Source organism: Phacochoerus africanus, chromosome 9 (genome assembly GCF_016906955.1).
Source record: "Phacochoerus africanus isolate WHEZ1 chromosome 9, ROS_Pafr_v1, whole genome shotgun sequence".
Lineage (NCBI taxonomy): Eukaryota > Metazoa > Chordata > Mammalia > Artiodactyla > Suidae > Phacochoerus > Phacochoerus africanus.
Window position 1 is genome coordinate 124,833,957 of NC_062552.1, and position 127,131 is coordinate 124,961,087.

General features: G+C 53.2%; 1 long non-coding RNA gene across 2 annotated transcripts; it reads right to left on the bottom strand.

Moving 5' to 3' along the window:
- Nucleotides 1-44,833: 44,833 nt before the first annotated feature.
- Nucleotides 44,834-100,093, bottom strand: LOC125136040 (uncharacterized). Of its 2 annotated transcripts, XR_007137097.1 has the most exons (4): nt 99,856-100,093; nt 92,169-92,354; nt 50,782-50,867; nt 44,834-46,938 (listed from the first exon to the last, which is right to left on the bottom strand). It is a non-coding gene; the product is annotated as an uncharacterized LOC125136040 (long non-coding RNA). The 2 variants fall into 2 exon arrangements; XR_007137098.1 differs by lacking the exons at nt 92,169-92,354; nt 99,856-100,093 and adding an exon at nt 60,259-60,332.
- Between the last annotated feature and the right edge of the window lie 27,038 nt (nt 100,094-127,131).

The window sequence follows — 127,131 nt, forward strand, 5'->3', positions numbered from 1 at the left end:
CCCCTGAAACGGGAAAGAACTTTCTAGAAGGATGTCGATAGCCAAAGACCTTGGCCCAGGGAGGACATGTTCTAAGTGGAAAGAAGAGCTCCTGTCTGCTTTTTCAGCTCTCATGTGGTTTCAGGAGACATTCTGTATTGTTTTAACATGTTTTTTGAATGTGTGTAAGAGAGAAAACTTGCATAACCCTTTGGACTGGTTCCCTAAGGAAAGAAGAAACCTGCAATGTCAACTTGCAGCTAATAAAGAGCAGACACATCGTTAGGAAGAGGCTGCCCTTCACGGCCGGATGTGGAGGGTGACGGCCAAGCAGCAGACTGGCTGTTTGCTCTAGGAGCGAGGCGCTGGTCTCCCCAGTAAACCATGGGAACTTTTTGAGAACCAGCTTCAACTGTTTTGACTTTAAGAGCATCCACGGACTACCAGGAAGAGTTATGCCTCAGGTGAGCCAAACCAGGATTTTCCACAAAATATGTTTAATGCTCTTCACTGAAGTCTCAGCCTACACTGTGCTATTTTTGCAACTTCTTGTGAGTCTTAAACTTCAGCAAATTTTTGAAATTGTATACAAGAAGACTGGTTATGTTATTCCTATCTTTCAACTATGGACTTCAAGTACCACGGGAGGTAATGGGCTTGCCCAGAGTCCACTGCCCCTGGGTAGCAGTCAGGATAATCTTGCTCAAGCTGCAGAAAAACAATCCCCGATCTCAGGGACTTTTTTTCTTTTTTTTCTTTTTACAGCTGCACCCTCGGCATATGGAAGTTCCCAACCCAGGGGTCGAATTGGAGCTGCAGCTGCTGGCCTACGCCACAGCCATGGCAACACTGGATCCAAGCCATATCTGCAACCCACGCCGCAGCTTGTAGCAACACTGGATCCTTAATTCACGGAGCAAGGCCAGGGGTGGATCTGCGTCCTCACAGACACAATGTTGGATCCTTAACCCACCGAGCCACAGCGGGAACTCCCCCCATCTCAGTGACTTGTGACACCACCTATTCATTTTCCCTCATCCTACGTGGCCACCACTGGTGGGCTGGGCACTCTGTGCTGAGTCAGTGTCATCAGGGATGACCCTCGACTGAGAGGGCAGTCCCCCAGGGGAGCACTGCGGGGCTTCACGACAGAGAGGGGCGTGGTCTGCGGCGCCCCGGCTCTTTGTGCCGCCACCTGGAAACGATGGATGTCTGCCGGACTCACAGTCCGTTTGGCACAGCCGCACAGCCGCCTAAGGGACAGTGGGCAGAGAAAGCCCAGCCTACACGTGCTGAGAGAGGGAGAGAGCAGAACCTCACAAGAGACGCGGGTGTCTTTGAGCCGAAATGGGACCCACGTCTGCTTTATCACACCACCTGTGTCCTTTCCTCCAGACAATGCACACCCTGTTTTTATTTAAAGATTTAAATATGATGCACTTCAGCCTCTCTCTTTTTTTCTTCCTTTGTCTTTTTTTCTTTTTCTTTTTTTTTTTTTTTTTATTTGCAGCCACTTTGGAGCAGCAGCTGTCAGCCTACGCCACAGCCACAGATCTGAGCAGCATCTGCAGCCTACGCTGCTTGTGGTAATACTGAATCCTTAACCCACCGAGTGAGGCCAGGGATCGAACCCACATCTTCGCGAACCCTATGTTGGGTTTTTAACCCACTAAACCACAGCAGGAACTTCCAGTCTCTCTTTTAAAAGTTAAAAGGTGGAGGCATAAAACCTAAGCATCTCTTAAACTACACCTGACTTCATAGCACAACTACTCAGAGACGAGATGGCACATCACATACCGTGTATTCAGTTAGATTTGAATATCGGCTAAACAATGAAAAAATTTCAGCATGAGTATGTCCCAAATATTGCATGGGGCCTACTTATACTAAAAAATTATTATTGCTGGAGTTCCCATAGTGCCTCAGTGGAAACAAATCTGACTAGTATCCATGAGGACGCAGGTTCGATCCCTGGCCTCACTCAGTGGGTTAAGGATCCCGGTGTCACCGTGAGCTGTGGTGCAGGCCAAAGATGCGATTCAAGTCCCGCATTGCTGTAGCTGTCGCTGTGGTGCAGGTGTAGCTCCGATTCAACCCCTAGCCTGGGAACCTCCCTATGCCGCAGGTGCAGCCCTAAAAAGATTAAAAAAAAAAAATTATTATTGCTTACCTGAAATTCAAATTTAACTCAGGCATTCTCCTGGGGGGGGGGGTATTATTTTTATTTTGTTTGTTTTGCTTTTTTGCTAAATCTGTCAACTCTGCCTCCAAAGGTGGAGCCATCATCCCATCAAACAATGCCTAAAAGGTGAGTATTGAAAAATTAAAGTAATGGAAAAATATATAAGGTCAAGGGAGCACTAATACCTGAAAGGGTGCCAGAAATTGTTCCCCAGATGGCACTGCAAACTCGGAAGACCTGTGGGGATGATGTGTGTGCCTGCAACAATTTTCTCACCACAAACCCCCGAGCCCGCCTCCCCATACAGTGCGGCTTCCATGGATCCCCCTTCTGCATCACGTGGCCTTTCAGAACCAGAGTTGGGCCCAGCTTTATTTGACTCTCATTCCCAACAACCAGCACATCACCTGGTACTGTTACCGAACCAAAGTTGGGTCCTCTCACCCCCCTTGCACTAGAGCCAACCTACTGGCATGTGGTTGCGGTGAGGGAAAGGGCACCATTTACTGCCGACACCAAGCAAGGAGTCCGGGCAGCAAGTGCTCCTAAAACGCCAACTCCCTGCCGGCTTTCACGCCTGGGGTGGGGGGCGGTGCTGCGTGGGTGGTCAGCCCGGGGACATTCTTCTGATGGGTTGGTAGTAAGGTCATGGGGGGGCCGACCTTCTGGTTCCAGCGGGTCCGGAGGGCAGCGTACAGTTAACTTCCCCCACCTGGTGGGGGTTTCAGCCTCTGCAAAACAGCTCAAGGAAATGGCTCAGAATATTATCTACAGCCCCCGAGGAGGAACGCAAGGCCCTGGAGTTTGTTGAATGGCTTTTGTCTGGCTTGACTATTGTCCTTTCTTTCTGTATTTCTCACTTGTCCGATTAAATGCATTCTTTGGAAGGAGGTGAGGGCCCAGGAGGCTAAAGTTTTTCTACAGACACGAGGCAGGTGGAGGACATGGGCGGGGAGGGGCCTGTCCCAGGAAGGACCCCTAAGGACCTGCTCGGTTGCAGCACAGTGGACACAGTGGAACTGGAGGGGAGGGGAGAGGAGGGGAGGGAGGCACCCCACACACTGAGCTTGCTGGGGGTGAACCCGCACGTGAGACAGCAATGCCGCCACAGTGGTGTTGGCGTGGAGCGAATCCAATTAAACATTTTCCAGACGGGCCCGATGGAGTATATACATTCTTCTCACTTATTTTCACTTTCTTACCACCTTCCTGGTGTTTTTTGGTGCTGCTTAAAATTGATTTAGCGAAACCAAAAAAACAAAAAAACAGACATTACAGGGCTGAGTATAATGAAACGAGGAGGATTGCAACTGAGGCTGACACTTACTCTGGAGTTAATTCTGTTGTGCCTAATTATCTTGCTGCTGCGCCATCCAGCCTTCCCCCGACCAGCACCAGCCTCGGGAGGGAACACGTTTTCTAATTGCAGAGCAGCGCAAGGCGGCATCTTAAAGATATGATGAGTAATCCTTTGCACCCTAATTTCTCTGCCATGTCCCCGAATGCCTCTAAGCACGTAGAAGAAAAACTTCAGAGCCCAGCTTTGGCTCCGAGATTTGGGAGAAATCGGTGACTCTGCCTCCCATTGGGCATCGCCATAAATACCAGTCAACACGCTTTGTCCACTGGGAAAGGATGGCCCGTCTCAGAGGAATTGCTGAAAACTGGGCTGAGATGAGATGAACCGTCTCAGGATGAATTAACTCCAAAATTCCCACCGAAGCTAAAACGCGCCCGGATCTGAAGCAGCCTTGAGCGACTCGCAGCTTCGGGCTGCGCTTGGATGGCCCGATGCCTCGAGCCAGTTAGTTCAGGTTTTTACAAATTTTCCTCTGTGCCTATGCTGTTTTCTGTAATTAGAAGAAAATTTTTTTCAAACACTCCAAAACTCCTCTAAACTTCAAAATTATACCCTGCAGTCAAGTTTGCAACAAAAGTGGGACTTCTCTGGTTTACCTTCATCGTAATTGGGTTTGGGAAAATGTGGTTTGCAGCCACAGCAAAGAAAAATTGCCTTCAGCGCTCAAGCTGTCTTTGGTGAAATGTTATTTTTCACCGAATACGTGTTTCCACGAAATGTTCTCAGCTGGGAGAGTCGGCCAGCTGAGATCCGCGTTTAAACACACGCAGGCCGAGAGTGAATTCTTAGGCCCCTCCACTCTGGGTCCTGAGAACGATCTGGTCCTTCTGTTACAAAGGACCAGCAGGCATGGCCCGAAGAGCAAATAAAGGAAAGAGTGAGGTCTTTTTTTCCCAAGAGAGTAGAAGCCAAGCAGAGGATTTAAGGGCGAAAGATGAGAACTCTGTGCTACGGGCACATGTGGGCACCAAGGAAAGAGACGAGGAATTGAATCCGAGACGAAAACCAGACTGGGTAAGAGCAAAAACAGAGGCGAGATATTCAGAAGAAGGACCGATACGTTCGTTCCCCCCCTCTTCCTCCAACATCAGTAAATCCAGAATTTCCTATCCCTGGATTGAAAAGTGGTTCAAAATGGAGAGGAGTTATGGAAAGATGAAGAGACCAGCTTTTTGCAATCCTGACGTAAATCTCGGTGCTGCAAACCCACTGTGGCTGCTGCGCTGGGATAAACGGGGCAGCTCCCAAGCCAGACGGCCTGCATCTGGCTTCCGCCTCTGCCCTTTAAAAGCTGTGTGACATGGAACAGCTACTTAACCTCTCTGTGCCTCCATCTCCTCATCTGCAACGTGGAGCTGATGATGGCATCCTACGCCCTCTTTGTTTTGAGAACCCAACCAGTTCATACGTGTCAAGTGCTGGGAACGAGGGGCGGAAGAGACTCATTTACGTGCGCAACGGCGCACGACTTCGGGATCCAGACGATCCCGGTGGAAGTCACTCTCTGGGAGGGTCTCAGTTCTTCTGTGGACCTCAAGTCAGGCAGTGACCCGAGACGGGGGTTCTCTCAGCCGGGCATAAGCGGCCCCCAGGCAGCTCCCACCCGCGAGCGTTTCCGGAGCGCTTTCGCCCCACCACACTCCCAGGAAGCAGGCTTATGGTTCCCATGTCACAGAAAAAGGCCAACAGACGCACGTTCGTTTGCCAACAGCCGGAGAGCAACGGCGCCGAGACGCCAGTGCCCGCCCTCCAGCACCCGGCCCCCACGGCAGGGACATGTCCCTCCGGGTGGGTACCAAGCACCCGCGATGGGGGCGCACAGCAGAGAAGAGGGATCTGCAGGGCTTTTGAGCCAAGGGAGGCGCCTGGACCCGAGCGGTGATCTGCACAAATAATCTAGTCACGTGCATCCGGACGTGCCTCCCGCAGCAGCCCCAGCGGGGGAAACCGAGCAGCCAGACGGCCTCTGCCCCACGGGAGGGGGCTCAGACCCTGCGGGTCCACGGGACACCTGTCGCCGCCGGACGACGGCCTCGCAGACCCCCGGGACTCGGGGCCGACCTTCCCGTTCTGCGGATGACGGACTGGGCCCGAAGAGGACCAGAGAAACATGTGCCAGGCTCCCTCCCAGGCCACGCAGGCCTCCTGGCAGGAGGGAAGAAAGGCCGGGAGAGTGGAGAGGCGCGTGCCAGGGAGGAGGGCCGCCGCGGGAGTGGGAAAGATGGAGCCTGGGAGGTTCTTGCGATGGGTCCATCCAGGCACCCGAGAGGGGACATTCCAGGCTGTCCCACATCACAAGGAAAGGGGAGGAGAACAGGGAACGCACTCTCCGCTCTGCTCTCCTACCAACACATTGTATTTAAACCATCAAAGGTTTTAGCCAATCTGCAGAAAATAAATTCTTCTCACAGGGGTGGAAGCTGGCTCCCTCTCCTAGCAGAAGGCCCATGGCTCCCACAGAAAACGTAGGCTAGCTTTCTGCAGCTTCCCTGCCCTTCACCCCATATCTGGAATTTACATAATCACTGGCAAATAAAATGATAAAAGCATCCTCTTTCATAATGGGCATATCGTTACTATTATTATTCTTAAGGCAAATTATCTTCTGATTATAGAGATTAGTCAAAACCACGATTCTGTTGATTATGAGGCGGGAACTGATTTTTTTCTTTTTAAGCCAGGAGAAGAGCTGTTGTTTCCATGTTAGAAAATTACATAAAATGCACTTGGGAAATAAAGTTTCTGAGAGTCATTTAATTATCAGTTCTCTTGGAAGAATTCCAGCTTTTCACTTGCCTGTCTAGTCAGATATTGCACTTGATAAACTTTTTTTTTTTTTTTTTTTTGTAAACTGCAGATCCACCTCTTCCTTGGCAAAGTACCTTCAAGAGTTCCCGTCATGGCTCAGTGGTTAACGAACCCAACTAGGATCCATGAGGACGTGGGCTCGCTCCCTGGCCTTGCTCAGTGGGTTAAGGATCCAGCGCTGCCATGACGTGTGGTGTAGGTCACAGACAAGCCTCAGATCCTGCACTGCTGTGACTGTGGTGTAGGCAGGCAGCTGTAGCTCCGATTGAACCCCTCACCTGGGAACTTTCATATGCCGCAGTCTCGGCCCTGAAAAGACAAAAAACAAAAAAAACGAAGAAAAGTATCTCCAATTTTTCAAAAATCTTACAACAGAATGCCGGCAACATTTCCTGCCAAGGGTCTATGCGTGTTTATTGGGGGGGTTTCTCCACCATGTGAGAACCACATGCCTGGAAAGGAACGATACTTGAGCACAATGGCTTTGTCTTTTTTCTCTTGCTTGCTTTCTTTCCTTTTTTTTTTTTTTTGTCTTTTTAGGGCCCCATCTACAGCACATGGTCAAATTGGAGCTGCAGCCACCACAGCCACGGCAATGCTGGATCTGAGCTCCATCTGCGACCTGCGCCACAGCTCATGGCAACGCCAGATCCTTAACCCACTGAGCAAAGCCAGGGATCAAACCTGCATCCTCATGGAAACTCGTCAGATTCCTAACCTGCTGAGCCACAACAGGAACTCCGACACATACACTTTTAAGGAGGCAGATAAAACTGCCAAAGGTCTGTCAATAGTTCACATGCTGGTCTATCGTCTAGCTGTTGGGTCAGGAGAAAAGTGATGGAATATTTCACTACCTTCTTTTTAGCTCCTCTCTTAGGTTCGCTAATGTGCTGATGGGTGCTCATTAAAATACTAGTAATTGGAGTTCCCGCCGTGGCGCAGTGGTTAACGAATCCGACTAGGAACCATGAGGTGGCGGGTTTGGTCCCTGCCCTTGCTCAGTGGGTTAACGATCCGGCGTTGCCGTGAGCTGTGGTGTAGGCTGCAGACGCGGCTCGGATCCCGCGTTGCTGTGGCTCTGGCATAGGCCGGTGGCTACAGCTCCGATTCAACCCCTAGCCTGGGAACCTCCATATGCCGCGGGAGCGGCCCAAGAAATAGCAACAACAACAACAACAACAACAACAACAAAAAAAAAAAGACAAAAAAAACCTAGTAATTATGAGACAATATTTCATGATTACTACAGAGCATGTTATAGTAAATAAGTTTTCCTTCTAGTTTTAGCATGGTGGAACTAAAAAACATTAATTATGTGCCCCAGTCCTCAAAGAATTAAACATTTCAGCATCTCTTACAACAGAATGCTGGCAACGTTTCCTGCCAAGGGTCAGATAGTAAATATTTTTGGCTTTGCGGGTCACATGGTCTCTGTGGCAAGGACCTGACTCCGCCTCCGAGCTTGGGGCAGCCATCGGCGGAGATATGGAAAACAACGGGTGCCAATAAAACTTTGCGTACAAGAACAGTCTGGGCGGGGGGGGGGGGGACTTGGCCCCAGAGCTGTAATTGCGGAGTCCTGTCTTACAACAGCGATTTCCTGAAAGTAAGGATTTTAGGCAAAAAAGAGTAGGGAAAAGTTCAGACTAAGCCACTGTAAAATACCAGCAACCGTTCCTACCGTCGTATCAGAAGCAGCCTGTGTACAACTTACGGCCACTCCGAGGGGACCAGGAGGCAGGCTGGAACGGGACAGAAAGCGTCTACGGAATCGGCAGGAAAGGGGGCATTGCAACCACACCGGTCAATAACCCAGTGGGACTTTGATCTCTCCACTTAGTTTCTCTTTCAGCTTATGGACTTGCTTTGAATTCAGACACTGCCCTTCCCGCCTCACGGGCCCCGAGCACAAGGAGGAGGTGCCCTGGGGTGGAGGCCGAGGGGCCGGGGTGACGGCGGTCTTGGGACGGGAGAGCATCACTATCGCTGCTGGGGTCAGACTCGCTCTCCCCAAAAGCCAGTCGGTGCCGCTCACGAGACCGGCGGCCCCACAGCACCAGGCACGTCTCCCTGGACCGCAGCTCCACGACGGCGGGACCGTTGCGCACGGGTGAGAACACGGAGGCCCTGGGAGGCAGAGCGGTTTGCCAGGGACCAGAAAGCTGGGACTTGGCCTCAGGCCGTGGGCTCCGGGCCGGGCTCCCAGCTTCCTCCCTCTGCCTCATCCCCACGCCCGGTCATTCAGTCTTTTTAATGATGGTGACACACAAAACACGGAGTTGACCGTCTTAATGATTTTCCAGAACGATCCAATCAACTCCCAGCCTTTGGGGATCAAGGGTCTCTCCTGGAGTAACCTCTGGGGCTGGAAAATGTTCTGGGGCCAGGAGACTGTCCCTATGCTGAGCAGGCGACGGCGAGGGGGGACAGAGGGATATGGCAAGGTGCCGGCAGCAGCTGCTGTGACTGTAAAGCCACCAGCCACGCGGCAGAGTTGGGGGGGTGGCTCAGCCCCCTCGGGGTCTGCTTCTCCTATGGACTCTGCGCTCCTGCAGCACCAATTCATCTCCATACCCCCAGCCCCTGGCGGGCTGGAGGTGTCCAGAAAATGAAGCAAATGAGCACGAGGGGTCTCGGTGGCCATGAGACACAGGCCAGGTCTTTGGGGGAGGGGAGGCCAGAGGGGACACTGCAAAGCAGGAGCAGACGGTGGCAGGGACAGGGGGCAGAGGGCAGCCAAGGTCCTGCCTCCTGCCTCCTGCCTCCTGCCCTTCACCGTGGCCCTGCCTGTTCCCCTGCATGGCCGCCGGGCCCTCTGCCAGCCAACGTCCCCATCCTCGCCCGCACTGGTCTCTGCGGGAAATCACGCCTTACCTAGCAACAGCTGCTACGGAGGGCTGACTCCTGACAGCCCAACAATAAAGCACCGGGCCGACTACAACTCCCGGAGAGGCACGAAAGGAAAGGCAGGCTGATGTCAAGGGCGGGCCCAGAGAGGATCTGGGTTTTCGAAGCCGGAGCGGTGGCGCCCTCGATGGCCCCAGCCCCCCAAGGCGCCGAGCGGCTCCTCTGAGGACGCCGTCAAGAAAGGCAGCGAAGGCATCCTTTCTGGTCTGTGATGGTCCTTGTTCACCAGATTCCTGCTGCTCCCTGTTCCCACTCAGCTGGGTCAACATGTGCCTGTAAATTCCTCCCAAAAGGGAGATCATAACAGCATCGGCAGCCCCAGAAATGACAAACAACTCGAGTATGGAAAGGCAGCTGCCAAGTATTCAACAGGACTCATATTGCACCAGAAAAAAAAAAAAAAATCAGATAAGAAAAATAAACTGAGTTGTGTGCATATTTCCCTAAATATGTATCCCATTCTGTGGTTCCTTCCAGCCTTTGGTGTAATGACTATGTCCACTTGTCAGAGGCCGGGGGCAGCGGCCCACAAAGCGGTCTTGCGCCCAGGAGCCCGGCCGGCCGGTCCGCTCCCTTGTCCAGGGCAGAGCTTGGTGCAAAAGGTTCAGAACAAAGAGCCACTGACATTCATTTTCCTACAGGCCTACTCGCTCGATGGCTCTCCAACTGGCCAGCCCACATGCCTGGGTCTCTGTCTCTCTAGCATTTATTCGAGTTGGCAACATGTGTTTGCAAAATGCTTCGTCATCCTCCGGTGGAAGGTCCCTGGGTAAGTCTGGCACAGCAGAGGGGCCGGGAGGCGGGGGGCTGTCTCGGTCTCCCATCCCCCTGCCCCTGCTGACACGGCTCGACGCCAGGACCAAACAGCAGAGCCGTCAGCAGGTGGGCTGGGCCGGGAAGCCGTGAGCCAAGATCCAGGGAACGGCTGCGGCGTGGACGACGCATGTGAGGCCGAGGAGGCCACACGCTGCCCAACAACCCAGAGCCGGCCAGGACACAGGGCGTCAGCCAGCCCCCAGAGGCCACTCTTGGCACGGCCATAAAAGCCACAGCCACAAACACTCGGGCAAGAAGAGAAGACAGTGAGAAACCAGCTCGCCTCTGCTCCTCAGACTCCTTGAAAGATTCTGAAAGGGCATTTTCTTAGCCCTTGGAGTGAGAGCCCAGATTCCTCTGTCGTTCCATCGGGAACCATGACTGAGCATCTGCTCAGGGCCGGGGCTCGTGCCTGACACCTGGCGCCTGTCCCCGGGCGCTCACCCTGGGGTGACTTAACACCACCCTCTGCATCGTCACGGGCAACTGATGCAGAGGACAGGGGCCGAGCCCAACCGAGAACAAATGCCAAGGACAGCAGGGCCTCACCAGAGAGAAAGCCATGTGCCATCAGCCATGCCGTCCCTTTTTCCTACCAGGCGTGCTCCCAGGAGAAAAGCCCCACGGTGCCTACGTGCTGATCAGCTACCGCAGGTATTTCTTTTTCATTCGTTTTTGGCTGCCCCGAGGCATATGGAGTCTCCAGGCCAGGGATCAGATCCAAACCTAAGCTGTGACCTACGCTGCAGATGCAGCAATGCTGGATGCTTAGCCCACTGAGTGAGGCCAGGGATCAAACCCCTGAGCCGCAACAGGAACTCCTACAACCCGGATCCTTTAACCCACTGTCCTGGGACGGGATGGAGCCTTCATCCTGGCGCTTTAGAGACATGGCCAATCCTGTTGCATCACAGTGGGAACTCCTATACCCAAGTTTTAACGTGCCCTAGACCTTTAAGAGGCAAAAAGGATACCCCTGCTCCTGCGGACAGCATCACACACCCTTTCTGCTTAAACAGGAACAAACCAGAGTTCCTGTCATGGCTCAACAGGTTATGAATCCAACTAGTTTCCATGAGGATGTGGGTTCAAATTCCTGGCCTTGTTCAGTGGGTTAACGATCCAGTGATGCCATGAGCTGTGGTGTAGGTCGCAGAGGTGGCCCAGATCCCATGTTGCTGTGGCTCTGGCGTAGGCCGGCAGCTGCAGCTCTGACTCAACCCCTAGCCTGGGAACTTCCATATGCTGCAGGTTTGGCCCTAAAAAAAAGAGGTGGGGGGGGAGAAACAACCTCCCGTGGAGGAATCCTGCTCATGAAACATGAGAAGAGCCTCCCCTGGCTGGCACCTCCTCAGAACCGCAGAGACAGGGCCTGGGCCTGGCCCCCTCGGGCCACCAGAGGCAGTGTCTTCTGCTCAGTGGCAGAGCAAACATTTCCGTGGGGCGGCGACCTGAAGTTCTCCAGGAGGATGTGAGCTGTGAGAAGCCAGTGAGTCAATGTCAAGGTCAGAATGACGCTGGGCGGGTCCCTGGGTCTCGCCCTGGCCAAAGCGTTCATGAAGTGGGTGAATTTCTCCACGGCCTCTGCTTCTCAGACGCTCGATCATCAACTGTGCTTTCTGGCCTCGTTGATTTCTGATTGTTTTCCTAAGCCTCTAAGAGGAAACTCTGTTTTCCTTTTGGACCTGCTTACGTTTAAATCCGCTTAACTTTCTGTCTACTGCCTGCCTCTTCCCCCAAAGGGTCCCGTGCTCCCTGTGGAGCAAGCAGGCTGGTTAGAAAGTCCGAGGGGATCCGGCAAACTCCGAAGGCCACCGCTCCGTCGTTTGGGCGGGTGGTTTGTGGAGATTTATTTTTGTGGGTCTGTTTCTTCTTTGTTCGGCTGGATGCATTCTTATCCAATCGGGTGAGTATACGAGAGACCGTTTTGAGAATCTGTGCAGAATATTTTGTACTCAGGACACACCTTCAAGTGGCCGCTATTTTGCAAGTCACCACAGTGATAAAGACACCGTGCAGGAAGCACGTGTCAGCGCACTTCACTAACCCTCAAAGACACTGCCAGGCGGGCACTGTCGGCCCACTTTAGAGATTAGAAAACCAAGGCACGGAGGTGTACAGAAACTTGCCCAAGGCACTGGCTGTGACAGACTAGGGCCAAACCTCAGGTCCAAGCCCCTGCTGGTCCCATGTTTTTGAGCTGGCCCCAGTGACAGCATCATGCAATAAATGTGCCTCTCGGGTCCCCTTACCACCCCCCATAACCATCCCAACACCCTTTGTTCGATCTCAGGACATGTGTCCTTCTTCAAAAATGCAAATAGTTCACAAATAAAATGAATCTGATTCGACTGAGGATACCCCAAGATGTTACCAAAACCAAAGGAAGTCAGCGAGGCCAGTTCTAGCCAAGTGATGGAGTCTCCTCTTGGGACTGCCTTACTGGGAAAAGCAGCTGCTACCCACTGCTGCCAGTCCAATACCTTGGGCAGGGCCCAGAGGGAGGGTCTGGGACTCACAAGGAGCCCTTGAGCTTCCTGACAAGGGTGCCACAGGACATGTGACACACCAGCGCCAGTGCCAGCCACACCCTGTCCCTCTGTGCGTTGCAGAGAAAAGAAGTTAAAGTGGTTCTTAGGAGTTCCCTGGAGCCACAGTGGGTTAAGGGTGTTGTCACAGCAGCAGCTCGGGTCGCTGCTGCAGCATGGGTTCGATCCCTGGCCCAGGAACTTCCGCGTGCCATGGGTGTGGCCAAAAAAGAAGTGTTTCTAGAAACTCCCACTGAGGAAGGGCACAAAGGAAGCCAGCCAGCTGGCATGACCGTGAATGCCCTCTGGCCACTGCTCTCCACTTGGACTCAACAAGCTGGCCCCCCATTTTACTGCACATCGCCTTGAAAGGTAAAAAACTGGAAAGCCGTCCCCGGGCTTATTTGCCACAGTTTCTCCATGTGGCACTCCACCCGCACCGGATGCCACTGTCCATGGTCAGGGAGGGGGAGCCCGGCTCTCACAAAGACTGGCATCTTCAGGGAGCCAGACTCCACGCTCTCCACGCAGGCGCCGTCCAGAGTCTGCCAGGGTCGGACCCGGGAGGGCCAGCTGCTCCAGCTGCTCCCCAGCATCACCGGCCTGCTTGCTCTACAGGCGACTCATTTGGAAGAGAAAAGATTTTCACTGGAGCCCGACGGCGGCTCGGCTTTGAGAGGGTCCTCAGAGAAGGGAGACGGTTGTCTGAGCGCCTCACGGGGAACTGAAGAGCTGCTTCGAGAAGCCTGGCTTTCAGCACAGTGCTATTCTTGTTGGCACAAAGCACATCCAACAGGTCACGGATACGTCCCTTCAAGCTTTGGGGAAAAAGACAGAGAAACAGACCTGCACGTACGCAGCGAGTCGGCTTGGCCTTGGCCCCTGGGCAGAGTCTCCCTGAAGAGGCACCAGCACTGGCGTGTTTATTTTTCACATGGACTTTCTTTAGTTCTGGCCAATGCATCCTTTTCTTCAATGATTAAAGCAGATGGACAACAAATGTCTGAGGGGCCACGAGCAGCTGGGTTAGCTGGCGTAAAATGCAAATTAACTCACGTATGAGGCAGAACGGCGTCCCCACACCTCAGCGTGAGAAAGCTGCTTCCCTCAACTTGGAGCTGGTTGCAATCAGCCAAATTCAATGAACTCAACACGCTTTTGACACCCCCAAAGATTCGAGGAGTCATATATACATATTTTTTAATGGCTGCGCCCGTGGCATATGGAAGTTCCCGGGCCAGGGACTGAATCAGAGCCACAGCTGTGACCTGGGCCATTGCAGCAACTCCAGATCCTTTAACCCACTGAGCTGAGCCAGGGATGGAACCCATACTGCTGCAGGAGGATTTTTTTTTTTTGTCTTTTTTAGGGGCTGTATCCACATCATATGGATGTTCCCAGGCTAGGGGTTGAATGGAGCTGTAGCTGCTGGCCTCCACCACAGCCACAGCAACAGCAGCTCCAAGCCACATCCACGATCTACACCACAGCTCACAGCAACACCAGATCCCCAACACACAGGGCGAGGCCAGGGATCGAACCTGCGTCCTCATGGACACTAGTCAGATCCGTTTTCCGCTGGGCCACGACAGGAGCTCCTGCAGTGGGATGCTTAACTCGCTGCACCACAGCAGGAACGCCAGAGAAGTCATATTTCAGACACACAAAGCTAGTTCCTTTCTCCAGTCCACTACCGTACGTCTCTGATGAGCTCACTAAATAAAAAACGACACAGATACCTTTTCTGCATTTTTAAAATTACGTCTTACATGGGCTAATTATTCCTCTAAGGAGGGAACCAGTGATTGATCCATAGCTTTTGGGGGCACAGAAAGAGAACTCTTTAAAACTATGGCATGCTGTCACTCTCAGATGGTCAAGCAACCTGGAACTCCACAGTAAGTGGTGGCAGATAAGGTGTTACGGCCACGCTTAAAAACGCACAGAGAGCCGGCCAGTGGCACCAAGAGGCCCGTGGTCCATGGCAACAGCAGCTCCATCCTCTGAGTGCAAATACCCATCAAATTCCTCGCCGGGTACCACAACACACAAAGCAATCCTCGCCTTTTCAAGGTGTCACCCAGCTAGCAGACGACTCAATAACATCGTCCGATGACTCTTTGAGGACTGTGATTCTGTGGCACTTACTCAAGAATCAATTGCTGATTTTCCTCACATTTTTGCCTGAGGACTCGGCCGAATACAAGTTAGATCCAACTGTAACCTCTTTAAGAAGGGCTAAATTGAGACAGCAAGGCCAGGATTTTTCTCCAAGTGGAAACAGAGATTTATTATTTACAAAATTGTCTACATGTTGCTAGTGAGGTCTTATAAAGACTCAAAGGGTTTTTTTAAAAAAAAAAAAAAGCTAGCCCACTAATCGGATTCTGTACCAATTATTATGTCAATCCTGGGTAAATTACCCATCTCTGAGTCACATCTGTCTATACCACCCAGCCCAGGGTTAAGAGAAGCATCTCAAATAAAGCGGGGTCTGGAAAGAGCTTTTGACGGTGTTTAAGACGAGGAGGGGGTTTCAGTGACAACCTCAGAGGGAAATTCACCATTTCTTACAACCCAATACTTTCTGTCATTCCTAAAATGAAATTTCAGATTCTTTCCACATGTTACACAGCCTGACCAGCAAGATCAGCTGATGATGGAAAGACAGTTGCCTCTCAGTATCCAGAAGTGGGTGAGCAGGGGTGGTTTCAGGAGGCCCCGTGTCCTAAAGTCCACGGGGGCTCGAGGTCCTCTGATAAAATGGCCGAGGACACACGGCCTCCGGAGCCACAGGTTCCATGGATTCAATCAAGCATGGAGAGAAAATCAGCCCTGCAGTTGGCTGAATCCACAGAAGCAGAAACCCGGGAATACAGGGGACCAACCGTATGTACTGAAGCGCATCTGCATGTAGGTTTAAACCCATGCTCTTCAAGACATCTATAATTGGCAGCTGGTCTTCTCGACAGAAAGATGAGCATAAGGCAACAATGGTGCTACTGCTAATAGGTATTTATTTCCAAGCTGGAGGGGTGGGTAATAGACACTTTTGACCTATAAAGTTTCTTTAAGGAATCAGATGGTTGGATTTTCAATGGCTATACTTTCAAACGGCCATGTTTTCAAAACAGAAAAAGGGAAGGAAATGTCCAAATAAAAGAAGGATCTCAAAGCAAAACTCCAAATGTGGGTGGCTTCCATGCACGTCTTCTGACAAACCCTATCTCGAGAGAAGGCAAGGAGCCCTTTGGTGCCTATAAAGCTGCTGTAAATTCCTTTTTCTCAGTTTCCATAGAAAGCAGATCAGAACTAGTTTTTCTTCAACAATTCCCCACTGGGAACGGCCTACCTTTGCCACAGATTTCAGGGCACACACATCTCAAACCAACACGCTCAGCCTGGCCTGCGTGTTTTCCTGAACGTGCCAAAGGCACCTGGACACAAAGGGGGGACAGCACACACGGAGCTCCTCTGTTTAGTGATACACCGTCTAGGACTGGATGCTTTTTTTTTTTTGGATGGGAGAGGGTGTATGAAAGAAATGTTAAAATATCTTTTCAAACAAGCAGATCCAAAAACCACAGAATTCCATGTTTGCCATTCCTAGCAACACAGGCATTCTTAAGAATACGATGCTACTTCATTTTCTGCTCGCACTGGGTTTAACAGCGTCCTCCCCCCTCCCCACCCCCCAGTCCATGTCTCTCCGCAGCCTCAGAACGAGCCTGTATCTGGAAGCAGGGGCTTTGCACATATGATTAATGAGGATGAGGTCATATGCAGCTGGACCAGGTTCTTAGAAACAGAGGGGAGGCGTTCCCGCTGCGGCTCAGCGGCTTAAAAACCCCATGTCGTCTCTGTGAGGATGTGGGTTCCACCCCTGGCCTTGCTCAGTGGGTTTTGGATCAGGTGTTGCGTGGCTGTGGCGTAGGCCTGCAGCTGCAGCTCCGATTCGACCCCTAGCCCGGGAACCCCCATATGCTGTAAAAACGAGAGGAAGGAAGGAAGGAAGCCGTGAGTAGGAAAATCTCACTTCTCCCCATGCTGCTCCCTCCTTCTCACCCCAGGAGCCCCCTTACACTCCTGACACTAGGGGTTTTTTTTGTCCACACCAGGCAATTCTGAGACACCAGCTGGGTGTCCTACATAATTCAATTCTATTCAATTCTGAACTAACCAGAGATAGCGTGGACCCCACGCGTCAAGGGCTCCATCGGAGAGCCTCCCCCACGTCAGATGCCAGTGACAAGCAGTGGGTCACCAGGTGACTCACAGCTTCTCTGCAACGTGGCCCCACATCAGAGGGTCCCGTGCCCCTCCCCCCAGATTCAAGTATTTGCTAGAACAGCTCACGGAGCTCGGAAAACACCTGTTTACATTGAGCAGTTGATTATGAACTAAAGGCCACGACAGAGGATGCAGACGAACGGCCCGATGAAGGGACCCGAGGGCCAGGTCCGGGAGGGCCCTGAGTCCGGGAGCTTCTGTTCCCATGGAGCTGGGGTGCGGCGCCTTCCCTGTGGGTGGCTGTGCCCACGCCTACGTGAGGAGGCCCCACAAAACCCCAGCTAAGCAGGAACCAGCCTCCACCCAGGAGCCCACACAGGGCCGCCTCGTTCCAACAAAAGAGCCCCGTCACTCAGGAAATGCCAAGGGTTTTAGGGGCAGGAACGGGTCAAAGACCAACTATCTAAACAAAAGATGCTCCGGGTGCTTTTTATGACCTAGGAAGTTCCACGGGCGCAGGAGCTCTGTGCTGGGAACCAGGGGCAGCGACGGGAATGCCTACCTTCTCCTCTTTCACAAGGACACAGACCCAGAAACACAAGAAGCCCAGACACACAGGGCGAAGGAGGCCGTGGGACGACGGCGGCAGAGACGGGAGCGAGGCAACCACAAGCCACGGAGCCCCGAGGACTGATGCGCCGCCAGAAGCCAGGAGGAGGGAGGCAGGGGAGGGTTCTTCCCCAGGGCTTCCAGGGGCAGCGAGGCCCTGCTGACACTTGAACTTCAGAGTTCTGGCCCCAGAACCAAGAGAGAGCACATTCCTGTTGTTTTAAGCCACCCAGTTGGTGGTGATTTGTCACGGCAGCCCCGGAAAACCGATACTGTTGAAACATGCCTTCGTGATGTGATTGATCCGTGTTCCCATATTTGGACAAAGAAATGAAATCCTACGGTGTGACGAAAACCATCTGAACCTCTGGCAGTGGGTGGCATGCTTGCTTACATATTAGAACCTCCTGGGAGCTTTTGAAAAAAATCCCACTGCCCAAGCTGCTCCCCAGCCCAATTAACTCAGAGACCCCAGGGGCGGGACGGACACACCCGTGTTTGGTGACACCCCCTGGGGAGTCCCCACGTGCAGCCAAGGTCGCCAGAACCACTGACCCAGGAGGTGCCACAGCTGCGTGGTTTTCTAACCACGGGCTTCTGCTTTCGTCAGGTCTTGGTTGGATTTCTGGCTTTGCTACCCACTGGCGGTGGCCTCGGGCAAGTCGTTTAATTTACCTGATATTTACTCTTTCAAGCTGAAAATGGGATTGTGAAGATTCATCGTTTGAAGTATGGAAACCATCTAAGCACGCCAGGCCTGGAGCAGACACGGAACAAAGGCGGCTTGCCTTTCAGCTTCACAACATACAGGGAGGCCAGTTAGCAGGAAGCGAGGCATCCAGGCTGTGGGCATCCCCAATTCTGCTTTCCCCGCTTACTGGCTACAAACCCTCAGGCACTTCACACTCGGTTTCCTTATCTAGAAAACACCGGCCTCCGAGAGTCATTGTGAAGTTTACGTGGGAGAGATAATAAGATAATTTGATCCAGCTCAAGCACTTAAAACAGTATCTGGCACATTTCAGCACTCAATGAACATTAGCTCAGAGTGATACGGTCCCCACACCCCGCCCCCCCTTGAGAATACGGAACTCCACGGGATAAATCCCAGCATCATTTCCCTTTCTGATCAGAAGCACGGTGACGGAGGATTAAACCAGGAGCTCAGCGGATATACACGAAGCTGCAGGACCCAGGACAAGTCACTTTTCTCTGTTCCCCGTTCTGGACTCAATTTGTAAAAAAAGGGCTTCATAAGCTGACCCCTCTGGTTCCTTCCAGCATTAAAAAAAAAAAAGGTGATTATTTGAATATTATAAAACAACAGATGAAATTCTGAGTGAATCTGGCAAACAGTCCTAAGGCTTTTATGGCATTTAAGGTTAGGAGTCACAGAAATCTGGCATAATAGAAAAAGAATCAAATGCCATGCTTTTGCAGCAAAAAGGATGGTTTTCAAGATGTTTTGGGCCACAGGTGCTCAAGTCCACCGTAGGACTGCTGCCTGGAGCGGGAGGGAGGGCATCCGCATCACGGCGGTAATTTAAACCTCAGAGACAGTCCTGCGTGGGAACATACAAGGACACAACCTCTCTGAGAGACATCTAGGTAAAACGCACCAAGAGCCTAAGAGATACACCGCAATTACAGTTCTAGGAACCTGTCCCGAGGAAACACCACTGAGGTCTGCTTTTCTCACGCTTTGGGGGGCCAGCAGTTGGACCCCCCGAAAAGTCAGTGAACGAGGGAAATCATAAACAATGGCGAACATGCGCTACGATTTCACTATCATGTACAACGTGGGTTCATTCATCAAGCCTATGAGGAAGGACGAAGGCCTTGCTCAGAGCTGTGATCGCTGATGCGAGTTCTGTGGCATCTTGCACAAACCACGTCTATGTGACTCATGTCCTTATTTTTGACATGGACCCAAACGTCGAGATCCTGGGGTAGCCACACGCAGGGAGGTTCCTTCTTCAGCTTACAATTCTTTTTTTTTTTTTTTTGTCTTTTTGTTGTTGTTGCTATTTCTTGGGCCGCTCCCGCGGCACATGGAGGTTCCCTGGCTAGGGGTCCAATCGGAGCTGTAGCCACCGGCCTACGCCAGAGCCACAGCAATGCGGGATCCGAGCCGCGTCTGCAACCTACACCACAGTTCACGGCAACGCCGGATCGTTAACCCACTGAGCAGGGGCAGGGACCGAACCCGCAACCTCATGGTTCCTAGTCGGATTCGTTAACCACTGCGCCACGACAGGAACTCCCAGCTTCCAATTCTTTTTCTCCAACTGTTTCCAGCCGCCTTGCCCATCAGCTTATTTCACGGCAGTCGCATTCCTACTTCATTCTACCGAGTCCTCCCCAAAGCATTCGATCGGTGTTTACAGAAAAAACGACCCCCTTCTTTCGCTCCTATTTCATAGGTGAGTGTTCCACTTCACGAAATCACAGTCACGACCGGCATAAACAGGCTTGGGAACAAACGCAACTAGCGCTCGTTAGGTGCACATCCCAAACAGTGGGAGTGGAGGAAAAGTGAAAGTTCTCCGCAGAGTCAGCAGGGCAGAGGCGTGGAACACAGCAGTGGAATCCAGTCAATTGAATGGAGGCGCACGGAAGAGATTGCTTCTATAGTCACACGTGTCATCAAAGCTCTGTGTACAAATGGGAGTTCCCGTCGTGGCGCAGTGGTTAACGAATCTGACTAGGAACCATGAGGTTGTGGGTTCGATCCCTGGCCTTGCTCAGTGGGTTAAGGATCCGGCGTTGCCGTGAGCTGTGGTGTAGGTTGCAGACGCGGCTCTGGTTTAGGCCGGTGGCTACAGCTCCCATTCAACCCCTAGCCTGGGAACCTCCATATGCTTCGGGAGCAGCCCCAGAAAAGGCAAAAAGACAAAAAAAAAAGAAAAAGAAAAAGAAAAGCTCTATGAACAAAGATAGTTAGAATAATAACTAAGAGAGGCAAAAAACATGGAAACAGGAGACACAATCCACCTGCTAATAACGAGCATCGATTCTGGCGTTCCCATTGTGGCACAGCAGAAATGCACCTGACTAGTATCCATGAGGATACAGGGATCCATGAGGCCAGGGATCCTGGCCTCACTCAGTGGCTTGGGGATCCAGTGCTGCTGTGAGCTGTGGTGTAGGTAGAGGATATAGGGATCCATGAGGCCAGGGATCCTGGCCTCACTCAGTGGCTTGGGGATCCAGTGCTGCTGTGAGCTGTGGTGTAGGTTGCAGACATGGCTCAGATCTCTCATCGTTGTGGCTGTGGTGGAGGCCAGCCACTGTAGCTCTGATTCAACCCCTAGCCTGGAACCTTCCGTATGCCGCGGGTGCAGCCCTAAAAAGCAAACAAACAAAAAAACAACTATCAACTCTGAATAAAAATATAAAACAAGACTTTGTTCACTGGAGGATGAAGAATAGGCAGACAGACACTAAAGGAAGTTGACATTTGGGGAAAAAAAATAGCATGAGATGAAATTCCCATTTTTACAGCTTTTAGCCTTAGGGCAATTCAAAATTGTCATTGCAGAGGCGACTAAATCTTTAGAGGAAAAGTCACTATTTTTCTGGCCTGAAGAGCAAAAGGACAGAGTTCAGGGCAACCAGGCTCACTGGAAAGTGGGGGGGGGGGCAATTTGAGAAAGACAGAATCAGACAGGAGGCACCCCAAACTCTCGAGGCAGCACCTGAACCATGTATGTGAGACGTGGGTTCAAAGCAGCTATGTAAAGGACAAAGACTAAGCTAAGATTTGAGCTGTTCCAACAGAAAGAGTTCACAGTTTGAATCCAATCAAGTTTATCATCTTCTTTAAGAGAAGAGAAAAAGTCAATATCCTTCAGAGAAATACAACAGAACCCAGATGGCATTCACAATGTCCAGCATATAATCCAAAATTACACAACACAGAAGGAACAAGAAAATGCGACCTATCATTAAGAGAAAAATATAATACATGGAGACCAATTCCAAAATGACCTAAATGTTGACATTATAAGCTAAGGACAGAAATGAAAATATACCCTCCTTGCATGTAAAGAGAGGAAATGTCAGCAGATAAACAGAAACTATAAAAAAAGAATTACATGGAAATTCTAGACCATGAACATACAATATGAAATTAAATGTATGAAATTTAAAATTCCTTGCATATGCTTAACAGCATAGTGGATGTGATAGAGAAATGAGTCAGTAAACCTGAAGATGGGCCAACAGAAACTATCCAATCTGAGAAATATAAAGAAAAAATATTAGGAAAAATTAATAGCCTCAGGAACCTGAGATACAGTATCTACTGTAAGTGTAATTGGTAGAGAAAGAAGGAAAGAGAGAACAGGATAGAAGACATTTGAAAAGATAATGGCAAAAAATTTCCCAAATTTGATGAAAGACTTCAATTTTCCAGCAAGAAAATCAGAAAACCTCAAGAAGAAAAACTACAAAGAAAACCACACCCAGGCACCCACGGTCAAAAAGTTCCACATAAGAGATAAAGGGAAAAATCTTCCAATCAGCCAGAGAAAAAGGAAGACTTGCATGCAGAAGAATAATTCAAATGACCTCCAGTTTATTAGGACAAAAGGCCAAAGTACACTAAAACAACATCTTTAAAGTTCTTTAAGAAGAAAACTGAAAGCTGTTAACTCAGAATTCCATATCCAGTGAAGGCATCGTTTTAGAATTAGGACAAAACTAAAAACTCTTTCAGATAAAAGATAACTGAGAAGTCAACGACAGCAGGTCAGTACTAGGACATATAGTAACTGTACCATAAAGGGAAGGGAGAGGGAAATAAATTGGTGCCACTGCGGAATTTCTACCTTTCATATGGTGAGCTGCCATAGAAACACTAAAGAGACTGCGATAAGTTAAGGACGTATTTTGCAATGTTTAGAGAAAAATTCAAAGACAAACAAAAATATATGACCAATAGAAAATCAATCATAAAATGGTAGCCCTATAGCCAATTACATTTTTAAAATACATTAAATATTGATTGACTAAATACACTGGCTGAAAGGCAGGGAACATAAGAATGAATTAAAAATCAATTAAGCGAGACCTAACTACATGCTGTCTACTAAAGAGGCGCATTTTAAATACAAAGATGCAAACGGGTTGAAAGTGAGTGTGTGCTTGCGTATCATGGAAACAGTAAGCATAAGAAGGTTAGCGTCAATATATTAATATCAGCTAAAATAAACCTCGAGAGCAGAGCACTGACAGATAAGGAGGAATATTTCATAATGATGTGAGCATAAATCATTATAACATCATAACATTCCATAAATGTATATTCATCTAACAGCAGATCTGCAAGTATGTGAGGCAAATACTGACAGAATTAAACAGAGAAATAGACAATCCCACAATCACAGTCGGGGATTTTCACATCCCCTCACTCAGCTATTAATTGAACAACTCAATTTAAAAAATCAGTAAATATCCAAATGATTTGAACAATACCGTCCAACAACTTGACCTGATATTTCTAGAACAGTACCCTCAAACCCTGGAGAATATTCTTTCTATCCAAACACACCTTATACATTCATCAAAAGATAAAACAGGAGTTCCCGTCGTGGCGCAGTGGTTAACGAATCCAACGAGGAACCATGAGGTGGCGGGTTCGATCCCTGCCCTTGCTCAGTGGGCTAAGGATCTGGTGTTGCCTTGAGCTGTGGTGTAGGTTGCAGATGTGGCTCAGATCCTGTGTTGCTGTGGCTCTGGTGTAGGCCGGTGGCTACAGTTCCGATTAGACCCCTAGCCGGGGAACCTCCATATGCCACAGGAGCAGCTCAAGAAAAAGGCAAAAAGACAAAAAAAAGTAAAAAGTAGAAAGTAAAACAGTCTCCCTTTGTATGATTTCTGACCACAAAAAAAAACTAGAAGTCAATAACAATAAAAAAAACTAGACGTCAGTAACAATAAAAAAACTAGACGTCAGTAACAACAAAATATTTAGAAAATCCCAAATATTTGAAAATTAGACAACACAATTCTTTAAAAAAATGGGTTAAGGAATAAGTCACAAGAGAAATAAAAAAATATTTGAACTGAATGATACCAAAAATACATATCAAAATTTGTGGAACTGACATAGAATCTTTACATGTTTATATGTGGGAAGAAGAGAGAGCTGAAATCAGTGACCCAAAGTTCCACCTTAAGACACTAGGAAAAGAGAAGCAAAGGAGACCCAAAGTAAGCAGACAGAAGGAAACAGTAACCAGAAGAGCAGAAATCAGTGGAATATAAAACAAAAAAGTACAGATCAATCAAGATAGCCAAAAGCTTATTTTCTAACACCTAAATATGACTGATATACCATTAGCTAGTCTGATCAAGAAAATAAAAAAGGTATAAATTAACAATATCAAGAACAAGACATGGGATATCACTACAGATTCTATAAATATTAAAGAGATAATGCCAACTTTTAACAAATTTGACAACTGAGGTGCAATGGATCAATTCTTTAGAACAAAATACCTCAACTGTCATATATCCATAAAGGAAATGACTTTTTTTAATCAAGCACTTGCCGATGCTCGCTGGCGGTCTAGTGGTTAGGATCTGGCGCCTCTCAAGCAAACGCCCACAAAGAAAACTGCGGACTCAGATATCTCCACTAGTTAATTATGTCAACATTCACCAACCACATAGAAGCTCTTTCTAAAAACAGAGGAGGAAACATCTAGCTTGTTGTATGAGGCCAATGAAACTCTGAAATCAATGCCTGACAAAGACAGTACAAAATGTAATTCTGGATCAATATCACTCATGAACAGAGACACTAAAATTCTTAACAAAATGTTCGTTAATAGAATACAGAAAAATATAAAACAGGATCGTATATCATGACCAAGTAGGGAACACCCTGGTTTTAAGCTTGAATTAACATTCAAAAAAAAAAAAAAAAAAAAAAAAGGAAGTTCCCACTGTGGCTCAACAGGTTAAGAACCCAAGAAAGTGTCCATGAAGATGCGGGTTCAATCCCTGGCCTCACTCCGTGGGTTAAGGATCCGGCATTGCCTCAAGCTGCAGTGAAGGTGGCAGATGTAGCTTGGATCTGACGTTGCTGTGGCTGTGGCCTAGGCCAGCAGTTGCAGCTCCAATTCGACCCCCGGTGCAAGAACTTCTATATGCTGCAGGTTTGGCCTTATTCTCAGTATTAACAGACTAAAGGAGATTAAACCAGGAGTTCCCGATGTGACACAGCAGAATCGGTAGCATCCTGGGAGTGCTGGGACACAGCATGGCACAGTGGGTTAAGGATCCAGCACTGTCACACCTGCAGCTTAGGTCACGACTGCAACTGGGATCTGATCCCTGGCCTGGGGATTCTATATACCATGGGGCGGGCAAAAATAAAAGAAAAAAAAAAGAGAGAGAGAGAGAGATAAACCGTATGATCATTTTAACAAATGCATAAAAGGTATTTAATAAAACTCATAATTCATTTGTAATAAAAAACTAGAAATAATGTCACATAGAGCTAATACCATATTTACTGATGAAAGACTGAAATGTCCTCACTGAGGTTGGACAAGGTGAGAATACACAGTCATATTCAACTCTGCACGGGAGGTTCCAGCCAGTACAATAAGCCAATGGAAATAAAGAAACAATTTAAAGAAACAAATACGTGTCATCCAGGTCGGAAAAATGGAGACGTTAAATTGCCTCTGTTTTCAGACGACATGGCTGTTTACATATAAAATCCGAAGAAACCAACAAAATAACTCTCGGAACTAATCAGTGAATTTAGCAAGGTCCAGGAATAGAAGGTAAACTCACCAAAGCTGACTGCAGCAAACAAGTGAAAGAAATTCTTAAGTAATTTCACTTATAAACATGAAATGCTTAAGGATAATTTTAACAAAATATGCAAGACCAGTACACAGAAATCCACAAATTGAAGATGGCATACATAAAGAGAGAGACATAACAGGATAATGGATCAAAAGGCTAACCATTGTTAAGACGACAGTTCTGGCCCAAATGACTGCAAATGATAACACCACTACTGCCTTTTTTTGTAGAAATTAATAAGCCTATTCTAAAATGTATGTGGAACTGCAGAGTTGTCGTGGCTCAGCGGTAACAAACCTGACCAGTATCCATGAGGATGCGGGTTTGATCCCTGGCCTTGCTCAGTGGGTTAAGGATCCGGTGCTGCTGTCAGCCGCAGTGCAGGTGGCAGACAAGGCTCAGATCCCACGTTGCTGTGGCTGTGGTGTAGGCCAGCAGCTATAGCTCCGATTCAGCCCCTAGTCTGGGAACCTCCAAATGCCTCAACTGTGGCCCAGAAAAGCAAAAAAAAAGAAAAAGAGAAGAAAAGAAACCCTACTGCTTGACAAGTATTATAAGAGCACAAACAACCCCTCTGTATATATATGTGTGTGTATATCTGAATACAAATATATATATATATATATATGAATGACTGGGTCACTATGCTGTACAGCAGACACAGGCACAAGACTGTAAATCAGCTATACTCTAAATAAGTAAATAAATAAGAGTGAAAACACCAAGCTGATGAAGATGCAAGGCTGCTGGAACCCTCCTACACTGTTGGTGAGACAGGGTAACGAGACAGCCACTTTGGAAAAATATCTGGAAGTTTCCTATGAAAGGAATCATATGCCCATCTTATGACTCGGCAATTCTACAGCTAGGTATTTACCTAAGGGAAAGAAAAACTTTCATTCATTCACTAAAAGGCTTACTCAAAAAATGTAAGTTTTGCTCCTAATAGCCTAGAACTAGCAAGTGTCCCTGGGTTCATCAAGAGAAAAATGGTAAACAAATTGCGAGGTCTTCACAAAACAGAGGAACATACAACAACAAGTAAGACCAACTACTGACATACTCAATAACATGGGATGAACTGCAAAAATACTACACGGAGTGAGAAACGCCCAACAAAAAAAGAGGGCGCACACAGAATGATGCTGTGTACGTGTAATTTGCAGGGCAGGCAAAATTAATCACTGTGTAAAAGGCATCGGAAGAGTTTTTGCCTCTGAGGGGTGAGGGTGGGAAGTGACTAGGAAGTGGCACGAGGGAACACTCTAGGGGGGCAGTAACGTTCTCTGGGTAGAAGTTTGGATCACCACGTACAGATCTGCCCAGACGCAGCGTGTCTATCTTCCACTGTGGCACAACAAATAACCATAAACTGGAGGATTAAAACCACGTGTGTTAGCGTCCCCACTGGGGCACAATGGGATCAGTGCCATCGCTGAAGCACCAGGATGCAGGTTCAATCCCCAGCCCAGCCCAGTGGGCTAAAGGTGTTGCCATAGCTGCAGCGTAGGTTGCAAGTGCAGCTTCAATCTGATCCCCGGCCCACATGCCATGGGGTGGCCAAAAACATAAAGAAAAAAAAAAACCCACCACACAGGTATTATCTCAGCGTTTCTGTCAGTAGAAGTCCACACGAGACTTAACTTGGTCCTCTTCTCAGGATCTCACGAGGCTGTAGTCAACGTGATGGGCTGGCTGTGTTCTCATTCGAAGGTCTGACTGGGAACCAACTTCCAAACTCATCAGGGCTGTTGTCACAACTCATTTCCTTGCAGCTATTAGACCAAGAGCCCTAGCTTTGGCTGGCTGTCATCTGGAGACTACCCCCAGGTCCTGGACCCCCTCCCCAGTCCCAAGGGTGCCCTGAGCTCCCTGTCACGTCGGCTTCTCCAACACAGCCGCTTGTATCATCACGCTCTCCAGAAGAGTCCCTGGTCCTGTCTGCCAGCAAGACGCAGGTGCTGACGGCCGATGGCTGACACCTTCCAGAGGTCTGGTTTGATGGAGGGACTGTGAGGAAGACCCTTTCCAAAAACCCCTTTGTTTGAAGACTTTTGGATTTTTCAGGTTTTAGCAAAAGGTTACACCTTCAGGTTTTTCTCTAGCCCACACTGTCTTCATTTGAGCACCTGCTGCCATCTGGAGAGGCAGAGAATTTCCAAAGATCACTCAGCCCTACTTCCTTTCGGTTTAACAGTTCTTCCACCAATTACTCTCTCCTCTCACATTTTTTTTTTTTTTTGTCTTTTTGCTATTTCTTGGGCCGCTCCCGCGGCACATGGAGGTTCCCAGGTTAGGGGTCGAATCGGAGCTGTAGCCACCGGCCTACGCCAGAGCCACAGCAACGCGGGATCCGAGCCGCGTCTGCAACCTACACCACAGCTCACGGCAATGCCGGATCGTTAACCCATTGAGCAAGGGCAGGGACCGAACCCGCAACTTCATGGTTCCTCGTCGGATTCGTTAACCACTGCGCCACGACGGGAACTCCTCCTCTCACATTTTACTACAAGCAGCCAGAACAGAGCAGGTAGGACCTTTGGTACTTGGCATGGAAACTTCCTTAGCTCTAGAGCCAAGTTCCTCACTGACAAGCCCTACTTCCCACATCGCCATGGGCAACAAGCTCACTGACCTTCCGGCCACCCCATGCCAGGAGCTTTCCCTTCCTCCACTTCCCAAATACGCACTCCTCCCTTCCTCCCGAGCCCTGGCCGGCGGCGTCCTCTAAAGCTCAGATTTCTATGATTCACGGGCTTTTCAGGGAGGCTCGGGCTTTCTCCGCCATGCTTCTCTGCCCATTGGTGAGTTCCAAAACCACCACACATTTTTAGGTATTCGCTACAACAGCAGCCCACTTCCAGGGACGTGTGTTTGTTTTTCATTGCTGCATAACGAGCTCCCACACACTTAGCAACTTCAACCGCACACATGCGTCGTCTCACCGTTTCTGCAGGTCAGGAGTCTGGGTACGACTGACCGAGTCGGTCATCTGTGCAGGGTCGAATAAGACCGCTGTTCTCATCTGGAGGCTCACCTGGAGAAGAACCTGCCTCTAAGCTCACTCTCAGGGCTGGCTGGCTTGAGCATTATTTCTCAATTCTCTGCTGCATGGCTGAGGGCCCAAGCTTTGGGCTGGCTCTTGGCTCAGATTCTCAATGCCACCCAGAGTTCTTGGTCACATAAGCATGTCCAGTAGGGTCACTTACTTCATCAAGCCCACAGGAAGTTTCGAGGTCCAGTCTCCTAGGAATCTGGAGTCTTATTATAACATCATCACAGAAGCGACCTCCTGGCATCTTTGTCACTTCCCATCGGTTACGGGCAAGTTACAGGGGATTTTGGAGGGTGTGAATACCAGGCGAGTTTCCTGGCAGGCACCTTGGAGTATGTCCACCACGCTCAGGGACGAAAACTTAAGATTTGGGCATTTGACGTCAAAAGGAAAAACAGGCTGAACACTAGATATGCACGCTACATTGCTGAAATACATCCATAAAATAAGATGGATTGATGGGCTAGAGGAATAGATGGATAAATTATGATAAAGCAATACAGGAACATGTTTACAGGAAAATGTTAACAGCAAAATATAGATGCAGGTTTATGAGTATTCACTGAAAAAATCTGTTATATACTGGAAATTTTCATGATAAGGTATCAGAAAAATAAATGCATACTGGTGATCACTGAGGAACGAGAGAGACTATTATCTATTTCTTTACACTTTCAGCATTTTTTTCACTTTACTGCAATAAGCATGAATTTTGTGCATAATCGGGACTTGGGAAAATGTGTTTAATTTGCAAGTCGCTGAAGTATCAAGCCAAAGCGCTCTCCAGCCCAGCACTGGGTCTCAGTGCCTTCCTGGGCATCCGTCTCCATGAGGTTGGGATGTGACCCCCACACAACCTTGAACTTCCCTATGCCGGCTCCGGGTTAATCATTCACGACCTCATCTAAACCTTCCGAAATCTCACACTCTCAGGGTGCATCACCAGTGCATAAGAGCACCGCAAGTTAGGGACCACTGTTTTGCTTTTTATTAAAGTACAGTTGATTTGTGATGTTGTGCCAATTTCTACTGCGCAGCCAAGTGACCCAGTCATACATGCGCATACTTTTCATTTCTTATTTGATCTTCCATCAAGGTCTATCCCAAGGGACTGGGTATCATTCCCTGTGTTGTACGTTCTTCTTTTTCTATGTCCTAAAACGGTCTTCGTTCTCTCTGGTTCTAGTATTTCTGAATTTGGTAAACAAATCGCAGTCCATCTAATCTCAGTGATTCAGATTCTGCCACAAAAACAAATACTCTGTAAAAGTGGAGTGCTTGGGGCTAAATAAACAATATCCCCAGTAGTGCCTATTAGGGTCAGGCTTTTGTAGGTAAATTAATTAGTCGGGAGTATTTAAACCATGTCATACCACAGCCAAAAACAACAACAGATGTTTGAGGAATGAAATAACTGGTGTCTACAGGCCTAGACATCACCTTTTTCATTTTCTTTTTTACAAGAGGAAATGCTTCTGTCCAGCCAAGCACATTATTAAGGCATTCATATTTATTTAATAAGTGGGTCTTGACTAATGGAAGAAAGTTGCAAGGCAACTTGTTGGCTATTAACGGAGTCTCTATGCTCCCTCCAAAATCATTTGATCTCTAAGAATTAGTCACGTCCCCGGTGTTAAGTCTGGGCCATAGGCAGGAATACCGAAGGGGAGAGAGAGAATGAATACACGAACTCATTAACAAATAATACGATACAGCACACAACATGCTGCAAATAACTTACAGTCATAATTCTGCATCTGTCAAGCTACACCCTGAAGCGCAAACTAGGGTATTACTCCCGCCTTAAAGCTCTTGAGGTGCTAAAGCGGAAGGCAAAGCAGAGTTCCCACTGTGTGCAGCAGGTTAAGAACCCGACTGCAGCAGCCCTGGTTGGTGTGGAAGCTCAGGTTCAATCTGCAGCCTGGCGCAATGGGTTAAAGGATCCAGCATTGCCCCAGCTGCAGCATAGGTTGTAGCTGAAGCTTGGATTCAATCCCTGGCCCAAGAACCTCCATATGCCATGAGTGTGGCCATAAAATTAAATTAAAAACAAAAAAGAACGCAGCAGAGGAGCAGGCCCTCAGTAACTGTTTGCTAAACTGAATCAGACGTAGAAAAGTCAGTAAGTTTATGGAGATGGTAAAAATTAGTGGGCAAGAAAGCTAAGATCCTTAAATGATGGGTTGGGTTTGGATTGGCATAAATAAAACAAAAGAATAGCCTTAAATATCTTCTTTAATTTAGGAGTAAAACAAGAACAACAACAGTGACATTGTTTGAGATTTTAACAATAATCTGGCTGCCCCGGGATGGAGAAAAAACTCACATGATGGGGGGATAACGGCTCCCAGGATATGGCAAATACGATGAGTTTAAAGAATAAACCAGAGTTCCCATCATGCCTCAGCAGTAATGAACCCGACTAGCATCCATGAGGACGCAGGTTCAATCTCTGGCCCCGTTCAGTGAGTTGAGGATCCGGCATTGCCATGAGCTGAGGTGTAGGTCAAAGATGTGGCTCAGATCCTGTGTTGCTGTGGCTGTGGTGTAGGCTGGCAGCTGCAGCTCTCCAATTTGACCCCTGGCCTGGGAACTTCCACATGCCATGGGTGCAGCCCTAAAAAAAAAAAAAAAGAAGAAGAAGAAGAAGAAGAAAAATAAAGAAGAATAAGGAATAAGTAAACCACCCACAATGACGTCTACACTCTCAACCAGCGTTCCTGGAGAAAGTTTTGCGGGCACTGCAGAAAACTGGGCGAACAACTTTCAAACAATGTTCTTGGGAGATGCTGTGTGAATTTTTAACAACCCTACTGATATAAAATGAACACACATGAACTACACAATGTGAGGTACACACACACACACACACACACACAGAGATGCCTGTGAAACCATCACCACAATCAAAATAATAAAAATATTCATCACCCCCCGACAAAAGTCTCCTCATGTCCCTTTGTGATGCCTCCGTGCCACCCCTTTCTCCCGCTGTCCTGAGGCAACCACTAAGCTGCTTTCTGCCACTGTGGAGTCCTTTGTATTTTCTAGACGTTCATGTAAATGAACTCATACTATATGTACTCTGCTTGGCTTTTTTCACTCGGTGTAATAAATCTGAAATTCACCCATGCTGTGGCAGGGGTTTGTGGTCCATTTCTGTTCACTGATGAGTAGCATTCCATTGTATGGATATACCACAGTTCATTCATTCACCCATGAAGAGACACGTGGGGTGTTTCTACATAGGGGCAACTACAAACAAAGCTGCAGTAAACTTCTGTGTACAAATCTTTGTAAGGACATATGTCCGCATCTACATTATTTCTCTTGGGTGGAGCGGAAGGGCTATCAAATTGTTCTCTTTCCAAAGTGGCTTCCTCATTTTACAATCCCACTTGCAGTGTACGAGAGCTCCAGATGCTCCACAGCCTTGCCAACACTGGCTGTGGTCAAGCATTTATTTATATATTTTAGGGCTGCATCCACCACATATGGAAGCTTCTAGGCTAGGGGTGGAACCAGAGCTGTAGCTGCCAGCCTATGCCACAGCCACGGCAATACCAGATCCAAGCTGTGTCTGCAACCTACACCACAGCTCAGGGCCACGCTAGAGCCTTAACCCACTGAGTGGGGCCAGGGATCAAACCCACAACCTTGTGGATACTAGTTGGGTTCCTTATCACTGAGCCACAAAGGGAGCTCCTCAATCTTTTAAATTTAGCCATCTTCACAGATATGTAGTGGTAGCTCACTATGCTTTTGATCTACAGTTCCCTAATGACTCATGATGCCGATTATCTTTTCATGTCCTTATTTGCCACCCATATATCTTCTCTGGTGAAGTATCTGTTCCAAATGTTTGCCTAATTTTTAATTAGACTCTGCTTTCTTATCACTGAGTTTTAAAAGTTCTTCATATATTATGGGTACATCTTTTGTCAGGTGCCTGACTTCTAAGCATTTTCTCCAACCTTCTCATTCTCCTAAAAATGTCTTTGAAGGAGAAGGAGGTTTTAATTTTGATGAAATCCAGTTTATCATTCTGTTCTTTTATGGATCATGCTATATCTAAGAAATCTTTGGCTAACACAAGGTCACAAGAGTTTTCTCCTACTTTTTGTCTACAAAGTCTACAGCTCTAATTTTACGATTTAGGACTAGAGTCCATCTTGAGTTAACTTTTTGCATATGCTTATATCAAAGTCCTAGCACCAGTTATTGAAAAGATTATCCTTTCTCTACTGATAAACCTTTGAACCCCTGTGGAGTTGTCCCTTTGTGTGGGGGTTTATTTCTAAACGTTCTTCTTTTCCACTGATGTATTTGCACTGCCTCGATTGCTGTCATCTTATTATGTCTTGAAATCAAATAAGGTTAATCTTCATTTTCAAGGTCACTGCGACTGTTCTAGGTCCTTTCCATTCCGTAGACTCTGAGAGTCAGTATGTCAAGAGCTACAAAGGAACTTGCTGAGATTTTTCACTGGGACTGCGTTAAATCCATATGGTGATTTGGGGAGAATTCACAGGTGAACAACCATGACTCTTCTGACCCATGGACCGTGACTCCATCCCTTTAAGCTTTCCTGATGTCTCTCAGCAATGCTACAGTTTTCAGTGTGCAGAACCTGCACATCTTTTGTCAAACCTACCCTTGACATATTTCACATTCCTGATGCTATTATTAAAATATTCTAAATTTTGACTTCTATGTTTTCATTGTTAGTCTATATTAGTAAAATTACCATGTGTTTATTTTGTAGCCTTACCACCTTGGTAAACTGTGTCAGTTCTAGGAGTTTTTCGTAAAGCCCATCAGTTTTTTTAACAACAATCACAACATTTGTCAATTAAGATCAGTTTTACATCTTCTTTTCCAAACGAGTTGCTTTTTATTTATTACTTATTTTTCTTCCCTGGCTGCCCTGGCTAGGACCCCAGAACAAGAATGACTAGAAGCGGTGAAGAGAACACATCCTTGTCTTGTCCCTGACCTTGGAGAAAAAGCATTCAGTCTTCGTCATTAGCTGAAGGTCTTTTAAAAATGCCCAATATTAACAGTGAGGAAATCCCTTCAATTCCTAGATTTCTGAGAATTTTTATTAGGAGTGGATACTGGACTTGGTTAAATACTTTTGAAAAGGGAGGAAGAGGGCCTCTCTCTATTGCAATGACCATGCATTTTTTTCTCTCTCTCCGTTTGTTATAGTGTATTGCATTGATCGATTTCTAACGTTAAATCAAACAACGAATTCCTAGGATAAGCCATACCTGGTCATAATGTTATCCTTTTCACACAGTATTTGAACAATTTGCTAAAAACTTGTTTAGAATTTTTGCACCTATGTCTATGAAGGGTCTATAAGTCCCTTTTTTGTATTGCCTTTGCCTCGTGTTGGTATCAGGGTAGAACGGGCGATAGAAAATTCTATGGAAAGTAGCCCGTCCTCTTCAATTTTCAAAAAATGTTTGTGTAAGACTGGTACGATTTCTTCTTTAAACGTTCAGTAGAAGTTAGAGTAGAGCCATTTCGCCTTGACATTTTCTTCGTGGGGAGGTATTTAGCTACAAATTCAATTTCTGTAATAGATATAGGGTTATTTTAATTAGTGTGCATTGATAACTGGTATCTTTTAGAGGAGGTGTTTACTTCATCAAGTTGCAAATTTACAGGCATAAAGTTTTTCATATCATCCCCTTATTAAACTTTAAACGACTCTAAAATCTATGGTGATGTCACCTCGCTTATCTCTAATACTGGTTATTTGTTTCTTCTCTCTTTTTTGCCACATCGGTCTGTGTGGGTTTAGCAGTTTTACTGTGCTATTCAAAGAATTATTGATTTTTCTCTAGTGTCTTTTGGGGTTCTTCTGTTTCGCTGATTTCCATCCCATTCTTTTTTAGCTCCTTCTTTCTCCTTAATTTCACCCTTCTTTTTCATGTTTCTTACGGCAGAAACTGAGGCCGTTGGTTTGAGACCTTCCTTCTCCTCTAACACAGGCGTCTCACACAACACTTCCCCTTTGCGACTTGATTAGTGGCATCCCCACAAATTCCGATAATGGAGTATTTTAATTTTCCTTCAGCTGAAAATATCTTGAGGTCCACTTTGATTTCTTCTTTGACCCATGGGTTATTTACAAGTGTATTATTTAGTTTCCAAATATTTATAGGTTATCTGGGTATCTTTCTGCTACTGATTTCTAATACGCTTGGTGTAACTTGAAACTTCTTTAATTTATTGAGACTTGTTTATGGTCCAGAATATGACCTACCTTGGTAAATACGTCCAATTCAAAGAATGTGTTCTTGTATTGTTGGGTAGAATGTTCTATAAATGTCAGTGAGGTCAAGCCGTCCAAGTTTTACCAATTACTGAGAGGGGGCTCTTGGAATCACTGACTCTACTTGTGGGGTTTTCTATTTCTCCTTGTGGGTTTATCACATTTTGCTTCATTTGTTTTGGAGTTCTGTTATTAGGTGCATAAATTGCCAAGATGTCCTCTTGCTGAACTGACTCCAATATCACTGTGACGTGACCTTCTTTATCCCTAGTAATGTTCTTTCCTCTGAAATCAACTGTGTCTTGATATTAATGTAGCCACTCTGACTTTGTTATTATTATCATGGTAAATCTTTCTCCATCTCTTCATGTCTTCGTGTTTGAGGTGCATTTTGTTCTACTGTTTTTGTCAGCAGCACAGAGCATTGCTTTTTTATCCGGGGTAACAATCTCTGCCTTTTAATTGGGGTGTTTTCACTATTTACACTTAATGTGATTGTCGGTGTGGCTACGTTCAAATCTATAAAGACATCCGTGTTCTACTCATTTCACTTGTTCTTTGTTCTTCGTTTTTCCTCTCGTTTTGAATTAACTGTATTTTATAGCTCTACGTTATCTCTTTCGTTAGTTTAGGTCTTTGCTATTTCAGCAGTGGCTTTGCTATGTACAGTGCACATTTTTACCTTGTCACTGTCTCCCTTCAACAGATATTATATCCCATTGCATATAGAATATGAACCTTGAAATAGTTAATTCCATGTTTCACTTCCTCATGTTTATGCTATTGTTGTTGTCACGTGTTTTACATATGTTATAAAGCTCACACACTACATTACTATTTTTTAAAATAGTCAACTATCTTTCAAAGATATCTACATAATAAGGAAACTATCTTAAATATTTGCCCACGTAGTTAGCATTTCCAGTGCTATTCATCCCCGTACGTAATCCATATTTCTATAGAATATCAATATCCTTCTGCCTGAAGGATTTCCTGTAACCTTTCTTACGATGCAGATATACTAGTGATGAATTCCTTCAGGTTTTGAATGGCTTTATATTCATCCGGCTTTAGAATGTAACTAGAATTAAAAGTATACTTTCGGGACTAAACACCAAGAGCTTTCATATAAAATTCATGCTCTAAGAATCTGACTGCTATGTTCTCAGAGGTAAAATATTATTTTTTTTGTTTGTTTCTCTGAACCCGACCAAGAATTGATCACCATTTCAGAAAACTGCACCCTGGACAGCAACATCCGGCTCCCCACCCACGCGGCGGTCTGCACCCAGTCGGTCACGGTCATTCTGGGCACATTCTACTGCTTCGTTATAACTTCAGGAGTAATTGTGCTCGAGCTTTGTGCATCATTTATTATAAACTGCTTTCCGATTTTTCCTTTTGTCTTACAATTAAGGTATTATGTTCTTCTTAATGTTATGGTAGTAGTTCATATAATCGATGACTTTCAAACCAAATAAAAACTGTCATTTTTCTATGGGTGCCTAAAAAAACTACCCCAAACGTAGTGGCTTCAAACAATAATCATATTTTGCTCGCAATTCTGTGGGTTGGCAATTCAGGCAGGGCCCAGATGGGAGGGCTCCCCTTTGCTCCACAACACGCTGGCAGAGAACACTTTGCCTTGGGGATTAGTTGGCAGATCGGCCCGAGGCTGGCTGGTCCTAGATGGCCATGTGTCTAGAAGTTGGCTACTGCCAGCTCTGGCACCCAACTCTCCTTCATGTGGCCTCTCCAGGTGGTCAGCTCTGGCTTCTTCAAATGGTGACTTGGTTCCAAGAGGGAGAAGGTACAAGTTGCAAAGCCCTTTGATGCCTTGGCTCCGAAGCCACCCAGCATCATTTCCACTGAATTCTACACATCACAGGTAATCACACAAGACTAGCCTGGATGCAAGAAAGTGGAGGAATGGAAACCACTTCTTGATGAAAGGAGCGGCAACACCAGATTGCAAAAGGCATGTGTACATAGATTGGGGGGGGGGGATCTGTTGGCTGCATTTTGTAATTTATCACAAAGTACGACCAAATATGGGGTATAAAAGGGACTTCGGGTCTGTTATGACTGAGAACCATCACCGGAAATAATATTTTCTCCATCTCACCTCTCACCTGTCCCAAGGGACACACCCCCTCTCTCCACTCCTCGTGCAAACAAATAAAAGTCTTCTATGCCGTCAAAGGAGCGTCACCTCCGCAGACAGCAGCAATGGTCTCCGACGGAACAGGGCACCATCTGTCTGCAACAGTTAGCGTTCTGTACTGAGTGATTTTTTTTCTTTTTAGGGCCGCACCTGCAGCATATGGAAGTTCCTGGGCTAGGCGTCGAACTGGAGCTGCGGCTGCCAGCCTATGCCACAGCCACAGCAATGCAGGGTCCGAGCTGCATCTGCGACCTACACTTGCATCGAGACACCTCCAGACTCCCAACCCACTGAGTGAGGCCAGGGATCGAACCTGCATCCTCAGAGAGACAACGTCGGGTTCTTAACCCGCTAAGCCACAACGGGAACTCTGGGCACTTCTTAAACCTTAAAAAAAAGACACAGTTAGACTGAGATTTGGTCATTAGCGCTTCCTTGGGGCTTTGTTTTGTTTTTCTAGAAAACAATGAACCAGGACACTGATATAGCCTATAGCACATTTTCAAGTAAAGGGTCTTTATCATCAGATAGAAAACTAATTAGTTAAGTGACAAATTAATTAGACAAGTGACACCATTCTGTGGCAGGGGGCCACACAGACCAACCCGCTTGGCGTGGGGGAAGTTCTGGACACCGTGTGCCGTGCCATGAACAGCTGGAGAACTCTGAGCTCCTCCAAAGGGCGAACGGTCTGATCTCAGAACGTCCTAGCCCGGCCTTGCTTTTCCTGACACACTTTCCTCACACCGTGGGCGAAGTACACACAGCCAGCGTGGGTACCCATCACAGGGCAAACGAGCAGCCATCACGTCAGCGGGCACAGAGTCTCAGCACCGGGAGCGGAGGGCTGGGCACGCCGATGGTCAGGGTGCTCTCCTTCCCTTTGGGAAGGGTCCCCTCCAGCTACTCTAATGCCCTCAGTCATGTCTGTTCACGTTCACCTTTAGGAAACCTCTCCTCGAATGCCGCGGCCTCCCACCAGGTCCCAGGGAGGCAAAATAACTTCAAACACATGGAGCCTGCCACATACGTAACAAAGGCAGGTTCATGATCCCCGGTAACCTTGGTGTCCCTGACCACACCTGTTGGCCTAGCAAGCGTGCCAACCAACCGGAGCCCCGGGGACAGGGTCCCTCGACACCCTGGGGATGCACCGAGAGACAGCCATCCCCTTTGGCTGAACCAGGGCACAACCTATTCCAAGAAACAAGTCTGAAATCTCATCAGGCCATAGATGGCAAATATGACTTTCTTGCCAGATTCCACATAAAAGGTGACATCTGTGTGGCGTCCAGGGCCTATAAAAAGCTGAAATAGGGCTAAGAATATAAGAATATAAAAAGAAGTAGGGACCCCCCCTCCCCATTTAACATACTCCAAATCCTTGGATCTTCCGTTGGAATGAACATCCTCCATGAGCAAGGGTTTTTTTTATGAAATCTGAGCTCCGTGCAGTGCACTTTGCTGGTGACCCAACCAGCAGCCTTCACCAGGCCCACGGGCCCGTCCGCCAGCTCTGTGAGCGCTGGGTGCTCCTAGCTGTCTCCTTCAGAGGGTCCTCCCGGCCCCCTTGTAAGAGGCACACTCCCCTCAGAAGGGATGCCCCCAGCCCAGGGAGCCCCAAGCAGGTGGCAGAGGATGCGAGAGCCCTCAAGATAGGATGCACTCTAAGGGGCTCCATGGTCACCCAGGGAGGTGGCCCAGGTGTTACCCTGCAGCTGCTCTCATGCAGTGAGTGTTCCTGTGTCACAGCTATGGTCTGCTAGTGCACGCGACCACGGCTTTAAGGAAAGGGACGCCCTAGCGTTTAATGTTTACTGAATATTCCCTGCAGCAGGAACTTTCCAGTTTTTTGACAATGACCCAAAATAGATAAGCATACTGGCATCATCCAGAACATGCACGCATGTGAGTGTGAGTGTGGGTGTACACAACTGAACGTAAGTGCGTGTGAAACATTCATGATACCGTATTTTCCTTTGCTTCTGATGTTTTCTATTTCATTTTTGAAGTGTGGGTCACACCTCCCTAAATTAGTTTTACCAACTTTAACATGTGCGACACACAGTTTGAGAAACACTGCCCTGCCACTCTTAGCAAAGCACCTCATAGATCAGAGGCACTCAATAAATATTTGATGAATGACTGAGCGATTGGCTGGTTATGAGAAGGGCCAAGAAACACTCTGGAAGGCCCTTGAGCTTTTGGCTCTGGGCCTCTAGATCTTTTTAATTTGTTAGACCCAATGGCGAATTATATGATTTACCTCCCTCAAAGGGACACAGGGAGGAGGAGGACTCGATCCAAAGGAACCCCTGTGGGTGTGTTTCGCCAAGTCCTTGGGCTCCTAAACGAACCCCGTAATTTTAGAAATATTTAAATGACTGACAGTTTTAGGAGGTCCAGCAATGACCAGAGACTAGCTCAAAGGGTTACCTCCAGAGAACAACTGCCAAGAAAGGCTTAAAAGGAGTAAACTGGGGACCATGAATGAAAGCAGAAAAATAAAAAAATAATAAAACTCGGAAACAGCAAGGTACTTTCTGAAAGCATTTGCTATCACTGTCCTCTGGGATTTGGGACCGCCTCAGGCTGCAGAGCACCCTGCCCTCCGCGGGCTCCCACAGCAGGTACACGTGTAGGAGAACCCGGGGGAAGTGAGCACCCCGGGACTGGCTGGCCTCAGCCCGACGCCTTCCAAACGCCCCAGAAGCAGGAGACTCGGGCTCCGACCAAACGGAAAGGAATAAGGTGCTGTTCTTTTTTTTCAACTACGTGGCTGGTTTTTCAAAGATTTTAAAGAAAAGGAGTTCCCACTGTGGCACAGTGCGTTAAGAATCCAACTGCAGGGGCCTGGATCACTGTGAAGGCACAGGTTCGCTCCCAGCCTGGTGCAGGGGCTTAAAGGATCTGGTGTAGGTCACACTGTGGCTCAGATTCAGTCCCTTGCCTGGGAACATCTATATGCCACGGGAGCAGCCATTAAAAAAAAATTAATATTTTAAAGAAGAAAAAAAACAGCAGAGGGAGCTCCCATCGTGGCTCCGTGGTTAACAAATCGGACTAGGAACCATGAGGTTGCCGGTTCAACCCCTGGCCTTGCTCAGTGGGTTAAGGATGTGGTGTTGCCATGAGCTGTGGTGTAGGTCACAGATGTGGCTCGGATCTGGCGTTGCTGTGGCTGTGATTTGGGCCGGAGGCTGCAGCTCCGATTTGACCCCTAGCCTGGGAACCTCCATATGCTGCAGATGCAGCCCTAAAAAGACAAAAACAAAAACAAAAACAAAAACACCATCAGAGAAGAAGAGCAAGGAGAACTCTGCGTTCTCCAGGCAGAAGGGCCTGGGCGGCATGGGGTGCATGGCAACCACTGCCTTGGGTCCTCCTCAGCCTGGCTGACCACCCCTGGCATCCAAACTGAGTCTAGCATCCAACCCGTAGACGCACCTAACCCTGAGCCTCTCTGTCCCTGCCCTTCCTTCATCCCACGCCCTGCAGGGACTTGGTTTCACATCTCATCAACTAAAATTCCCCAAATGAAGCAGCCTGGACTTGGACTTCCTTGTAGCGGCCACTGACTGCAAAAGGTCAGTAAACACAACAGGGGTGGGGGGAAGAGCATAGCTCGGCGTTCCCCAGTGGCCTAGTGGTTAAAGTTCCAGCGTGGTCACTGCTGTGATGCAGGTTCGACACCTGGCCCAGGAACCTCTGCATGCTGCAGGCACGGCCAAAAAGAATAGTCTCTCTTGGTGTTCCCGTCATGGCTCAGCGGAAACGAATCTGACTAGCATCCGTAAGGATGCAGGTTCGATCCCTGGCCTCGCTCAGTGGGTTAAGGATCCGGCATTGCCGTGAGCTGTGGTGTAGGTCGAAGATGCAGCTCGGATCCAGCATCGCTGTGGCTGCAGGGTAGTCCGGCAGCTACAGCTCCCATTCGACCCCTAGCCTGGGAACCTCCACATGTGGCCCTAAAAGGACCAAAACAAACAAACAAAAAAAAAGAATAGCCTTATCTTTATCGTCACCACTCTCTCACAGACGTTTATAACACTCCGTTCAGTCATGAACTTAGGCAGCAAAGCTCAGGGCAGCACATCAGCGGTTCCTGTGACGTCACCCCCAGCAGACATCAGAGATGTTTTTCTCATGGCACTCAAGTTGCAGCTATATCGCCAAACATCACCTACACTCATTTCTTCTGGGAAATTATGACCGGCGTTCAATTTGCCACCGGATCCCACTGATCTGGCTTTTACTCAGTATAACTTTATTTCACTGACACAGGTTTCCTTTGGATGCCCCCCCCCAAAAAAAAATTTTTTTTGATTCATTAAAAAAGCCTTAGTCCAAGGAAGGATCCAGAGGCTTCCACCAGACTCCCAAACTAACCTATGGCACAGAAAAGAAACCTTTCATGAATATGCCTCTGTCTGCCAGGAAGTTTGCAATACTTATTCCTTCTCATTTTCAACCACTTTTATTTTTTTAATTTTAAAAAATATTCACTTACCTGTAGTCCCAAATTACAACACTAATTTAAGCTTGTGCTAACGAGGGACACAGTGCAAGGAAAGAGCACAATCACCTGCCGAAGAAATCCACCACCCCTGCCTCTCGCTTCCGTGAGCACACGAGAGGGCTGACGTACGGCGCGCTTCCACCAAAAGAGATGCATTCTACACGCACTATTCGGTAATTTACATTTGCCACTTGGCAATTGACACATAACATAGATACTCCTACAAGTCCAGGACTGTATATTTTTCTGGTTTCTTTGTGCACACTTATATAAAATTAATGTGAATGAAACCGTATCAGACACGCCATGGTTTTTGGTGCAGCTTCCTCCTCTGTCTTCTACCTCCCTAACCTATATGAACTACCCACCACCATGGAGCCAAGCAACCCAGAACTGAGCAGCTTAAAACAATCATCAACATTTATTATCTTAGAGACTCAGTTGATGGGAGTCAGCTGGGAGCACTCAGCTGGGTGGTTCTGGGCAGAGGGTCTCTGAAACGATGGCCGAAGAGGTTGTGCAGGGCTGCTGTCATCTGAGGGCTTGACCGGGGCCGGAAGCTCCGGTTCCAAGATGGCGCCTCACATGGCTGGTGGGCTGGTGAGGGGGCTGCTGTGAGGGGGGTGCTGCTGGCAGGGGGCCTGTGTTCCTGCCACATGGACCTCTCAACTCTGGGCTTCTTGAGTGTCCGCATGGCATATGGCAGCTCTTCATTTTGGTATATCCCACTGGTTATGCAGGTCAGCCCTCTTCACTCGGGGTAGGGCCTACACAAGGGCATGAACGGTGGGAAGCAAGGCTCCCTGGAGGCCTTCCTGGATGTTGGCTGCCATCCCACAAGGGCCACCTCTCCCAGATAAGCCAAGCTGGTGCCTTCCAGGCTTTGCAGACAGGAACAAGCAGATCTATCCAAGAACCCACACAGACGACAAGTGCACGCTGAGGGACGCATTACTGAAATGAACACTGCAAAGACTTTTAAATAATTAACAAAAATCTCTAATTTATCAAAATCGGATACGTTTCAAAAGAAATATTTTTTACCAGTTACAAATAAAGAAACTGAAACTCTAGTCCAAGAGTGTGTGACCAAAACGCGGAGCTACTGGCATCCAGAGCCAAGACCACCAGACTCCAAAGCCCACACTCTTCCCACGACGCTAAGCAACAGACATCACACCGTCTCGCCAGCCTCGCTCTGGGTGACAGCCCTGAGTCTCCTTATAGAGGATGGTCACTCTTGCTGATTCCTCATGAAAGCGAAAACTCAAGCCTTCTCATCCCAGCCCTGTGCTCTCTGTTCAAAGCCCCAGGCGAACACCGGATGCTGCCCACGCAGCCTCGCCGGGTCACTGAATCTCTGCCTGCTCTGAGCCTCCCTCGGTCCACCTGCTGGTTTCTTTCCCTCCTTTCACAATGAGATGTTTTCCTTCTGCCCTCATCCCTGTAAGTGCAGAGCGAGGCCAAGAGCCCGACGAAGGGACGGTTGTTCCACCAAGGAAATGGAAGGCAGGGAGAGGAAGCAGCTGAACTGGACTAGCTCTGCTAATCTTTCTTCCCATCGTCTCCCCGCCTCTAACCCTCGTCAGTGTTGGCAGGTCCCCGGTGTGCCCGAGTCCAACCGTGAGCCCCCATGAGGTAGTTTCAACAAGCAGGAATCAATCGCTCCCCCCCACCCCGCCCTTGCCGCAGGCACTTGGGATTCAGAGATGAGACAGGAAGAGTGTCCGTCCTCCAGGAGCACACCGTCTGTCCTAAAAGCCCAGATACACACATCACAACAGCCTGTACAACCCCATCGAGGTGAATAAAGCCCCACAGAGCAGGCACAGATGAGGCCAGACAAGGCAGATCGATTGCTAGTGTTTCCACTGTGGGTGGAGTAAGCAGACCTTCCCCCAGGATGCCAGCAGGTGCCCGGTGAAAAAGGAGTCTGTGCTCATGCCCCATGAGCGTGCTGGCAGACGCATCCTCTTCACGGCCTGTTCAGAGCATCGTGGGTCTCCAGAGGAGGGGAAATTAAATGCAAGCTTTCTGAACCCGAGTTGGCCATGAAATCTTTTTCCCCTCCTCCCCAGGAAATATCTTATATTCCCTGGAACATGGTTTGGGAGTTGCTGAAACAGGGTAATCTATGCTTTGTCCTGACCTCAGCAATGTAAAACACGCAACCAACAATGGCTGTGTCTTTCCTTTCCTGCTCCTTAGGTCCGTAATGAGATCTGAGGGCTTGGGGGCTTGCCAGAAATCTTTATTTATTTACATTAAAAAAGAAAAAAAAATATATATATAACCATCCACAAAAGTTTCACTCTTCTTTGTGCTAACAGACCTCAGACTCAGCTTTTACCTTGCTGGAGGGAGAATTTAATTACTTACAGGTTTTTCTAGAAGCGTCCTCAGTTCAACCCTGCCACAGTTTATACTGCAGCCCACATTACAGAATTCCACTGGCATTTGGCTCCTCAGTGTCCTTCTTTAGAGTGGTGGTGCTGTGCTTCCAACGATATACACAGAAGAGTTTGGGAAATACCAGCCGCTTGAGACTGCGCGGATCGAATGATCGGCCCCGCTACCCAGAAATTTACACAAAGCACTTCGCCGGCTCCGCAGCCGCCAACGACGGCGGGGGCCGGGGGGGGCGGGGGGGGAACGGACAAGCTTTCCCCTTGGCCACGGACACGAACTCTGGGGCTGCCCGCTCAGGTATCGGTGGCCCAAAGCTTGACCCCCTCAGTGAATTCCTTTGGGAGATGGTGGCCTCCGGCAGGGACCCCGGGATGGGGAGAAACTGGAAAAGACGACAGAGTCTCCCTCCCAAGAGGAAGCGTCAGGAAACAACATTTCTTTCCAAAATTGCTTTTACACCGTTAGCCAACAAATGCCGGTTTGCTCCTGGTCTATAAACGAGCTCGCCAAGCCCAGAAAGACAGACTCCTCCCGGGAAATCACAGGTACCTGAAGCCCGCCGCCCACTCGAGAGGCCGGCTCCGCAGCGCGCATGCGCATTCGAAAGGGCAAGCGTTCCAAGGGTGATGCTCTCGATGGAGATGCTCGGAGGCGAGGACACCCGGCTCTCCCTCCCCCTGTTCCCGTCCTCCCTGCGGAGAGGCTCTCCACTCGGAACCAGAGCCCCGTCAAGGCCAGACGGTGGCCTCGGAATGGCTGATTGTCCTTCCCTTGGCTGGAGGGGCCTCCAAATGCGCGCTTCTAAAGAATACAAGAAATGGCGGCACCTCCCCCGCAGCAAAAACACTTTTATGGATGACTAATCAGCAATAATGCTGCAAATGACCCGTCTGCAAAACCTTCAGTGCCTGGAGATCTAAATGACTCTAATCCTTCTCCCCCCCAAAACTAGGTATAACATAATTTCAAGTAATGCAAGAGCAATTTCTCCCTTCATTGGATACCAAGCTCAAGATGTTACAGGAAAAAGAAATAGCTTTTACCGCTGATATGAGAAATTTAAAAGAGAGACAAGTGTGAGCAAACAAAAGCTGTCACATCAAATACTGTGGGGGAAAAAAAAAATCTAGAAAAAATGCCAGAAATGCTCAAGTCTAAATAAAGTCATTTATTTGTTATTTTAACCCCTTCACTGTCGGAGTTACTGGCAGTGGCTAGTTAATTTTCCGCAGGTGGGAGTGCCGAGGCTGGTCCCCTGTGCTTAGAATAACTGTTGCATTGTGGCCTGTTCCCTTAGTTCTCTGGTCTCTTAAAAAATTTCCAAACACAAACAGGATGGTACGGACATTCCTTGTCTGTGAGTATCATTTCTTCAGAACTCCAATCTTGTCCAGTTTCCGCCACACTGAGCAAACAATCTAGACCATGAGCTCCCTAAGGGCTGCAGCCACACACTGTGGGCTTCTGGTGGACGGTAGGTATTCGGTGGAGTGTGGTGGGAACTGTTGCTTGAATTTTGTGTCCTAGGCAGTTAACATGCAACGCAAAGCTAAGACGCTTTCGGGGACAGGGGCAGTGGCGGGGGACGACGCTATGAAGCCCCTTCCCCTATAGAAGGAGAAGCGAAGAAAATACAGGTTGGATAGATCTGGGGTTCGTCCCTTGCTCCTTTTTGGTCGAGTTCATAAGCCTACTTCCCAAGTTAAGATTATGTGCCACTAAAACTGAGTTAAGATAAGGTTGGTTTTCAGAGCACTGCTCATGAAAGTCTATGGACATAGAAGAAGGTACTTCCAATTCGCTGGGGACTCACTTTGGGCACTACGGGTGACTCCAGGAGGCAGAAGTCACAGCCACCATCCTCAAAAATCTACCCCTCACTCCTCTGCCCAACACAGTAAGGCTTCTGTCACCCATACATTGCTTTGGCAATGGTCACCAGGACCCCCTGGGCAGTCCCAACCCCTCAAGACAGCACACGAAGCCCCCCAAAGTCACCAGGTCCCCCCACCTCTGCAGCCCTGCACCCTCCGTGCCTTTTACCAAACAGGAAGTTCTCCCAGGTCCTCTAGCCTCGGCTCACACGCACTGCACACTGCAGGGCTCAAACCCCTGGTGCTTCCGGCCCCTGCCCTCCCTGCACGTTCTTTCCTGACCACCGGGCACTGTACCAGCCCAGCTCCTGGTGGTTCATGCATCTGACCGCCCAGCTAGTGAGATAAGCCCCTTGCAGGCAAGAACCCAGCTGCTTGGCCTTGGAACCCTGGGGTTCCCCGTCCTGGATAGATGCAAGGCAGATCCTTAAAATGAGACTGAGTGACACGGTATCCACCAAAGGCAACAATCAGCTTGCAGAATGAATCTGGTTAAATGAGGTGCTGGGATTTTTAAAGTTATGCTGGGGCCTATGCGATGGTTCCTCCAGCGCCCCTCCACCCCACCCATCGCCCTGCGCCCTGGTGTTAGGACTTTCTCGGTGGTTCCTCACCTCGTGCACCCTGGCCATGAGTGGAAGAGAGTGCGTCTGTGGTCCCAGGTGCCTTGTGGTGACCTCCCGCCTCTCAAGCATTTGGCATCTTCGGTCCCTTGGCATCGCCAAGGGAGGCCGTGGGCAAGAGCCCTCCTGTGTGCGGAGGAACACGAGGGAAGCCAGGTCAGCGTGGCCACGTGCTCTCGGTGGGGCCACGTGCTCTCAGCGCAGACGGTCGGCTGTGGGTTTGTGTGTGGGAGCACAAGCGAGGCACACGCCCTCCGAGAGTCTAGGACTTGTGGTTTGTGTTATCTCGCGACTTCATATTTGGAAGAGGTATTTTAATTTCTTATGAGCTGTGAATAATTATGTAATTCTGCCACCTTCTTAAAAAGAAGACGTTTCAAACTGACTCCCGTAGTCCCGGGCAGACAGCTTTCAGGGGACTTGGCTGTTTGCCCTTGGGTTTTGAACAAGTGGGTACCAAACAAATTCTTGAGGGCCGCGAGAAAACCGTTCGCGACACAGAGCCATCCGATCCAAAAGCGTAAAGGAAAACCCCTCTTCCTTCTCCAAGTGAATCCTTAAAAATTACTTCTGAAAAACAAATTCTGCTCGCACTCAAGTGGGAGAACTCACGTTCTGATTTGTTTTCAACCCACTGCAGTCTTCAGTGTCCCTGAGTTTTTCCCACACTCCCTTTCGCTCTTGTTTGTACATTAGTCATGCCATTCTTCGAAATCCGTCTGAGTCCTCCTCATTCCTCCTCGGTTGCCGAAGAACCTGGGGGAAGGTTCGAGAAGATTGCATCATCAAGTGCTGCCATGACTTCTCAGTGGTCTACCCCTGTACTTTAAATCATTGCCTAAAAAGCACTTCTTAGGAATGCCTCCCCTTCTAGATTTATCCCTGTCAACCCTTAAGTCACTTGGTCATCAGTATCTCTGGGCATCTGCACGATCCCAGATGCTGTTCCAAGCACTGGGAACGGAAAGCGTGCAGGCAGACAAAGTCACACACCCCGAGGGACCAGGACTGGGCGACGCTTAGACGCCGTGATCACCCACAGCTGACTTCATGACAGGCACACCCGAAGGTGATCCTTTCATTAACCACGGACAAGGGATTGTGAGCAGCTAGGATGTGCTTATCTTTTTTTTTCCCCTGGGGCCTAAGTTTTTTTTTTTTTTTCTCATATGTATTTCATATTCCTAGCTGGAGGAATATCAAAAGAATCTGAATATCACCATCTGGAAGTTATGCCATGGACTCCAGTGGGCAGGATTAGAGCTGAGTTTCTCTTCTTCCTCTAAAACTGTGTTTCTTCTGCTTCCAAATGAGCACAAACATGTCTGATTCCCTAATGAGGCCAACCCAGAGCCTAAAAGTGCCTTATGCACCCACTGGCCCAGGTTTAGGGGATTCGCCAGTGTAGCAGAACTGTTGACTGGGAGGTTTGGGGAAGGGGGGGGGTTCCTTTAAGGATATTTGATCATCAGTGACTTCACTTAGGCATTAAATCAAACGTGCTGACATACACGAATGTCAGAAATGTAGTACCCGGCTCCTTCCCAAACATCTGTTGGTGTACCTGGGTCTGGATTTTATCAGGAAGCCCCAGAAAGCCAATCCAGTCTCAATACCATGCCGTCACCAATCAATGGTTCTCAATACCATGCCATCACCGATCAATAGTTCATTAGTTCTAATGGACTATCTTTTACTAGTATTCCCCAGATGGGTGTTTAGCTTGTTACTTTTGAAACTACTAGTAGTCTTCAGACACGGAGGATTGTTTTTTGAAAACGTTCACTTTTTATACCTGTACTACATCGCCGGCATTCGACGAGGCTCTTCCTGCTCACCCAGAAATGTTTATCATCCTGGGCCTTTCTCTCTCCTGCCAGGCCAGCCAGTGAGCTCCCGAACGAAGACCCTCCCAGCACCTGGCAGGTGAGAGAGCTGATAAACACAGAAGGATTTTTTAGCTCCAACTGTATTTTTAACTCTCCCCTATTCAGCATCAGCTAACGGGTCTCGAGGCTGTGGCGTCCGCTTTGATAGTACAATCCTAGTTCTCCTGACACTTGCACGGGGCAGATTCAGTTTGGAAACATCCTCTGATGATCGTGCACTGACTCTGTCCACACTGGGTGAACATTTCTCAATGCCACGGCCCGAGCAGGCTGCCTGCCAAGAGAAATGGATTTCAAGCAGAAGTTCAAAACACTTGCCATTGTGAAATCTGCCCAGGAGTCCTAATTTACACCCATTCGTGGTTATTATGATAGAGTTGGTAATGTAAGAAGCTGCCACGAAAACAAAGAATCCCCAGGTTCCTAATCTTTAACACGGCGACGCACGCAGGCTCTCAATGTCTGGCGTCTGGTGCGGGTCCTCGCTCGACCGTGGAGCTGCAGTGCCTTGGCCGTAAGACGGAGAGAGTAAGACCCCCCCCTCGCGCCAGATGGACCCCGGAAATGGATGCGTCCATCCACACAGGCAAAGCCCTCGGAGCAGTACCAGGCAAAGCCATTAAAGCCGGCTCTTATGAAATCCCCTTAGCCTCCAGACAAGGTAACTGAAGACAAGTATAGAGTTTAACATGAGCTTCCCTTTGGGGTGGGGGGGGAGAACTATCTTTATACATCTTATAAAAGTATTGCATCATCCTTCTTCAGAGCTTCCATCAAAAGTGGAGTCTTTTCACCACGATGGATGAGAAGAGAAGAACCAGAATGTGTCTCCATACATGACTGGGTCGCTGTCCTGTACAGCAGAAATTGGCACAACCCTGGGAATCACCTTTTTACTCGGAAAAATAAAGAATCCTTTTTTAAAATGTGGGTTTTTCCTACACGAGACGCGCGTTGAGACTCTGTCTGCACACACAAGCTGCATGAACTATTACCCGGGTAAAATCAAACAACGGAATATTAGCAAAGTTTTCCACAAATTGGTTTACATTTATGGACCCAATCTTCAATGGCTTTTTTTTTTTTTTTTTGGTCATAGGTACGTTATCCCAAATATGTCATCAGAAAGGTTTTTAGTGGGCAGACTTGAAGCTACGTTTATAGAGCAAATTAGTGGTACGTTGTGTGCATTTGCTAAAGTATTAGGTATGTAAGACATTGTAATATTGGGGCTATTCTGCTGCCCATAGACAGTGTCTGTCCACAGCTATGATGTTATCCAGCCCCATTATCCACAATGAACTGCGTAGGAAAGCATGTGGACTTTTTAATTCTTCCGGCCCTTACAATGAGAAGTTGGAAGGGCTTTTTGCAGGGAAGCGATCCATGGGGTAAGTTGGCTTTCTCTTCCAACGCAAAGATAACTGCAAGGTAGAAACTGCTCGCTGTGAAAAATAGCACACTCAGCAGAAGAGATCTCTAGAAGGCAGGGCTGAACAAAAGATGTTACCACTCATGTCAGCCATCCAATTGTTTTCTCCGCCTCCAGCACTTATAAAAGTAAACTATTTCAGAAAGCAATTGCCTCTTTTTCAGCTAGGATGTGCTGTTATTACACCAAGCGGCATCTATCATCTGCTCTGCTTCTCAAGGGGGATGGAGGTTACCGCAACTAAGCCGGGTGACGCTAGCTCGTCTCTACACAACAGAAGGAATGTGAGGCTCTGGAAGTTTCCAAGGCTGCCCAGGCCCCGGCAGAGCCAGACCCGTCCAAGGCCCGTGTTCCTACCTGTTACCGACGCAGCCTCCCTCCGCCAAGGACGAGCAGGCCCCAGATCCAGTTGCCAGGGGCACCTGGGGACCTGGCTCCGGGGCCCTGGCTGCCCCTTTCCACCAGGAGGAAAAGGAAGGAAGCCCTCCTCCCACCTCCCCGGGGGCACCAGAAGGGGGCCGCCTCTGAGCTGCCCGTCCCCCCAGCCCGTCCTCCACAGCAGCCCGCCCTTCGGTAGCTGCCAGAGGGGCACAGACGCACACACTAGGGCTCCGGCTCTCAGAGGTGGTGTCTATACCATCATTTCCCGGCTGCCCCTGGTCGTGTCCAAGCAGATATGCAGCTGATTACCAGCCCTGCTGTTCCTATGTGACAGCCGACAAAATGCATCAAGTGGCAGGACATGTTTCATGTGTACACAAGCGCGCACGCACACACACACACACAACCGAATGGCTCCCATGGGCAACCAATGTTTGAATCTCTTGAGGGCTCAGATATGGAGACTGTGCATAATCGCGGTAACGGGCGGCAGGCCGACACTCGTAGATGCGCCGCTCTTCAAGGAAAGTCCGTATCACTCAGAAGACAAACATTCAGCCACCTTCATCCTTCTAGTTGTGCCTTTGCAAAACCCTGTTTTCTCCTTAACCATCGATGACACAATTCCACGCTTTACAGCATCTGGCAGGGCGCCGAGTCTGTCATCTCATGGGCTGATCCTCGCACCAGCTCCCTGATGAAGCCACTGACCCCACATCTGCAGAGGAGCAAACCGCAGGGTAGAGTAACCAGGCAACCCGCACAACACGGCTCCGAGGGGGGGCCGGGGCCAGGCCGGGCGCCGTGGGCTTCGGGCTCGCAGCTCCTGCGGGACAGACACCTGGACATCCGCCTCCTGGAACGTTCCAGCAGCTCCGCGTCTGCGATTTAACTCACCTTCTCCCAGTGCTGACGCATAGAAACGAGCTGATGCTTTCACCTAAGAAGGGCGCTTTTCCCCATCCGTCCTGATCTTTAGGGAACTACATAAAAGACAAATATACAGTAAGCGTTAGCAATCGACAGATTATAATACAGTTAAGTTCAAAATGACTTCAGACAAAAGAGGAACGGCTTTCCACCCCTGGTGGAGCTGGGCATGGTTTGGTTGTATTTTGCCATTGGTGGACACAAGCACTGGACTCTGGGATGAAAAAAAAAAATTCAGGGTCCCCTCCTGTCCCCAAAAATCCAAGTTGGGTCCTACAGATACGCTGCATATTCTAGAAAGTTCTGCTTTTCAGGAAGCTACATCGATTCCGCCCTGGAAGTTCCCTTATCAAAAATGGAGGAAGGAAAGATGACAATGTTTCTTAGGGGGTTAAAAAAAAAAAATACTTGAGCTCCTCATACCCTAAGGGTGGATCCTTTTCTCAGAGCCAAAGAAAAGCCTAGAGCTACTCAGGCCACCCAGCAGTCCCGTTTACTCCCGGGAATGAGCAGGGACTTGCCTGAGCCAAAGAGCAGGTGCAACTTCGCAGGAAGCTCGTCATCTCGCTTATGCTTTACTTTTTTTTTAATGTGCTGTAAAACAGCTTTCTCTTTTCAAAAACTTTTTACAGATTAAATTGCACTGCTTTAACTGAAAACCGTTGGGATAGACATTCCTCCTTTTCTTTAGGTGGGCAGAATTTGGAATCATTTTCAAATCAATGTCTGATTTCTCCAACATCGCGCTGCCCTGCGTGTCTGTCTTTCAGCATGATGAGCCCTGTGCTGAATACTGATTTGAAGTGTGGTTCACCGTGAAGACTTAAATTGTCCTTCCCACAACTTTATCTGAGATGCCTGACAATGGTGACAATCACAGGACTAGTTTTATTGGGTAAAACTATTCTATCTGCAATTTGCTCTGACAGGCTCCGCGATTTTTAAGTGCAATTAAATCCTGAGAATTTGCCCAGAAAAAAATAAAAATTCTACCACATTTTGAAAAATTTTTTTTAAGAGACGGCAAAAAAAAAAAAAAAAACAGTTGAATTGAACAACTAATCACTAACTGGTTGCTCTTTAAAGAAAAAAAAAAGAAAGAGAGAAAGAAAAGAAAACGTATCCAGCTGGGCCCAGAAAGCAGTGTATAGACAGGCAGCTTTCTCAGCCTGGGAAACAGAGGCCTGGAGTCACAGCAGCCCAACCAGGGCTTCCAGCGCTGCTGGCATCCACAGCTTCAGAGCTGAAGGTTCTGCCACATTCTGGGGGAAAAACAGGAAACCTGCAGAAAGCAACCCTCAGCAATTGCTGTCACCTGAGTCCCCTCAGCCGAAGCAGAGCAGCTGGCTCCAAACAGGGGTAGCTCGCGTCCCTCTGCCCTTCCCCCGCCCCCGCTTCTGAACCCCCAAAACGGAGCCCAAAGATACAGCACGAACCCGCCAGACTGAGTTACCCAGCCAGCCAGAACCAGGGCCGGCAGGTGCAGTCTTCCTGGGTGACGGCCTGGGGAGAGCAGCCATCCACGGGACTGGTCCCCTGTCGGCCTCTGGCGAAATGCAGTTCGCCCTTCTAGTCCATAGCGAGGGTTCCTGCTGCCCCTGTAAAGGACCCTGTCCCTGTCACCTCTTGGTCTCCCATGCTGGAAGTCCTGATTCAGCAGGAAGCGAATCTGACATTGAAAGGACAATCCAGGTGACCTCTGGGAAATCAGACTTTTCTCTAGGAGGTGTCAGTTGTACCTAACGCGGAAGGCTGTGCACAAAATGTGAACTTCACGCAGAAACAGAACATCCTTGATGGGGCACCTTCATCCTTGGTAAGTCTCATCACTGGGGGCCACGTAGCTCAGGACTACAGACAAGCCCCGGAGAAGCCGGCCCCCCGCTGCCTGGCTCCGGCCCCTCCCCACTGCCATCCCACCCTGTCCCCCAGCCCCCAAGGGAGCACTGGGTCTCGGAGACGCCTGCTGGGCGGTCCTCCCTCCTCCTGGAACCCCACGCACGGCGTCGAACTCTCCCTGCGTGTGTTCCCACGACCTCTACTGCTGGCAACACCCAAAGGACCTGTCTTTCCCGAGCCAGCCCTGGGCTCCTTGAGAGCTGGGACCACCTCGCATCGTCACAGGGCGCCTGGCACACAGCCGGGCTCCTGCAGGTATTTGCAGAAGGGTCTTCTCCTTTCAAGCCACCAAAACAGCAGCGTGCGAAGGCCACCCTGGGCCCCCGATGTGGCTGCGGTTGCCCTGCAGGGTCTCCCTCTGCAGACAGGACGCCCACAAGGGCAGAAACCACCAGCATCCAGCACATTCCACCCCGTGCCTGGGCCAGTGCCCTGGGCCCGTTAGAAGCTCAACGAAGGTCCACGGAACACGTGAGTTGAAGGCAATATTGACACAGAAATGCTGCGTGTAAGCCAGACAGGCCCAGGAAACAGAATGTTCTAACGTCCCCAGTGTTGGAAAACGGCCCGTCAGTGTTTCTGTACCTATTAAAGTCCGCAGAACTTGAACTGCAACCCAGGACAGACGCGGGCAGATCAAGGGGAGGCATCACCCCATCGACCTATGGCTAAGGGAAGAGGCTGGAAACGGAGAGGCACCCCAGAGCCCCCACCTGCCCTTCTTGGGCTGCTTGGCACCTCTTCCTGGACAAGCCTCTCCCATGAGACACCCCAGACCAGCCCCTGGCTTGATGGATGCCAATGCGTGCCGCAGGACTCCGCCCAGCACCGCCCCTGCAAGGATGGGTCACTGGACCCTCCATCCCAGCCTGGTGAGGGGTCCCCATACCTGCCCCAGGTGGCGCATCTGACTCAGCGCCTCTCCCTTGTAACCAGCACTCTGTGGCTCCCACGGGTCTTGGGTCAGGAAGGGGCAGAGACTGCTGCTTCTTTATCTTCAGAACAGTGACTTAACAACCCTGCCTCAGGCAGCGTCTGGATCTGCTGTCCCTCTGACCTTCCGTTTAGCCCTGGCCCTCTAGTCTCCTGCCTTCTCTCATTGTAATCATGCAAAATTAAGCAGACACTTCATCCATAAAGAGCTCCGTGCCACACTCTGAGCTCTGCAGGTGAAAAGGTGCAAATGTGAGAGACATAAATAAAAAAGAGGGAGTTTCCCCTGTAGCTCCGCAGGTTACCAACCTGGCTAGTCTCCACGAGGATGTGGGTTCGATCCCTGGCCTCTGTCAGTAGATTAAGGACCTGGCGTTGCTATGGCTGTGGTGATTTGACTCCTAGCCCGGGAACTTCCATGTGCCGCAGGTGGGGCCCTAAAAAAAAAAAAAAAAAAATAGATCTTTAGATGAGAACATTGCCAGGAGGCAGGCATGGCCTCTGGCCATTCAGGGCTGAAGTTCCCCCTGCCAGCAGTTTTCCTCCTTTTTGGAGACTGGGCCCCTCCCATGGGTGTGCCCTTAGGGACGGGTGTCAGGGCACAAGTGTCGGGCCCAGGGGTGAGCAGAGAAGGGCAGTTTGCCACCCCTTCAACCAGCTTCGTAAGGCCCCTCCTGCCCCTCTGGGCCGCTCCCAAATATGCACCAGCAGAGGTCCTCTCAGAGTTATCTCCGGAGAGCCACTCTCCACCGGCTCCCAAGCCTTTCAAACACAGGGCACGCTGGCCTCCAAAGCCTCTTCGTCTTTTGAGCATGTAAGCTGCCACCCCCATGGAGCCAGGACCTCAGGAATGCACACTTACAAGGCCCCAAGCTCCCTCAAAAGTTGCACAGCTAAGGACATATTGCTTCAAGCATTGGGTGGGTTCCCAAAGAGTCGTGTGCAAAACTGAACACTGGGGAAACCCGCTGGTGGCCCCGGGGGTTGGGGATGGGACTTGGTCACTGCTGTGGCTCAGGTCCTGTGACAAAGGTTCCACCCCTGGCCAGGGGTGCTTCGGCATGCCCAAAACAAAACACAACAACAACAGCAACAACCACCCACTTTCCTCAAAACTGAACTCTGGCACCGTGGGTCAGCGGCTCCAGGGCCTTCACCTGACCGTCACCTGCGCATTCGTGCAGGTTGAACACTTACTTGCACGGCGTGAAATCGAATGAGGGCTTCTGACGTCTCTGAGACAGCGGCATGCAGCCCATGTGCACGAAATTGCCTCTATGGGCCTAGAACAACTCCATCAAAGGCCATAAACTACGCGTAACTTTTCTCATAAGATAAAAAGGTCCCAATCAAAAAAATACACGTTCCATCCCCACTGCAGTCGGGATGCCCGCCCTTTCTGTGTGTTTAAAATGTGCACGGTCTCCTAAAACAGCGGACGCCTGCTAGACCTTCACCGAGGTCGCCGGGACTCCTTGCGTCCAGACTGGAAGGAACGTGGGGGCGGGGGGACCGAGGCTCCGCCCCCTTTTGGAGCCCCGCCCACATGCCGGTGGCTGACGTCCATCGTTTTAAGGCTCTCTCAGTACCTTAGTCCTGTGAGTCATGTACGGTTTATTTTCATTCAAAAGGTCAGAGGCAAATGAAGTCACTTGCCGCTTTTTTCAGCGTGGGAGACTTTCCTGGCAGGGGAGGAGTGAGACGTGGCCATCAGAGGTCATCTGCTGTCCTTGGCGCCGGGTCCGGCCGGCAGGAGGCCTCCCGCAGTCCCTTCTGTTACCTACAGGAGGACGCACGCAAGCGAGCCTCCGGAACGGAGCGATGGGCGCTTCGGAGGCACCAAGCATGGTCTCTGGTCCGTAACTGTCGGGGAACCACCCGAAAATGCTTCCTTAAGCAAATGACCTGAAGCGCCAATGCGCCCACTAAAACGGACCCGTGGGAAAGGCCCTGGAAGGACCCTGGAACGGGTGCCTTTCTTTTTTTAAGGCCAAGAGGAGGGGTTCTGTAAGCCCGGGCTTACACGCAAGCCCCTAACTCCAAAAAACCCTGAAAACCAAGCGCTCTTTCCTAAATCCAGCGCACTCCGGGACATGAGCCCGCCTACCGTCTCCATCTGATGCCTCCGAGAATGAAGAGTCATACGTTTACTGTGAAAACGCCCATGTCTTTGATAAGAGGATGCTCCCGGGCTATAGGATGCTGTAAATGGCAGTCTCTCCACTGTATTCCCCTTGCAAAATCTGGGGCAGGGGCCGGGGGTGGGGGTGGGGGGGAAATCTAAGTTCTGAAAAACATCCTCAAAGTCTGATGCAAGAAGGAGCCTGGCATATAATTAGGATGAAGAAGCACCTAATTTACTGTGAATAAGAAGGGTGATGCTTAGGATTAAAACTGATGACCTGGCCTTGACCCAAAGCTGCCCTTAACAAACACCCAAACACACAGCGCCCGTTCAGCAAGTGTTGGCCCAAACCCCAAGATTAATTCTGTGTTGAACCCTAAGTCTAAAGGAGGTATTTTTGCTTTGTTTTGTTTCTCTCTTTTTTTCTCCCCAGAAGGACACTGAGTGAACCCATTTAAAATGAACCTGAACCGACGTATTTTCTTAAGCGATTGAATTGGAACAAAATCAGAACATGAAACTCTTCTCCCAAAATAATATGAACAGAATCAACATCTCATCCGGTCTTAGTCCCTGCTTGAAGAAACACGGGAAAAGAAGGTCAGTGATTTCACAGATGGGAAAGGCTTCAACCGCCCAGCCATTGGTTACAACTTTTCCTCGGGGAGAGAGGAAGGTTTTCAGAGTTTTTAAAACGGCTGGAAAAACAGTGCCACGTGTACGCTTTGACCTGGCAGTCCTCCAACTCCAGCTCCGTGTTTTATATACCTGCTTTTTCTCTTGACGCTCTTACTGGGTCTTGCAAACATGAGCTGAGAATCTGATACCCCAGGAGGAAGTTCAGGGTCTGGGCTCAAGAAGGAGGCCCCCTTCAGACCTCGAAAGCCTAACACTCCCGATTTGGTTAATTTGATTAAGTGCTGAGAAATGATACCTCGCTCACAGATGGATTATTAACACGCTTGCACTGCATTCTAAATGTTAAATGTTCCTCCTTCAACCTCCTGAGTTATTTTCATCATCTTCATTTCTTCCTGTACCACCGCAATTGCTACTCTCTTTGTTCCCTGAAGAGTTTTGAAGGTGCTTTTGTTCGCGTCATTTTTATCTTGTTACTGTAATCACGGGCTATTGACCAGAGTGGAATTCAGAATTCTCATCCTCTGCAAAGCCAGCCCTGTCGCCAGGTCTTTAGCAGGATGCTTGAAAAAGATGCCTGTCTTCAGTCCCTCCGGGCACACCAGAATGACCCTAGGCGACATTTTTTTTTTTTTTTCTCCTTCCAAAAGAGCCAGGACCTGGGCGGGTGTTGGGCCACCTCCTAGAAGATGCCCAGACAGCCTTGTGTGCAGGAAACCTGCCAGAGGCACCTCTTTCACAAGATGAGACACGACAGCACTTTTAGAACCTTCTGCTTGTTTCTCAGGAATCTGCTCCTTTTCTTGGGCAAATCAAGACCATCCAAAGCAGACTGATCTGTTTGGATTTCTGGATTTGCTTTTGTTTGTTTTTCCTCCACTTTCGCTTGCAGTCCAACTGAGTCATATTCACTTTTTAAACAATGTAAGATTCCGTTCAATTTAAAGAGTTTTATGTTGTTTGAAAAAGCCCAGTGACAGGTCCTGTGAGTTCAGCCGAGAAGCATGTGGACTTCGCAGGCACCTCTGGGGAACGGGTGAGCTGGTAACGGCCCCCTCCCCGCCGCATGCTTCCAGCGGGATTCTGATCTCCGTGTCACCAGGCCCTGGACGGCTGGATGGCCTACTTTGGGGGTGCTGGTGCGAACAGAGCCCCAGGATGTGTGTAAGATGATCCCTGTTCCGCTGATTCCTCCTCAACCAGAAACATCCCCAAAGTCAGGCTCCAGGATGAGAAGGAAACACAGGGCAATGAAACACAGATGGGAGCCCCTGGTCGCCCACGACGACAGCCCCCCAGGAGTCTTAAGTGGGCCAGGTGGATGGGGGTCCGAGCCGGGTCTGCGAGGTGCAGTCTGGACAGGTGGCGAGGAGGGGGGAAGGTGTTTCAGGTAAGGAGAGGGTGGGAGGGAAGTCTAGAGGCAGGCAGAAGAAACGCTGGTTAAGGAAGCAGTGAGGAAACTCGTATAGCTGGGGCGGAGGATGCTGAAGGCCCCCCAAGAAAGTGCCTGAGGTGGACCGGGGGGCTTGACACCTGCTGTTCCTTCCCACCCAGGCTGGGAGCATCCAGACCTCTCCAAGCAGAGGAACACCTTGGGCTGGCCAAGGGTGCACTGTGCACGGAGAGGTCGGAGGCCAGGGAGCTGACCCAGGCGGCAGCCGGGCCAGGAGCCAAGTGAACCAAGAGAAGAGGGGCCAATGCTGACAAAGAGCTGAACAGAGTTGATGAGGATACAAACTGCTCGAAAATGCATGCTCATTTTAAGGAGTTCCCTGGTGCCTCAGGGGGGGTAAGACTCCAGCATCCTCACTGCTGTGGCCCAGCTCACTGCTGTGGCGCGGGTTTGATCCCTGGCCCGGGAACTTCCGCCGAGCCTCAGGCGCAGCAGCCAAAAAAAAAAAAAAAAAAAGTAGAAAATAAATGATCCCCTTATAGATTTAGCAGACAACACATTTCCCTTCAACTGATGTTCATGTCATTGCCACCTAAATTCTAATTCCTTAACTATGATCCTATCGCCTATTCGCCCTGCCTAAAATTCATCCAGACACTGCCAGATACGATCTTCTGTTTTGCAGAGTGAACGTCTGGGATGACACACCAGGGAGCAAAATCTGAATTCTTGCAAACCCGGCGCTCTGCTGTGACAACCCCGGACCTGTTTTATTTTTTAAATACCTTTCCCCTTTAAAACACCTGCTTTCTCTCCATCCTGACGCCCAAAGGAAAAGCTTCCTTTGGACTGGCAAGAGCAGAAGTGACCCTCCACCGCAACAAAGGAAACGCTCGGCTCTCTACAAGAGTCACCCGCTACATGAAATAATACACGAGACCATCAACCAAAACCCACACATCAAACCAGGGCCCATCCTGTTTTCCCACACGAAAGCCACCGTGGGATAACCTCACCCCTTTGGAATTAGGCTGCCGGTTCTTTTTACACCAGTGTGGCCGCCCCACCCCGGTTGGGGATGGCTGGATTTCCATTAGAATCGCCTGTCCTTCACCGCCTTTTCCTCCACCCCCTGCGCCCAAGTCCAGTTATTCAGTGAGTTATAATTTGGCACTAAAATTCAATTAAGCTGAAACTTTGGTCATACGTGGTCTTTTTCTCAGCAAAGCATAATTCCTTTGACCCATTTTCCAAACTTCGGCCGATCGATTTGAAAGCAGACTGTTGATGGAAATCGCGCTCACATCTCTAGAAACTGGCTGGAATTTTTTTTTGGTTTTTTGTTTTTTAATTCAAATACACAGTCGGGCTAGGGGAGTTAACGGTACGGAAGGGCTCGATGTTTTCCTAGCCCTTGTCAAACAGAGGCCTCGGACCGCTCGGGGCACCTTAATTAATGTCCACTGCGGCCTTGTAAGCCGTTTTTACCAATGGAAATTCCGCGGAGAAAGGAAGGGACGAGGGGTTCAAGGCCGCGCTGTTGTGAGGCGGCTGCTGAACCAGGAATTGCAACCCCGCGGTTCCCAATGAGCCGGCGAAAGTCTGTCGAAGTGTTGGGCACCCCTATTGAGGACTGTGGGAGTTTGGGCGGCTTAATGGGATTGTGTTCGGTGTTTCAGGCTGTCCTTTAAAAGATTCCATGGCACCAGCGAAACTCCAATAAAAGGGCCTCTCTAATTGCTTTCTGACTTTCTATGAAACTTTCTAAGCCACACTGACATCCTCGACTACGACGACGCAATTCAATAGCGAGGAAGGCAGGACAAAGTGGGTGAGCTGCGGGAAAGCGGTTCTCAGCGGCGTGTGTGAGGTGGGGGGTAATTCGGGGGAGGGGACATGGGGGCGGGTGTTAAATCGGTGCCGGGGAAAGAAAAATATGAGTGTTCTCTTTTGTGTGAGACAAACCGCCGAGCGCGGGGAGGTCGGGGCCGGGGTCACGCGGCTCCGGGCTGCAGCTGCCGCCGTGGGGCGGGGGTCGCGGGCGGGCCCCCGGGAGTCGCGGCCGGCGGCGACATCAGCATTCCGGCGGCGCGGGCGGCCGCTGTCCTCGCACGACCCCGGCCCGTCCAGAGCGCGCCCCGCTCCGACCCTCGGGGCGCCCGCGCGCGCGCGGGGCCAGGGGAGCGCGGTCCGGGCGCCCGAGCAAGGTAAGCAGCGCGCGGGGGGTGTGGGGGGAACCCTCGTCCCTCGACAGCGCGCCCTCCGCCGGCCCTGCGCCGCGCTGGGCCGGCGAGCCGACGGGAGGCCCGAGCCGGGGACCCCGGGGAGACCCGCCACCGCGGCGCCCGGCCTGGGCTTGGGCCTGGGAGGCCCGATGGAGCACAGGTGACCTGCCCGGGCCGCCCTCGGCGGGGGTCACCCTCCCTCCGAACCACGCCGTGGGTAGCGGCCTTACCAGGGTCCGGGCCGGGCGCTCGGCGTGGCGAAGCCGGCGGCGCGTCCTGGGGGCCCCTCCGCGAACCCCGCGCCGCCCCCTCGAGCGCTCGCAGGCTGTGCTGTGCGCAGGCGCGGGCCGCAGGGGGCCCCGGCCTCGCCGACGTGGGGGCGTGGGCTCGGGCCGGAGCCCGGGTCGCTGCCCTGCGCACCCACCCGGTCACCCGAGGGCAGCGGCACTTGGGGTGGGGGTTGGAGGGGGCAAAGAGATGGCGGCGTCGGCGAGGCCCAGGCGCCGGCAATCAAAGGCTGGGGATGGCGGCCCGCCGCGTTGCCCCAGGCCAGGCCCGGGGCATGAAAGGATCTTTATCCTCGGGTGACACGGCCGGCGGTTTCCTCCTGCCTCCCCCTCCCGCGGCCTTAATTGGGGCCGGCTGCTAATGTGATTAAAGGCCAGTTAAATGTTTCTCGGGGCAGACGGTGGGAAGAGGCCGAGACCCCTGCCCCCTCCCCGGGGTCACGCCAGGCCCTTGGTCAGGGGGTCGGTGGTGGTGCCAGCCCCAGGACGGCCTGGCCCTGGGCCCGTCGATTGTTTGCCCCCCGGGAGGGGAGGCCGCGGGCGGGCGGGCAGGCTCCTGGGGCTTTATGTAAGCCGGTGGGCTTCGGGCCCGGCCGGATTTGGGGATTCTTTTCGCAGAGTTTCCATTTTCTGGCCTTTGGACCAGCGCCCTAGGCCCTCGGGGCCCTCCCCCTCCGGTGCCCGGCGCCCGCGGGGCCCAGCCGCAGAGGCAGGCTTGGGGTTGCTGGGCTTCGGGGGTCTGGTGGGCTTGGAGCAGTGGGCTTGGGGTCTCCCCACTGAGGGCGGGGACTCGGAATGGTGTCACGGGGGTGGGGAGGGGTGGCCCGGGCAGGGCCTTCGACCCTCAGCGCCCCCGGGCCTCGGCCAAACGGCCAGGTTCCCACGTCGGCGGCGGCATGGGTGGTCTCGCCCTCCCCGGAGTTCTGGGAGTCCCCGGAGTGCCACCGGGGTCGCGGAGCCTGAGAGCGAGCGTCTGCCGTCTGCATGTGCGGCCCGATGGCGCTCGCGGGTTCATGCCCTGAGCCCAAAGGGCCTGGGGCCCCCTCCCCTAGCCTGCCCGACCTGGCCGAGGCCGTGCGCCCCGGGACAGCCCCGTGGCGCCCCGCGCGGGAAGGGCCGGGCCAGTGCCTGAGGTAGCGGATGCGAGCTCCGAGCCCCGGCCTCATTCATTCCTTGTTCGCGCCCCGCCTGTGGCCCTGTCTCCCTTCGGGTCGGCCCGTGCGCTCAGGAAGAGTAACTGCTCCGTGGTCCCCGAGGGCCAAGAGCACCGCCCAGCTGCGTCCGGGTGCTTCTGAAGGGGCAGAGCCGGAACCAGTGAGGATGGGGAGGCAGATAAGAGCCCAGTGGAAGCCAGGCGGAGGAATGAGCTCAGGATGTCCCATCAGGTGGCCCTGGCCGTGCGCTTCGGCAGCAGTGGCGGTTCCGGGGCGCACGGGGCTGGGCAGAGCAGGTGGGACGCGCGGCCGGACCCGCGCCGCAGGCCGCGCACCTTCCTCGGCCCTGCGGGTCTCAGTCCCGCCTCGGTTCGCGGCGGAAAGGGCGGAAACTCGCAGAGCCGCAGGCCGCGCGGTGCCCAGGCCCTGGGACCCGGGAGTGCGCCCAGGGGCGGCGGGCCGAGCCGGCCTCCGGGGCGAGGGCAAGGTCGTCGGCGCCCTGCCGCGCTGCCTCCGAGACCCGGTTCGGCGCCGGGGCCGCCGCGGGGCCGTGCCGTGCGCGCCACTTGCCATTTTCAACACAACCCGGTTTTTCAAGCCAGTGTTGACTAAGCAAGCGTGCTTCCGCGGACTTGTGACAGATCGGGTGTTTACTTCTTTTCAAATATTCTCTGAAATAGTCTGCAGAACTTTTTCACATCTAGCAAATGTCAGATTGAACAGATCAGAAGATAGGAAATGAAAAGAATGACATTTTCATTTAAGTGGCGTGAAAGCGGGCGGTATTTTTTAATAATATTTTTGTCAGAATGTATGGTGGATCTAAAATTGTGTTACGTTCAAAAGCTGTAATTATTTGATATTTAAAATACACATTTTTGTATTTTTCTACCAAAAAAAAGTAAAAAAGAAAACAAAAGCCAAACCCAAGAAAAGCCTGGAGACAAAATGGGTGGTGAGGAACCAAAGCCTTTCTCCCTCAAATTCTATTTTTTTTCTTTTCTTCCGTAAGAGCCTGAAGGGAAATACAGAGAAAATAAAAGAATTTCATATTAAACTAACACATAGATGTAATTAATTTCGTTCCAGATGGGTCTGAGGGACTTGGCTGTTTCAGAATCCTCAGAAAATGCTAGATCCAAGGTGATTTTCCTCCCATCAGGTACTCAGACAACTGTAAGGAGAAGTAAACAGCTCTAGCCTCCTGATTTTTTTTTTTTTTTTGATCTGCTTATTGAACACGGATAAAATTAGAATCATCCTCCACTTCAGATAAAAGCCACACAGGCAAAATCACCCTTTTTTTTTTTTTAACTGAAAGGATATGTTTTTGTTTTGTACAAAACAGCAGTATTTAACTAATAACAAACTGAGCGACCTTGGGTTTATTTGAACTACAGCTGCCCTTACGTCAGTGACCTCAAGGCTGTTAAAAAAAAAAAAAATCAATTTTTCAACTAATCTTCCATTTGCTCTGAAATGGCTTTGCCGGTGATGTTGTTTCCGTCAGCAAGTGGCACAGAATAAGGAAACCAATCTGTGTGTTCCTGGTAAATAATTTTCTGTTTCAGAAAATCAAAATAAAAAAATCAAAATGTTGCTTTTTAGGAATGATCTTTAGGCGGGACCAGAGAGGGGAAATATGTTTTTGTGGGCTCTTGGAAACTCAGAAGAGTTGGGGGCAGGTAGTTTCCGCTAGTGTGAGGGGAGACAAGGGGAGACGCTGCCCCTGCACTGGGGGGGGGCAGCTGGTGTTTATTTACATCCATGCACCGGGCTGGGACCCCTCATGTGTGTGGGGGCGTGAGGAAAGGAGGGCCGGGGGCGGGGACGGGAGTGTGGTGGGTGTCCAGACAGGACCCACACCCGGCCCGGCAGCCTGGGCACCTCGCATCCTGGGCACCTCGCATCCTGCTGCCCCCGAGCCCATGCTTTGGTCCCATCTGGAGGTGCCTTCTCCATTTTATGGGGTTTTCTCTGCTTTAAAAACTCCCCAGTGGCCCACGCAGCCTTGTTGGGGGTCCCCGGGTCATTTTCACCAAAAAAAAAAAAAAAAAGCAACCAAAGTATGGACCAAAACTTGGGATCCGAGGAATCTGTAGGGAGAGGTCCAGTCTGGAGAGCAAAGCCACCGTGCTGTGTCTTTGTTCACATCCTGCGCAGCCAGGCGACAGTGCATCCTGATTAGTGACACAGGCGCATTTCTGCGTTTGTGACTATTTGGGATTTTTGTGAGTGTGTGTGTGTGCATGTGTCTGTTTTAGTTTTGTTCTGTTTTTCTGGGAAAACAAAAGTCCCTTCTGTGGCACCTGAGCCAGCCAGCGTAGCAAACGGGAAAACCAGCTGGGGCGGGAGGAGAACGTGGCCTCACGTGGGAAAGTCAGTTTGCTTTGTGCTTTTCATTACAACTGGAGGTTGTGAGGTGCCTGGAGTGGCCCACACCGTAGGCCTGGTCCCAGGAAGAGAAGGAACCGTTCACGGCTGCAAGGAGGCCCCGCAGGGTTTGCCTTGAAGAGTCTCCCCAGCCTCCCTCACAGAGGTCGGCCCCAGCCCCCCGCCAAGGATCAAAACAGCCGGCTCCTGTGGGCTGAACATCAGGACGTTTGAGAATCTTGAGAAAACTAGACAGCTGGCCTTGGAGACCTTAAAACTAGATGGCGAGACTAAACCAAAGGAGCGAAGGTGTCTGGAAATGCCCAACGGCGGGGGGAGGGCTCCACCTGGAAGAGGCTTTGGCCACATCCAGCTCTCCTGACACAAGCCTGGCCCTTCTCTGCGTGGAGCAGCACCATTTGCAGAAAGTCGAGTCTGCAGGCCCTCCCCACATTCCAGCCAGGGTCAGTCTCCTGATTGGAAATTCAACCTGATCACCCCAATAGCCTCCCTGGCAGGTGCCCGCAGCTGGTGGGAAAAGAGCTCGCCCTCACCCCCCCAAAGGCCTCCCAGCCCAGCCTGGCATTTCTTGGCCCCTGCCCTGCCGTCACCCTTTCCTCCCCAAGACACCCCGCTCTGTCGCCCACATGGGCCCCAGGGCAGGAGTGCCCGCACTCAGCCTATTCCCCAAGTTCGGCTGGGGTTCAGCTTTGGGGCCTGGGTTTGGGGACTTGGGGGGCACCCCTGGCCCACAGGCGAACTCTCTGTGGGTCCCAAGGAGAGAGAAGCCTTGCCTAAAGCCCGGGCCCTAGGACTCCCCAGGGAGCTGCCCCCCGTGCTACAGTCCAACATCCACACCCCAAGTGTTCGGACCCCACACGGTGGAGCGGCCACCTTGCCGAGCCAGCTGCCGGCAGGGGCCTGTTACGGGAACCCTCCAGCACGTCCTGGCTCCTGTCCTGTGCCCAGCACTGGCGTTCTTGTTCCGAGAACAAAGGCCCGGAGGCCCCTGCCGAACAGAGAAAGGCTGAAAGCTGCAGCTTTCAAAGCTTGCTGACCGGGGCCATGGTGAGAAATACACAGCCCGCCCCATGGCAGTGCACACACTAACAGCCTCATATAAAATCAGCAATGAGCTATTTGTCCACGTATCAATGAAACTTGGCCACAAAAGACTCTTCTCTCGCTGTGCATCCTGAAGTCTGACGTTTGTTATCTTATTATTTCTTTTCTGCCCAGCAACGGCTGCCACCTGCTCAAGGGATTCTAGGCCCCCCGTGGGTTGCAGCTTGGAGTTTGCAGAGCACGGTTTTCAGAGCCGAGGGGGGCGGGGTGGAGGGGCTCAAGACTCGACCCTGGGGGGCCTCACAGTCCCCACCTGCTCCTGCGGCTTTCCCTGATTCGGGCCTTGCAGTCAGACCATCCCACTGGGCTCCTGGCTATCGCTTCCCAGCGCCATGGCACTGGGAAAGCCACCTCCCTTCACCAAGCTTCCTCGTAAAATGGGGGTGACCGCAACCCCCCCCCCCGCCCCCAGCCATGATCCGAATCAAATGAGATCATGCTTGAATAAGGGCTTGGCTTAGAGCGCCCGAGCACCTGTTCCCCTTCAGTACCCAGGCCTCCCGGCCACACCTCTGACCCTGCCCTGCCGCCTGCCCCCAGAATGGCCCCCCAGGAAGCTCCTTTCCCCACAGCCAGCTCAGCTCCAGGCTTCCCTTCCAGCCAGCTCCTCGGTTCCCACTGCAGATTTCTGGGCCATGGATCTGTGGGGACCAGCACAGCACCCCCAGAGCCTGGCTTATGTTATTCTGCCCCCGTGGAACGCCAAGGCCTGGGGGCTCAACTGCACATGCCAGCAGCCCTGGACAATTGACTGTTTGCTGGGGCTTCTGTGCCAGCCCTGACGACAGCTCGGTGGACGTGGGTGCGACCAGAGAGGGCAGTCACAGGTGCGTGGGTCACACAGCACCAGAGCTGGGGCCAGGCTGGCTCTCCTGGCCTTGGGAGACCGTGACACTCTGCCTGATGAGCAGCCCCCCAGGTCCAAGGCCAGTGTCTTCCCTCTGGGGAAGGGATGCTGAGCTCCTGTCTTCCCGGGGTTCAGGGGGCAGGCAGCGGGGGGAGAGCTATTCCTTGGCTCCAGGCCCTGGGAGGACTGAGTTCATCTTCTTTGACTGCTTCTGAGTGGCCTGCTCAGGAGCAGAACCAGGGCCGTCTTGCAGAATCTGATTTTCGGCCCCTGGGAGTCTGCAGTGGCCTTGAGACGGGAGGGCACTGTGCAGGGAAGCTCTGTGCCCTCCAGACCCGGGTGGACACCGTTGTAGGACCCGCCCACTCTAGACCCTGCCTATGGAGCCGAGTCTCTAGTGGAAGATGGACGGGAGGTACAGAGGATGCCCCAGGCATGGGCCGTGTCTGGGTCAGGTGGCCAGGGACGGTGATGCTGAAGAGGAAGTTGCCCCTGAGGCTCTGCAGGAAAGTTCTTGCACCTGTACTTGCAAAGGGGACCCATCCAGGACCTGGCCCAGCACTAGAGGTGCAGGAAGTGACAAGCGACAGGAAAAGAAACAGAAAGAAATGCTGGGGGCTTCTGGCCCCTGCAGCTCTGAATATTCCGACTCTTTGCCTCCAGAGCTCAAGGTCTCTCAGGGGCCTCCCAGGGAACCACCGAGCCATGGTCCCCATCTAAGTGGCTTTCATGGCTGTCCTGACTTGATACCCCCTTTTCCTTGGTTTTGTTGATCTGACAGCCTTTTTTCGCTTTGGGGTTGCTCTTGAATGATACAGCTATTGCAAGCTGCCCATCAGCAGACGACTGGCTTAAGAAGACATTGGGTGGGAGGAGTTCCTGTCATGGCTCAGCAGTAACGAACCCGACTTGGATTCATGAGGATGCAGGTTCAATCCCTGGCCCTGCTCAGTGGGTTAAAGATCTGGCGTTGCTTCTAGCTGCAGTATAGGTCACAGACACAGCTCAGATCTGGTATTGCTGTGGCTGCTGTGTGTAGGCCAGCAGCTACAGCTCCGATTCGACCCGTAGCCTGGGAAATTCCATATGCTGTGGGTGCAGCCCTAAAAAGACCCCCCCAAAAAAGAAGAAGAAGATATGGGGGATACAGATGAGGGAATATTACTCAGCCATAAAAGAGAATATAATATTGCCGTATGCAGCGGCATAGATGGACCTAGATAGTGTCACACTTGCTCAAGTAAGTCAGATGGAGAAAGACAACTGTTATGGGATATTGCTTATATGTGGAACCTTAATACAAATGAATCTATATACAAGACAGAAACAGACTCACAGACAAGAAAACAAGCTTACCTAAGGGGAAAGGGGGAATAAATTAGGGGTATGGGATTCACACAGTACTACACAGAAAATATGTGAGCAACACGGGTTTACTGTTTGGCACAGAGAATTATATTTAGTATCTTGTAATAACCTATCCAGAAAAATAATCTGAAAAAAAAAAGTCACTTTGCTGTACACCTGAAACTAATAGAATATTGGAAATCAACTATCCCTGAAAAAATAAAAGACACCCTGTCAGTTCTGAAGGTCAGGGGTTTACACCTAAGAGGTAAGCGGGACCACGCTCCCTGCAGATGCCCAGGGGAGCACCCTTTCTGGCCCCTCCAGCTTCTGGGGGCCCCTGGCATCCTAGGGTTATGGCTGAGTCGCTCCAATCTCTCCCTCTGTCATCACCAGCCGTCCTTTCCCTGTGTCTCTGTGTCCCTCCTCTACTAATTGTAAGGACACTCGTCCTTGGGTATGGGGCCCACCCCTACGCCAGTGTGACTCATCTTAAGCTAGTTGCATTTGCAAAGCCCTCATTTCCAAGTGAGGTCACCTCTGAGGTTCTGGGTGGCTGTGAATTTGAAGGGAAGTGGCTCAACCCAGTACAACCCCCACCCACCCACCCGTCCCAAGTTCTCTAAAGAGAGAAGGCTCTTGGACTCCTTGGGTGGCTGTGGTCTGTGAAGACAAAATTTGCTTCCAGACTGGGGGTTGCCCCCGACGCCGCTGGGAATTTCCTGACCAGCCAGGCCAGGGGCGTTCCTGTGGCTTCTGTTGTATCAGGTCATGGGCAGCGATGGGTGTAGGAACCTGCCAGCATCCACGGGGAAGGGGAGGCCCTGCAGAGGAAGCCGTGGGCAGGAAGGTGGGGAGGAGCCCAGATGAGCCGCAGGGGAGGGCGGCTGCCAGCCTGGCGTCCTGTCCTTGCGATGTGTGGCCTTTCCTGGCTTTCCCTCCGACGCCCTCGTTTTCCTGCCTGTGGTAATCACCTCTAGTTCTGCCGGCCCAGGATCCCAGGGTTGACCTTTGCTGCTGTGGTTCTGAGAGTTTGGATGGAGCTGAATCAACAGATTTCCACCTGGACATGTGACCTGGTCCTGGTCCAGCCCCTTGTCCCAACCCTCTGGACGCTGTGGCTGACCACTCAGGAGTGGACACTAGGGCAGCGCTGGACCACAGCAGAATAAAGTCAGGAGCTGAGTGGGACCTGAGATTGTTGACTGGTGAATGACCTGAAGACATGACAGCCACCCTGCCCTTTGTGGGGGCACCTGCTGCACAGGGAAGCCGACCTGGGGAAGGGCTGAGCTCAGACGCACAGACATGGGGATGTCCTTTAAGCCACTGGGTCCAGCTGAACCTGGAACTTCTGGATGAGGAGAACCAGGAAATTCTCCTTTGAGTCCGTTGGAGCAGCATCTCTGGGCTGGCTGGCCAAGCCCGAACCCCCTACCAGCCCCATCTGGGGGCCACAGCCCGGCCACCCGCAGGACAGGAAGGGTTTCACGGAAAGTGTATTGGGGCTGGAAACCGAGTCTGCACACAAAGCCCTGTCCACACTCTGGCGGGACATCTCGGTGAGGGTCATGGCCGTGCCCCAGGGCGGAAAAGCCAAACCGGGTCCCAAACTTGATCAAGAAGTGATGTGCCCCAGAGCTCTGCACAGAGGCCAAGACCAGGTCTGTGTCCCGCACCCTGGGCCCCCAGGCCCGCCCCTCCATCCCCCTGCGGGTGGGCTGGGCCACGCGTATCTCCTGGCTCGCTCAACGGCCACGAAGGCCCCTCGGCCCCTGCACCCAAGCCCTCCTTATCAGGCAGTGGTTAGGAGGCCAGGCTCAGAGACATAAGGACTGGGGTTCAGGGACCCCCGCAAAGATGAAGTAGACAGACATGCAGCTGCTGGGGACAGGGCAGGATTGCTGCCCAGCCTCTGGGGGTGAGGGCCCTGCCTGGGTAGAGGTGCGCGGGCCTCGAGCCAGGCCTCAGGGCTGCCGGCAGGGCTTTGCCGCCTTCACAGCCCCCCTTCAGCCTGCCGTCCTGCCCATCAAGTGACGCCTTCGTACTGTGAGGCACCTCCGTTCCCGACTTTCCAAGTCTCTAAAAGTCAATATCCCCCATCAGCAGGAGGCCTGCGGCTGGAGCCCACCGTTTCCTGACGTGCCCATCCAGAGACTGGCCTGAAAGAGGGCGAGCTGGTCTCCATGGAGACAGGACCAGCATCCCAGAGGCCCCCTCTGACTTGACGATGATGGAGGCCCGTCCTTCGTCTGCCACCGTCTTAAAAGCCTGAGGTCACCTCAGCCACTCCAGCCGTTCTGCAGATGGGAAAACTGAGGCCTGGGGGAGGGGGAGCTTCGGGTGAGATGGCAGAGCGAGTCGGGGGCAGAGCTGGGTGCCTGCCGCACTGAGGCTCTGCCGTCGCCCCTGGAAACCTGGCCTTCGTTGGAGCCTGGAGTAGCCTTTCTGCAGCAGGCTGCCGGGATACCTGTGGTCACCAATGGCAACGTCACCTCTCGACAGCCGTGAGAGCCGCAGAGCAGTGGCCTCGAGCTCAAGTGCATGCTGCATTCAGAGACGGGACGAGCCGAGCGAGGCAGCCAGGTGGTCTTTGAATTCTATCCTGGACTAAATGTAGCTCCCGGCATGTTTGATCTTGGCTATCGAGCAACTGGGGCGCAGACATAATTGGTCTCATCTTTGCCAGCTTTAGTTCAGAGCGGCAGGGTGGCCCCGGGGGCCTGGCCTTGTCCCCGCATGGACACCGGGTGACTCCCAGAGCAAGGGAGCCCCTTCCTCCGGCCCCCCTTGGCCCGCTTTGCACTAGAAATTGTTAGGATTCTCCTACGTCCCACTTTCAGGAAATCGGGGCAAACAGCTGATTTCCATAAGCCAACGCCAAGCCCCCCACCCCCCCAAGACGGGGGTTGGGGGGCGCTGCCTGGAGTTCTGGTTTTTCCTTCCATTCTCTTCCTAGAGACTCTATTCTCTCTTTGGGGGGGGCGGTGAGTTTTTAAAATGACCTGTTTTTGGTCTTTAATATAGAAAAACACAATAAAGGAATTCAAGGCTTGTTTCCTCTGCTCAGTATATACCCTTGGCATTTTCTCAACGTCACACGCTCAGCTGGGAAGGAAGCGCAGAGACACAAAGGCAACCAAGGAAGAGTGAAATCTAACCCCCACACCCCCGCGGCCCACACACCCTCTCCCGGCAGATCGCGCGTCACCCTCATCAGCGGCAGAACGGTTGGGGGCTCAGCTCACATCCCCCCTTCCTCCCCACTTGCCTGGGCCTCAGTTTCTTTATCTGCAAAGCGGTAGGATGTCACCCACCTTCTGGGGCCTCCTAAGGACGCAGCGAGTTAACAACGTGCAGGAAGCTGGTTGCTCAGTAACCGGGGTCCACCTGCCTGCTGCCAGTGTACACCTCCGTCTGTGTCTTTATTGTTTTCAACTCAAAAATGGGTCCCCCTTCGCCAGCTCGCTTTTTTCCCCTGGCTTGTTTTAGAGATCCATCCACCCAGCACATGCAGACAGAGGCACCTCCCTCTCTCTCGGGCACCTTGAGGGGCCTGTAGCCCATCCCGTGCCCCTACCAACACCAGGACGCCGGGAAGTTAGTGCCGAGACACGTCCATTCTGGCCCAAACTGCGCGTGCACTCTCACCTTGGCTGGGTGTACATTTCCACCACCGGGCTGAGCATCCCAACCCCGCCCACCCCCATGTGCCCCCGGCGTCCCCACGGCTGGTAGTTTGCAGTCTCGCCCCAGGTACCAGACCCGCGAGGCAGCGCAGGGCGGGCAAAGATCACGTGAGATGAGGGTGGGCTCCAGGGCTGTGGGTGCCCTCAGGAACCCTGGCAGGATGGGCTGGAGGAAGGACAGTGCCTATTGGACTTGCCCTGCTCTGTCTCCCGAGACTCAGGAGGAAGTGCCTGCCTTTGGGCCTGGCAGTCAGCCGGGACCCTCTCAGCCAACTTTCCCTAGGCCTTTCCTGAGGAACCCTGTGTCCCCAGGGGGGCCGGCTGGGACCCTACCCTGCAGCCCTTCGGGAACAGCCACAGAGACAGCGCTAGGGGAGGGTGTCCCCCAGTTCAGCTCCGAACTCAGAGAGCCGGCGACTTGTGGAAACAGCCAGATGCTATTCGGAGCCAAGCCCAGCAGGGCCACTGCCGGGGCCAACCCAAGGTCACCCATGCGTGTGGCCACAAAACAGGCAGCACCTCTACCCTTGGACCAGTACTTGTTTAGAGAAAGTTCTAGAGGAGAGACTGCAAACCTGTTTCCAGTGACGGTGGCACGGCGGGAGGAGGCTGCCTCCAAGGGGGCAAGGCGACATTGGGAGACACTGAAATTCTGGCAGGCTGGTCACCGTAGCCTCAGCATGAGCGGGTTCATCAGCTGAATGCGGGGCCTGCAACAGCCACCAAGCTCAGCCCTCGTCTGTGGCGGCGAGACTTGCAGTCTCCGCCCTGCCTGGCCTCCGGTAGCCCCTGCTCCCTCCTGCGGCCCAGGGAGCCGCCGCCCCCTCACGCGGCCACCTTCTGTCTCCTGTGCATCCCCCCGTCCCGGCACCCCTATTATGAGCTTCTAGAGGTCAGAGGTCACTTCTTCCCACGTCTGTATCTCGACAGCTCAAAGCAGGATGTGCATCTCATAGGTCAGGGATGGAGGGAGATGAGATTCCCCTTGGAGGAGGGGACCCGCAGACCTGGCACTGGGTCCCGGGCTGGCCACAGGGACGGGGACCCTTGCACCTCAGTTTCCCGGTCTGTGAAAGGGGTTGGAGTGACAGGTATCAGAGGTCCCTTCTAATGCCGTGATTTGTGGATTCACCCATGGCAGGAACTGGAAGGTGGAAGAGGCAGGGACAGGGGAGCAAGAAAGCCCTCAGCTCCATGGTCCCAAGGCCACAGTGGGAGGGCCGCCTCCCCTACCCCCATGCCAGGTGCTCGCCACCCCCCAGGACCGTCCCCCAGCTCCAGGGTGTCCCAGGAAAGGAGGTGGACAGGAGGGCATGAGAGGACATGCGTGCCTGCCCCTCCAGTCCAGCAAAGCTAGAAACTGTCAAAAAGTAAAAATTCCATTTGTAAACAAGATCGAATTATTTGATTGTGAAACCGGGGTCCATGGAATTTAAAATAATTTAATATGAAACAATATCATTTGAAATGCTGGCCAGCCAAGGACCTGGGGGCGGGGGGCGGGGGCGCTCCAGCCTCCTGTGGCCGGACACATGGAAGCCAGCCTCGGGGAATAATAATAACAAGTCATCATTCAACAAGATGAGAGTCAGCTACGTGGCCACCCCGGGCCAGGCCCAGGGCAGCCAGCCCGTGGCTCCTGGCCTCCTGGGGTCCACAGTCTCTGTAGGCAAGAGAGATGCGCACGGGGCAAAAGCCCTGCCCGGGGTGGGCAGGCGGCGAGGGGGCATAGCACCCACACCAAAGGGAGCTGCAGGACCGTGGTGAGAAACTGGGGCACCCCCTCGGAGGAGGGCGCAGAACAGGGATCTCAGGATAGACACGGGATGGTTTCCAAGCCCGGCTTTAGCTTGAACTGCCCATGTGACCTTGGGCAGGTAAGTCACTCCCAGGCCTCAGTGGTGTCGTCGCCAGGCAGAAGGAATTAATCCCCGTCTCCCTGCCCCGGCTGCAGCGACGGTCACGAATCCCTCTCCCGCGCAGCCCCCCTCCCCACCCCCCGCAAACCGACGTGGGTGGGCGGAGGGGCTGCAGGTGGAGCAGTGACACAGTCGGCAATGCCCGTGGGGGTGAGGGCTGGGCAGTGGGCTCTGAGCTCAGTGGCTCTGGATCCTGCCCAGGCTTTTGGGAAGGACAGTGGAAGCCGGGCCCAGCAGATCCTGCTACGGCAGCACTCTCCTTCTCGGATCCTGCCTCAGCGTAAACACAATTGGGAATATTTCAGGACCTTAAGAGCAAGAAAAACAAACCCAGGGAACCCAGACAAAGAGTGTGCAAATGCTAACTTTCATGTCGCATCCAGAAACCACATGTTCATCAAGCCACCTGCGGGCTTGTAGCTCAGTGGGAGTGCGGGCTTGTTGTGTTTAGAAAACCAAGCGAGCTGTACAGCTGCAGGGGACGCCCGGGCGCCACCTCCCTCCATCCTCCCAAACTCGGCTCCAGCCGCGGAGCAGCCCTGGAGGCTGCCTGAGGATCTGGGGGCCCTGGCGCCCTGGGTTTGAAATCACCTGGGAGGCAGCGGGTCAGCAGTGGACCTTCTTGTCACCACGGCGGTGATCTCTCCTAACCTCTCTGTGCACGACGGGGTCTGGAAAGTGCCCAAGGCCACCTGGCCAGGGAGCAGCTTACCTAGAACTCAAACTATCCCCCTGCCCCGACTCCCGATTCTCCCTCTCTCCCCACCATCCCCAGCCAAGTTCAGCTGCCGAAGACAGCCAGAACTTGGCCGGCCCTGGAGGGCAGAGGAGAGGAGACCAGTGCAGGAACCAGCTACCTGTGGCCTCAGAGAGGCTCCCAATCCCTCCTGCCCTTTGAGGCGGCGGTGATGCTGAGAAGCGTTGCTTTTATTCCTCCCCAGCCTTTGCCAGATTACATCGTCAAGGCCAGCACTTGGGCGATATTTCCTTGGTTTCGCAATTCACGCGGTGACTAACACAAGCTACATTTTGAAAACCTCTCCTGGTAAAAATTTAAGCTGAATTGTAAATACAAAAAAGTCTCAGTGTTAATGGGGTGCGTGCTTTCTCGGTGGCTGTTTTGTAATCCCAGGATGCGGAAAGGATGTGGAATTCCATAAAAATGGACAACGAGCACCTGGCCGGATTGGCCCTTTGACGCCGCCACCTCCAGTCTGCCCATCGTTGTGTAAGTTACCAAACCCCTCGTGTTCCCTGCCTTGGGGGGTGCCCGGAGCGGGGATGCGGAAGTTCACCAGGGGTGATGGTTTCCCTCGGGAGATCATGAGCACACATGTCCCCCCCTCCCCCGCGCCCCACTCTGCCAGGTGCTGGCCACCCCTCACCTTCAGTGCCTGTAGGTATCGGCCACAGTGACAAAGCTGGGGCTTAGAGATGTTCAGATTTTCTCAAGCATGTACCCCGATAAGGGCCAGAGCAGGAGTCGACCCCAGGCCTCGAGTCTCTCTCCAGCGTGGCATGCCCGTGGGTGTACCCGTCATGCCACGGGCCCTGCTGCTGGGCACCCACGTCCCAGGTCATCCACTCAGCACCAGCCAGGCTGATGGCACCAAGGTGGTACCCACCTGGGACAGCCAAGGCAGAGCCTGGGCCATCAGGGTCTCTGGGCATCTGGAGTAAGAAATGAAAGAGTAGGCGTGCCCACTGTGGCACAATGGGATCTGCAATGTCTTGGGAGCAAGGGGACGCATGTTCAATCCTCAGCCCACCACAGTGGGCTGGGGATCCCGTGCTGCCATGGCTGCAGCTTAGGCCAAAACCACCACTCGGATCCGACGCCTGGCCCGGGACTCCATGTGCTACAGGGCAGCCACAAAAAGAAAAACGAAAAAAGGAAAAGAGAAGAAACGGAGAGAGAAAGAAACAAAATGAACGAGTGAAAGAGCACAGCAGTTGGCAGCAGGGTGCCCTGATGTCACGGGCACACCGCGTATCACGTGCCCCAGGGGCACTTTGGAGCAGGCGAGAGAAGGTGACTCGGAGAGGGAGGAGGCGGAGAGCCCAGGGAGGAGGAGAGAGCGTCCACCGTGAGAGGGGCCCGTGAGGACAGGCTGGACCTCTGCTGGCCCCGGCCCAGCACCAGGTGTCCAGAGTCCATCCGAAGCTGCCCCTCCCAGCCGCGCCCACACCTCCATCACACCCCTTCTTTGTTGCTCCGTGGATGACACTGATCAGTCTGCAGCGACCCTGTTTCCTTTCCCGTTTGGCGTCCATCGCCACACTGGACTGTAGACTCTGTGCCTTAGGTGGCCACCAGTCTGGCTTCCCCCTCCCCCCCTACTCCCCCCGACTCCATATCAGCAGAGCCCGGCTCAGCATCTGGACGCAGCAGCTAGGTAACTGTTTGTTGAATTCATGCACCTCTGGAAAGACGAGGAGCCAGCCTGCTCTGTGCCGCCACCATGGGTAATTCAAGTGGGTCCTACAAGCACAGAAGCCGGAGCAGATGCAGGGGTTCCTCTGCACCCCCGATGGCCTCCTCCTGGCGATGCCAACGTGGGGCAGGGCCACTCTGCAGAGCCCTCACCTGGGCGGGCAGGAGCCTGGAAGTGGCCGTGCAGATCGGGACATGTTTATGATACAGTCAACTCCGGGACGAATATTGATTTTTCTTCAAAGTCCAGGGCCTATCTCTCTGGGCTGCTCTTGGCTCCCCGCCCGTCCCCGACACCAGAGGCTGACTGTCCGGCTCAGATTCCGGCCACCAAGGCACAAGCCTCCTGGGCGCTGCGGGTCCTCCCGGCCAGGGCATCCTCGCCAACATTCTGGTCACATGGACCTTGCAACCCCGTGGCCGTGGCCGTCCAAAGATGTGGCTGTCCATAGATAAAACATTGAGAGAGTTACTTCTCAAGAAATTCATGGCCACGGATGAAGGGGTAGTAACTCCGTTCGGGAAGCATCGTGCCTGCTTTTTTGTGATACCGAAGTGGATAAGATGCGGTCTAGGCTCTCCAGACACACGCACATGTGGGGAGTAGATAGGGGTGCGGGGAGACCCAGAATTCTCTCCACGCGGGGTGATTAAGCACCAAGATGAAAGTATGTCCAGGACTGGCAAAGGGGGGGCCAGCTCTAAATAGGGATCAGCACGGGCTCCCCAAGGAAAAGAAATTTCCATTCTCTCCCGCAATTGTAACCCCGTTATGTGAGGGCCAACCGGGACCTTAACGAAATGAGTCGGCTTTCAGCAACAACCGGTTTGTCTGGGTCACACAGGGAAGTCCTTTGAAATGATTCCTTCTTCTTTTTTATTATTGCAGCCGCTGACAATGTTTGAAAAGACATTTTCCTTAATTCGATTACCAAGCAGTCTAAATGCATTTGCTGGAGATAATTAAGACTCTTTATAAATATAAAACAATTATCCCATCAAAATACAGCCCCGGATGTTAGTGTTCAAGCTGGCTTCTCAATCAGAAGCCCCCTTTCTCAAAGCAGTTCCGAAGCACACCTTGCCGAGCCCCCCCCCCCACCAGGCAAGGCCGGCTCACTTTTGCCCAGGCCGCGCCGTCCTGCAAGCTGGTCACCAAGATGCAAGGGCTTGGTCTCATCCGCCCGCCTGGACCCTGAGCTGCCAGAGCCAAAGGTCTTCTCACTCTCCTCGCGGGTCCCAGCCTTGGCCCAGAGCAGGTATCAAAAAACGCCGTGGGAGTTCCTGTGGTGGCACAGCGGAAATGAACCTCACGAGGATCCGTGAGGACGTGGGTTCAATCCCTGGCCTTGCTCCGTGGGTGAAGGGTCCGGCGTTGCCATGAGCTGTGGGGTAGGTCCCAGATGCGGCTCGGATCCCGAGTTGCTGTGGCTCTGGTGTAGGCTGGCAGCTGCAGCTCCAATTCCACCCCTAGCCTGGGACCTTCCATTTGCTGTGGGTGCGGCCCTAAAAATACGTTAAGTAAAAATAAAATAAAAATAAAAAGACAGAAACAAATGCGAGCGGGCAAACAAGAGGTGGGAGTCCCAGGAACCACTCAGTAATAAGCCCCCGACAGCCCACCTCCAGAGTGGGAGCAGCAGCGGTAGGCGGTGTGGGTGGGCTGAGAAAGGGGATCCATTATTTGCTAGCACTTTAGGGGGGTAAAGATTGATATAGCATTTCACAGAAGGGGGTTCATGGTCAGGGGCACAGGAACCAGGCTCAGTCCTGCAAGTGAAGCCTTCCCTCACCTGCTTCCCTGGACCTCCCGCCAGCCTGGGTTTCCACTGGGAATCCCTCGGAGTTGTGCTGTGACTATCATGGGCCCCTCCCACCATAATAATATGTATATATATTTTTTTAATTTTTCTAAGCCTTGGGGTTGATAGATGCAAACTATTACACAGAGACTGCGTAAGCAATGAGGTCCTACTGTAAAGCATAAGGAAATACATCCAGTCTCTTGGAATCATCCGTGATGGAAGATACTATGAGAAAACGAACGTATATGTTTGTATGACTGGGTCCCTTTGCTGGACAGCGGAAATGGGCACAGCCCTATAAGTCAAGTCTACTAAAAAATAAAATTAAAAAAAGAAACAGAGGGAAAAAAACATATACACACCGCCCTATATAGATAACCCACAAAGACCTGCTGTGTAGCACAGGGACCTGTACTCAGTATTCTGCAATAACCTATACGGGAAAAGCATCTGAAAAAGAAGGGATATGTGTATATGTATAACTGACTCGCTTTGCTGTACACCTGGAACTAACACAACGTTGTAAATCAACTATCACACAAAATCAGAATTTTGAAAATAAAAAAAATTGTGTAGCCTCCAAATACTCGGGCATTTGTTCTCTGCTGTAAGCAGAATTGAGCAGATGTTCACTGGCCCCTTAAAAAAATCATGTTGAGACAGACTCGCTTGCAGCTAACGGAGAAGAGGGTTCCCCCCGCCACACTTATCCGCTAAGGGACTGAGGGCGGGGTCCTTAACCAGCACTTCTTCGATCCCTGATCTGAAAACGGGGGCTGATGGTATCTGTTGGCAGGCTTCTCCAAGGACGCCTGAGCTAATGGGTGTGAAAGCCCTAATCTGAGCCTGGCTCCCGGGAGGCGATAATAAAATGCCGCCTTTGCAAAGCATCCTCAGCACCTCGGCAGACCACGGTATTTCCGTCTCTGAATGTTTCCAAGAGAGCGTCCGCTGGCTCCTGATGGTAAAGGGTCCCCCCCGAAGGCCCTGTGGGCCCCTCGCGCCTCCCCTGAGGCCCGCTCTGCTGGTTTCCCATGGGTATCTGCCTTGATGGGCCTTTCAGGACCTAGCCCTTCCCTCAGGGCCGGGCTCGAGTTCCCGCATGGTAATAAATACGAGGGGGCATGTTTATGAAGGAACAGGGGTTTGACTGAGGTCCAGGCTGAACTGGGCCCGGCTTTCTGTTTGCTTTCCCTTCCGCCCGGCGGGCTGGTGGAGCGCCTGCAGGAGCGAGCTGGACAGGCCTGGAAGGGCCAGAGATTCCACCGGGGCCGGTGAAGGTCGGGGCTGAACTTCCACCTTGGGTCCTCCCTGAGTCTTATTTCGTTAATGAGATCAGACAGGCTTGTAATTTTAGGTAACTGCAAATTGCTAAGACTGGGAGGGAGGCTCAGTCCCTGGCATTCCCACAAGTTCTTCCCAGTTTGTTTAGCTTGGGAAATGAGGCAAGAGCAGGTAGAAAAACTCCGGGTCAAACACGAGCCATTGCAAGAAACTGACTCACGCGTTACCAACAGCAGTTATTCAGCCCCTTGTTCCTCTCGTTGGCTATTTCTTTATTCATTTATTCAGCAAATATTTACGGAGCGGCTAACATGGGTCCCTACCTCGTCACGCCCTCAGGCTTTTGCCTGGGCTGGGTCACTGCCACACCCTTGCACCCCAACCTGGTATCCTTCCAGACCCAGCCGGAGGTCACCTCCTCTGGGAAGCCGGCACCCGTCTCTGCCAGACACACTCCTGCTCTCCCCCAAGGAAGCCAGGTCACACAGGCCTGGCTGAGAAACGAGGCTCTGGGACATCCCTCATGTGTGTCCTTGGGCATGTCACCAAAGCGTCCCATCCTGTTTCCTCCCCTGTAAAGTGTGGAAAATACCAATAATGACACGGACCCCCTAGAATGAAATGCCTGGGAATGTTACACAAAATACAAGGCAGGGCGTTGGCAACGTGCAAATCAGCCTGTGAGAAAGTCAAAGTGTCACCCAGGGCCGGACCTGACAGAGAGCCGAAAGTGGGGATACGTCCACGGGTGCTGATGCTGGAGTGACTCCAGGCCACTGGGTAGATCCAGTGCCCTTGCAGCGCGGGTCTCAGAGGTGGTCAGGGGCAGGAGAGAGGGCCCAGGGCACATGCAAGGTGGGACATTGGGACCAGTCTCCGAGGGCTCCTGCTGCAGGGATGAGCAGCCAGGGAAAATCCTCCTTCTGGAGCAGCAGAGACGTCCAGGGCCATCTCGAACCCGCCCTCTTTCTCCAGACACAGAGAAACACATTCCCTGCCCCCTTCCTCTCAGGCTGGCCTTACGACTGGTTCTGGCCAATAGGAGCTAAGAAGAAGAGGCGCGAAAGCCTCCTAAACTAAAGCAATTAACAACCAGCCCCAGATGCTCCAGACCAGGCATCAAGCAGGCATCAAGCAGTGTCGGGATTGAGGCAACCTGGCTCATTCATGGGGGACAGTTGCCTGAAGAGTTGCTCAGATTCCCTGCCACCTTTGCAAGAGCAGGAAATAAGCCTTTGCTGCATTTAGCCAATGAGAGGGATTATTTGTTAGTGAAGCAGAACTTATGCTGTCCTGACTCATACAGCAGGCAAAGGAGATAACAAGCAAACTGGCCCGTCTCTACCTGGGATCTAGGTGGAGAAAACCAGTCTCCTCTGAGAACTCATAGCCACAGTCCTTACTTCACAAGACCTTGGGGGTCAAAATTACACTACCTTTGAGGTCCAGGAAACCCCAAAACTGTGAACTTGACTTAAAGACATTTCCAATAAGGTTCAACTGCCAAAGCAAACTCAAATCCTCCAAAACCAGCCTCACAGTATCCCCACAATATAGACCCACCAAACAGGCAATCGAAATCCCAAACTAGAAGCTCAAGTGCATCAAGCAAATGCAGCTCTAATTAAGGAATTTAGATAAACCTTTTTTTTAATGTTTAAAGAAATGAAACTGAGAATTGGAATTGTGGGAAATTAGCAAAGTACTATCCAAAAGGACCAAATTTGAAAAAGAACCAAACAGAACTGTGGAAAACTTGCTAATGGTATTAAGGCCTTCATAGTTGGTGAAACAGCAGCTGAGACCTGCCTGAAAACAGAATTTGTGACTTCAAAGATAGAATGAAAGAAATTACCTCGTGACATACAGAGAAAAAAGAGGTCAGAATAAAAGAAAGACTTGAAGAGACATGAGGATTGAATTAATAGTATTATGTCATCTAATTGATGTTCTAGAAGAATGCAATGGAAAAAACGGGGCTGAAGGGTGAACTGCTTGAAGGTATAATGGCTTAGAATTTTCCAGAATTGATAATAGATGGCAGTCTTTCGATTCAAAATGCACAGTGAGTCTGCAGCAGGATAAATGAACATGCATTCACGCCTGACCTATCAAAACCGCAACACACTAAGAACAAAACAAAGGCACAAAAGCAGCCATGTATTCATTCGCTCGTGTAGAAAGGAAATGTTTTTTCGAACACCTACTAGGTGTCAGGCAGGCATGCAGACACTTGGGACCCATCAGTGAAAGAAGACACAGAATTCTTGCTCGTTTTCACAGGGGAGACAGATAATGAACAATAAGCACAGTACCGAAGTAAATTTTACAGTGTGCTCCGGGAAAAAGAACAAAAGGGAGGCATGTGAAGTGTGTGTGGCGGGGAGACGTCGGGGCGGAGGGTGGTGGCTCATGAAATGTCAGGGAGGCCTCGCTGAGAGGGGCTTGGCATAAAGCAGGGAGGGGGTGAGGCAGAGGACTGGGTGACATCTCAGGCAGAGGGAACGGTTAAGGGGTGTCTCTGCGTGTCTTCTGCGACGCATCTGCTCCAAGCTTTTGTCCAATACTTAATCGCGTTGTTTGGGCTCTTGCTATTGAATGGGGAGAATGTTTTGCAATATTCTGCTCGAGTCTCTTATCAGAGTGTGGACGGCAAGGCTCTGCTCCCGGGCTGGCTTCTCTCTTCGTCGTCTTAACAGGTGGTTGGAGGACTTTCAGCTGGATCGCGTTTCACCTTCCCGTTGGGTGGTGGCTTGGGGTCTTCTTAAGAACCCTTTGCCTGCCCCAAGGTCAAAAGTATTTTCTCGCTGTTTTCTAGAAGTTTTACATTTGGGGCATTTGTGTTTAGGTCTGTGACCCCCTTCAAGTTAATATTTGCGTATGAGGTGAGGTCGGGATTGAGGTTTAGATTTTTACATGTGGATATCCAGCTGTTCCATTAGCATGTGTTTTAAAGATGTTCATTCTCCCAATGATTTATCTGGGCCCGGTTTTCAAAAAATCAACTGGTCATAGAGGCATGCATCTATTCCTGGTTCTCTATCCTGCTCCATTGACCTGGAGGGTTATTCTTACACCCGTACCACACTATTGCTTTATAACAGGACTTAAGGAGCTCCTATCATGGCTCAATGGAAACAAATCTGACTAACGTCCCCGAGGACGCAGGTTCAATCCCTGGCCTTGCTCAGTGGGTGAAAGATCTGGTGTTGCCGGGAGCTGGGGTGTAGGTCGCAGATCCGGCTTGGACCTGGCATTGCTGTGGCTGTGGTGTAGGCTGGTGGCTACAGCTCCGATTTGACCCCTAGCCAGGGTGCGGCCCTAAAAAGACCAAAAAAAAAAAATTAAAAATAAGAAAAAAAATACATAGTAGGTCTTAAAATTCAGTGGTATAAATCCTCCCACCTTGTTCTTTTTCAAAATGTCTTTGGCTATTCTTGGTCCTTGAATTTCTCTATAAATTTTAGACTCACCCTGTCGGTTTCTACAAAAAGTCCAGCGTAAATATACTGGGGTTCCCCTTGAATCTATAGGTTATTGAGGGCAAATTGAGTCTTTGGGTCCGTGAGCATGCAGTATCTCTTTATTTCTTGACTCCATCTTTCCTTTCTCTCAGCGGTGTTTTATAGTGTGGGGGGTAAAAGTCTGTTAATGATTTTGTCAAATTTATCCCCAGGCATTCATTTATTTTATGTTATTGTAAATAGTATTGTTTTTTAAGCTTCTTCCCCCAACACAAACAACTTTTTTTATTGATGTACATGTGATTTACAATGTTGTATGAATATCAGGTGTACAGCTAAGTGATTCGGTTTTATATATAACATATAATATATAAATACCTATATTCTTTTCAGATTCTTAGACTAGCAGAAGAGTTACTGAAAGACCAGGGTGTTACCCAATACCCTTCACTCACCTTCTCCCATGATAACACCCAAATTACGGTACAACCATGAAAACTACAAAATTAACATCGGTGAAATACTATCAACTGAAGCACAAATTTTATTTGGACGTTAGCTTTCCCGCAAACGATCTTTTCACTTCCAGGGTCCGAATGGACCCTTCTTGGTTCCCAATCTGTGCAGTTGTTCAGTATGTCTGTCTTTCATGACTTGACATTCTTGCAGCGTAATGGTTAGATGTTTTCTCCAACGTTCCTCAATATGTGTTTGTCTGGTGCTTCCTCACAGTTATCTGAGGTTCTGCATCGTCAAGAAGGAGACTGCAGGAGGAAGGCGAGCCATATCTGGGAGCCCCTGATGCTACCGAGTCTTATCAGTGGAGCCGTGAACTTTCATCACGTGGTAAAGATGATATCTGTCCGATTCCCCAGCTGCAGAGCCACGATTTTCTTTTTGTAATTAGTAACTTTAGGGTAGAGGGATATTTTGAGGCAATGCAAAGGTTCTGCAGCTTCTTAAACTTTTACCCACTAATTTTAGCATCCACTGGTGTATCTTGCCTCCATGATTTCTATGGAATTCTAATGGTGATTTTTTTATTTCCCCTCATTCTTTTTTTCCCTGGGTTAATTGGGTTTCTTTTGGAAGGATACACTGTTCCTTTTCTCCCATCTATGTATTTATGACATTATTAACTTATATTTGTGCGGACTAAAAGACACTTTGTTCTTTGGGTTCTAATCCAATACGGTCATTGTTCTGTTGCTCAAATTGTTACCGTTTTGTTGTGTTTTTTTTTTTTTTTTAGGGCCACACCTGCAGCATATGGAAATTCCCAGGCGAGGGGTTGAATCCGAGCTGTAGCTGCTGGCCTAAGGCACAGCCACAGCAACATGGGATCTGAGCTGCATCTGTGACCTATGCCACAACTTGTGGCAACACCAGATCCTTAACCCAGTGAGTGAGGCCAGGGGTCGAACTGCATCCTTGCAGACACCATGTCAGGTTCTCAAGCTGCTGAGCCATGATGGGAACTCCCAAATTGTTACAACTTTGGCCACTGGGAGCTCTGTCAGATTGTTTCCTATGCCTTTTCAATATTCCCCTACAGTTCTGCCTTTTGCTTATATAATTTATTTATAATAGGACATTTTAAAATTTCAATTACCAACTGTTCTTTGCTAGTATGTGGACATGCAGTGGACTTTTGTATATTTTAAATGGGTTTCTTTTTTATATAATGATTTTTATTTTTTTCTATTATAGTTGGTTTATGGTGTTCTATCAATTTTCTACTATACAGCAAGGTGACCCAGTCACACATACATGTAAACATTCTTTTTCTCACATGATCCTGCTCCATCACAAGTGACTAGATATAGTTCCCAGTGCTATACAGCAGCATCTCATTGCTTATCCATTCCAAATGCAATAGTTTGCATCTATTAACCCCAGATTCCTAGTCCATCCCACTCTCTCCCCCTCCCCCTCAGCAACCACAAGTCTGTTCTCCAAAGCCCATGAGTTTCTTTTCTGTGGAAAGGTTTATTTGTGCCATTTTTAGATTCCAGATATAAGTGCTATTATATGATATTAAATGGGTTTCCTATAAGCAACATATAATTGAGCCTTGCCTTTTTTTTGGGGGGGGCACGCCTATAGTATTCAGAAGTTCTCAGGTCAGGGATTGAACCTGCACCACAGCTGGAACCTGAGCCACAGCAGTAAAAATGGCAGATCCTTAACCCAATGAGCCATGAGGGAACTCCAAGGTTTGCTTTTTTATCTCAGGGTCGCAATCTCTGCCTTTTATTGAAGTATTTAAATGTATTATAGTGACATTTAGTATAATTATCAGTGTCATTGGATGTCAGGCTATCATCTTTCCATCTGGTTTTTATTTGTCTCATCTGTCCTTTGCTCCTTTTTCCCTTCCTTCTTTACAATTAATTGTGGGTTTTTTTAGTCCATTCTCTCCACCGATATCTACTAAACTACATCTCTTTGCTCTGATTTTTAGGAGCCACTCCAGGATTTAAAAGATACCTACCTAAGTTATCACAGTCTACCTTCAAATGCTGTACCCCTTCACATAGGATGTATCTTATGAGAATATATTTTCATTTCCTCCTCCTATCCCGTGTGCTATTGTTGTCATAGATTTTTTTACCTTTCAATATATAACAAGCCTCAGAATATCCTGTGTATATTTTGTTTTACATGATCAATTGTCTTTTGAGGAGATTGAAAGTTAAGGAAAATTTTTCTTTTAATGAGTGTTTTTAAATTCAGTTAGAATAACGTTAACTCTGTCATGTAAAATAAGAATTTATATTCCATACGTGTTTATACATGTTTGTTTTTACATATAAAATGTATGGAAGGTTAAATATCAAACATTATTTCTTTCAGGGACTAGATTGAAGAGTTTATTAAGTTTTTATTTGTATCCAGATAAAAGGAGTATATATGACATCCATAATTTAAATATATTTAATCAAGTTTTTAAATAACACTTAAGACCTGCTGGGATGCCACAAATATCACTGGGAGCAATCGCTCTGAAAGAGCTTTCGTTTGTTTTTCTAAAAGAACTGTTTACACTGGTCTACACAGTTGCCGCTTCGGGTCCTTTTCACTCTTTTTTTGTACATTCGGCTTGGCTTTCCGTCTGACAGCGTTTTCTTTCTGCCTCCTTTCATGTTAACTTCCTTTAATAGTGCCTGTAGGGCCAGTCTGCCGGTGTCTTAAATTAAAACTCTTTATTTTGCCTTCATTTTTGAAAGATGCCTTTGCAGAATAGAGGCATCTAGATGAACAGTTTCTTTCTCTATTTCGTTTATTTATTTCTTTTATTTTTCGGTCTTTTCAGGGTGGCACCCGCCGCATACGGAGGTTCCCAGGCCAGGGGTCGAATCGGAGCTGTAGCAGCCGGCCTACACCGCAGCCCCAGCCACATGGGATCTGAGCCAGGTCTGCGACCTACACCACAGCTCACAGCAACGCTGGATCCTTAAGCCACGAGTGAGGCCCGGGGTCAACCCCGGGTCCGCAGGGATATTAGTCATTACTAATGAGCCACAACGGAAACTCCCTCTCTCTCTGTTTTAAAGATGTGACCCACTGACTTCCTGCTCACGTGGTTTCGCAAAAGCTTATACTCTCATTTTCCCATGGTCCCTCCGTGGGTCTCGTTCTTCTCTGGCTGCATTTAGGATTTTCTCTTTAACTCTGGCTTCATAAAATTGATCGTGATATATCTTGGTGTGGTTTTCTTTGTATTTATTCTCCTTCACATTCACTGCACCTCTCAGATCTGTAGACTTATCATTTTTATCAGATTTGAATGTGGTGTTTCAGCCGGGCGTCCCAGAAAGAACAGTCCAACTGATGTGTTGATTCATGACCCGGATAACCACACGTTTTAGAAGGCTGGCCAGGAGCCTGAACAAACGGGTACAGTTTGGTGTTAGCAGTGCTGGGGTGTGGGTTGGAGTCTGGTGAGAATCTGACATTCTCTCTGTCCCTTGGAGAGGGGGGACCACACTGCCACTGCCTTTGGGCTCGGCCATGGTGATGGATACATCACACGTTGCCCAGGATGCAGGAAGGGGCACGAGTCCTTTGGAAAAGCCGGGCGGTTTGAGCGTGGGGCATGGGCCTCTTGAGCAGACCCATCTGCCTGGATGTGGTGGGCGTACTTGGCCACACGGGCCTGGAAGAGCCCAGCAGGTCCAGCTTTGGGGGGCTGGAGGGGTGAGTCTGTACTGTCTCTGGGGCTTCCTCTCTGTGGGGTCCAGAGCCGCTTGGTCCTCCTCGTCCAGCTTCCCTGAGAAGCTGGTGTGGCTGCCCCCGACTCCCCCTGGTCACCCTGCCTCACCATCCTCAGTGCCACGTCTGCAGCTTCCCCCCTACCCCAGGGGCTGCCCAGGCACGGAGCCCTGCCCATTCCTTCTTGTCTGTAATAAACCATGTGTGGAAGGCACGTGTCTGGGCACAACTAAAGGTTGCAGGTGGAGTAGCGGTTAACAAACCGGACTAGGAGCCATGAGGGCGCGGGTTCCATCCCTGGCCTCGATCAGTGGGTTAAGGATCCCGCATGGCTGTGGCTGTGGTGTAGGCCAGCAGCTGCAGCTCGGATTCAATCCCAAGTCTGGGAACCTCCATATGCCGAGGGTGAGGCCCTAAAAAGACAAAATATTAATAACACTAAAGGGTAGCTTCATGGCAGCCATGAGACGGCCCAGGGTCCACCCTCTGCTCTCCTCCCCTCCCGGGCTCACCCTTCCCTCCAGGAACTCTTCTCCTTGAGGTGAAACAAAATTTCCTCGTGCGAAATTTAAGGAGGAACCAAAAACCTCAGCAGTGGGCGACAATTTAATGCAATAGTTTTTAAAATTCAAACGTAATGCCAAAACAGCCCCAAAACAACAAAAGAAACAGCCCAGTTCAAAAATGGGCCTAGGACTTGAATGAACATTTCTCCAAAGACGCTACAGAAATGGCCCACAAGCACATGAAAATATGCTCAGCATCATCAGCCTTTAGGGAAATGCCACTCGAATCCACAGTGAGGTACCACTTCACACCCAATGGGATGGCTAGGGGGTTTTTTTAATTTTAATGGAAAAATTTTAACGAGTGTTGGACAGGATGCAGAGAAACAAACCCTTGTGCATTGTTGGTAGGAATGAGAGACGGTGCAGCCACCCTGGAGAAGAGTTTGGCGTTTTCTCAAAAGCCTAAACATAGAATTATCGTTGAATCCAGGAATTCTACTTCTGAAAGAATTGACGTCAGGGACGCCAACAAATACCTATACGCAGCACTCTTCACAATGGCCAAAGGTGGAGACGAACCCAGAAGTTCATCAACGGATGAGCAGGATAAACGAGATGTGGTCTATCCACAGGGCGGAATGTCGTTCAGCCGTGACACGGAAGGCAATTGCTACAGGGTCTCCCACATGGATGAATCCTGAGCCCATCATGCTGAGTGAGATAAAGGCAGACAGGAAAGAGCAGTATCTCTGATTTCCCTTCTCTGCCTTTCCTGAGGAGTCAGATTCATAGAGGCAGAAAGTGGAAGGGTGGTTGCCAGGGGCTGGGGGAGGGAGGGTGGGAGTTTGCCTTTACTTCAGTTTGGGGAGATGAGGAAGTTCTGGTGATGGATAAGGGTGGTGGCTGCACCATCGTGTGAATGTCTTCAACGCCCCTCTTTGTACACCTGACTGCGGTTAAAACAGTAAGTTTCGCGTTATGTATATTTCACCACCACTTGGACAAAGCGATGCAAAAATCCACGGTGAACGAAATATCAAATGAGGACAAAATCTGTACTATGACAAACCATCTTAGAGAAGAACCACCAAGGCTAGCACAGGGAACTGCTGGATAGTCTACGATAAGCCGTAAGGGAAAAGCATATTTTTAAAAAGAATGCACAGGCATTTCTGCTGGGACACAATGGGATCTGCAGTGTTTCTGGGACACAGGTTTGATCCCAGTGGGTTAAGGATCCAGTGCTGCCACAGCAACACGGTAGATTGAAAATATGGCTCAGATCTGATCCCTGGCTGGGGAAGTCCATATGCCACAGGGCAGCCAAAAAAGAAGAAAAAAAAAAAAAACAGAATGCATATATACTCTTTAAAAAAATAAAGAAAACATTATTCGTGGTGGCGGACAACCACTGAGACTAATCCTGTCTTCATATAAAATTTTGGAATTTTGTTTATCACAAATTTTTTGCATTACTTTGATTTAAAAATATATATACTGCAAAGTTTATCAGTGGCCGAAATAGCTCAGTTGGGAGAGCGTTAGACTGAAAACACTGCAAGGTTCCCACCACGGCTCAGCGGAAACAAATCTGACTAGCAACCAAGAGGATGCAGGTTCAATCCCTGGCCTCACTCAGTGGGGTAAGGGTGTTGCCATGAGCTGTGGTGTAGGTCGCAGACTCGGCTCAGATTTGGCGTTGTTGTGACTGTGGTGTAGGCCGGCAGCTACAGCTCCAATTAGACCCCTAGTCTGGGAACCTCCGTATTCTGCAGGTGCAGCCCCAAAAAGACTATATATATATATATATATATATATAAAACTATACATATAAAACTGTATATATATAACTATACATATAAAACTATATATATAACTATATATATATATCAATAAAATGTGATTTATCTGGACTATCGATGCTCCTGCGCAAAGGCGAGGTGAACTCAGCCGTGCCATCCTGCCCCCGGCAGAGGCCACATCCACCTCCCCCTTGGCAGCTGGCTCAGGGCCAGCCCCTCTCTTACCGTTGAATGGCCCACTGCCAGCCCTCCACAGAATAAAAACCAAAGGCCTCTTGGAATATTATTCAGCCTTTAAAAGGAAGGACATTTTTGACTTATTCTACCACACAGAAGAACCTTGAAAATATTATTCTAAGTGAACGAAGCCAGACACAGAAGGACGAACAGCGTATGACACCCCCTGCGTGCGCCACGCGGTGGAGTCCAGTCCATGGAGACTTTTAAGCAGAAGGGTGGTCGCGTGGGTGGCTGGGATGGGGGGAAATGTCTAATGGGGACAGAGCTTCTGTTTGGGGCCATCGGAGAGTTCTAGAAATGAATGCTGGTGACGGTTGCACAGCAACGTGCAAGTGCTTCGTGCCCCTGAACCATCCACTTAAAAAGTATTGAAATGGTAAAATACGTATATTTTACTACACTTTTGTTAAAAAAAAAAAAAAGCAAACCAAACTCCCAGCAGCCGCCAACGTATGTCCAAAGGGGGGTGACGGGATGAGTGTTCACGGCGAAGCATCCTTCCCCTGGGTCCTCGGAGCTCTGAGGACAGAGTCACCGTTTCATCGGCCAGAGGCCGCTGCTCGTAGAGCAGCAAAGATCAGTGTTTTCTGCCTCGACTTGGGTAGGAAACCGTCAACAGAAAAGACCCGGTTTGAATCTCCAAGTCGCAGTTTCTTGCCCCGACCCTTGTGTTGTCAACCGTCCTTACTTCAGAAAAGGCACCTGGGAGCGCTCCTCCAGCCTCCGCTGTGATGCACTCACCAGTCACAGCCCCCCGGGGACCCCAAACGGGCCTCACACAAGAGACGCCCCTGGCTGCTGCGACAAAGCGCGTCCCCGCTCCTCCTGGGAGCACGGCGAGCACGGGGGCTGCTGCCGTGGTCACTACGCCCCACTCACATCTAACGGACGGGACCTGAGCCCCGAGTGGCCAGTGACTTGCCCAAGGTTCCCCCAACTGGCCAAACCTTGGGCTGTGGGCTCTGGCCCTCCCTCACCCCTCCACCCTCAGGACACACGTTTGTGCATCTTAAGGACAGGCGGGGACCCGGTTCAACCCCATCTCCCCACAAGGCTCCTCAGCCCCAGGGCAACTGATACAGGCAAACAGGAGGCCACGGTCCTGGTGCAGCCACAACCAGCCAGTCCTCCTGGGGCCTCTTTCCTCCTGCAAATGAGGTTGGGGGCAATGGTGGTGGGGGCAGAACCCCCTAATAATGAGGTTTGATTGGCCCGAGATGTTTCTGCCCAGGGCCAGGGTGGCGCCTTGGCCGGAGCGAGTCGCCCCACCAGCCTTTGCAGAGCCGGACGGCCTTTCCCAAAGGGCTCACATCTCTGCTTGGTATGCGACGGGGGTCCGAGCTGGGGTCCAGCCGCCTTCCCAGGCCATTCAAGTCAACTCCCGCAAAGGCTTTTTGTTGTTATTACCACCCCGGCCATTGCCAGGGGCCGTTTTTGTCCTCCCAAATGGGAAAGTATCTTTTACTTTTCTCTTTTGACACTGACTATTTGGCCTAAAGCAGGGACCAATTAAACTAATTAATCCCTAGGCACTTTGCCGATGGAGAGGCTAGGCTCTCACACTCTGGGTCACTCCAGAGGGAGCAAGAGAACCCTCTGCATCCTTTGCGTGGCTCTGACCTTCGGCTTTGCACCCGCCTCCATGGAGCCTCCGGGGGATGTGTGTCCTGAGGGCACCCCTCACCCTCACCTGCCACACCAGTGGGGGGGGGGGAGCCTCCCTCCCAGCAGCTCCCACCTCTTCACTTCGGGTTCGAGCCAGGCTACAGCTCCAAAGGGGGTTGTTTCCTACTTCCACGCACAATTAGCCCTTCCTCCTCCAGGGGGGGGACTAAAGAGCCCCCAAATCAGGGACCCCACCGGCAGCTGAAAGGGGGGACCTCCCAGTGGGGCCCAAAGACCCTCCCGGGTGTGCCTGGTGGGGGCGCCCGTTCTGCCAGGCAGCTCAGCTGCTAGTTCCCGGGTCCCCGGTCAGACGCGTTTCCCTCCTGGACAACAGCAGAATTTCTTTGGCTCCGACAGGGAGGAGCAGCTGTCCACAGTGTTTACGCAAATACCATTCTGGCAGCACATAGAATGTTTTTTTTTTTTTTCCTCTTCCCCGCAGGATCTGAACCATCCGTGGGGTGGTTGGACGCACACGTCTACACGTGGCTTTCCAGGGCGGCGTCTTAGCCGAGGCAGAAACCCTCTTCCCGAGAGCCCTTTGCCGCTCCCACCCCCACTCCGCCCACCCCCGCTAATGGGCATGTTTCCGTGAGCACCAAAGACGAAAAACATGCACTTCTGAATGTGTCTCTTTCACGGGCCCACATTTCTTTTGACTGCGCATCGTGGCTGAGCCACGAATTCCCCGCGATTCTTTCCAGGTCGGCGTTCAGAGCGTTTGGCACCCTCGATCGGGCCCTAAAAAAGCCAGAGGGCCCTGGCCAGGGACTCCGCCACTGCATGTGGCTGGAAAGCACTTTCAATAAAAGCTCCGTGGCTTTGCCTCCCGGTTCCCCTTGGCTGGTGCAGCTCTGGGCATGCGGACCCAAGATTCGTTCCGCGGCCGTGCACACGCGGGTACATCTTGACAAGCTCGGGCTTCCAGAACTTTGCACAACACTGTAACCACAAGCACTCAGGATATGTGAGGCCGTGTTTCCCGGTTGTCTTCCGACACCCAGCCATTTCCTGGCCCAGAGGCATGGCCACCGGCCTGAGCACAACCCTACCGGGGTGGGGGGTGGGGGCTTTCTTCCTCCAGATGAAGTACGACCCCCTCCGTGGGGGGTTCAGGGCCCCTCCAACGTGCCGCCAGCCTTCCTGGCCGGCCTCACCCTCCAGCCCCTCCCTGGGTCCCACGCACTGGTCCAGGAGGCCACTTACCAACCAGCGAAGAGCCTGCACCCGCCTTCTGGGCCTCTCCTGGTGGGTCTCCTTCCAGCCCACGGGCCCTCACTCCATCCCCAGCCCGGCCAGCTGCCATCCCCCTCCGCCCCAGCCGCCTCCCCCAGCCCCTGACGTATCTGCCTCCCGTTGCTGCTGAAATAAATCACCACAAACGTCATGCCTGAAAACCACACAAATGTGTGACCTTACGGTTCCGGAGGTCAGGAGTCCGACATGGGCTCACGGGCCTAAAGCCAAGGTGCGGGCAGGGCCAGCTCATTCTGGAGGCTCGTTTTCGGCCTTTGTCCAGTGTCTGCAGGCCGCCCGAATTCCTGGGCATCCCCCGTCTTCAAAGGGCGTCACTACGACCCCTGCTCCCATCACCACTTCCTTTCTCTGACACTGACCCCGACTCCGGCTCCTCCGTCTCCCTCTTTTCCTTATAAGGACCCTCGAGGTTGCACTGGGCCCACCCGGGTCCTCCCAGATCATGTTCTCAACTTGAGGCCTTTAGCTCCATCCCATCTGCCAAGTCCCTCTGGGGTCACGGATTCAGCCGCGCAGGGTGCACCGTGCCTGGCATGTCCCAGGTGACGTCCTGACCGCCTCCAGCCTCCCGCTGGATTTCTCAAAGCAGCGCGGGAAGTAACGGGACCAAGGTACCAGCCTCGTGACCGGTAGAGAAACTGAGGCACACACTGGAAACACCAGAGCGAGACGGGGCAGGGAAGTGGGGTGTGGGGACCCTGCCAGGGCCAGAGCGGGTACTTACCACCGGCGGGCCGGCTTGCAGCTGCTGGGCAGCGGACATCCCGGGCCTCGAGAGCAAATGTCCACAGCGTACGAGGCAGGTCAGCCATTCATTCTGTGTCCTGGGTTCCCAGTTCCGAGCACAGTCGTTCCACGCTTGGGACGGAAGATCTTGCTTCTCTCCCAAACCTGCATCTTTCCGGTAGAGCTGCTCGAAGAGAGAGAACCACTTCAAGGGACGGACAGATCTCGGCCACACAGCCGCTCACACGAACACGTGCACACACACACACGCACACACACAGGGAGCCCTGAGCCTCAAGTCTCTCCTCACAGTGGGGATGCGAATAAACTGACTTGTGCATGTTCTAGGCCCTGGGCTTGAGAGGAAGGAGCGGGGCGTGTCCGCCCCTTCTTCTTCTCTGCTTGGGCCTAGACGGAACGCAGATGAGATGGAGGGAGTGGGAGCAGCCCTCTTAGACCATGAGCCCAAAGTTTCTTTTTGAGTTTAGCAGAGCAGCAAGCTACGTGTGTCACCATACCATCCTGAGCCATGTCTTTGGACTATAACGTGAAAAAGGAATAAACTCCCATCATGTTTGAGCCACTGTCGAGGGAAAAGAGAGATCTTAGTTCCAGCAGCCAAGCCCATATCCTGACTATTACAGATTTGGAGGCGCAGACACGGTGGGGGTAGGGGGGCGGCTCTAACAAATCTAGATGTCTGTGGTCTGACCTCCAGAGTCCAGGACTCGGAATTTGTGAGCTGGAAAGCTGTCAACCCTTGTGCTGTGGAAATCATATCATAAAAAGGCTGAACACATCCTGGTGGCCCCTGGAGCTTTAGGACTGGCTTAGAAGCTCAGTGCAGCTGTGTCAGCTGCTATGTGGTACTTTTAGGAAGTGACACGGGAGAGTCACCGAGATGGCTTTGGAGGTGCGGTCCTGGCGGAAGATGAGCCGTGGCCCCATTCTTTCCCGGCTCGTCCCATGAAGAATTCTTAGCTGGGCCAGAGGAGCCAGCCCAGGGGTCACAATCTGAACAAGGTGCGATAGCCGGTGGTTCGGATGATGTCAAGGTGGCGGCTGTGAAATGGGCTGAGAGCAGAGGCCGGAAAACCAAAGCCCGGCCTCCTAAGACTGAAAAGCCAGGTCTGGACCAGATCTTTAGATGGAGTTACGTGCAAACAGACCAGATATAAGTAGATCTACTAAACTTTAGAGGGACTCGTGTGGCCAAATAAACCTCAGGCTAGCTTTCCAAAGCTTGCTCTTTTTCGACCCCCCCAAAGAGATCCGAGACACCCCAGAAATGTAGACACAGCCAGAAACGTGCTGTGACAGTTCCGTGGTCACTGGGAAGGGCATAGTCGGCAAAGCCCACTCCTGGGATGGCCTTGGGGAGGTGGTGGGAGGGGACGGTGTCCCCAGAGGACCCAGCAGACAGTGGGGGACAGACAAGGGGCTCCTGCAAGCGAGCAGTGGCGGGGAGACCAGAGGAGCCAGCTGTGGCAAGAGCGGTGGCGCTGCCTGCCCAGCCGGGTTCGGCCCTCATCCTGGACCAGCCACAGCGGCATAGCCTGCGCTCCTCTCTTCCAAAGGCAAGGTTTTGCCGCAGTTCTGCTGTTCCTGCCCCGCCCTAACTTGGCGGGGGTGGTGGGGGGAGCTGCAGACCCCTTGGCTTTTTCCCTGATAGGCTTCCCGTTCTCATCTGGCCTTGATGAGAGGACTGGCATCCTCTCCAGACCCTGGACGTGGCCGGATGCTGTGCCTGGGTGGGACTTCAGGGCTGTTCCCAAGAGAAGGAGCTGAGGAAATCAGGCGGCTCCCAGAGAGGACTGTGGCACAGACGGTCCGTTGTTTCCCAAAGTCCATTTGCCTCTTTGTTCCTTAATAACAGAGCCCTTTAAGTGTGAGCTGGAAACAGAACCACCCACCTAAGACGCTGCTTCCCGCCTCCCTTGCAGCTAGATGTGGCCACGTGACCAACTCCCAGCCAATGGGACCTGAGCAAATGTGACACATGTAGCTTCTCAAGGAAAGGGCCGCGTGCTCCACCCTCCCCTCTTTCTGTGGCTGTGCCGCGGGTCCGTCTGCAGGCACCGCCTTCTTGAGCTGCAAGGTGGGAAGTACTTGAACACAGCAGAAGCAGGATGGGAGGAGCTTGTGCCCCAGGGGCCAGGGACCTGCCACGCCAGCCCCACGCGGCTTGTGTTAGAAGGCAGAAGAAGAAACTTCCTCAGTTTGTTCACTGTGATGTTGGCATCTTTGTTACAGCTGCCAGCCCTGTAACTAACTAATTGAGCATCAGTGTCTCTCCAGGCAGGTCCCAAAAGCGATGGCTGGGGAGGGAGGGCGGGGACCTCGCCGTGGTTTTGTTTGTCTTTTTATTTTTTAACCAGGAATACACTGAGTGTGATTGTCAGTTACTCCTTACTGCTACCTCTCAGAGGGAAAGCTGCACCCTCGGTCGCCATAGTAATACAGAAAAGCCCTTTGTAAACACAAAAACACTTCTACACGTGTATGAAATTGCTGTTGTTACCGCTCAATTCCCCCAGCCATCATCTGGGGTTAAGTTGATGATCGGCTTTTTCGGGAAATACTGGACTTGCTGGGTGTCGCCTGGTAATCCGTTCATCTGGGTCTCGGTGCTGTCATCTGTGAAAACGGAAATCATGGCGGTGGCTGCCTCCCGGGGCGAGGGGTGCAGGGAAAGCACTTGGCTCCATGCCTGGCGTTCGGCTAGCTCTCAGGGACATTGCCTACCACATTATAATCCATGTGCCCCAGGTCCTGGGACCCCCACGTCAGGTGGCAGCCAAGATGCTGCTGGTCCAGGAGCAGTGGGCCCAGCATCCCCGGTGGGGGTCGGGGGTCATGTGAAAAGCTTATGAGGGACACACGCAAGGTGAGATGACTGGAGTTGCCCTGCAGGTAACTGGACCACCCAAGAAGGGCCTGACGATGCCGGTGTGGCAAAGCGGTTTCCAGGGCAGCGCAGACGCCGTCTGTGGGCTGAGTGAGATCGGCTGGAGGGAGAGTGGGAAGAGCCAGGGGTCTGGCCCGCCCTGGAGGCCGTGACCTTGAGAAGAGGAGGGGGAGCCAGCTGGGTGGCGGGGGCAGTCATGATGCCAGGATGAGCTCTGGTGCCTTCAGATCACCCCTGTGCTCACTGCCCCCTGGCAGGGGCTGTGCAGGTTTCAGATGAGCAGGGATTGCAGCTAAATCATCTCTCCCCCTCTGGCCTCCGCATCCCTTCAGCCTCACCCTCATCTGTGCCCCCCCCAGCCACGCGTGACAAGGTGACCTTGTCACTCCTGCGCTGAGAGCCCTCTCCTGGCTTTGTCCCACGTGGCGGGTGCCTAATAAATGTTTGGTAGATGAGAGCCTGGCACACAGTAGGTGCACAGTGTGCATCTGACAAATGAACATAGTAGGGGCTCAATAAATGTTACGGGGGGTGCTGACACACAGTAGGTGCTTTTACATTGGCCAAATCAGCCTCTGGGTCGTGTGCCCTGAGTGGGTCTGGGAGCTCCTGGGCCCGGCCCACTGTGTGCCCAGCCCTAGGAGATCTTGGTGGCCTGGCTTCTTCTTGGTCACCTCTGCCAGGATCTGGGTGTCCTCAGGAGACCCCGAGAAGCGGGTGCCACAGAACCGGGAGGCAGTGTTCCTTTCCATCTTCCCATCGGGCTAAGACTCAAAACAAAACTGTCAGATTTCAGAACATTTCACAGCGGCAAAAATAACTGCACTTGGGGAAAAAACACACAGACACTTCTCAAAGTCATCTAGTGCTTCAACAATGTGCCAAATGCTTCTGGAATTGACAAGTTCGGTTTGCCACGCACCAACTGCGCCTACCCCACCAGCCTCATCTCCTGAGGGCCCTGAACCCCCCGTCCCCCTCACACCCCCCCGGCACCAAAAACCTCAGCACAGAAAAAGCGACAAGGGAGACGCTGCAGAACCACCTGTGCTGGGCCCTACGAAGGGCTGATTCGAAAACAGTGCCCAGGATTCACAAGCCACAGATGCCAAAGCCAAGGTGACAGGGGCAGGGATGGGAACGAGAAAGGTGACACTGGAGAGGCACCTGATTGGGTTCCGGGCACTCACAGTGTACCATCTCATTGGCCCCTCACAGCCCCTCCCCACTTTATAGGTGGGCCCTGAGGTTCCTCGGGGTCAAGGGCAAAGCTTCCTTTCCTGGGAAGGAATTCCAGTTGCCCCCCCCCACTTGTCCCCTCCCTTCTTCTGTAATAACACCAGCCCATCACCACCCAGCCAAACAATATTTCCCAGCCTCCTTGGCAGCCAGATGCGGCCACATCGTGGCGCTTAGTCTGTGGATGCGAGCAGGACTCCATCCTCCTTCCTGGCCAGGTCTCGCTCCCTTTCTCCCCACCACTGGGATGGCAGGAGCCCCAGCAGTCCCCTTAGCCCCATGAGCAGAGCCACAAGACAGAAGGAGCCTGGGCTGCTGACAGTGCCAAGCAGCCATAGGAGCCTGGACCTTTTCGCTTCATCAGCAGATAAGGGGAGAATGAACTCCTGCCCTAAGTTAAGCATCTGGCAACCGAGGTTTGTTGCTGCAGCTCTTTCCATGGGGGGCTTGCCGATGCCAAAGGGATTTATCTGGGGTGGGAGAGTGACGGGAGCAGAGAGGCAGCTCCAAGCGGAGCAACGATTTGATTCCTTTTGTGTCTTTCGAAGTCCTGCTGGCTATTCTATCCAAGGGGATTGAAGCGAGCAGGTTGGCTCCCGAAGTATGAGATGATGAGTTTTGCTTAGACTATGAGGTGGGGGAGAGATGGAGAGAAGTGCTTAGATCCCAGACACGCTCCTGAGGAAGGAGGGCACAAGAAATGCAGACAGGAGGGGACACAGAGCCCCAGGACTGCCCCTGGGCATCCGACACAGAGACCGTGGGTGATGAGCCATCTCCAGGTGGAGGTGGGTGGTGATCCCGGGCTCAGTTCCGGCAGTTACATTCGAGGTGCCTGGCAGGTGTGCAAGGGGTGATTTCCACCAAGGAGGTCTGGATTTCAGAAAATGGCACAGAGGTGCGAGCAGGGGGATTATCGGCTTAGAGTTGGTGGCAAGTGCCAAGGGGGAATAAGGTTAACCAAGAAGAGAGCCAGGAGGGCATCGGAAAGGAGGCCTAAGGAACTGAGCTTCAGGGCGGGTAGACGTGGGGGCACTCGGAGGAGCGGGGGGCAAGTGACCAGAGAGGACAGGGGGCGCTGCAGGAACGTGGGTCTGGAAGCCCCTGGAGAGCAGCCGCCTGCGTCAGTGCAGCCCGAGGACCATCGCGAAGGCCCCAGATGGGGGCCTGTGGGGGTGGGGGGAGCAGAGGTCAGACGGCAGAGGGGGTTGGCGGGGCTGAGGGGGTCGTTCTTTACAGCCACCTTCCCTGAGACACAATGACGGGTGGAGCGCTGGCCCGAGGCTTAGCCGGAGGTGCGGGCTTGGCGATGGGAGACGTCGGAGCTCGCGGAGCTGATGGGGTTTGCACCGTCGGAAGTGGCTTGTCCCGCGTTCTGTTTTATCCCAAGTCCCTGCTGTTCTGCCACCCTCCCATCGAGACCAAATGTTTACTGCACATTTCTCTGAAATTCAACCCTAAATAGTCTCACTTCTGAAACCTTGATTTTCTTCTAGGTGCTCTTCTCAGTGCGATTCCAGATTCGATGGGGTAACTTTTTCCCTAATTCACAAGCCTGTAAAAATCCATCCAGGCACCTGTAAATGGCCTTGGGACCCACGGGTCTACCATGCTTTTCAAAGTGGGGTGATGGCGGCAGGGGCCACAAGCACAGTATCTAAAATCGGGTGACCCCAGGGTGGACCCCCTCTTCACCTCTTACCCGCAGGGTGACCTCAGGTGAGTGACAAACGCTGAGCGCCTGTCTCCCCTCCGTCAAGTGGCGACAACGCTCTGTCTCAAGGTGGGTGGGAGGGTGAGAGAGAACTAACCCGCACGGACCCGCAGGAGACAGTCAGCCAATCTCACGTGTGGATACGGCGGGGGGCAGGGGGGGTCACTTTTACTGCTTATCCAGGTCCCACGGGACCTTCTGGTGCCTGTGCCTGGTCCCGCCAAGGTTGTAGTCCATCCCAGCAAGGCTATGGAACAAATTCTATACCACAAGCTTCAGGGCCCCGGTGCCAAACACGAGCGGAGGAAGAGCCTAGGCGTGTGCCAGTCCGTGCCACCCCGGGGGGCATCCAGCTTCCTTGAGGGCCTACCCAGGCAAGAAGCTCTAGGCAGACAGATGGGTCCTGCCGGCCGTGGGGGGTGTGTAAACAGCCCAGCTGCCCTCAGTCCCTGTGCAAAGGCTAGAGGCATGCCCTGTGGCGCGCTTGTCACCGCTTTCAAATTTGGTTTGCCCCAAGCTATAGGGATCTGCCAATCAATCTCACTTCTTTTCTGGAGCCGCTTCCTAAATGATCTCCTTTTACAGGGGAGCCACCGAGGCTGAGAGAGTCGCCTGACATTGTTTTAGTGCAGGATGGAACTCTACAGAACAACACCAGTCCCCATTTGACAGATGGGGAGACTGAGGCCCAGCCGGGTAAGAGACTCAAATGCCATCAGCCAGCAAGAGAGACATAGTGGCCGCTCTTGCCGCTGCAGGCTCAGAAAATCCCTTTCCTGGGACTTTTCTCTGCAGATAATACCCTATCACACACACCAAGAGGGGACCCAGGGGATCAATCGCTCATTGCTGCCTCTGCAAAGCTACTGACTTCCTCCATGGAAGCCAGGCGGCCTGGCTGGGTGGCGGCTGTCTGCGGAGAACAGACACCGGCTGAGTTCGGGGTCAGAGCCGGGCTCGGGCTGGGCAAACACAAGCCTTTCTACCCTGGCCGAGCCCTTGGCAAAAGGGCTGTGGATTCTGACCGACCACAGAGGAGGCCAGGCCGGGCCTTCCTTCTCTCCGCTCTGCAGCAGGACCCTGGCCAAGCCAATGACACCGGAGGGGCCGGCTCTCCTGCACAGATAAGAAGTGCCTGTGATTAGCATGAGGTCATTTGCCCAGGACACCTTGGCTCTCCAGGGCTGGGGACACCCCTCTGTCCTCCAGGGCCTCAGGGGCAAAGGTGAGCCCCCACCCAGGCCTGCTCAAATTACTTCAAATTCTAAACTCGCAACATCCAAAGAGCAGACCTGAACACACTTCTGTAAAAATGTGTTTGAAAAGAACATTGTCCGCTCACGCTGGCCCTCTGCCTGCTTCCACTTTGGGGTTCTGGGCAGACTCTTAGAAACAAACTTCTCACCAATTACCAAGAGCAAAACAACTCCCAGAAGATCTCAGCTGGTGCCAGACAGAGCAAGGAACAAGCCCCTTTTGCAAAGAGTTTCCGCTCAGTCTCTGGAAATCCCAGGAGATGGCCATCACGTTGGCACGGGCGGCGTCCACCGCTGACCCGGTCCCTTCTTCCCTCTGCCCCCGCCCAGTCCCTGCCCCAAGCCAGCTGCGGCCTCTCCCTCAACCCCCGGAGCAGAAGGAGCACCCCAGCTGCCAGGAGCCAACCCTTGAACACCCCTCATCCCTGACACCGGGCGGACACCAAACCGAGGGGGGCAGGGCAGCCAGTCCAGGCTCCCCAGCACCCACCCCTGAGATTCGGCCACCTCCTTGCTGGCACTGCTCCTGCAGGCCCGTGGGGTCGTGGGCGGTAGAGGCCAGGCTCACCTCTGTGCCACGCAGGGAGGCTGCGTTTGCTGGGCCGAGGTCTCGGATGCGGCCGGAGGCTGCCAAGGGGAGAAAGGCTCTGGGAGGCTCCTCGTTCCCCGTCTCTGATCACCCTGTCGCCAGGAAAAGCAGGAGGGGAAAGGGAAAAGCAGGAGAAAGGACCTGCAGATGCGCTGTGCTCACGGCCAGGGCTCGCGAAGTGGGCCTCGCCATGTCCCTGAATGCTCCCAACATGCTCGGAGCTGGCCCTTTCTGGAGCAGATTGGAAAATCCCCCGGAGCAGGCGGGGGCCTTGCCAGCTGCTTGGGAAAATGTCTTTTCAGAGCTAAGGGCGTCATCTCCTTGCTTCCCTCTCATTCAGGCTGTGGGCTGCTCAGCCCCGGGCTGCAGGCTGGAGGCTGGGGCCCCACAGAGGCATTTGGCGCCAGCCCCTGGCCTTGCTTGCAAAGCCTCCTCCTGGAGCAGGAGACGGTCCTGGCAAAAGATAGCAGTGATCTCACAGGATAACCCAACGGGCTGTGCACAGGGCTGGGGAGGGAATCAGAGAAGGCTTCCTGGAGGGGGTGGCTCCTGAAGACCAAGTGGAAATTAACCAGAAAACAAATGGAGGAAGAGCATCCCAGTGGGGGTGGGGGTGGGAACAGAGATGCGAAGGCCTCGAAGGGGGTGGAAGGGCCCTGTGAGCAGAACCACAGCAGGGTATGTGGGACAGTGAGGGCGAGAGGAGATGGGAGCCGTGGGGGGGGGGCGGGTCTAGGAAGGGTGGTGGTGGCTTTAGTGGCCAGCCCAGCGGGGCATCTGTGCCACAGGGAGGGCTGTGGGCTTTAGAGCAGTGGGGGACCACAGAGAGCTCCAATCCTGTGGTGATACAGCCTGGGTTTATGTCTTGGAAAGCTCCCTTTGGTGCCCTCCAGGTGCAGGGTGTGACAGAAGCAAGCGTCAGGAGAAATGGGACTGTCCCCTCTGGATCCACAGCAGAGTAATCACAGCCCTCCCCACCGGCCCCATCTCCAGCCTCCCAGCCCCTCGAAATCGCTTGATTCCCCTGCCTCTGAGCCTTTGCCTATGCTGTTCCCTCTGCCCGCATGCCCTTCTTTGTCTTCCTCCTGCAGGACATGTGCTGGGGGGCGGCCAGAACACCCATCCTGGGGCACCTCGCTGAGCACCCCTGCTGAGGAGACTTTATTTCTCCTTCAGATTGTTCCAGGGGGGTCTGGCCACGCCCAGCTATGACCGCTAGCCAGAAGTCAAACTCCCCACCAGGCTGAGGGCACATTGAGGGCAAGGATGTGCCCGCTCCCCCACCGAATCCTGAGCCATTAAACAGGCAGTCTCTCCGGGAAGTTGCAGGGTGTCCTGGGGGACCTGGCTGTGAGGTCCCGAGCTCACTGTGTTTGCCCCGAATCCCTTGGAGCTGAGAGGCGGAACCAGCTGAGTGTTTATCCAATCATCTCCTTTCTCTAAGCAGCCCGCACTGAGTCCTGCCCAGTGCAATGTGAGACTCGCCCCTGCAGCCTGGCCCACAGCCATGCCCAGTCTGCCCTCCCCTGCTGGATGGATGGGGAAGGTCCAGAGGGAGGCCCAGGGCCCTAAGGGTGGTGGAGCCAGTACTGGGAATGGATCCCATGATGTGCCATCCAGCTTCCCCATCCAGGGTGAAGAACTTACTCCTGGCCTCTGATGCACTCTATGAGCCACCTCTCTGCTGTCAGTTGGTCACTCTATGACCAACTCAAGTCAATTGGGCCCCCAGGGGGCCCACACCCAGCACCTGGTCAATGTAGGGGTTAAAGCACCAGGCCTTTCCCCTCAACCCTAATGGCCAACCCAGCTACGTGCTCACTGGGGGTTACCTGAGGGTCCTACGGGGACAGCACCCAGTCCACCTCTGCCTGGCCTGTCCCTCCTTCCCATAACTACTGGCCAAGGGCACTTCCAGTGTGCCCGCCTCCACCTTGGAGCTGGCTTCCTGGGAATCTCAACCTGTGAAAAATGGTGCCAGGAATGGAGCAAACGGCCATGGCAATGGGGTTGGGAGTGAGATTTCTGCCCCCCCTGGCTGGCTGCAAGGACCCATTCCTAGGGCAGGTGAAGCACAGGGAGCCCCTGGCAGGAGGGAGCTCTGTGATGGTGAAGACGGGTACCAGGGTGAGCTGGGAAGGTCTTCCAATGAAGGGAAGTAGCCACTGGGTGTGATGCCGCAGGCATTTAGGAAGCACAGGGAAGACCGCCACTGCGGGGGATGGAATTGATGCTGAGAGTTATTAATCAGTAAGTAGGAGCTGTGGGAAGAGGGGGTCTCAACCCAAACAGGTCTTTTCCATCAAGGTCAAGGCGATGATTGGAAAATACTAAGATCCTGACCAACTTCTGAGTTGATGCACCCAAAATCTTGGACACCCAGAGTCTCCAGAGCTCTCCAAGCCTACTGAAGTGGTCCATGGGTTGCTATGAAGGACAAATGCTCACACGCACTTGAAGATGCAAAAACCTCCTCACAGCAGGACAGCAGGCGTCCCCCCACCCTGAATTCACTCCCCCTTGGACACCAGGCCAATGACCAGGGTTAAGTCGCCATGTAGTTAATCCAGGGTCATGATAGAAAGAGGAGGGACTGGGTCCCCAGGAGCTGAACACCTAGCCACTCAGAACTGGTTTCTGAAGGTGATGGACCAAGGGGCAGAGCATAAGCTGGAAAAGGAAGAGTTTATCTCTTTGGGAGCACGTCTGTGGGATGCAAGATATAACTCCTTGGCGAGGACCATGGGTGGTGGTGAAAATACACTAAACGAAAGGCACCTAGTGGCATGGGGGGAGGGACGGCCTCCAAGGAGGGAGGTGGAGATGCTAGAACTGCTGTGGCAGATGGTGAGAGGGTTGAGAAAAGGCTCAGAGGTGAGGGCTGGCTGTGGTGCATGTAGCACAGAAGGCCAGATCATCCACCTGCTGACTCGGCCCCACAGGTCAACCTGGAAGGTATGCCTTTCACTGAAGCAGTGAGGAATGCAAGGATAGCACGAGCACCACGGAGAGGCCCTATGATGTCTGTCTTGCAGATCCATGGTGGACGACAGCCAGGAAGTGTCTTCAGAACCAGACTCACTCTAGGGGTCAGAGTGTCCTGATGGGGTAGAGGCAAGGTGACATTTAGCTGACCTCTGGGGCCTTCCTGCTTTCTGGCCTTGCATTTCTGGGCTCTTTTAGAACTTCCACTGGGGACACAATAGGAACTGCACTGAATGACAAGCTGGAGCCAATACCGGGCAGTTTGGCCTCTTGTGCTGAGGGGCCCGCAGAGAGAAGAGGCATGATTACCCTGGCAGGGCTGATAGATCCTCATCATAGAACTGCTGGCTGTCCCAGCAGGGAAATCTGTGTGGCATGCAGGGTATCCCACTGGGCACGCCTGGGTACACCCCTGCCTGAATTTGATGGTAAAATGGGAGCGTGCTGCAGCCATGGTCTGAGCAAGATGTGGTGAGCTGGGGTCCAGACGTTTCAGGGATGGTGGGCTGAGCAACCCCCCAGTGGAGCCATGGAGCTGAGCAGAAGGGGCACTAACCAGATGGAGGGGACATGAGAACAGGGAGCAGAGGAAAGAAGTGAAGAGCAGCACTGCAACCTGAGGGCCAGCTGCAAGGACCAAGCTGTCACCTGTCCATGAACTTTCCTCTGCTGAGTTTCTGTTAGGGAGAGAGACCTGCTGGAAACTGAAGTGGCTCCCTCCCAGAACTTGAACTTGGGTGACGGGGTGGGTCTGAGCCATCCAATAGAGGCTGCAGGGTACAGACCAGATGCCCCTGCGTGAACCTGTATACCAGCCTATAGCCCTCAGTTTTCAGCCCCTTTGGAAACGTGTAGCCTTGAAGAAAGCTGTCCGGAAGTTCCCACTATGGCACAGTGGATTAAGGATCCAGCATTGTCTCTGTAGAGGCTTGGGTCACTGCAGAGGTGTTAGTTTGATCCCCAGCCTGGCACAGTGGGTTAAAGGATCCGGTGTTGCTGCACCAGTGGTGTAGGTCACAGCTGCAGGTTGGATTCCATCCCTGGCCCGGGAACTTCCATATTCCATGGGCGCAGCCATAACATTAAAAAAGAGAGAGAGAGAGAGGGAGTTCTTGTCATGGCTAAGTGGTAACAAACCCAACTAAGATCCATGAAGACAAGTTTGATCCCTGGCCTCACTCAGTGGGTTAAGGATCCAGCATTGCCATGAGCTGTGGTGTAGGTCACAGACATAGCTCAGATCCCGCCTTGCTGTGACTGTGGTGTAGGCTGGCAGCTGTAGCTCTGATTCGACCCCTAGCCTGGGAACCTCCATAAGCCACGGATGCAGCCCTAAAAAGACTAAAAAGAGAGAGTGAGAGAGAGCTACCCAAGGTCACCCTCTCTCCTGAGGGGCAGCTCGTACCTGGTGACTGACTAGTCAGTGTGAGAGTAGAGGCCCACCAGCCTCCTGCAAACTCAAGACCACCCTAAAGGGCCCACCCAGCTCCCTGTGGGGTCCACTGAAGACATGTCAGGGCCCCATCACCGCTCAGCTTGGATGAACCCTGCCCCATCCTGCTTCCTCCCCTACTTCCACGGCTGTGGGTCCTGAGCCGGCTCCATAAAAATCTTCCTGCCCATGAAGCCGCTTGTCGGACTCCAGGTACCCAACTGAGAGCCTGGGTTTCTGAATGACCTCAGAGCACAGCACTGTCCCCGCACACCTGCGTGGACTGAGACACAAGCAGGTAAACACACCTGTGTTGTGTGAGGGTTGTTTGCTGAGCGGTGATCTTGCTGATTCCTGTCTGGAGAGGGGAGGAATGAATGAACGAATGAAATGACAGAATGAATGCCTTAGGAGCTCTGTCTGGTGAAAGATACAGAAGCACATCTGTGAAGCACAGGGGAGACCCTGGCCAGCTACATACACTCCGGCTATGAGTTCTGGGCCTCCCGCCCCCAACCCCTTGGGGCAGCCACGACCCACCTGGAACAGGTGCTTGGGGAGCCAGAAGTGTGTGGACAAACTCATAAGGGGACTCAGGTCCCTGGACCTGAGCTGACCGCCACCTCATGAGAACTTCCTCCCTCAGAGAAGAGTCTGAGACCCTATCCTCGGCACTGGGCACACACAGGAGTGGAGCCAGGCCTCTGTCCAAGTGCGGGCCATCCATCAGAGGGCGTTCAGGGGCACCGTGGCTCTGGGTCTGTCTCTCCCACCAGAGATGGAGCCCTGGAAGGCTGGAGCTGCAGACCCAAGACCTCAGGACTCAGGACAGGCCCTTGCAATACCTGTGGAAGAATCCAGAAGGCCTCAGTGTCCCAGTATGTGGACATGCACCCAGGGTCTGTGACCCACTAGTGAGAAACGCCTGCAGCTGGATGTTATCCCCTGCCTCACCAGGGTGTAAAGTCAACTGCCCAAGTGGTGGGGAACTGGGCAGTCTCAGAGGAACAAGCTTCATAAACATCCCCGCCACTAATGAGGGCTTCCAGGGGGCCTGTGCCACAGGGGACCCGGCTTCCTGCTCTTTGGGCCTTGGCGTGGGGATAGGAGCATTCCAGGATCATTCCCATTAGGGGCAGTGGGACATGCACAGAGGACCCGCCAGGAGCCTTCCAGCCTGTCCACACACATTTGGCAAGCCTGCCTTGAGGGTCTGCTGTCTGCCGGGCCCTGTGCTGGGTGCAGGAGTTCCAGGCAAGAAGCACCGGCTCAGGGTGGGAGGCGACCAGCCCAAGGTCCCAGAGCTGGGGGTGGAGGCAGCAGGATGCAAACCCAGGTCTGTCGTCATCCCCTCCCTGAAGCCCCCTGCCATGCAGCCCAAGGACTCCCGCAGAGGGCAGATCCACACACATGTACAATGCCTGCACCCAGGAAGGTGGGTTTGAGGAGGCCAGGTGTCAGGAGTGGGGGTGCTGCTGGGTGAGTGTGAGTGTGTACGTGGGCCTGTGTGTGCCTACATGTGACATCAGCCACGTAGAGCCCCACACCTTGGGGCCCTGGACTCCCTTCCTCCAGGAAGGACCCAGAGCCTGTGAGCTCAGCACAAAGCAAGGGACAGAAGGCTGTCTCCACCTGCCACTTTGATTCTGCTGGGAAAGGGCTCTGCACCCCTGGTTTCCATCATCTGCCTCGGGAACGCAGCCCAGCAGACAGAGTGGGGACCCCAGCAAGGCGTGCACAGCCTGGGCCTCGGCCTCTCTGAGCCTCTGTCCCCTGTCCTCGCAGGGTCACCATGGCCCTGGGAAATGGAGGCCGAGGGAGGAGGAGCCTGTTCTCTCATCTCTTCCCGGGGCCCGGTTTGGCCAGGCATTTCCAAACAGCACCCCCTCTGCTGAGCAGACCAGACGGGCCTGAGGAGGTAGCACCAGGCATGGCTGGGTGGCAGTTGGGACTCATTAGTTGGGACTAATCTGGAGGGGAGGGAGCCCTTTGATCAGAGAGCCTCCGGAAGGTGGCCTGTTCTCCAGCTCTGGGCTGGAAGGGGCCGGCCCCCACAAGACCGCTGGCACACTGAGCCCCAGGCCCGCGCTGGGGCTGCCCACACCTGGCCCCAGGGCCGAGGGGAACAAATGAGGACAAAGTGAGGCCGGCCTCGTGCTTCGGACTCAGCTGCCCTCTTTACTGACAGGCCCACCCGTTCCTTGCGGCCGCCTCCAACCCTCTTGTTCCAAATACCACTTCTTTTGTGAAGTGCTGGTAACAGTACACGGTAGCTGATGTTTTGTTTTTGTTTTCAATGTTCTTTCTTGGCAAAATATACAGTTGGCCCCCTCTGACAGGAACTAAAGTTGATTTTTGACAGTTTAATTGTTTGCGAAATCCACGGGCCCAGGACTTTGTAGGGATCCTCTCACTTAATTCCCCCACATCCCCCGTGGAAGAAGGGAGGTCACCGTGCTCATTCGAGGGATGGAGAAACTGCTGACAGGGAGGGACCTGCCCCAGAGCTCACCCCGGGGGCTGGGGGTGGGGTTTGAACTCGGCGGTCTCACCAGCCCCCCTCCCTACCCCCCGCCCTTCCCCCAAGACCAGCCACCCCTCTCCAGGAAGGGGACCTCGTTCTCCCATCAAGCCAGCACCAGAAGCAGTCACCCCAAGCCAGGGCTTCTCCCCGGCACCCCCTGAACCTGTGGCTGCCCCCCTCCAGCCTTCCCCCGGCTCCCTGGGTCAGGCCTCCCCAGACGCGTCCCTCCTGGCCCAGCCGGCCCTCCGGCCACCCCTCCAGGACCAGGCTCTGGCCCACAGCCATGGGGACTTGGCCTGGGCTGGTGAGCCAGGGGGGGTCCCAGGCCACGCTGCCTGGGCCGCCGGCAGCCCACTGTCCTGAAATGGCCCCGACCAAAGGGCCCCACGGCAGTTACTCAATGACAATGAGGACAAGTTGTTTGCCGTGGCCCCGGGCCAAGGGCTGGGACTGTGGTCTTGCCTCGCCTCCGCCTCCAGAGACATCTGGGAAGGGGGTGTGGCCGCACAGGCCGCGGGCAGCTGCGTCTTCAGCGCTGCAGGGCCACCGCCCTGGTCAGGGGCCCCTCCCCGGCTCCTCCAGGAAACGAAACTCTGCAGGTTGGCCGTCCCGGCCCCAGCGGATCCCCTCACCCAATTTCCCTAAAGTCCAGCCGGATCCCATCCTCCCCTGTGCTCCGGCCGTGCCCTCTGCCGGGAAAGCCTCACCTCCCACCATGGCCACGGGATCCAGAAACTGCTGCGGGTCCCAGTGCCCACAGCAACAGCAGCTCCTCCAGTGCCCGCCCAGTGCCCCCCAGGAGGGAGCCCCGGGAGCTCTCTCCATGCTCTGAGTTCCTGTGACTCCCTCCTCAGAGCCTCCGTGTGTTCCTCTTTCTTTCATTTTTATTTTTTTTTATTTATTTATTTTTTGCTCTTTAGGTCCGCAGGTGCGGCATATGGAAGTTCCCAGGCTCAGGGTCACATCGGATCTACACCACAGCTCACGGCAACACCAGATCCTTAACCCCACGAGCAAGGCCAGGGATTGAAGCCGCATGCTCATGGATACTAGTTGGATTCATTTCCACTGAGCCAGGACGGGCCCTCCAGAGTCTCAGTGCTTTCATCTGTAAAACAGACACAGTACAAGTGCCCAGCACAGCAGGTGGTAAGGACAGGACAAATGAGACAGTTCCTGAAAAATCCCAACTACTCACACTTGGTCACTGCACAGGAAAGGCTACTTAGTATCGTTGTTACTGTTATGAGTGTCATTATTATTATGGATTTCCTACCATTGCTATTATGATTACTGGGTTTCCCCATCATGGGGGCAGGCGTTGCCCTTCTCCCGCCCACCCCACCAAAGCTGGTCTCCCCTGGGCTCTGCTGCACCCACCCACTTTCTCCACGCCCCACCTTCCCTGAGCAATCCCACCCACCCCCCCCCATGGCCTTGGCCACCACCCACAGCTGTCTCTGGGCCCACTGTCCGGCTCCACATGAGCACAACTCCCTGGAGGTCCCTCAGGGCCTCAGAGCCAGCATTTCCAGCACTGCCATGACCCCACCTCCTCCCGCCCCACAGATTCTGCTGCTTGGCTGCTCGGAAATCTTTTCCACCCCATTTGGTAGCAAATCCTATATCCTTTAGGAATGCCTTGGGCTGCAAATAATAGAAGTCCCAGTGAATGGGGACTTAACCAAAGAGGGGTTTGTTTCTCCAGTGTCACAAGGAGCCTGGGTTCCCCTACTACTGCCGCTGGTGCAACACCCTAGACCCACCCCTAGTGATTTCTCTTGACTTTGACCTCATTGTTGCAAGATGGCTGCCCGAGCTCCAAACACCAAGTTCTCAGAGAGCATCCAAAGGCAGGAAGCAGGGAGAGGTGCAAGGCGGGCTTTCCTCTTTATATATCTTCTCATTTCACATATCTTCCCTTCCCAGGGGGACAAAACATTTCCTCCAAACCCTCCAGGAGACATCTCAAATCTGGTCCCCTGCATGTCACTGGCCAGACCTGACTCTCAGAGCCGCTCCTGGCTACAAGACCATTTCCTATCCAACGAATGGCTCCACCAGGTGCCCATCACCTGGGCCAGAACCTGGACCCTCCCACCTCCCCATCCGTCCTTCCTTCTCCACACCCCGTCCTTCTTTCCTCCTGTCCTGGCCCCAGGCCCCTGTCTGCAGCCCACTGACCAGGAGGAGTGGTTTTTCTTTCTTCTCTTTTCTTTTTTTTTAGGACCACACTGCGGCATATAGAGGTTCCCAAGCTAGGGGTCTAATCAGAGCTGTAGCCACCGGCCTACACCAGAGCCACAGCAACGCGGGATCTGAGCCGTGTCTGTGACCTACACCACAGCTCACGGCAACGCTGGATCCTTAACCCACTGAGAAAGGCCAGGGATCCAACCCGCATCTTCATGGATACTGGGCAGGTTTGACACTGCTGAGCCATGAGAACTCGGCAGAGTGATGTTTTTCAATCCAGACTTTTTCATGACTCCTGCACCGGTCCAGGCTATCTTTCTTACCTACTCCAACTTTGCCAGTGGAAGCCTGCAGACTTAAAATTCCCCCAGATGCCACTCTAGATGGAGTTCCAGGACTGCCTGAGGGAATGGGGCTGTCAGCTGGGGGCGAGGCAGGAGCCAGCTGAGAGCATTAGCACCGCAGGGACACTGAGCATGTTTCCATGGGAACTATGGCATCCGCCTGATGGGCAAGGGAGCTGAGGTATTGATCTACCTGTTCCCAAGGCCATGGCTCAGATCTGCCGCGGGGGTGGGACAGGGTGGGGCCTTGGTTCTCTGGCGCATCTGACCCGACCTGGTCCCTTGGGCAAAGTGATGCAGGTGCCAGGGGGCAGTAGGACAGGGCGAGTGGAATTCCCGTCCTGCAGTTGCCTGCCCAGCTCTCCCTCTACTCGCCTCTCGGGATGGCCCCTCCCCTCCCCTCCCCCCACCCACCCAACCCCCCAGCCCCACCCAGCCAGCCTCACCCCTTCTCCCTGAGCCCCAGGTCTACTCTGGCTTAAACCCTGGGCCAGTCTTTAACCTTCACCTTTGCTGGGGCTGCAGGCCTGGGGACCTACCCTGACCCTGGGGAGGGGAGGCAGGAGGGGAGAGGGGAAGGGGAGCCAGGAAGCACCATCGCAGACCCCTGGGCACAGTCCCAGCCGGTCACCGGGGTGTCCCCTCCCTCCACTGGGAGCTGGGGATGGAGCTGGAGTCTGTGGCCGAGCACATTGGAGGAGAAGGAGCAGGAGGAAGCACAGGACAGCCCAGCCCGTCCTCAGAGCTTGTGAGACCATAGCCCTGATGATATCTTGGAGCCACCAGGGCTGGGCTCGAACGCCCCATCAGCTGTAGAACTCCACTGCAGGCACTCCTGCGGCCCTCAGTCTCCTCGTCAGGAGAATGGGTTTGGTAACACCGCGGGCACAGGCAGGCTTTGAGGAAGGCAGGTGGTATTCACACATGGGGAAGGCAGGAAAGCCCACGGCTCCTGGACCTGGGGGCGGGTTAACGAGGGAGGGGCCGCCCAAGCCATCCCCCTCTGTCCCCCGCAGCCCACCACAGCTGCCCTGCCTCTCTTCAGCCTGCGAAGCCCAGCCCTGATGGCATCTCTGAGTGCCAGGCAGAGAGGGCCACCTCCTCTACCCCACGTGGCCCCGATCTCAGGGGCTGTGGGCTGCGAGCATTTGCGTCCTGGCCAGTCGCCCCACCAGACCGGCAGCTCCGCCAGGAAGGTCCAGAGCCTCCCCCTGGCCCCCACAATTGCCCAGGGCTCCAAGTGGGGGAGGGAGTGCCCCCTCCACCGCAGCACCCCCGACCCCCCCACCCCCCTGTCCACGTTCTCCAACCCCTCCCTCAGGCCCCACCCCGCCTGGCAGCCCCAAGCACAGTCTAAGCACAGACCCGGGGCAGGGAGCACCCAGGCTCTCGGGGGTTAAGGCAGCAGGAGAACCTGTGACACGCGGGGCTGGGGTTTGCGGTGTGGCCTTTGAGGCCATTCCCCAGATTCCCCGTCTTCTCACTCAAGGTGAGATCTGAGAGATGAGACACCCCTTCAAGGCCATCTGAGGTGGGAAGGTGGAGGCCCAGAGAGGGCAGAGCTGTGTCCGAGGTGGCACGGCAAGCTCACACCAGGTTGGGCACAGAGCCTATGGCTCCCAGCCCGGGCGCCCCCTCCTCACCCCCACTCCGTGCGGTGAACCTCCAGGAGCAGAACCAGCCTTAGAGACTTGCCCGGGTGGTGAGAAGGAGCCGGGGGCTCCTGGGAGACCCACTAGCTCAGCAGTGCGCGCTGGGGAAAGGGCCCATCACGTGTGGCTCGGGTCCCCGGAGAGAGGGTGGTCGCCTCCCCGCTTCTGCACGTGCCCCAGGCCCGCCTAACTGTCCCCTGGGTGGTGGGAAGGCAGGGGGGACTGGCGCCTGCCCTAGAAGCAGAGGAAGGGCCGCAGGTGCAAGGACCCCCCCCAACCCCCCCCCCACCCCTGAGGCCCTCCCCATGCCCACCCCCTCTCCTGGGGTCCGAGGGCTGGTGGGGTCCAGAGCTGGCAGCAATGTCCCCTGCCGGGTGGTGCCCATGTGTGGGTTCGGGATGACTGCCAGCTCTCTGGGTGTCTCACTAACAGCCCCCTGGGGTGTGGGCCACTGCGGGCACCCGGGGCCCACAAGACAGAGGGTGGCAGCAGCGACTTGGGTGGAGGCGAGGCCGGGAAAGCCCCAGGCAGGGCTGGGTGGATGACAGGCGGCCCAGCGCCCAGGCCGAGGACAGGACACTGTGTTTTGATTATTTCCAGTTTCCTGACCCCCAAGTCGTGATTTAATGTTCCTGTTTACTCCGAGGATTAGAACAGAAGGCGAGACGGCGAAGCTGGCTTCCTCGGCCTCCCCCCGCGTCACCCCTAAAGTCCCAGCAGGGAAGGGCCTGAGGCAGCCAAGGGTCCCAGGGGATGGTGGGGTCCCTAGGTACCCCAGGGACCTCGGATGGGCTCAGGGCTGGCCCCTGAGCAGAGCAGGTCCATTTGGGCCTTGGAGGGTGTGACCTGCCCACAGGAGGCAGGGCTGGGCGAGCCCCAGAAACTGTGGGGGTCGGGGCCCGGGGTCCACTTGCCCTGCTCCACCTGGTCAAGGGCAGATGCTCCCACATCCCTGGGCCTCCCCAGCAGTATCTGTGGCTTGGACTTTGGCTGGGACCCTGTCCCCTCTCGGAGGCTGAGTACATTTCAGGGACGCTCGGCAGACAGAGCCAGAAGCCTGCGGCTGGCTGGGAGGGGCTCCAGAAGTTGTCAGCCCTGCTCCTCGCTCCCATAGGGGCCAGCTTGTCAAGCCACCCGAAATACAGCCACGCAGAGCAGCCTCTGAAGTTGCAGCTACATAACGGCCAAGAAAAAGAGTTATAAGCCCTCCGGGGTGGGGGGGGGGGGTGTTTATATCAATACAAGTTCATGTCGCTGTGGGCAAAAAAAAAAAAAAAAATTAAATGCTGATCTATTTTCTGCCCAGGGACATCCTACCCTATGCAATCTGTTCCTTTATTCAGGAAACAGCCACCAGCACTGGGCAGGCGCTGGAACCGCAAAGAGCCGAGGAACGATGCAGCCAGGGCGGGGCTGGAGAGAGCCCCTCCTGGAGGACCGAGGGCCATGCAGGAGCGAGTCCCACGGGAGCAACTGAGGGCTGGGGACCAGGAGCACACAGCCCCAGAGGCCTCAAATTGCCAGAGCCTCCTGGAGCTTGGGAGCGCTGTGTGGAGGGCTTGGGTGCCCCCGGTATCAGCCCAGCTCCTTCTTCCCAGCAAAGTCACAGCGGGGCAATGTGACTCAAGGACCCCAGCAGTTCAGGGCCCTAGAAGAACAACTGGGACCGTCTTGCCCAGGCCACTCCTAGCCTTCGGCGGGCAGAGCCCAAGATGTCAGGAAGACACCCTCTGCCGGGGGCTGTCCTCACAAAGAGGGCACAGTGTTCCCCTCCCCTCCCCCGCATGGCCCTGAATGTCACCACATCCAGGGTGGCAGAGCCAGACGGCCAGGAGACCACAGCCCCAGCCCTGTGGACTCCGTTTCCCATTCACTGAAACTGAGCCCAGCCCTCCGGTACCCACCCCCACCACAGAGGGCTGCGGGGCCTGGCGGGGGAGCTGGTTTCGGGGCGCAGCGCTTCATGGATATAGAGTTCACTCCCGAACCCCAGGCTGCCATCGTGGACTGGAACTGAGGTCCCCTCGGCCTTCTGCAGCCAGCGCCCTCACGGCCCTGGTGTCCAGTCCCTGCCCCGCCACGACAGCTGTGTGGTTTGAAGCAAGTTTCCTGACCTCTCTGAGCCTGAGTCCACACGAGGCCTGGAACAGGCGTGAGAGTCTGTTCTGAGCAGATCTGAGACGTCCAAGGAGGCATCGAGGTGATGGCAGCTCTGCGGGACATTGAAACTGAAAGACTGTCCCCATGGAATCGGGACCATCGGCAGCAGGGCTCTCCCCCCCACCCAAGTGCTCGGGGACACAAGGGCAGCTTGGGGACACGCAGACAGTCTTTGAAGCCCAATTGGCCTCCTCTAAGGCCTCCCTCGGGGGCTGACGAGATGTCCGGTGTGCGTTCCACATAGTAGGTGCTCAGGAAACACGGCTCGGGAGCCTGCACCCCATCAGGGACCACTCTAGAGCCACCAGACACGTGGCCCCAAAGGCAGGGACTCCGGCCCTGGAGGTCAGAGATCTCTGCCCACCACCCCTGCCCCCCGACACCACCTCAGGGTGAAACCCGGGTGCCCGGGGTCTGGAAACGCTTGGCCGGGGCGCTGGGGGCGGGGTGGGGGTGGGGGTGCTGTTTGTGGGAAGAAGCGGAGCCATGGAAGCCAGCTCGTTCAAAGTTAGAGTGCCTTTTTCCAGAGCGGTTGTTTAGAAGGAAAAACATTGTCCAAATCACAGCCCAGAAAACCTGCCATCGCCAGAGAAACAGACGTCGGTGGCCAAGAAGAATTGCAAAACAGCGGCCTGGGGAAACGTCTGCTGGTGCCAAGGCCCGCGGGGCCAAGTGCAGGGTACCTTCATGGGTGCCATTCCGACCTGGAGGCCCGGGGCCTGGGCCCCTCACCCTGGACGTTCCAGCCCTGGGCCAGGGACCCCAAAAGACACAATCGGGTGGTCACGGGACTTCATGGTTTGCAGAGAGGTCCCCCTGCAGCCTCCTGGGAGCCTCTGGGAGGAGGATCTTTGTGCCAGAAGGTAGGGGAGGGGGTCGGACAGGTGGGGGATGCTGAGGGAACCCCCCTGCTTCAGCACCGGGGCCAGGGGCCAGGACTGGGGGCAGGAAGCCTGCAGGAACTCGGAGGGAGAGGGGACCCAGTTTGCAGCCACAAAGGAGAAGGGAGCCAGACATTGCATTCCTGGAAAGGGGTCCCAGTGCCCCCTACTGTGCCCACCACCCACCCAGCCCCAGCCCTTCCCCCCAGGCTGTCCCGGCTGTCACACGGGGCCCGTGGTCAGGCCAGGGGTCATCTCCTGGCTCCATCAGTGGGGGATCGACCCCAGGCGACTGGGCTCTGAGCTCCCTCGTGGCTTCAGCCCTGTGGCCCCACTAGGGTCTTGGCCAAGGCTGCGTGGCTCAAAGTGGCCGTCACAACCTCACACCTACTGTGTGCAGGGCTGGGGGCCCTCGGGGAGAAGAGGCAGTGCCCAGGGAGGACACAGGGCTCGTGTGGGGAGAGGGAGGGGTGGGGACGCTCTGACACGCTGGGCCCCGCACCTCAGCGGAAGGGCTGGTGCACATGGACCCCACTCTGCCATGGCCCCGTCCCCACGCCAGTGCACCCGGTGCCCGGAGCCCTCCCCACACCCCGCCAGCTGAGACGCAGGAAGGGGAGCCAGGAGAGAGGCTGTGTGCTCACCGTCCACATGGCTCCCACCCAGACCACACGCAGAGGGGTTCAAAGTCCCACGGTGGAGAGCACGCCTCAGGTGACCCCCTCCTCGGGAACAAGGATGCTGCTTCAGGGGCCACCCACAGCCTCTGCGACGTGGGGTCCCGGGGGGTGGGGGGGCGGGGACCCACAGTCTGCCCTGAGCTGGGGCTGGAGAACCACCCACGGGCGGGCAGCCGTCACCGAGGCAGGACCTCCAGGCTGCAAATTCGTCACCTCTGTCCCCCCAGCCCCCACCGGCCTCGGGAAAGCTCAGGCTGAGGGCATGGCCTTTAAGTGGGGCCTCCAAGGACAGCAAGGTGGAGGGGCGGGGTTGAGTGTGACAGGCATGTGTGCAGCAGGTGACGATGTGGTCAGTGGAGGCTGGGGTGGGAAGTCCCTGAGAACCTGCACGAGTCAGGGGTGTCACCTTAGAGGCATAGTGTGGGCGGCAAGGCCTTCACCCCTCCCAGGGGCTGGCACCACGTGTGTCCATTTAACAGGACACACCGAGGCCTAGTGAACGGACACCACCCAGGGAGCGGGCCACAGAGAGTGTTCTCCCAGGAGGACACTGTGGCCGCCTAACCCTGGCTGCTGCCCCCAGGGTTCTCATGGGTGACAACAGCGTCTCTGTGAGATTCAGGGGAAGACCCTCCTCCAGGTGGGGTGCAGGCTGCGTCCCAGAGCCCCCACCCCTCGGCCGGTGGATTTGCTGGGCACAACCGCACCAGCACAGCTGCCACTTTTTAGTGCAGCTAGATGTTGACATTGCCCCTGTAGCGCCCAGGTATGTGGGGTTTTCTGGTGTTTGGGTTTTTTTTTGTTGTTGTTGCTGTTTTTTTTTTTTAGGGCCGCACCTGCAACATGTGGAAGTTCCCAGGCTAGGTGTCTAATCGGAGCTACAGCTGCCAGCCTACACCACAGGCACAGCAACATGGGATCCAAGCCATGTCTGCGACCTACACCACAGCTCATGACTTAACCCACTGAGCGAGGCCAGGGGTCAAACCTGTACCCCTGAGGATGCTAGTCAGATTTGTTTCCGCTGAGCCATGATGGGAACTCCCACCTATGTGGTTTTTTGTTGTTGTTTTTTCCACCTATGTGTTTGCTCCTGCTATTTGGGGGTGACTCTTTGGCAAAGTCTGTTTCCTCAACCAAAGAGGAAGCCATGTGTGTGTCTTGCTCACCTGTGTCTATTTTGCTCACCAGCACCAGGCCTGCCTCGTATGTGTAGAATGAAGGGTCTCTTTTAACCCTAAACCAACTCGAATCGCCCCATTTCACAGATGAGGCTGGAGAGGGGATGTGACTTGTCCAAGGTCACACAGGTAGAAGTGGCGAGACAGGATAAGAACCAAGCCCCTGGGCCCCTGGAGCCCTTACTCCCTGTTCCCCCACACCTCCTGCTCTGGCCTCCTGGGCTTCTCCCCACATGTGGAGAGCAGAATGCCTACTACTCAACCTGGTCTGAGAGCCTGCCCCCCAACCTGGGCAGCCTTGAAGCCAGGAGGAAAGAGAGGCAGTATGAGCAGGATAAAGAGCCTGACCAGCTGAGGCTCAAGCCTTATTCAGCCCCGTGCTTCCCTCAGCTCTTCCTTGGTTTCCCATCCATACCTCAAGAGGTGTTGACCCAGTCATGCCCAAGATCCTTCCTGTCTGACAGTCTGTCTAAAGTCTAGAGCAAAAACATTAAATCTAGAGCACACACACCCCTACCCGTAATTGCTGCACTTGTGGCAGACATCACTAATTGATCACCTATCCATCTTTCCCATTGAGTTTACATTGAACATCAGACCCCTTCTCAACTCAGTTCCCAAGGCAACCATGTGATCAAAGTCGACAAATAAAGGAAACCCTTTCTGCAATCCCTGGTCTGGGGTGAAGCCAGGCTGGGAGCAAACCCTGAGGAGTAAGGCCCGTCCTTTCATCAAACAGCCCCCACCCCCCCTCCTTCCCAAGGGAAGCCACTATAAAGAAAGTTCCGTGACCCATGCCGGTAGAAGGACAGAGGCTGCACTGTGTCCGCGCCTGCCTCCCCCACCAGACCAAGAGCCCCAACACCAGCCCAGAGACCCAGGCCCGGACCAGCCCCAGCCCTAAAGGTGCCAGCAGAAGGTCATCTCTTGGATGAGTCCTCGTTTCCAGGCTTGTTTCACGCCAACTCCTCCTTCAGTCTCAGCTCAGATCTCACTTCCTCCAGGAAGGCCCCCTCCACTTTTCCCTCCCATTCGAGTTAGGGTCCCCTGTGGTCCCTCTGCCCTACATGCACTCCTTTAGTCACTTAGCAAATGCACTGTCTGGTATTTGCCTCTGAGTGTATAAAGCTGTGGCCGAGGCTCCAGGCCCAGCCTGAGGCTGAGCAGCAGTAAGCAAGGCTGCGGTGTGTGGATGGAGTGACACACCTGACACACAGGCAGCGCCCACCCGTCTGCTCATTTGCCAGGCTCCGGGGACGTGCTGCAGGGTCTCCCTTGCCCTCTGGAGCCGACACCTGAGTAAGGAAGAGAGACCCTAAAACACAGCATCCATTAATTAAGTGGCCGAGTTCCCGTTGTGGCTTAGTGGTAATGAACCTGACTAGTATCCATGAGGGTTCCATCCCTGGCCCTACCCAGTGCGTTAAGGATCGGGTGTTGCCGTGAGCTGTGGCGTAGGTCCCAGACACGGGTTGGATCTGGCATTGCGGTGGCTGTGGTGGAGGCCAGCAGCTGGAGCTCAGTTTCAACCCCTAGCCTAGGAACCTCCACATGCCACAGGTGCGGCCCTAAAAAATTAATTAATTAATTAAGTGGCAATAAATAGGGGACTAGGAAGAGGACTCTACGGCTTCCCTATGGCCCAATGGCTTCCCCCTGAGGATCCGATGTGTGAACACAGCCTGAGAGGGGCTGGGGGGGGGGCTGCTTTAACTCCCACACTTCCTTAACTTACCCAACCAGGGCTTTGCTGGGGAGGTCCTGGAGCCCTGGGGGAAGGAAGTGGCCCAGGGCCTCTTCCCTGCCACCCCCCCCACCCCCGGCCAGGAAGTGTAGACCCTGATGCCCTCGCCCCCCAGACACCACGTTTCCCTGGATCCCGGTTCCCTCAAGGGGAAGCAGCTGCCTCAAGCCGGGCCCCTCTGGGTCAGCCTGCAGCAGAGCGAGGTCAGAAGGCCACCCAGAGCAAGCCAGCCGCCCCAGGGGCTGCAGTCAGCTCCAGGCTGCCAGGTTGGTTGGCCCGGCTGGTCTCCTGGTGGAGGGGTGACTTTAGCTCAGCCCGGCAAGGTGTGGGGGATGGGGGCAGGAGGCAGCCCCACTCTACCAGGCCCAGCCAGGCCAGGAGCTGGGGAAAAGTTCCTACCTGGGCTGCTGGGGTTCACTGCCCTGGCTGATGGGCACAGGAAGCGAGCAGGGCTGACAGCTCCCCCACCCATCCCCTGCCAAATTGTACTTAATTATAATGATAAAAGATGGCAGGCGTCCACAGCCACATCGCAGAACATGACAAACACTCCACGTCTCTGAGCCAAGCAGCCCGCTCCCCCGCAGAGGCCGGTGTTGCTAACAGGAGGCTGCGCGGGGGCACATCAGGCCACGGGCGGCCCCCCAGGCTGGACCCTGACAGCTGGCTTGGGGTGGGGGCTGCCGGGAGGGGTCCGGGACCCCCATGGTCACCAGAAACCTGGGCCCACACCTCACCCACCCCCTGAGGTCCCTCCTTGTCACCTGCTCGTTTCAGCAAAGCAGGAAAACAGCAGCACTCGGCCCGGCAGGGAGGGGCTGCCATGCCTCTCAGACGGTGCTATCTCTGGGATCGCTCCTCCAGCCACACCACCCACGCCAGCACCAGCAGCCGCCAAGGGGTCTGCAAGGACCTGGGGAGACCCCAGACCCAGGTGGCTTGGGGGGTCAGGCAGGGGGGCCCCCGGATGAGTAAAGCCCAGGTTCCTCTCCTGACCCAGCCACCCTCCTCTCCCGACGGGGACGTGGGCCTCCACGGAGGGACCTGTGTCCCCAGAGAGAAGCCCCAGCCCCCCTCCAGCATCACGGGCAGAGCAGGGACGGGGCCTGCATCCTTCTTACTCCTCGTCCCAGGCAGCGCAGGCGGGCTGGGGTCTCGCTGTGTGGCCTTAAAATGAAGGTCAGGGCCAGCACTCTGCTCCCTGGGCGCCCCTCGACCGTCCCTTCTGCGTGGGTGAGCGCTGCAGAGCCAGCGACAGGAATGACAACCGCAGCCGCTGTGATCGTGTCCTTGGTGGGGAGACGGTACAGAGTTGGGCCCGCAAACCAGGAAGGGCCACACAGGCAGAGGGAACCACAGGTTAAAGGCCTCAGGGTCAAAGACAGGTCCCCCTGGAGGGACTGGAAAGCAGCTGGAGGGGGAGGGGCTGGGAAGCCCCGTGACCGTGACCATGACCGGGGAAGGCACACTGGCTGCCAGCTGGGCTGCAGGTGGATTGGAGGGGACCAGGCTGGGGGCAGGGAGGGACCAGGGCCTGGACGGTGCCATGGGAGCTGAGATGGGGGAGAAGGGCCAGCAGAGGAGGCATCAGGGGACTTAGGGTCCGAGGAAGCTGGGCCGGGGAGAAAGATCTGCTTTGTGGCTGCACTTCCAGCCTTGAGATGGGGACAAGCGGGTCGGCAGGCGTGGGGTGTGTTTTCCTGAAGCACCCAAGGGCAGCCGGGTCCAGGCATTGTCTGGGCTCGGCCCAGAGGTGTTGGCTGTCACAACATGTGACATCTGTTAACACTTAGGTGCAGGCATGGTGACGCAGGCGAGAAGAGGCAGCAAAGATTCAGGTGCTGGGCAGAGCCCTGGGTCATCCCAGAGTCCACGAGCCCACGATGGGTGTGACAGGGAGAGAGGAGAGCAGGGTGTGGGCCACGGTGCTGAAAGCCACCGAGAAGAGGGACCCTGGGCTGCACCACAGAGGGCCTTGCCCATCAGGTCCCGGCAGGAGATCGCTGTGCATGCAGATCGGGTGGCATAGGAAGAGCTAGGTGTGGGCAGGTGGGCGACCTGCAGGGGTAGTAATTGCCGACAGAGTTACCCCGTCCCAGGCCTGGAGAAGCAAGGGGAGGGATGAAGTGACAGGTACCAAGCACCGGAGAGTGGAGCTGGGTGGAGAAGGCCAGTTGGGTAGACGGGGGAGGACCTTTGTTTAGGGCTGCAGGCAGCCCCCAGCACCTCGGCAAGGTGGAAGCCAGAAAATCCACACCCCAACTGTCTCCCCTCCTGTTCCCTTGGCAAACCCAAGGGGAGGCCCATGGGCCACAGGGCACCCTCTCCACACAGCCACAGAGCAGGCAGAGGGTAACACAGAAGCACAGTGCCCCGGGGAGGGGCAGCTGCAGAGAAGTCAGCTGCAGGAGGAGCCCCGAGTGGAGGCAGATTCTTCTACAAAAGGGAGGAACTGGGGCAGGAGCTGGGGGAGGCCAAGTATTGATGGTAGGGTTGGGCTTTGTTTTCTAGGAGCCTCATGCCCTGGATGCTGTAGTGCAGGAGAGGGTGAGGATGCGGGAGAGGGTGGGGATGCGGGAGAGGGTGGGGAAGGCCCAGTGGGGACAGAGGTTGGATGGCAGGGGCTGTGTTTCCACCCCCCCCCAGTGCACCATGACACGGAGGCTGGATAGGGGATAGTGCTCAAGGCCAGAGACACAGGCGTGGCATCTGGACCAGATGTGTTGCTCACTCAGGTGTGGAGGGTCCAGGGCTCTCCCAGGCTGGGGTTCGGTGGCCAGGTGGGACAGGCGATGGGACCAGAGTAGCCAAGAGGAGCGTGACATGCGGGCTGATGGAGGAGGCAGAAGGGGAGGGGTCAGGGGGCAAAGAACCAGGATGACCTGAAGCAGGGGTGAAGGACGCAGAAGGGGAGTCGATGGACGAGGCAGACGTTTTCGGAGCCCGAGGGGCTGGGTGTAGACAGTCCAGGTGTGCCCAGGGAGGGATGGTGACAGACACTGGGGAGGGTCGTGGGAGCCACGGGGCGGGGGGGAGAATTGGGAGGCCAGGGTAGTGACTGGGGCACCCGCAGAAATGTAGAAACCGGGGTGACAGCCAGCGCTGGGGGGAGGGAAGGCAGAGGCAGGGGGTCAAGGGTGCAGTTGGAAGGGGGGAGCCTGGCTGGAGGGGAAGGCGGAGTGGGGGCACAAGCAGGTTGCGGGGGGTGGAGAAAGCCAGGTCAGCCTCGCTGACGGACAGCTGGGGAGGAGAACGTGGAGCTGTGTGCCCGGCACATCTGGGCTCCGCAGGCATCACCAGTCTCTCGCACAGATGGGGAGACTGAGTCCCAGAGAGGCAAGAGTGGGTACCCCCCCAGAGCCCAGACCTGAGACCCTCCTCCTGCCCCCCATAAGGCTGACCCTGCTCATTCTGGGGGTGGCAGAGGGAGTACCACTGAGGCAGGTGGTCCGCCGAGGGCCCATGGGCACCCAGCCGTGGCTCCACCCAGCCCACAGGGCCCCGGGGTAGGCCGGCCAGGCTGTTCCCCAGGGGCTGGGAACGGGGGCGTGTGTGGTTGGGGGCCGACTGCGCGGAGGCGGGTGGATGTGCTCACGGATGTGCTCTCCGCGTGGGTAATTACGACCGCAGGGGTGACGGGCGCCTGCAGGGAGGCAGGGAGGGGGCGTCGCCTGTGTCTCCAGGCGGGGTGGGCGGGCTGGGAGGGGAGCGGTTGGGGGCACATGGGGTAGGTGGCTGTGGGGGCTGCCTGCAGAGGGAGCCGAGGGGGTTGGGTGGATCCGGGGGTGCGGGTGATCTGGGGGCTCTGCGGCAGCCTGCACGTGAGCCTGTGTGTGGGAGGAGGGGAGGATGTGGGTGGGTGGGAGCTAATTAGCTGGGAGCCTGGTCTCCGTGCAGAGCCTGGACGCCAGCCTGCGTCTGGCAGCCTGGTCTCATCCCGCGCCAGCCCCCCCAAGTCTTACTGTGGTTCCCCATCTGCCCTGAGCCCCCCCCCCCCACACACACACACATGCACACAGCTGCCCACCAGGGACCGCCAGGCAGTCTACCGGGTCAGGGCAAGGGGGTGAGCTCAGAAGGCCATGGGGGAGGAGAAAGGGCTTCATCTCACACCTGAGGATCCCACCCCACGCAGGCTCCCTCGGGGCACAGGAGGGCCTCCTGACCCTGCCCAGGAAGGCCCACACAAGCCGCCAGGGTCCCGGGGTAGGGGAGGCACTCACCCACCTGGCAGAGTAGGCAGCCCACTGCCCGCCCCCCCACACCCGCGACTCTGGCTCGCGCCCCTCCCCCCGGGGTTTCCACGCCCCTGGGCCGGGCTGCGCAGCGCTGGGCTCTCGGTCTCAGGGTGACCTTCTCCTCTGCTCCTAAGATGTGCATTTCTGCAGTCCCTGACCCTCTACCCTCAAGGCCAGCCTGTACGCAGAACTGCCAGGCATACAGAACAGACCTGGAGTTTGGGGTTTGAGGATGCAGACTGTTAAATTTGGAATGGATGGGCAGCAGGACCCCACTGTACAGCCCAGGGATCTGTGGTCACTTTGCGGCACAACAGAAATTGAAACACTGTAAATCAACTCTGCTTTGATTTTAAAAAAATAGTTCTTTAAAAGGCAGGATAAATAAGTAAATAAGTAGGCAGAAGGAGCTAACTCAGATGGTCAGGGGCTCAGCTGATTGCCCACTGAGCCCCAGGAAATGGGCCCCACTCCATGGGCTGCAGGGTGGGAGAGGGGGGCTTGCCCATGGCCTGGACGGGCCCAGAGGTCAGAGGCTGCCTGCATCCTGTTTGATTAACATCTGTTCCATCACTGTCGGAAGCAAGAAGACACCTGTCCACCCTTTCGTCCATCAGGCCATCACCACCTTTCCCTCTGCCCATCCATCTCTACCTACCTCAGCCCATCAGCTCCTGGACCAGGCAAGCCTGCCGGTAAACATCCATCAGGATATCCAGCTGTGGCCCCCGGTCCATCTGTCCACTGTCCATCCTCTCATCCATCTTCTCCTGCCTCATTCTGCCCATTCATTGATCCAGCCAACCACCAGCCACTGGCCGTCTCTCAGTTGATCCAGCCATCCGTGGATTCACCATCCAGACTGGCCGTCCACCACTCACCACTGGCCGTCCAACTGTGTAGTTGGCTTGCCCAGCCAGCCAGCCAGCCATCCGTAGAGCCAGCCCTCCGACCATTCACCTGCCCAGTCACCGACCGCCCCAGCCATGCATCCGCCTGTGTACACACCCACCCCTGCACCCCCTCACTCATTATTAAAATTTGGCCCCTTTGGAAGGAGGGCCACTTCCTTCCCTGCCCCCCCCCCCCATGGTTTGTCCTGTCCCATTGTGGCCAGCGCCTGACCTGACCTCTGGTACAGAGTTTGTTCCAGGGTGGTGGCCCTGGTGCTACTCTGCCTGGGCCACCACCAGGGGCAGGAGGAAGGGGACCCGGACTGTGACCAGAATAGCAAAGGTCTTGGCCCTGCCCTGCCCCAGCCTCCCCGACTCTATCAGTTCCCCAGGGAGCAGGGGACTTCACGTTGTCGTCGAAGGAACTCCTCCTGCCTTTGCTGGTGCCTCGATTCCTACCATAAAAGTATCTTCGATAGCATTCTCCCTCTCTTATACGGCGGTCAGGTCAGGGCCAGACGCTGCTCTAAGGGCGTACAGATACCCCTCATTCAGGCCTCGTCATCCCGCAGCTGTCCTAGGAGGCTGGCGGGACCACTGTACCCATTTTACAGATGAGGCATAGAGAAGTTAAGCAGAGAAGCTAACGTTGGCTGGGTCCTGCCTGGGTGCCCCGCTGTGCTTTGTGCTGTACTCGCATTATTCATTTACCTCCTCCCAGTGGGATCTTTGCTGTCACCCCCCACGTCACAGCTAGGTTACCTGAGACACAGTGACATATGCAAGGTCACAGAGCTGGAAAGTGGGGACGCTGCAATTTGAAGGCAACTTTCTGGCTCCCACGCCATGCTCTCAGCCACCCAGGTTACTGCTGGAGGTGCTGCGGCTGTGCTGTGGCCTCGACGTGGGGCAGGGGGAGGCTGGCTGGAGGCCCAGACCCAAAGGAGCCCCAAGAGTGCTTCCTGTTGGCCCTACGGGTCCACCAGGCTGAGGCCAGGGCAGCGGGGAGGAAGCCACCCACTGTCAGGAGGGGGTGGGACCCAAGTCAGGGGCCTGAGAGGAGAGCCCCTCACAAGCGGTCTCAGAACTGACTCATTAACGGGTCAGGGCCGGGGTGGGGATCAGGAGGGCCGGGGGTGGATACTCCTGCAAAGGGCTCCAGGCCTGAGCCGTTTGTGAGGTCCCACCCGGAGCTAAGCCAGGGGGATGCCTCTGACAGCATTCAGTAGGCGCTCAGTACGTGTGAGTTACCACCCGCCTTGGCTCCTCTAAAAGTTTTACCCATTAACTTTCTCCTGATTGTAAAAGTAAGCCACACCGATCACATGGCTGCAGAAAGTTTTGGGAAATGGAGGCAAATGTGAAGAGAGAGATGGAGTCTTCTGAAATGAGCAGGAGAGCACGGCTGCTGAGACTTGGTCCCCGGGGCCCGGGGGGAGCCACCGCAGGGGACTGCGGTGTTTCTCATCATGCACCGGCCAGAAGCAGCCCACTAGCCGAGGGGTGTGGGGACCTACTCCGGTTTTTACTGGTTCACCCATTCCTTAGCAAGCATTTCTCAAGCACCTACTGCATGCCAGACCCGAGTGTGCCAGGGGCCAGAGACGTCCACGGTGGCCCCCAGAGAACTGGGAGTGGACTGTGGCCCCACAGAAACCAGGCCCTGATCCCCAGAACCTGTGAATAATCTCTCATATGGCAAAGTCTTATCTGATGTCATTTAGCCAAGGATCTTTTGTTGTTGCTTTTGTTTTTGTTTGTTTGGGGTTTCTTACAGCCACACCTGCAGCATATGAAAGTTTGTGGGCTGCAGCTGCCAGCCTACACCACGGCCACGGTGACGCTGGATTTGAGCAGCATCTGCCACCAATGCCGCAGCTTGTGGCAACGAGGGATCCTAACCCACTGAGCCAGGTCAGGGATTGAACCAGCCTTCTCAGAGAGACAGTGTCGGGTCCTTAACTCACTGAGCCCCAAAGGGAACTCCCATAGCCAAGGATCTTCAGAGGAGGTGAGCCTAGGTTATCCAGGGGGCCGTAAACGCCGTCACAAGGCAGAGGGTTGGAGACGCACAGAGGCCAGAGTGAAGCGAAGACAGCAACAGAGACGAGTAGATCACACTACAAATAGAGTAATGTGGCCACAAGGCAAGGCCCCTGCGGCCACCCAGCTACTGCAGGAGGCCAGGAACCCATCCGCCCCCGGAGCGTCCAGAGAGAGCCCAGCCCCGGTCACACCTTGATTCCAGCCCCATGCAACTGATTCCAGACCCCTGGCCTCCAGAATATAAGAGAATGCATCTCGGTTGTGCTAGGTGTGTGGGAATGTGTTACACAAAGTACCGCAGCCGCCATATGGGTCCGGGTTCTTCGGAGAAACAGATCCAGTAAGATGTACATAGAGAATGGCAAGCGATCAGCTCCCTCGATTGCAGAAGCAGGCGGGTCCCAAGGTCTGCAGGGTGAGTCGGCCAGCGGGAGGCCCCGGGGAGCTGATGGTTGAGTTCCAGTCGGTCTTAGTCTGTTTGAGCTGCTGTAACAAAATGCCGCAGACGGTGGCTTCAAAACAGCCAAAAATGATGTTTCCCAGTTCTGGAGGCTGGAGTCTAAGATCAGGTGCCAATGTGGTCAGGTATGGACCTCTCTCTGTACCTCACTGCGGAAGGGGCAAGGGACCTCTGGTCTCACGGTAAGAGCACCAACCCCATCCCTGAGGGTTCCGCTCTCGTGCCCTCGTCACCTCCCAAAGGCCCAGCTCCTAACACCACCCTCATGGGGCTTAGGCCTCAGCCTCTGAATTGAAGAGTCATATTCAGTTCAGGCCACAGCCCTATCCAAGTCTAAAGGCCTGAAACCCAGGGGAGCTGGGGGCCTAGCTCCATCTGAGGGCCAGTAGGCTCAGTACCCAGAGCTGATGTTTCAATCCAGGTCTAAAAGCAGGAAAAAGCTGGTGTTCCAGCTCAAAGGCCATCACGCAGGGAGAATTCTCTTACTCAGACGAGGGCCAGTCTTTTGTTCTCTTCAACTGATTGGGTGAGGCCCATCCACATTTGGGGGAGCACCTGCCTTGCTCCGTCCACCAATTTTTTTTTTTTTTTTTTGCTTTTTAGGGCCATTCTCAGCATATGGAAGTTCCAGGCTAGGGGATGAATCAGAGCTGTAGCTGCTGGCCTACACCACAGCCAAGGAAACTTGAGGTCGGGGGTGTAGCTGCAACCTACACCGCAGCTCACAGCAACACCAGATCCTTCCCTAACCCTCTGAGCGAGGCCAGAAATCAAGCCCACATCCTCATGGATACTAGTTGGGTTCCCACCAATTTAAATGCTAATCTCAGGAGTTACCATTACGGCTCAGCAGGTTAAGGACCCAATGTTGTCTCTATGAGGAGGCGGTTCGATCCCGGGCCTCACTCAATGGGTTAAGGATCCAGCATTGGCGGCTCAGATCTGGCATTGCTGTGGCTTTGGCTTAGGCCTCAGCTGCACCTCAAATTCAACTCCTAGCCTGGGAACTTCCATATGTCCCAAGTGTGGCCATAAAAAGAAAAAAAATTATAATCTCACCCAAATCACCCTCATGGAAACACCCAGAATCATCCTTGAGCAAATATCAGACCACTCCACAGCCCAGTCAGGCAGACACAGAAAATGAGTGATCTCTGAGGCCACAGGTAACGATCACGGGCCTTATGTGCCAGGGAAAGGGGCCGGTCTTTGTCTTGAGGGCAATGGGGAGCCATAGCAGAATAATGACTGTTCCTGTTAGGGTCAGTTTGTATCGAGAAAGACCTTGTCCTGTGACTGGAAGGGGGTCCAGGAGGAGGCCTGGGCCCAGCGGCAGAGATGGGGGAGCGAGATACGCTCAGCAGGTGGTGAGGGGCAGGGAGGGGGAGGGCGCCCCGTGGGTCCCTGGGACGGACGTGGGCTGCCAGCAGGGGAATCATGGGTTTCGCTGAGCAAGGGGTGGAGGGGTGTCACATCCTTTGCCCACCTCTGCCCCATCGTCAGGGTGTTCTCACAAGCAGGGCTCCCCCACCAAGCCCCCGCCACCCAGGAGTGTGGCCCCAGGGGAAGGGGCCCTGCCCCCAGCCCAAAGTGCCACCCTGCAGGAGTGATCTCAGCTCGGCCCAGCGCAGGACTCAGGGCCCCCTTAACCTCTGGTGCACGAGGAGGGGAGTGTGAAAAGCATCCTTTTTACTGAAGAAAATGGAAAAACCTCACCTCACCTCAACTGGAATCAGCTAATTTTCTCTTCTAAATGGGGCGTAATCAGATTCAGACCCACTGTCTCATTTCCAGGCAACTTTATTCATTGTTATTTTTATTCCAAGAATTCCTTGGCAT